We start from the raw sequence: 144,179 nt of genomic DNA, 5'->3' as shown, positions 1-144,179 counted from the left end.
TGAGGGCGATTTGCCAGTACCCCGGGGTCAGGTCGAAGGTGCTGAGGTAGTGTGCAGATCCCAGGCGGTCAATGAGTTCATCTGCACGGGGGATGGGGTGTGCGTCCGTCCGGGTGACGGCATTGAGTCCACGGTAATTCACGCAGAACCTTAGTTTGGGGGTGGTACCAGGTGCGCCGCCTTTGGGACCAGGACCACTGGTCTGGCCCCAGGACTGTCAGAGGACTCAACTACCCCTAGAGCCAACATTTTAGAGACTTCCTCCTTAATGCAGGTCCGGACTCTGTCTGGGACTCGGTAGGCTTTGTGTCGCACAGGGGGGCTGTCTCCTGTGGCTACATCGTGGACACACCAATCGGTGACACTGGGGACCAGAGAGAATAAATCAGAGAACTGTCTCAATAACTGGCAACAGTCCTCGTGCTGTTCAGGGGTCAGGGAGAGGGAGAGAATCACCCCTTCTACTGAGCCATCTTTTTCCTTAGCACACAGGAGATCAGGTAGAGGTTTAGTTTCCTCTTCTACTCCATCATCGGTGGCTAGGAGCATGCCTACTTCAGACCTCTCAAAGTGGGGCATGAAGCGGTTCACATGGGGGACCCTTAAAGGGTTCCTTGGAGACTGCACGTCCACCAGGTAGGTGACCTGGCTCTTGCGCTCCACCACTTTGAAGGCACCAGTCCACTTGTCCTGGAGGGCGCAGGGTTCCACCGGGGCCATCACCCAAACTTGCTGTCCAGGTTGAAACTCTACCAGAGTGGCATTCTGGTTGTACCAGCATTTCATTTCTTCCTGGCTGGCTTCTAGGTTCGCCTCAGCGAGTTCCCTGAATTGCAGAGTCCCCTTCCTTAAGGCCAGTATGTATCGGAATACATCCTGGGGAGGATTCCGGGGGGCTGTCTCTCAGCCTCTTTGACCAGACTTAGAAGTCCTCGGACGGGGTGGCCATAGAGCAGCCCGAAAGGGCTGGATCCTAAGGACTTGTGGGGTACTTCCCTGTAGGCAAACAGGAGGCATGGTAAGAGGACATCCCACTTACGCCTCAAGGGCTCTTCGAGGCCCATGATCATGCCCTTGAGGGTCCGGTTAAACCTCTTAACCAGGCCATTGCCTTGGGGGATGGTACGGGGTGATGAACTTGTACGTAACACCACACTCCTGCCACAGGGACTTCATGTATTTAGAAATTAAGTTGGTCCCCCTGTCGCTCACTACCTCACTGGGGCATCCCACACGGGAGAATATCCCCATCAGGGCCCGCCCCACCACGGGGGCCGTCACCATTCAGAGGGGGATGGCTTCAGGGTACCGGGTGGCATGGTCCACCAAGACCAGGATGAACCTGTTGCCCATGGCTGTCCTGGGATCCAGAGGCCCCACAATGTCGATCCCCATTCGCTCAAAGGGGGTACTGACCACCGGGAAGGGCTGGAGGGGAGCCTTGCGCTTTCCCCCACTCTTTCCACTTGCTTGGCAAGTCTGACAGGATTTGCAGTGGGTTCCTACATTTTGGCGCATCCGGGGCCAATAGAAATGGGTGACAAGCCGGTGGTAGTCCTTATCTTGCCCATGGTGCCCAGCTAAAGGCACGTCATGAGCCAGACCCATTAGGAAGTCTCTAAAGGGTAGGGGTACCACCAACATACGGGCTGAACCTAGCACAGCAGACTTAGGCTCACTATATAAGAGGCCATTCTCCCAGTAGATCCAGTGGGACTCGGACTGGTCGCCGGCCGCCTGGGGAGCGGCATGCTGCCGCTAGCCTATGAGGGAGGGGCAGATGTGCTGTTCCTGAAGAACTCTTCCCTGGAAGGCCCACCCTCTTGTCGCCACTGGGCCAGGTAGGTCACTCCGTTCCGCGATCTGTTTCCGGTAGGTCCCAGGGCTCCCTGTCAGGGTTTGCCTCCTGGGCCACGGGCTGGAGGGGTCCGGCTGCCCGTACTCCCCCCCTCTCCTCTCTAAGGCAGGGATCTGGGCCGCTCTCTCAGGCTCCAGGTCCTCTTGAGCACCCATCTTGGCTGCCATAGACCGAGTGGTGACGCACACCCACTGGGGCAGTCCTTACATTTCCAGGGAAGCCTTCCGCTCCACCTGCGCCACACTAACCAGCTGGTTACTAAACTGCTGTATGGATCAGAAACGGCACTCCCTTCAAATATACCATACAACATACTCTGCCTTCGCAAGGGGAGCTGCTGTATGGATCAGAAACGGCACTCAGTTTGTTGCATTAGACCAAAGAGTGGATGTGAACAGTAGATATGTATTGATCCACGGTACACCAGACAATATGTATATAGTGATTGGCAGCATATGCGCCCCAAATACAGAGCAGGATACATTCTTAGGTACCCGTAACAATATCCTAGCTGATTGGGTAGAATACCCCTGGCTTCTGGTAGGGGATTACAATGCAGTCCTTGATCTAGGCTTCGATCGCTCTCACCTTCCATTGCAAGGAACAGGTGCCAAGAAACAAGCAGCCTCTCTGCATTGAAGGGTGAAGGGATGGACACTAACTGATGCTTGGCGCACTAAAAACCAGTGCGGCTGGGAGTATTCATTTTACTCTCCCCCACATATGTTACATACACGAATAGATAAGATATTTTGCTCTTTGCCCCTTGTTGCACAAACCCCTAGAGGTAACACTTTCCAGGGGGAAAATTCCTACTCCAATCCCAACATGGAGACTGCAGCCCCAAACACTAGAAGACTTTGTATTTCGCAACACCCTCGCCACAGCTCTTTCTAATTATTTCTCAGAAAATGCAGATACTACAGAATCCCGACAAGTAGAATGGGAAGGCATTTGAGACAGTTATTAGAGGTGTAGCTATCAGCAGAACATTGGGAGCCCGACAAACGATTAATAGAGAGCTGAAAGAAAAAGAAAGTAGAATGGAGCAGACAGCAATCACGGAGACCTCAAGGGAACCGGCCCTACAAGTAAATTGAAAAAATTGATACTTGTAAATTGATACTTGTATAGCGCACTACTCACCCGCAAGGGTCTCAAGACGCTTGTACGAATACCGCTGTGGAACCCATCCTGGCTTTCCCTGTGAGGCGTCCACTCCTGGGCACCCCCAAGGTGGAGGCCAGGCATCCTTAGCGTTGTGGGGGCCGTTGTGGAGATTAAGCAAGCTATTGCCCAGAGTTGCAGAGTGGGATTCCATGACTGGAACAGGCACCGAGGCGAGAATTATCAGGTCCGTAGAATTTTGAGCCCAAGACCCACCGAGGCGGGGAATTGAACCCCGGTCCCGGACTAGACCTCTGCATCAGGGTCTGCTGCTCTAACCATTGAGCCACACTTCTCTACAAGAGGTTCACATCACACATGCTGGGCTATTAAAGTGACTACGAGTCATAGATTATCGAACATATACACAAAAACAACATGCAGAGGCCGATAAGGCTGGCTCTCTCCTGGCCAGGACTTTGAAAGATGCTCCATCCTCCACCCTCATACAAGAGAGCAATACGATTGAGGGAACCACAGTAAACACGCAATCAAACATAAATACAGCATTTATGAAGTATTATGAAACCATGAAATGATATGCATCACCTAGCGATCCCAAGGAAGATGCATTGGAGGCGTTCCTATATGGTCTCGTATTACCCCAATTACTAGAAGTGCACCAAAAAGAGTTAGCAGAACCCATGTAAAAAAAAATTATTACAGAAACGATAAAAGAACATCCCAAGAAACAAAACCCCAGGCCTGGACGGCCACCCGGTAGAGTTTTAGGAGATATTCTCGGCGGCATTGGTCCCCCAATGAGGGCGCCTGTATCAGGAATCACTAGACACAGGGTCCCTCCCTCTTACTACACGGCAGGCACTGGTCACTTCCCTCCCAAAACCAGGCAGGAACCCTAGGGACATGTCCAGATACCGACCTCTCTCTTTATTAAACACCAAATATAAAATATTAAGAAAAATATTATCCTTCCTGTAGACTTCTTCAATATTTGCCAGAACTAATAAACATAGATCAATGCTGTTTCATGCCTGTGCTCCACAGAAGCGGCCACTCCTCACGCAGCTCCCTGCCCTGCCCGAGACTGGTATTGTTGCGCTTTACTGATAAACTGCTCCTCACCTTTTAAGAATAACTGCGCTTCCGATTTCACTGCTCCTGCAACCATCTACACCAAAGACCCTAACACCGCCTAAACCAATCTTCATGAAGGCATGAAAGAAGTAGCCGAATGGATGAAAAACAGCCGCCTGAAACTTAACTCGGACAAAACGGAAGTCCTCATCCTAGGGCCATCCCCCTCTGCCTGGGACGACTCATGGTGGCCACCGGCCCTGGGCACAGCACCCATACCCACAGACCACGCACGTAACCTAGGCTCCATCCTAGACTCCTCCCTCTCGATGACCAGACAAGTCAACGCCGTCTCATCCTCTTGCTTCAACGTACTTCGTATGCTCAAAAAAAATTTCCGTTGGATCCCCGCCGAAACAAGAAAGACCATCACCCACGCACTAGTCACCAGCCGACTGGACTATGGTAACACCCTTTATGCCAGGACCACAGCCAAATTACAGAAAAAACTCCAACGCATCCAAAATGCATCAGCCAGACTCATATTGGACATCCCTCGCCAAGCCCACATTACCAGCCACCTGAAAGACCTCCACTGGCTTCCCGTCAACAAGTGAATAACGTTCCGTCTCCTCACCCACGCACACAAGGCCCTCTACAAACTAGGACCCGAATGCCTCAACACACGACTGTCCTTCTACACACCCACCCGCCAACTAAGATCCTCCAATCAAGCCCTCGCCGCAGTCTCGCGCATCCGAAAATCCACCATGGGCGGCAGATCCTTCTCCTACTTGGCTGCCAAGACCTAGAATTCTCTCCCCACTCACCTCCGCCTCACACAGAACCACATCTCCTTCAGAAAGGAACTTAAAACTTAGCTATTCGATAAATAATGCACCCCCTCCCACAAGCGCCTTGAGACCCTCTGGGTGAGTAGTGCGCTATACAAATTCCTGAACTTGAACTTGAACTTGCCCATAACACCTCCCTCAGTATTAGGCGACTATACCGCGTATTGACTTCTAGAACTGCGGATATCACTGGAGTTGGTTAAATCTCCCTAAACCTGAGGCAAGCTTTTGACACACTAAGCTGGAAATACATGCTAACTGCCCGTTCGAAATTTGTTATCCAGCAGGAGTTTGTGAGATGGGTTAACTTATTATACACGGCACCTACTGCACGGGCCCGCACGGGTGCCCACATTTCACAGTCCTATGCGGTAGCCTGTAGGCACGAGTCAGGGATGCCCGCTGTCTCCGCTTTTATTCATATTAGCACTCGAAACATTAGCCATCAAACTACGCTCTGTTGCAACAGAAAAGGTTATGAAGATCGGAAACACCAACCATATTCCCTCATCATACGCAGATGATATTATTCTTTATTTAAACAACTACAGGGTGATCTCGAGCCCATCCCAAGTATATTTGTTCCCTTCCAAAGTCTTTCAGGCCTTTCCATGACTGAGTCCAAATCGTATGCCTACTATTTCAATGACACAGCACGGGTAGAGCCGATCCGCTTTGGCCCCTGGGCATTCCCAGTTGAGCCTACTACTTTCAAATACCTCGGCATACAAATATATGGGGGAATGCAGGAACTACTGGACGGGAACCTATTACGTGCAACCAAGGCACTTAAAATCAGATCGCATTCTGGACCTTATTACCACTTTCGGTGGCGGGAGAGCTGCCATTTCAAAAATGGTTATGCTACCAAGACTGCTATATTATTTCACAAATCTGCCCTTAGTAGTAGTACCAAAAACCATCTTCAAGACCTTGAACACGCTGCTTTTAGAATCAATATGGGGTGGGGCCGCAGGAGAGTGGGGCTCCTGAAAATTCAGCTGAGTACTGACCAGAGAGGCTTGGGGGTCCCGGACTTTAAGGCACACTGCTATGCGAGTCAACTTCAATGGCTATCAGACTGGACTGCAGGTCATAACCTCCATGAGACAGGGATGACGCAACAGACTCCAGAGCAGAGGACCCTCCATGAGACAGGGATGACGCAACAGACACCAGAGCAGAGGACCCTCCATGAGACAGGGATGACGCAACAGACACCAGACCAGAGGACCCCCCATGAGACAGGGACGACGCAACAGACACCAGAGCAGAGGACCCTCCATGAGACAGGGATGACGCAACAGACACCAGACCAGAGGACCCCCCATAAGACAGGGACGACGCAACAGACACCAGAGCAGAGGACCCTCCATGAGACAGAGACGACGCAACAGACACCAGAGCAGAGGACCCTCCATGAGACAGGGATGACGCAACAGACACCAGACCAGAGGACCCTCCATGAGACAGGGATGACGCAACAGACACCAGACCAGAGGACCCTCCATACCCTGTTATTGCCTGGAGGAAGGACCCCAATAACGGCTCTCCCTTTGCTGAAAACAGCCCTCAGGTATTGAAAAAAAACAATCCAATACACTAAGAGGTTACTCCCCTGAGCCCCTAATGTTCCATGGTTAGGGATCCCCACACAAACAAGAGTAATAAAAACTAGAAGCATCTCCAGATAGACAGGAGAAGGTGTGAACACGGTTGGGAGGCTGTTCACTGACAGTGTTTTATTCGACCATGAGAACTTTGTTAGAAAGCAAGGGGTACCAAAGTCCCTTTACATTCTACATGCGGCATCAGTTGGTACATTAGACGGAACTAGGCACCAGATAGCAGAGAGCCCCCCACACACAATTTAGTACATACATTACACCTTATAGGCAATGGAAGGCATTTAACCCTATGGCTGTACAAGGGAATTCACTCCCACGCGCAGTTTCACTGGAGGCGCTCAGAGAAAAGTGGAGCACTGATATAGGTAAAGAAACAATTGACAAAGAATGGGACATCACAGTAGAATCCCCCAAAGAGTTATCCTGCAATGCCAAATTAATACTTTATCAACACATGGTGTTACATAGGGCCTAGCTTACACCGCACCGATTAAAAAAAGATGTACCCGGAGGTGGGGGATCACTGTCCCCAATGCTTTGCACAGGCTGCTGATCTGCTACATATGTTATGGGCTTGTCCTCGATGGTCCCCTTCTGGGCAAATGTGATGAAGGTCTAAGGAACTGTTACGAACAGAATAGGGGGACCCACCGCTGAATACTGTATACTAGAACTGCGCCGTAAACGCAAGAAACAAACAGTGCAACCCGAACTTAGCCCTAATATTGGAAAAACCCTCAATTACTATGAGGTGGAAATCCGCATTGCCCCCTGCAGTGCTCACCTGGCATGGAGAAGGAGTCAGAAGGGGAAGGGCCGAAAGCATGGCAATAAGGAAGGAGGAAACCAGGGGATTAAGAAAGACCCCTATTTCACTAGAATGGGCCGCAGTGCGTGAACTCCTTATATCCTCTGAAGCTTCATTACATTAAGAGGCTGTAGTTTAGATACTCACCCACCAATATAAAACTTAGAAAACCAAAAGCAGATCCCCCCAAACATTAATAAACCAGATACACGCACAGCTGTAAACCAATTCATTGGAAATATACATACAAACAGGGACTAAACCAATTATTTATCTGCTCATGGGAGGACAGGAGGGAGTCTAGGGAAGGGAGGGGTGGGAATGTTTATGTTGTAAGGTATAGGAAGGCGGAGGTGGAGGGAGTCTAGGGAAGGGAGGGGTGGGAATGTTTATGTTGTAAGGTATAGGAAGGCGGAGGTAGGTTAAGTTGATGTCGAACGAATGAATATACCAGTGACACCAGCACTGCTACTACGAGTTACAACACAGTCACTGCATCTTCTACGGAGGTAACACCTCTTTACAGAATAGAAGTAAGTTGTAATGATCGCCCTCTGATTACAGTAGGAAACTCCGATATGTATTTTGTTACATATGATTCGCTGTCTCGCTGGATTGTTCAGCATAAAAATCAATAAAGTATGTTTTTTTTAAACAAAGAAGCATGGGAACTTTTGATAGTACATTTGCGATGACGGTTGTCTGGATGAAGAATGCTATAAACTAATTCCTTTCCTGTAGTACATAGTAAACACATGACATGTGGCCTCGGAGAGTCCTAGAGATGGAGGGGTATCATATATGCATCTTAAACAGGAAGCTGGTCACGCTTACTGGAGTGCATGCCATAATTGAACATTTAAAGGGCTTTCTGTGAGTTGAAACTGTTCATTTGCTGGGAGTGTACAACGTAACAGAAGATTTAGAAGGATAAAAGGTTTAGCGAGTTTTGTGTCAAGAACTATCAATTCTATTAACTATACGAAGGTGAGGATTATGCTTTTCAATCTTTGCTGCAATATTCGCAGCGACCATTAAGACAGTCAAACACAAAAACTACATTTACCATCAATTCAGTGACTTATCAGCGCATACATGTCCCTTCATCAATCAGAGGCACCAAAACTATTCCTCTCTCTTTGCTCAATTGAACAAAGGATCAACAATTTGGAACTTCACTTCAAGAAGAACGAAAAGTCACAGTAATCCAACGTAATTGTAACGATCCGGAATTGCACTATAGAGTAGAACCCTCCAGGAGGTCATGCAAGTGAAACTTGTGTCACTAAAGACAGCAACTCCAGAAGAACCACAGATCCAACCTGGTAATGGAGCAATGCCCATAAGACCTGGCCACTTCCTAAAGAGGCCTTTCCTGCCTTCTGCTCAGTACATCAAACAAGGTAACGCCCAACCCAAAACAGAACATTCAAAGAACAGAGATGGACTTCAAATGAACATATTCAAACCAGACACAATCATGGAATATAATATTATGGGCTTGATTCATTACTTGGAGGATGGCCTGCAGTTTTGCTTAGGGAACGGAATAGATTACTTCATACCCATGGTGGAGAGCCGTCCACCTAATTTATGAATGACTGCCGAGCAGGCAGTAATTTATCAAAATATGACGGCGGTTCCTGGCAATGTGTATTACTCTCTTCTACGGGGCTGTGCCAGCAGGACGCAGCCCTGTAGCATGGAGTAATTGTTTATTGTTTGCAAAAAGAAAACCCAGAAACTAGAGATTCTTTTTGTAAACAAAAAATATAATGCTCCTTTCGCCATGAGAGTCTTCTCCCATGGTGAGTGGAGCATTATAATGCTTTTATTGTTCCTTCTGGCGTTAAGAAACAGCATAAAGTTACTGCATGTCCAGGATCTAAACTGGACGTGCATGTAACCATTTCTCCAATGGCCCTTACTCCTGAGGGCTGTTGGAGAAGTTATGGCACGGCGGAGACAAAGTAGTCACATTATGGACACACTGAAGCCCCACCTGCATTTAAATCAAGCAGATGGACCCTCATGATGGCGGTATGTATATTCTGTCACTGTTGAGATGGAGTATACCCAACACCAACATAATATTCAGGACCTAATTCACATTGAATGCACATGTTGACTAACACTGGGATAATCCTCATCCTGTGCCCTTAATAGAATTGAAAATTCTTGGTGCTGGAGCTGGATCATTTTTTATTCTATGTCAGGACCGGAGGCTGAGATTACGCTTGTTTAAAGCTGGTCAACGAGCACAGATGGCACATTGGATATTGGTTTATAATAAAATGTCTTGAAAGTAAAATCAGATGACCAACCTATACAATCATTAGATAACCTAACCTGGCGCATAATAAAAATGTTTTGGACACAACTGAGCCCCTGACTGAGTGTGCCCAAATTTACTCATGTCAACCCCGTCTTCTGCCATAAAATGCCCAACCCATCTGACCAGATCAGCTGATCTGACAGGACCAAATGGCTCTTGGCAATCAACAAATGGCCTTCAGCATCTTGCTTGAATCCCAATGAGCAAAGCTCATACGCTTTCAAACATTGTACAACACAAAATGTAGGGTAATTAGGAAAACCTAAATATGAATCAGTTACAAGAGATGATATTCTGTCATCCCTTCAGGCGAAGATACCTCTTAGGTCTAAAGCTCTTATAACCAAAGATCTGCTACAGGACATCCGGCATAAAAGCAATGTCAGTCTGAACAACTGTCAGGAGACATGGCTGCTCAAAGCCCCTCTGCCTTTTAGTTAATTAGGTCAATAGAGCTCCCCTCTAGACTCACCTACTCTCTCCACCCTATGGACTCACCTCCCCTCTCCACCCTGGACTCACCTCCCCTCTCCACCCTGGACTCACCTCCCCTCTCCACCCTCTGGACTCACCTCCCCTCTCCCCCCCCTGGACTCACCTCCCCCAGGACCTACCTCCCCTCTCCCCCCTGGACTCACCTCCCCTCTCCCCTCTGGACTCACCTCCCCTCTATCCCTCCCTGGACTCACCTCCCCTCTTCACCCCTGGACTCACCTCCCCTCTCCCCCCCTGGATTCACCTCCCCTCTACACCCCTGGATGCAACTCCCCTCTACACCCCTGGACTCACCTCCCCTCTATACCCCTGGACTCCCCTCCCCTCTACACCCCTGGACTCACCTCCCCTCTACACCGTCTGGACTCACCTCCCCTCTCCCCCTGTACTCACCTCCCCTCTACACCCCTGGACTCACCGCCTCTCTACACCCCTGGACTCACCTCCCCTCTACACCCACCCCCCCTCTTCCCCCTCTTCCCCCTGGACTCACCTCCTCTCTACACCCTGGACTCACCTCCTCTCTGCACCCCTGGACTCACCTCCACTTTACACCCCTGGACTCACCTCCTCTCTACACCCCTTGACTCACCTCCCCTCTACACCCCATGACTAACCTCCCCTCTACACCCATGGAATCACCTCCCCTCTACACCCCTGGACTCACCTCCTCTCTACACCCCTGGACTCACCTCCCCTCTACACCACTGGACTCACCTCCCCTCTACACCACTGGACTCACCTCCCCTCTACTCACCTCCCCTCTACACCCCTGGACTCAGCTCCCCTCTACACCCAAGGACTCACCTCCCCTCTCCCCCCTGGACTCACCTCCCCCCTCCTCCCTGTACTAACCTCCCCTCGACACCCCTGGACTCACCTCCCCATTCCCCCCCTGGACTCACCTCCCCTCCCATCCCATGGACTCACCTCCCCTCTCGACTCACCTCCCCTCTCCCCTCTGGACTCACCTCCTCTCTACACCCCTGGACTCACCTCCCCTCTACACCCCTGGACTGACCTCCTCTCTACACTCCTGGACTCACCTTCACTCTCTCCCCCTGGACTCACCTCCCCTCTACACACTCTGGACTCACCTCCCCCCTCCCCCTGTACTCACCTCCCATCTACACCCCTGGACTCACCTCCTCTCTACACCCCTGGACTCACCTCTCCTCTACACCGTCTGGACTCACCTCCCCTCTCCCCCCAGGACTCACCTCCTCTCAAGTGTGGCTCACGGTGTAGAGCAGGCAGACCCGGAAGCTGAGGTCAGACCCGGGACCAGGGTTCAATTCCCGACGCGGCAGGGTCTTGAGCTCAAATGTCCACGGACTTGATAATTCTCGCTTCGGTGCCTGCTCTAATCATGGGTTCTCACTCTGCAACTCTGGGCATTAAGCTTGCTTGATCTCCACAACGGCTCTGCCTGGCTTTCACCTTGGGGATGCCCTGTAGGGGCTATCTCACAGGGAAAAGCCAGGACGGGTTCCCAAGGCAAGCGCCGGGAAACCTCCAGGTAGCTGTGCGCTCAATAAATGCAATAATAATAATAATAATAATAATATTAATAATAATAATAACACCCCTGGACTCACCTCCCACCTCCCCCCTGGACTCACCTCCTCTCTGCACCCCTGGACTCACCTCCTCTCTACACCCTGGACTCACCTCCTCTCTGCACCCCTGGACTCACCTCCTCTCTACACCCTGGACTCATCTCCCCTCTCCACCCCTGGACTCACCTCCCCTCTACACCCCTGGACTCACCTCCCCTCTACACCCCTGGACTCAGCTCCCCTCTACACCCAAGGACTCACCTTCCCTCTCCCCCCTGGACTCACCTCCCCCCTCCTCCCTGTACTCATCTCCCCTCTCCCCCCCTGGACTCACCTCCCCTCCCCTCCCATGGACTCACCTCCTCTCTCGACTCACCTCCCCTCTCGACTCACTTCCTCTCTACACCCCTGGACTCACCTCCCCGCTACACCCCTGGACTCACCTCCCCTCTACACCCCTGGACTCACCTCCCCTCTACACCCCTGGACTCACCTCCTCCCTACACCCCTGGACTCACCTCATCTCTACACACCTGGAATCACCTTAACTCTCTCCCCCTGGACTCACCTCCCCTCTACACCCTCTGGACTCACCTCCCCCTGTACTCACCTCCCCTCTACACCCCTGGACTCACCTCCTCTCTACACCCCTGGACTCACCTCCTCTCTACACCCCTGGACTCACCTCCCCTGGACTCACCTCCCCTCTCCCCTCTGGACTCACCTCCTCTCTACACCCTCTGGACTCACCTCCCCCTGTAATCACCTCCCCTCTACACCCCTGGACACACCTCCTCTCTACGCCCCTGGACTCACCTCCTCTCTACCCCCCACACCCCTGGACTCACCTCCTCTCTACACCCCTGGACTCACCTCCTCCCTACACCCCTGGACTCACCTTCTCTCTACACCCCTGGACTCACCTCCTCCCTACACCCCTGGACTCACCTCCCCTCTCCACCCCTGGACTCACCTCCCCTCTCCACCCCTGGACTCACCTCCCCTCTCCCCCTGGACTCACCTCCCCTCTACACCCTCTGGACTCACCTCCTCCTGTACTCACCTCCCCTCTACACCCCTGGACTCACCTCCTCTCTACACCCCTGGACTCACCTCCTCTCTACACCCCTGTACTCACCTCCCCTCGACACCCCTGGACTCACCTCCCCTTTCCCCCCTGGACTCACCTCCCCTCCCATCCCATGGACTCACCTCCCCTCTGGACTCACCTCCCCTCTGGACTCACCTCTTCTCTACACCCCTGGACTCACCTCCTCCCTACACCCCTGGACTCACCTCCTCTGTACACCCTGGACTCACCTCCTCTCTGCACCCCTGGACTCACCTCCTCTCTACACCCTGGACTCACCTCCTCTCTGCACCCCTGGACTCACCTCCTCTCTACACCCTGGACTCATCTCCCCTCTCCACCCCTGGACTCACCTCCCCTCTACACCCCTGGACTCACCTCCCCTCTACACCCCTGGACTCAGCTCCCCTCTACACCCAAGGACTCACCTTCCCTCTCCCCCCTGGACTCACCTCCCCCCTCCTCCCTGTACTCATCTCCCCTCTCCCCCCCTGGACTCACCTCCCCTCCCCTCCCATGGACTCACCTCCCCTCTCGACTCACCTCCCCTCTCGACTCACTTCCTCTCTACACCCCTGGACTCACCTCCCCGCTACACCCCTGGACTCACCTCCCCTCTACACCCCTGGACTCACCTCCCCTCTACACCCCTGGACTCACCTCCTCCCTACACCCCTGGACTCACCTCATCTCTACACACCTGGAATCACCTTAACTCTCTCCCCCTGGACTCACCTCCCCTCTACACCCTCTGGACTCACCTCCCCCTGTACTCACCTCCCCTCTACACCCCTGGACTCACCTCCTCTCTACACCCCTGGACTCACCTCCTCTCTACACCCCTGGACTCACCTCCCCTGGACTCACCTCCCCTCTCCCCTCTGGACTCACCTCCTCTCTACACCCTCTGGACTCACCTCCCCCTGTAATCACCTCCCCTCTACACCCCTGGACACACCTCCTCTCTACGCCCCTGGACTCACCTCCTCTCTACCCCCCACACCCCTGGACTCACCTCCTCTCTACACCCCTGGACTCACCTCCTCCCTACACCCCTGGACTCACCTTCTCTCTACACCCCTGGACTCACCTCCTCCCTACACCCCTGGACTCACCTCCCCTCTCCACCCCTGGACTCACCTCCCCTCTCCACCCCTGGACTCACCTCCCCTCTCCACCCCTGGACTCACCTCCCCTCTCCCCCTGGACTCACCTCCCCTCTACACCCTCTGGACTCACCTCCTCCTGTACTCACCTCCCCTCTACACCCCTGGACTCACCTCCTCTCTACACCCCTGGACTCACCTCCTCTCTACACCCCTGTACTCACCTCCCCTCGACACCCCTGGACTCACCTCCCCTTTCCCCCCTGGACTCACCTCCCCTCCCATCCCATGGACTCACCTCCCCTCTGGACTCACCTCCCCTCTGGACTCACCTCTTCTCTACACCCCTGGACTCACCTCCTCCCTACACCCCTGGACTCACCTCCTCTGTACACCCTGGACTCATCTCCCCTCTACACCCCTGGACTCACCTCCCCTCTACACCCCTGGACTCACCTCCCCTCTACACCCCTGGACTCACCTCCCCTCTACACCCCTGGACTCACCTCCCCTCTACACCCCTGGACTCACCTCCTCCCTACACCCCTGGACTCACCTCATCTCTACACACCTGGAATCACCTTAACTCTCTCCCCCTGGACTCACCTCCCCTTTACACCCTCTGGACTCACCTCCCCCTGTACTCACCTCCCCTCTACACCCCTGGACTCACCTCCTCTCTACACCCCTGGACTCACCTCCTCTCTACACCCCTGGACTCACCTCCCCTGGACTCACCTCCCCTCTCCCCTCTGGACTCACCTCCTCTCTACACCCTCTGGACTCACCTCCCCCTGTAATCACCTCCCCTCTACACCCCTGGACACACCTCCTCTCTACGCCCCTGGACTCACCTCCTCTCTACCCCCCACACCCCTGGACTCACCTCCTCTCTACACCCCTGGACTCACCTCCTCCCTACACCCCTGGACTCACCTTCTCTCTACACCCCTGGACTCACCTCCTCCCTACACCCCTGGACTCACCTCCCCTCTCCACCCCTGGACTCACCTCCCCTCTCCACCCCTGGACTCACCTCCCCTCTCCCCCTGGACTCACCTCCCCTCTACACCCTCTGGACTCACCTCCTCCTGTACTCACCTCCCCTCTACACCCCTGGACTCACCTCCTCTCTACACCCCTGGACTCACCTCCTCTCGACACCCCTGGACTCACCTCCCCTTTCCCCCCTGGACTCACCTCCCCTCCCATCCCATGGACTCACCTCCCCTCTGGACTCACCTCCCCTCTGGACTCACCTCTTCTCTACACCCCTGGACTCACCTCCTCCCTACACCCCTGGACTCACCTCCTCTGTACACCCTGGACTCATCTCCCCTCTACACCCCTGGACTCACCTCCCCTCTACACCCCTGGACTCACCTCCCCTCTACACCCCTGGACTCAGCTTCCCTCTATACCCAAGGACTCACCTTCCCTCTGCACCCTTGGACTCACCTCCTCTCTACACCCTGGACTCATCTCCCCTCTACACCCCTGGACTCACCTCCCCTCTACACCCCTGGACTCACCTTCCCTCTCCCCCCTGGACTCACCTCCCCCCTCCTCCCTGTACTCACCTCCCCTCTCCCCCCCTGGACTCACCTCCCCTCCCCCCCCCTGGACTCACCTCCCCTCCCCCCCTGGACTCACCTCCCCTCTACACCCCTGGACTCACCTTCCCTCTCCCCCCTGGACTCACCTCCCCCCTCCTCCCTGTACTCACCTCCCCTCTCCCCCCCTGGACTCACCTCCCCTCTCCCCCCCTGGACTCACCTCCCCTCTCCCCCCCTGGACTCACCTCCCCTCCCCTCCCATGGACTCACCTCCCCCCTTCTCCTCTCCCTCCCTCCCTCCTCTCTCCCCCCTCGCCCCCCCTCCCTCCTCTGCCCCCCTCCCTGCCTCCTCCTCCCCCTCACCTCTCCCCCCTCCTCCCCCCCTGCCCCCCTCCCTCCCTCCTCTGCCCCTCCCCCTCTCTCCCCTTTCTTCCCCCCCCCCTCTCCCCCTCCTCCTCCCCCCTGCCCCCCCCCCCCTCCTCTCAGTCTCACCCTCTCTCCTCTCTCATGGTCTCTTCTCTTCTCCTTCACTGTTGGAAACACATGAGGCGAACTGTGTCCGGGTCACGGGGGCAGAGTCAGCACCAGCAGCGGAGTGCAGAGGGAGCATTCCTCCAAGGATAACATGACCCCGCCCCCTCCTATCACACATGTCTGCTTCCGGGTCAGCGGCGGCAAAGTCTCCTCTAGTATCGGGTGGTGATTGGTTCCTCGGGCCTGCAGGTAGAACAGTGCCCGGGTCAGCGGGGGCAGAGTCAGCACCAGCAGCGAGGTCCAGAGCACCTGAGGGTCTGTCAGTTTGTCCAGAGGAAGGAGGAGCCCTGAGGGTCTGTCTGTCTGTCCAGTGGAGAGGAGGAGCCCTGAGGGTCTGTCTGTCTGTCCAGTGGAGTGGAGGAGCCCCGAGGGTCTGTCTGTCCAGTGGAAGGAGGAGCCCTGAGGGTCTGTCTGTCCAGTGGAAGGAGGAGCCCCGAGGGTCTGTCTGTCTGTCTGTCCAGTGGACGGAAGAGCCCTGAGGGTCTGTCTGTCTGTCTGTCCAGTGGAGAGGAGGAGCCCTGAGGGTCTGTCTGTCTGTCCAGTGGAAGGAAGAGCCCTGAGGGTCTGTCTGTCTGTCCAGTGGAGTGGAGGAGCAGCCCTGAGGGTCTGTCTGTCTGTCCAGTGGTGAGGAGGAGCCCCTGAGGGTCTGTCTGTCTGTCCAGTGGAGTGGAGGAGCCCTGGGGGTCTGTCTGTCTGTCCAGTGGAGAGGAGGAGCCCTGATGGTCTGTCTGTCCAGTGGAAGGAGGAGCCCTGGCTGCAGTTACCTTCATTTTCAATTGTAGACACAGCAGAGGTAAGTGAGCCTCTCACAACCATCGGCAACCTAAGAGGTGTGAACACAGCCTGGGGGTGCACTGACCTCACACCATCATCAGGGGGGAGGGGGGGAAGGTGTACTGACCTAGCACCATCATCAGGGGGGAGGGGGGGCAGGTGTACTGACCTCACACCATCACCAGGGAGGGGGGGGGGCAGGTGTACTGACCTCACACCATCATCAGAGGGGAGGGGGGCAGGTGTACTTACCTCACACCATCATCAGGGGGTGCAGGGGGCAGGTTTACTGGTCTCACACCATCAACAGGGGGTGCAGCCTGGGGGTGTACTGACCTCGCACCATCACCAGGGAGTGCAGCCTGGGGGTGTACTGACCTCACACCATCATCAGGGGGTGCAGGGGGGCAGGTGTACTGACCTCACACCATCATCAGGAGTGCAGGGGGCAGGTGTACTGACCTCACACCATCATCAGGGGATGCAGGGGGCAGGTGTACTGACCTCACACCATCATCAGAAGTGCAGGGGGCAGGTGTACTGAGCTCACACCTTCATTGGGGGGTGCAGCCTGCAGGTGTACTTGCCTCACACCATCATCAGGGGATGCAGGGGGCAGGTATACTGACCTCACACCATCATCAGGGGGAAGGGGGGCAGGTGTACTGGCCTCACACCATCATCGGGGGGGTGCAGGGGCAGGTGTAGTGACCTCACACCACCATCAGGGGGTGCAGCTGAGGGTGTACTGACCTCACACCATCATCAGGGGGTGCAGGGGGCAGGTGTACTGGCCTCACACCATCATCAGGGGATGTAGCCTGCAGGTGTATGTGTAATGTTTAATAATTGTGAGACTCCATGGCCAACTGTTATATATGAATCCCTTCATTTAGCCATGTCTCTTTAAAGAACATTGCATTATGATATTTAAGCACCCATATTAACAGTGTTTAGATCCAAGCTACATGTCCCAGAATGCTATGTATCCTTGCTGAAATTCAGGACTTGAGGTGTACTGTGCAAGGGGGTCCCTTTATGACCTTGGTATAATACATCAAAGATTTAGTATGGCCTCTGTGTGTGCTTAACTACTTTATATCCAGAATGGGAAACAACCTTTACAACGCAACCATTACATCGCACTACACTTACAACGCAGGCATTGCATCGCAACATCCTTTACAACGCATGACACTACAACACAGGCATTACAACGCATGATACTACATCGCAATTCACTACTATGCAGGCATTACAATGCATACCATTACAACGCATACCATTGGAGTTAGAATAGTAATTTTTACCCCTACACTATCCAACACTTACCCTACTGTTGCACCTCCCGGAGTTAGAATAGTAATGTTTACCACTACACTGTCCAACACTTACCCTACTGTTGCACCCCCTGCAGTTAGAATAGTTATTTGTATCCCCATACTATTCAATACTTACCTTTAATGCAATGTAATGGTATGCATTGTAATGGTTTGCTTTGTAAAGGTAGTATGCAATGTAATGAAATGCGTTGTAAAGGTAGTTTTTTAAAACGGGATGTAGTGTCATGCGATGTAATGGAATGTATTATAGTGGATGTTGCGATGTAAACACTGCATTGTAAGTGCATGCGTTGTAAATTTATGCGTTGTACGTAATACATTTGTCCAGAATGGGTCCGTGTGGAATTGTTACTCATTTTCACAAATACCTGCTCAGACCTTGTTTTTTAATGTTTGTATTCAGTGGGAGGTTGTCTGTGCAATGGATTGAGAGGTATGCTAGGAGGAAACAAAAGCATATTTTTACAGAACAATATTAGTTTCTTCTCTCAGAATGCATGTCTTTATTAAGCACCTTTGTCCACAGTTCTGTACATTGAACTGTGGACTTTGTTCCCTAAAGTAAGGTGGTTGTTTTATTCATAACTAGCATATGAAGCGGACTTCTAGTTCGTTGATATACTAATGATTTGTGGGGCCCGGGCAACACATATTTGGGGCTCCCTATTTGGAATACATTTGAATTTATTACCGCTTTTAGGGTCATTGAAGTCCGTGTGATGCCCAAAAAATATTTAATCGTGTTAACCCTTCAGAACCCGGGGCCGGCAAAAGCATCTAAAAGCCCAGGCTGTATTTAGTCCACCAGCCAAGTACTATCAAAAGAAGCTTGAACACACATTGATAAAGGTATTTCGTTTCGCTTTTGAGTCTATATTTTTTCTTGCAAAAAGGTTTTATGTGGCTGTCCAGTCAGCTTGTTATTCCCATTGCAGGAAATCCTGGTATGGGTTATGTGTTCTAGGTTTAGTGGACTAGTGCATAACATTACAATAAAAAGATTTATACATAAAGCACTTGAAAGTGTAGCTTTAGTTGCTGAATATTTGTAATTACAAATCCCCTTTCACCATGGGCATTCCTGCTCCAGCAGTGAAATTCAAAGCACCGATCTCAGGATTTTCACCGTTGCATTTGTAAACATCGAATAACTTTCTCTTTATTTCTCTTCCCCTGCCTTGTCCATCTCAACGTCTATATATGTGTAACCTACAGCTAAATGTTCGCGCAGAAACCCGCCTTGGCGGGGACGCGAACCCCAATTCTCAACAACAATCGCTTCGCCGGTTTCCCACAAACGATGCCAGGGCCACAAGTATTCCTTTTCAGCGTTTTTTTTATTTTAAGCCAAGTCACTCAGCGCGTTTCGAAGCATCTGTTTGGACAATGAATTCTTTGGAGTAATCTGGACTTTTTAGAATGGGTGCAGGGCACATGGACTGCTTCAGGTCATCAAATGCTTTTTGACAGCTTACTGTCCACTGAACTCTCTTTGGCATTTTCTTTGAGGTTAAATCATTAAGTGGTGTCACATTGGACCCATAGTTCTTAATAAACTTCCTGCAGTAACCAGACAGGCCCAAGAAAGCTCTGACCTGTGTCTGGGTGGTTGGAGGAGTCCAGTCCTTTATGGTCTGGATCTTGCTCTCCAGTGGTTGAACCTGACCTCCACCTACAAGGTGGCCCAGGTACACAACCTTACTCTGCCCTATCTGGCACTTAGTCGCCTTGATAGTTAGGTCTGCCTTTTGCAGGGCCTCCAAAACATTTTTCAGGAGGATCAGGTGATTCTCCCAGGTGGAGCTAAAGACAGCAATATCATCAAGATAAGCTGCACAGTAGTCATCCAGGCCTGTGAGGACTTGGTTCACCAACCTTTGAAATGTGGCAGGTGCATTCTTCAGACCAAAGGGCATTACCACAAATCGATAATGTCCTCCTGGGTTTGAGAATGCTATTTTAGCTTTTGCATCATCAGCTAGTCTGATCTGTTAGGTCAAATGTTCTCAAAAACTTGGCAGAAGCCAATCTGTCAATGAATTCATCTGCCCTTGGTACAGGGTGGGCATCTGTCCTAGTGACAGCATTGAGACCTCTGTAGTCCACACAAAACCTCATCTCTCTCTTACCATCTTGGGTGTGAGGTTTAGACACAAGGCCTACTGGACTGGCCCAGGGGCTCTCTGAGGGCTCAATAACTCCCAACTCCAACAACATTTGGACCTCTGTCCTGATACAGTCCCTGACATGGTCAGGTTGCCTGTAGATTTTACTCTTCACAGGCAGACTGTCACCAGTGTCCACCTCATGGGTGCACCAGTTTGTCTGACTTGGAGTCAGTGAAAACATATGTCTATACAGACCCCCCAGATTATTGCGGCATAGATTTGCAAATTTAGCGGCACAAAAATGGAAATTTAGCGGCATTATTGCTGCACTTTATTTTGCTTGCAATCATTCTTTTTCAGCCTTAAATCAATAGAAACTGTTTCAGCAGAGTATTCCACTTTGAAATAGGCATGTTTAAAGTGCCTGCAACTCTACGGAAGCACAACTCTAATCCTAACCTCGTGCAAGGGGACCCTATTTCTCCCTGGAATGATTTAGCGCCCATGTAGGCACCACTACCGGGGCACCGCTGCCCCCTGGACCCATGAGACATGACACCTCTTCATCAGGTGCCATAGGACGCAGGATGGTAGTTATTGGAGGTGCACTGCCATGGATTGGTTGAGATCAACAATGCCAGGAAGATGCAGCTGTCCTTGGGGCTGTTTACTAACAACGTTTCCTAGGTTTTATTCAGGTTTATTCATTTTATCGAGACTGGAAGGCGTTTGTACCTAGTTTCGCGCACATGCCACCATCCCTCTAGGTAGCATTCTAAAGTAAAAATCAGGCACCCGCATCGGTGTTTGCTGCCAAGCACCAGAATGCATCATTCCTTCTCACATCCATTGTAGATGGAAGGGCTAGTATTTACAACTAATCAACATAATATTTTAAGGGGCAGAAACCTGTGGCCTATGTAGGAAGTCAATGGGCCTGTCAAGACATTGTTCAAGTTCAATACGTAGTCCAGCAGATGGAAAGGATGCAGCAAAAATGTTAAGAGCCTCATTTCCGTATATCAAAACACCATACAGTCCTGTTGTATATATAGTCAATCACTCTTTGCTTTCTGGGACCTGTAGTTTCATTCCCATTAGACGGGTGCCCCTCCAATTGATCACGTTCAAATTGCTGTGGGCTAAGAACTATACTAGTCAATTGGGCCACACATGTCGTGGGGTCTCTTAACAGTTTTTGTGCTGTAGTTTAGGCTCCAGTCCTTCCAAACAGCAGGGTTCCCCTGCTCTCTTGCAGCTCCCAGTCCCACACTTCCCCAAATAAAGGACAGAGTCCAGGAGGGGCGACCTGAGACTACAAACGGCCTCACAATTCATTCTTGCACAGTGAATACGTATTACCACTTCTAAAAATGTTGCTAACATTCCTGTCGGGTACATTAGATGGCCTTAATTGGCCCAGGGCCAAACATGTGCAGGTGAAAATAGCGTCTCCTTGACATGGACCAAGATATGTTTTCAAGGTAAAAATGATACCCCTGCAATAATAGTTACCATTGGTGGATTTGCATACCAGGTTATCTAGATATATTCTGGATTCCATTCCATTTTGTCTCTGCAGGATTCCTGTCGAGATGTGGTGAATTCGGATCACCCAGCAGCGTTTTTCTCTACTACAAAGGGTAAGAGAAACTGCCAAACCCATTGTGGGGGATAGGCTTCACTTTTACACCACGGATAGTAATTCCAAATTCCTTTTGTTTTAGGGTTATTCAATATTCCCTGGTTGCCTCGTTTTGCTCTTTGTCCTGATGAAGACTCGCAATCCCCAGGTCCAAATCACTGGTTGGGAATAAGTCGAGTCGAAACATCGACATTTTCAATATATACACCTAGGACCATTGTTTTTCCAACATTGTAGACAGTGCAAGATTGAGGACATTTATACGTGTGTACTACAATGTTGTTGATCACAATTTAAATGAATTAGGTTTGTCGGCCAGGTGTTCAATACGGTGAATTTTGTGTTCTGTATTGATTGTTAAAATTATAAAAATTATCTCTTAATCACTACTGTGTAATTCCTTTTCTCCTCCTCACTTGTTTTCACCCCCCTGAATCACATCTTTTCTTTTGCACGTTCCCGCCTTGGGGCAACCTATGTTTTTATCGACAAAAATAATGCAAAAAATGAATACAGAAAATTACACAAGAATATATTTTTCTAAACCGTGGTGTAAGGTTCTTTTTCAAAGATATAGTCTTTGAGTTACAGATAGCAGACTGATCATTGTTGCTTTTGTTTTGAACATTTATTCATTTTCTGATTTGATCAACTATTACAATCTATAGGTCTGGGTTCAAGAGAGGGGCAGTCCAATTGCACCTGCCTCAGGCCTGCCCTGGAAAGTCCCCCTGTCCCAAGAAACTCAACCTGATCAGGCTCAAGTTCTTCTAGGACAGTTCCTTCTTGGGTCTCGCAGCCAGCTTCCTGGGAAGACTGATGCTCATCCTTAGGCACTGCCTTAACCCTACAGCTCTTTCCCTTGGTAGGCAACTGGTCCATAGTTTCAGGATCCAGGGCCTGTTCAGTTTTGCACTTTTTGGCCTGTGACCTGGTCACAGCAAGGACATGTGCTGATATACCCAGCATCTCTGCATGAGTCCTATACTCCACTTCAGACCAGACTGAAGATTCTAGATCATTGCCAAGCAGACATTCTACAGGGAGGTCTGAACTAACAACAACTCTTTTGAGGCCAGTGACCCCTCCCCTAGGAGAAATTAACAATTGCCATACTATGGGTGGTAGTGACATTGCTTGCATTGGTCACTAGGTAATTGTCACCTAGTATTATCCGTCCAGGGTCCACAAAGTTAGGCGTCACCATGGTGACACTGGCACATGTGTCCCTGTAGGCCTGAGCCACTTTATTATTAATCAAAGGAGTCTGTCTGTACTCGCCCAGGTTACTGGGGCTCACAGTAGAGGACATAGCCATGTCCACATCCCAGACAAGAACAGCCTGAGTGGGTATTCTGACTAGGCGAGAATCCACTTCAGTTCTCAGGGTTAACCCTACTACACCCTTCTGTTGAGAACCACCACTATTTGCTGAACTAGGGGGAACAGTTGCCTTGGGGGCAATGGTGGCTGGAGCTGTCTCCTTCTTGGTGCAATCACTGAACCAGTGAGTATTACTTTTACAAAAATTGCACCAGGGTTTCTTTGGACCTTCTTTCTTCTTGGATTTCTTGGAACCCCCTCATTAGAAGCTTTTTGGGGACCTGGCAAAGACTTCTGGTCTTTTGCTTTCTCCCTACCCTTTTGGTCTTGCTCCTTCTGATCACCACCTTGGTTCTGTACCTTCTGCCTCACTCTGGTTCTGACCCATTTGTCTGCCTTCTTTCCCAATTCTAGGGGAGAGGTCAGATCCGAGTCAATCGGGTATTGATGCAACAACTGGTTCTGATAATTATTAAGTATGTGTTCTCTTATAATCAAATTATACAATCCTGTATAGTCTTTGACCTTACTGTCCAGTAACCAGCCTTCCAGAGCCTCAGTGGCACAATCTACAAAGTCAGTCCAGTCCTGAGTCTGTGTCTTCTGGGTGTCTCTGAACAGCAACCTATACTGTTCAGCGGTTAAGCCAAACCCATCAATCAGAGCACTCTTCAGGGCAGTGTAGTTGTCAGCATCCTCATCACTAACTGTGAGGAGCTTATCTCTGCCTTTTTCTGAAAAGGAGAGCCATGGTATAGCTGTCCACTGACTCTGGGGTACCTGCTGTACTTTGCCGGCCCTCTCTAAAGCAGTTATCCATTTGTGGATGTCATCCCCACTCTTGTAGGGAGGGACAATCTTATTTAGGTTTTTATGGTCATTTGACATTTTCCTATCTCTAGGAATTATGCTGCCACCAGTGGACTCTAGTCCACACAATTTTCTCTCTCTCTCTCTCAAGAGCCAGGGTCTCTTTCTCAAGGGCAATTTCTTGCCTCTTGATCCTAAGTTTGGTTTCTCTCATCCTTGCTTTATGTTCTCTTCTCTCAGGGGACGTCATTCTCCTGAGAGCTGAGGCCTCTGACCCTAGTGAGTCACCAGAGTGGTTGGATTCACTGGAAAGTGATGTCCTCCTTCTGGGCTCAGTGTTGAGTCTCCTTGAGGGTCTGGATTGGATTCTCTCTTCTCCAGCCCCATGAAGTCTTAGGTTGATCTGGTTCAGTTCTCCAACATGAACCTGATCAGCATCCTCTTCATCATCAGCACTCACTGGATGGTCATCCCTGGAGTCTTCTGTTGAGGGATGCCCCCCCCCCTCCACTACCTGTCTGTTCTGGGGTTGCTGCCTTCTCAGCATCATACTCCACTAAGAGATCTATTAGGTGTCTTAGGGTTGGACTCTGTCCTTGTCTCAGTCTCCTGAGTGAACACAAACTTCTAAGTTCATTAAAAGTGAATGTGTCATATCTAGAAGGTGCCCTGGGAGGGTCAACTTCTGTGGGGAGAGACCCACTAGAGCTCTCCTCTAAAGGACATTTACTAGTGACGTGTGGTGTGTGTACCCACCTACACTAAGTGTTATCTACTAAACCTCTCTAGGAGTTGTAGTCTGGGTGTGTTAAGCCCTTTGCTCTATAACAGCTAAGTTCAGTAGAACTTAAGTATTATAAGACTTGATTTATATGTGCCTCTAGGTACCTTCATGTGATCTTTCAAGTGATATCTTAAGATTGTATGGTAAAACAACAGCAAGCTCTTATCCCATCCGCTGCACACCAACGTGAGAAGTTAGCCTGGCATATGATGTCCACTATTCTAATGGGCACCTTGAACCAGTCTAAACAACCCTTATCGATGGCGGTTGTAAAGTCAACCTTATAGACAAGCTATCCTAGTGGTAGCATGGGCCCGCAGTCTTAGGCTAAAACCTCAGAGAGCATGTGAAGTAAGCTGTTTTACCAATTATAATCCCTTGAATACCAAATGAAATCTTTCCCTGGATACCCCTGGATTGTCGACGCACAGTCACCCAAGCCCTCTTAGTCAGCCGCCTTGATTACGGCAACGCACTTTTCGAAGGAATGAACGAGCAACTTTTCTCCCGCCTACAGATTTTACAAAACCAGGCGGCCAAGCTGGTCTGCAATAAAGGCAAGCGAGACTCAGCATCCGCTTGTCTCCGGAAACTTCACTGGCTACCGATGCGCCAGAGGGCCACTTTCAAAATACTCTGTCATGCACACAGAGCTCTTTATAAGACTGGCCCCACCATCCTCCAAGGGAAAATTGATTTCTACGTCCCCAACAGGAACCTAAGATCGAATCACTTAGCCCTGGCTAAACCTAAACTCATCCATAAGACAAGAACGGGTGGACGCGCCTTCTCATACCTGGCAGCCAAAAGGTGGAATGAGTTACCTGTAGATCTCAGACATACCATTAACTACCTTCAATTCCGGCAAAAATTAACAACTCACCTCTTCCCAAAAAACGAAATCCCCCCGCATAGCCATCAGCAGTCTCCCTCGTTTCATAGCGCCGTGATATCCCACGGGATGAGTGTCGCGCTTTATAAATACTGGAAATAAAATAAATAAAAGGACACCACACAAGGTATATGTCAACATGGCGATACATTAATACAGAGCCAGTGTTATCAACACTTTCAAACCCCTCCACCCTCTTCCCATCAATTGAAGACATTCCCTCTAAAAACAAGACATGCTAGTGACCCACACCCCTCAAATCCATCAGCCCTGGTACAAGCCAGAGTTAAAGGAGGTGAAGCCTGCATTGCGTCGACACTGGCATGAAAGGGATGATGAAGAGAGCAAAATCACATTTTAAATGAGCTTGAGGAATATAAAGGCAAACCCGTTCCATGCAAAGTCCTCTTAATAGGCAAAAAAAATCTTAGAAGCGAATGAAAATTGTTTTTTGATATCCTGAATGATTAGTCGCCCCCAGATGAAATGAGAACTTCCCGGACTCCTATCGAGGCATTCTGTGACAATCTAAAGACTTAACAAAAAAATTCTTTAAAGATAGTATAAACAATTAATGCAGCAGTAATTCTGAAGTTGAGTCTGATAAGAACTGAACTCTCCTTATCCTTGTTTGAAGAAATAAACAGGCTTCATGAATTTATGATCAAGGTAAAATTCGGGTCACCAACTGACCCTTGACCTCCAGCAGTCATGGAATCTCTGACCTCATCAATCAATCAATCAGCATTTATAAAGTGTACCCCAAGGGTATCTGGGCGCTGAGGGTGTTGCGTCTCCGTCGAAAAACCAGGTCTTGAGCAGTCCCCTGCAGAGCGTTTTCATCAATTCAGCAGCTCAAGCTGTCGCTCCAAGCGCGTTTTTAAAATGCTGTAGAGCTCACGTTACTGAAAAACCAGAGAGAAGTCCCGGATATAACCAGGAATTCTAGGCCAATATCTCTGCTCCCATAACCTGAAAAAACCATTGGCCAGAGACCTGTCTTCAACAGGTTCCAGGCTTTATAACTACACCAGCTCTCAGATAATTCTTATCAGTGGAATATCAGACTCACAACTTGAGTCTCAAAATATGATGCAATTTGATGATTACTTGATGAGGTTCAATCAGCTAAAACTGAATATTGACCAAACTGAGATTGTAATTTGAAAGAATAAGACCAACGTTTGGAGCCAACTTTACTCTCCAACAAAAATGAGATTGTTACCGGAGCCTAAACCCACAGCTAAACGCCTCTGAGTGATAATCAATAGTAATCTTAGCAAGACCTAGCAGGCTTGAGCAGTAGGATCTAAATACAGATTTATACTGAAACTACTTAAGAAAATAACCCCCCTCCTCCCACTTAAGGCAAGAAAAGCAATAGCGGTGGCCGCAGTCCTATCTAGATCGCATTATGCCAACCGAGTATATGTAAGAATACCCAATATCACCATTCATGGACTACAAGTAATTCACAGCGACGCAGCTTGTTTACTACATCATCTTCAGAGGTGGGCACGCGCCACACCTATATTGAAATAACAAATCCACTCCGAGACCCTCTGCCTCAGCCCTAAAGGGGTGAGAGGTCTAGCCCCTCACTTCATGGCAAACCAGGTGGAAATGCATACACCCGTACAAAACCAGAGATCGCCGCACTTGAATTTACTTTCTATTCCAAAATTACAGAAGATCAGATCAGGTGGACGCAGCTTTGGTACAAGTTCCTTTCATCCAGAAATCTGACAGCCCACAAGCCTATTCAGACTAGATTCTTCCCTGGTCTGATTTGTTATCTCCTCTTTTATATATTTCTGATTCAGTTCCAAGAAACCCCAGGTTGAACATGCTCTCTATATATGTAATGACATAACAAGCGTTTTGTAGATCCTGTAGAGAGGTTTGGTATGTTGGCGCGTGCTTCAGTCACTGACCTGAATATTGCAAAAGAGAGGTGTACAGTGCAAGTGAGGATGGTAGCGCAGTCTTGTCTGCCAGGGTATTATACACCTTTCATTGCTGCAAGGCAGTTACAATATTCTCTTTTTCTGGTTTCACAGTGTACAATTTGAGCAGACCAAGGAACAGACATAATGTTGGAAACACATTTCAAATCCGTGCCTTTCATAATATGTGAACCATGTTGCGGGTATTGTGACATTTTAATGAGTCATTTTTTTCTGGTTTTAGAAATGAGCGGTGTTCTCTGATCACACAGGGGTTGGTGAGACAGGAAGGAGTATTTTGACCTAACTGTCCTGTGATAACGTGTTGTCTTTTCTCTTTTCCTCTCCTCTGCAGACATTGAGACTTGAACATCAATTTACCAGAATGGGCAGAAGACGGGCTCCAGAAAAGAAAGTGACAGCGCAGTGTTCACAAGATTCCGTAAGAGCCACAGTCCCGTCTTTACCTGTCCTTGACGTCTCAGCTTCAAGATCTCGAAAAGATACTCAGAGGGACAATGAGCTGGAACCGCTTTCGGAGAACCTGCCCCACATTATCCTTCTATCCATGCTGGAGGAGTTGGAAGCCAAACTGGATAACTTGATGAATACTGTGGAGGACGTACCTTCTAGAGTCGCTGGGCTGATTAAGAAAATCTGGATAGAAAAGGATCAAGGTTCTCTAGATAATGCTGCAGTGTCTTTGGAGATGGTCTGTCCGGCGAGCATTAGAGATTGTGCTGTTAGCCGGTCTCCTGCAACACCTCAACTGGACAGGCCAGTGGAACCGAGCTTGTGTCGTCAGCCGGTGTTCTCTGATGGGCATGCACCAAAGCAGGACTGTACCCTCTCTTCGCCAACTGATGTTCAAGGGCGTCCAGAGGAGCCAAACCTTTGTCTACAGCCAGTGTTGCCAGATCGACATCACCCACAGCAGGACCAGTGCTTGCAACCTGGGTTTCCAGATGGAAATGGAGTACAGCAGGATTGTCCTCTATCCCGGTGCCCTCAGACGGAACCTCCAGGCAGATCACTGGAGGCAAACCTGTGTCTTCACTCAGAATTTGTTGATGGGCAGACACCACAGCAAGACCACAGCATACAATCAGGGTTCCCAGAAGAGTGGAAGCCAGATGAGCCCCTGAAGCAAGAACCATCCCCATTGTCTACTAATAGCTGGGACCAACAACAGAACCTCTGCCCACTATTTCCTGAAGGACACGAACCACAGCAAAACCACTGTATACAACCCGCACTGCCAGATGGGAACGGACCTGATGATCCCTCGGAGGAAGAATTGATGTCTTTTGATTTCCAAGACCCCCGGGAGAACCGCAGCCTACAACCCGTGTCACCTGATGGGATGTCATCAGATGAACACTTAGAGTCAGGGCTATTGTCCTTTGATGATGTGGGGTCACAACAAACCCAGTGCCTACAGCAACACCTATGCTTGAAGCAGGAAATTCCTTATGCACAGGATCTAAACGTGAACTACGAGCTTGAATCCATGCGCCCTGAAGCACAGAAACCGGATCAGAACGATGAGCTCGAACAGACCTGTGCAGATGCACATGGTTCGGATCAAAAGTACAAGCTAGAACCGCTGCACACTGCGGCACAGGACCGAGAGCTAGAGTCAGTGCTTCCTGAAGCACAGAAACCAGATCAGAACGACGAGCTAGAACAGACCTGTGCAGATGCACAAGGTTCAGATCAAAAGTACAAGCTAGAACCTCCCTGTACTGATGCAAAGAGTTCAGATCAGAACTATACACTCGAACCACTGCACCCTGAATCACAGCATCAACATCAGAACTGCAAGGCAGAACTGCTCTGTCCTGATGAGCGGGGTCAGTGTGTGCCTCCATCATTCCTAGGACTGGATACACATACGGCAGATGAAGACTCAATGGAGAGAGGAAATACAAAATCACATTTATTGCTGTTCGAAGATACCTCAGGTATGTGTTTCACTATAAATGGACTCTCGGAGTGCAACTAACACATGTAACCTCTTCAAAATGCGTATGGGCAGATTTTAGAAAGTCTCAGAGGAGAAGATTTTGGTTTGGGTGGAACCCACTGAGCGATACTGACCCCCAGAGTACACTGGGTGCAGATGTGTCCCTGCACTCTTCTCTGTTTCCACACAGGACTGCATCCTTCCTGTACAGAAACAGGCCTGGTTATGGGACTCTACATGAGACAAGAAGGCTAGTAGCTCTTGTCCGTCCCTATTCCAGGCTGAGGAACAGTAAATAGCGCTATTCATGGGAGTAATTACTGGCCAGAATCACATGTAATAGTCGGATGCAAGTGATGTGGTGTTCATTGAGAATAGCAGACATACGCAGTCTAGAGAGGGAACTGTGTTTCCAGTTGCACAGTTACATTGGGTAAGACGCAGTCGTCTCCAGTTCCTGATATAAAAATCCTTAGTCTGTATTCGGCCTCAACAGCAGGGCCGACCAGGGATGTTGTTGTCACTGCAGGGTTTTCCAGGAGTGCACATCACCTCATGATAGGCAGATACACAAACGTTTTGAAACACTTAGGTGACTTGCAATAATCTTATTATATGCACCAGGTGGTACTTTATCCTGTATAATACATGGTCACACCATCACCTTTCCCACAAACCTTGGTGCATAGCTCCTACATATGCAGCAGCTAACATGTTTGCAAACATGAAGAATGAACTTAAAACCTCTTGTGCAAAAGTAAAAATAAAAACTGTTAGATATTTGTTGCAAAATGATGTTAGAAACAGTTCAATAAAAGTCCATTAAAAAAAAAGCTGTAGTAGCTCAAAACGTGTAGAAACATGCAGAAAGATTCCACCCTTCCTTTATCTAAGGAAACTAATAAACATATTCCCTCTGCTTCTCATAGTAAACTAGTAACATACAGCAGAAGTAATAAAAGCAAAGTTCTGTTTGTTGCTTTAAACAGCTGCTTAAATTATGCTTCGTGACTTGACCCTTGTCACATCAGCTGCTGGCGCTGGCAGCAGGCATTGTGCCCTCAGGACTCGACTGTAATAACTTATAAAAGCCGAGTTCTGACGTCTCTTCTTCATAATCACTGTTTTTGTGCATCACAACTTCCTGATTATAAAGAAATTAGAGACTGCTATTTATACAGAGATTACAGAATCCATTTAATATAATTATATATATACGCATATAATAACTTTGGTACAGTTCAATGAATCTGCACAAAACTATTTGTGATTGGCATGGCTAGTTTCATGCAGTGTGTTTTGTGGTCCTCAAATTAAGCCACTAGTCATTTAAGATAGAGCTAGCTGGACCTTTAGCCCATGAATGGTCCGTGCATCTGGACTCGCGGACTCAAATGTAAAAATATATTGGATCCGATTGGATGAGGGAGCTTTTTCGCCCATCCATTTCGGGTACGTGAACCCAAAGTTGGGTCTGCGGACCTGAAGCTCCCTGATTGGCTGGCTACATATCGAACCATTACAGGACGAAGAGACTTGTTCCCCGCATCCTGTAAAATACTAAAGAAGCCATAAAGAGCCGTGGTGCCATCCTGTCTCTCCCGGGCACAGGGGCTGCCTAATGTTAAAATGTAGAAAGAAATTGCTGATTTTGAGACAGAGGTTGGATTCCACATCATGACCCTTGAGGTCCGCAAACCTTAGGCAGGTGTCTGCGCAGGCAGAGTAATTGACCTTGTACCGTGGTGGGCATTTGTGATGTTCGGAGACCTGCTGCTCGGTCTGAAACCCTATTGATGTACAATAAGGATACACAAGTTTGCAAGGGTCCGAGAACCCCAAGAAAGTGTCCGGGAACCCTTAAAAAGAAAAAAGAAAAAAACATAAGCCAGGCCCTTTAGGGAATCCCCTTCTGTGGTCAGGCGCCGTTGAACACCTGTGCCTGCTTGGAGTTCCCTGCAGGGAACTGTTGCGTGTGTATATGATGATTAAAAAAACCCACTGAAAACAAGCATTGGCAAAACAAATAGGTGTCTCCTATCCTAAAGCTATTGGCTTTGGCAACGAGTTTCAGCCATTATGTACACCAGTGTGACTGCTGTTCGGCATGGCTGAAAGTTAGTGGCACGAGGTCGGATGGGGTAGATAGAAGGGGGATAGATTGAGGTAGAGTGGAATGGGGTAGATTGGAGTCAAGTGGTGTAGATTGAATTGAGGTAGATTTGGGTGAAGTGGGGTAGATTGAAGTGGAGTAGGATGGATTGAGGAGTAGAGTTAGCTGGACCTTAGAGTAGGATGGATCGGGGTGGATTGGAGTGGGATAGATTGGGAAAGAGTGGGGTGGAAGGAGGTAGATTTGAGTAGAGTGGGGAAGACTGGAGTGGAGTAGATTAGAGTGCAGTATATTGGGGTAGTTTGGATTGCGGTACAGTGGACTGGAGTAAAATAGAGCGGAGTTACATAGAGTGGTGTAGGGTAGATTGGGTTGGGGTGGGGTGGATTAGAACCGACTGAAATGAGGTAGGTTTGGGTAGAGTGGGGTGGAGTAAATTGGGGTAGATTGGGTGGATTGAGTGGAGTGGGGTAGATTACAGTGGAGTGCAGTAGATTATGGTAGATTGGAGTGGGGTAGATTGTGGTAGGAGTGTAGATGAGTTGGATAGATTGCAGTTGGATAAATTGAAATGGAGTTGGGTAAAATGGACTGAAGTAGAGTGAGGTAGATTGGGGTGAAGCCAGTTAGATTGGAGTAGATTAGAGTTGGGGTCGATTCAAGTGGAGTCGGGTAGACTGGGGTGCATTGGAGCAGAGTGGGGTAAATCTGAGTGGAGTGCGGTAGATTGGGGTGGAGTCGGGTAGATTGGGTTAGATTGAGTGTATTAGGGTAGATTGGAGTGGAATGGGGTAGATTGAGTTAGAGTGGGGTAGATTGCGGTGGGTAAATTGGGAATGGATAGATTGGAATGGGATAGATAGGAGTGGGATGGATTGGGGTACTTTTGAGTGGAGTGGGATAGTGGGATAGTCGGTGGGTAGGATAGAACGGAGGAGTAAGGTATTCTGCTTAGAGATGTTTGCATCAATGGTAGAGCCCTTGGTATGAGTTTGTTTCTTGCAGTGATGGGGGAGATCGTTCGCTTCCAGGAGGGTGGATAGGGCTTGTACTGTTGGATCATCGGCATTGTTCAAGTGCAGATTCAGGTCTCCTAGTAGGACGTCTGTGCTGCCTTTAAGGGAGTTTTGCGTTAATAGGTTTGTTTAGTCCTCAAAGATTTGTCATTTTTCACCAGGAGGGAGATAGATGACATGAATTTTGATAGAGTTGGGGTCTTTGGACGAGAGTTGAACTCCTACATATTCAAAAGTAGGGTATTTCATGTTGAGGAATGGAGTTAAGCACAGATAGTTTTTGTGTATAATGGTTAATCCGCTGCCAATACGATCCTAGCGGTCGTATGCATGATTGAGAAGCCCTGTGGGTTGAGGAAATTGATAAAAGAGGATGAGTGGTCATTCAGCCGGGTTTCAGTTGGAAAGCAGAAGTCGATTTTGTGTCCTGGGATGGTTTTGGCTATTTGAGTGGCATGCTTAACTGCTGACTGACAGTTTAGTAGCATGCAGCAATGCGTAGGTAGTGATCTTGGACCAGGCTAGCAGGGTTGGATGGTTGTTATTTGGTAGGCCGCCTGGGAGGGCGAGTGGTGTTCAGGGTTCTACTCGTGCCAAGGATGACCGGGATCTTGCGGCGGCAAGGCTTGCTCGGGGCATTGCCATACGTGTTGCTCAGCATTTCAGCTTCCCATTGCGTGATTTCAGTTGTGGTGCATCTATGTTTGGGTTGGTGATGGATATAGGGGATAGTTTGTCTAGGGGTAAAGGACAGAGGATCAGAGTGTATGTTTGTGGCAGGATCAGTGTTCGCTATAGATGCGTGAAGCTGGGGCAGGAAGGAGGTAATCTTTGCGTTCTTACGTAGTGACGAGATTTCATCCAGAATAGTGTTGATTGTGAGTTCAAGCTGGGCTGTTGTAGGGATCAGTTGAGTGGCGTTTGGGTCAGTGGTAGGAAGTGGAGTGCGATGGAGCTCGGCAGAGTTTGGGGCGGAGGTAATGCAGGAGCGGCGCATCCAGGTAAGAGCTGTGAGAAGTTGGCCTGGTATATGGTGTTCACTATTCTAGTGAGCACCTTGCACCAGTCCAAACAACCCTTATGGTGATGGTTGTAAGTCAACCTTAAAGACCAGCTACCCTAGTGGTAGCGTGGACAGAACAGTCTTAGGCTAAAAGACTCTTGAGGGCATGTAAAGCCAGCTGTTTTACCATATGTAACCCCTTGAATATCAAATGAAAGGACACCACACAGGATATATATAAATATATATGTATTTATTTACTAACACACTCCTCTGAACTCTTTATGAGATCAGAGGCAAAAGCACATCACAAGACACTTAGTTAGAATACGTTAAGTTGAACAATGTACGGTTAGGCCCTAGGGGCGAAGCAAACCATATATGAAGAAAGTGGTATAAGTGCCACGTCGGAAGAAAAGGAAAGGCCTAGGGTCTAGGAAATCTCTGGGGCTACACTATCTTAACAGTAGTTTAGAAGTAGGAGGCCCACAGGCGGCGCGTGCAGTGTCTTTACACACACGCGGCAGTCAATACAAAGTCAATGGGAATCTCGAAGTTAGATTTAGAAGGATTTAGGACACTTCCGGTTTAGCTAGGAGCAAACAACTAAAGACTTAGACATTTGGATAATCAATACCCTTGGGAGCACCGAAGTACTCGCGTTACCTCACCCGCGGACGGCGGGTGCATAGGTGTGAAGATGTGTCGGGTTTCATCGTTGAATCCTATGGAGCCTTGAAGAAAGATGCTGCAGGTGCCCAACAGAGTCCATCTGGGGGAGGTTCCTAACTAGGTGTAAGGGAGATCCCTCAGGAGTGTTTGGAATTTTCACCTGGCTAGGGTTTCTAGCTTTGGTGCCCCTAATCTGCTGATGAGGGGGGGGGGGGTTCCTGTGGACAGGGGGCCCTTTGGGGTCCACTGGCCTTCCTGACCTCTACAGCCCTGGGCTGACTGAGGCAGGGTAAAGAGGGGCAGATTACCTGCTCCAGACTGGGCCCCACCTTGGAAAGGTCCACTGACATCAGAGGCTCTGCCAGGCTATGCCTGACTACCTATGGGGCAGTTCCTTCACAAGGGGTAGGGTCAGTTCCCTGAGGAGGCTGACTCTCACCTAATGTCTGGTGGGAGGGAGACTTTTCTTCCTCCCCAATACTCTCTGTCTGAGTGGAGTGATCCATAGTTTCAGGCTTCACAACACTAAAATCTGTTTGAGTTTGGGCTGTGACCATCACATCCCTGCCAACCTGTTCAGGGAGGAAATCTGCTTGGGCAGGGACTGCAACTATCACAGCCCCACTAACCTTTTGGGGAAGGCCTACCATTTTGGAATGGGTCTCCTGTTCTACCTCAGCCCAGGCTGAGATCTCTAGATCATTCCCCAGTAGACAATCTACAGGCACGTTTGTAGACACTGCCACTCTCTTGGGGCCAGTGACACCTCCCCAGCTGAGATTCACTACTGACATGGCATGATCTTTCTGGACTCCATCAATGTTGGTCACCTGATAGGTGAACCCAGGTATAAGTTGTCCTGAGGTGACTAGACTGTTAGTCACCATATTGATGCTAGCCCCTGTGTCTCTATAGGCTTTAACTTTCTGGCCATTGACGAGGGGCTCTTGTCTGTACTTTCTCAAAGTGTTGGGACAAGCAGTGAAGTTGGCAAACCCCATGCCATTTTCACAGACACGAGTAGCTGTGGTAGGGGACCTGGTTAGGCCACCTGAGTTCCCCAAGTAAACCCAGCCAAATTCTTGGGGGCACTCCCACCACCTGGGGGATTACTACTAGTAGGAACAGGAGGTGTTGGAGCATTACCTGGAGGAATATTTTCCTTATTGTTGGCCTTGGGGCAACTGCTGTCAGTTTTCCAATGGCCTGGCTGTTTACAGGCATGGCAATAAGGTTTCTTAACTGTAGAGGAAGGATTTTGGGACCCACCCCCCTCAGAGGATTTTTGGGGCCCTGTACTGGATTTGTCCTTAGATTTATCCCCACCTTTCTCTTGAGGCTTGGTAGAATCTTTCTTCTGGTCACCACCCTGATTTTTAGGCCTAATCCTGGTTCTGACCCGTTTGTCTGCCCTCTAACCCAATTCTTGTGGAGAGGTCCGATCTGAGTCCACCAGGTGCTGGTGTAGAAGCTGGTTTTGACAATTACTAAGGATCTGCTCCCTCATAAGCGCGGGGACACGCCGAGATGGCGTAACCAGGCACTTTATAAATGTCCTTATTATTATTATTATAATCAAATTATACAATCCTGTGAAGTCATGTACTTTGCTGCCCAATAACCAGCCCTCCAGAGCCTTAGTGGCACAATCTACAAAGTCAGTCCAGTCCTGAGTCTGTGTCTTCTGGGTGTCCCTGAACAACAACCTATATTGTTCAGTGGTTAAGCCAAACCCATCAATCAGAGCACTCTTCAGGACAGAGTAGTTGTTAGCATCCTCATCACTAACTGTGAGGAGCTTATCTCTGCCTTTTTCTGAAAAGGAGAGCCATGGTATAGCTGTCCACTGACTCTGGGGTACCTGCTGCACTTTTGCAGGCCCTCTCCCAAGCAGTTATCCATTTGTGGATGTCATCCCCTTCTTTGTAGGGGGGCACAATCTTGCTTAGGTTTCTATTATCGGAGGACGTATCTTGATCCTTGGGATATTGCTGCCACCAGTGGGTTCTGACCCACTATCTCTGTGCTCTCTTGCACGAGCAAGCTTCTCTTTGGCCAAGGCAACTTCAAGTTCTTGCCTTTCAATCCTCAGATTAGCCTCTCTCATTCTGGCCTCATGTTCATCTCTCTCTGAGCAGGGGCATGAGAGCAATTTGAAGCATGAGATTGGAGAGAATGCCTGGAGTGGGATCTTCCTCTCCTCTGCCTCTGGATAAGCCCACTTGGGGGTCTGTATGGGGGCTGCCCATACTGACTCCCATGTATGCTTAGGTTAGCCTGGCTAAGTCTTCTGACTGGGACCTGGCTGTCTACCTCAATGTCAGAATCTACCTCCTCTGCCTCATCTTCATCATCTGGTACCACAATATCAGTAGTATCATCTGTGGAGGGAAGAACTTCATCTACACTACCTGAAGCACCTGTCTTAGGTGCCTGTCGAGCATCATACTCTTCTAAGAGCTCAACCAGGAACTTGAGGGTAGGGTTTGACCCCTGTTTTAGCCTTCTAGAAGTGCACAATTGTCTCAATTCTTGGAAGGCTAAGGCTTCATATCTCGAAGCAGTCCTCAAGGGATCTACCTCTGCAGGCAGAGAACCACTGGGGTTCACTGTCTGAGACATGGTTTCCAGGGAGGTGTGGTGTTGCACCTACCTACACTATGTGTTTTCCTACAGAACCTCCCTAGGAGTTGTAGTCAGGGTGTGCTAGGCCCTTTGCTCTACAACAGCTAAGTTCAGTAGAACTTAAGTATACTAAGACTTGTTTTTATATGTACCTACAGGCACCTATGTGATCTTTCAAGTGATATCGCAAGATTACAAGTGGTAAAACAACAGCAAGCTCTAATCCCAACCGCTGCACACCAATGTGAGAAGTTGGCCTGGTATATGATGTTCACCATTCTAGTGAACACCTTGCACCAGTCCAAACAACCCTTATGGTGATGGTTGTAAGTCAACCTTAAAGACCAGCTACCCTAGTGGTAGCGTGGACAGAACAGTCTTAGACTAAAACACTCTTGAGGGTGTGTAAAGCCAGCTGTTTTACTATATGTAACCCCTTGAATACCAAATGAAAGGATACCACACAGGATATATATAAAATATATATGTATTTATTTACTAACACACTCCTCTGAACTCTTTATGAGATCAGAGGCAAAAGCACGTAACAAGAAACTTAGTTAGAATACGTTAAGTTGCACAATTTACGGTTAGGCCCTAGGGGCGAAGCAAACCATATATGAAGAAAGTGGTATAAGTGCCACGTCGCGAGAAAAGGAAAGGCCTAGGGCCTAGGGAATCGCTGGGGCTACACTATCTTAACAGTAGTTTAGAAGTAGGAGGCCCACAGGCGGCGCGTGCAGTGTCTGTACACACACGCAGGAGTCAATACAAAGTCAATGGGAATCTCGAAGTTAGATTTAGAAGGATTTAGGACCCTTCCGGTTTAGCTAGGAGGAAACAACTAAAGACTTAGACACTTGGATAGTCAATACCCTTGGGAGCACCGAAGTGCTCGCGTTACCTCACCCACGGACGGCAAGGTGCATAGTTGTGAAGATGTGTTGGGTTTCGTCGTTGAATCCTATGGAGCCTTGAAGAAAGATGCTGCAGGCGACCAGGAGGAAGATGTCCGGGTGGATCCAGGGGTGGTGTAGTGTAGTTCCTATTTTCCCAATAGGCCCTGCGCATTGGAATACCATAAACAGTAGTATCGACGTAGAAGTGCGGATCTTCCAGGTCTCCACTGTTTATGCTAAACTTAATTGGGTTTGTTACCAACTAGCTCAGAGGTCACTGGAAACTTTCCTGACTGAATAGGAAGTGATCAGCTTCCTTGGCACAGCCAAGAAGGGATTCAGTTTTCCAACAACCGCATAAACATGACAACTTTGCTCCTCAGATAAGAGTCAATCTCTAGAGTCGTGTGAAACAATAGACAGTTATTTTACTCAGTCAGGTTTGTGCAGATTACTTTCACCAATATGCAGAGAATAGAGAGACGGGCGTTTTCAATAAAAGGTATTATTTATTGAACAGTCTTTCTTCTCATACAAGAGAAATGGATTGCCACAATTGCAATACTAGTTATTAGATAAAGTGCGTACAGTGAAAAGAGTATTGCGAAATAATACTGTAAAAGCATTGATATGGTTTCTTAGCCATGCAATGGTTAAAATGAATAAAACATATATACATTCATATATATATTAGGCTAACGTACTCAACTGGTGCTTCTAACTACGCCTACCCCAGTGTACCTGACCTAAGCCTAATACTTGGGAGGGAGTAAGGAAGTAGTTTAAGTTAAGTTGGTTTTGCCAAGGTTTGCTTCAAGAATTCTCTCTAAGGGTTTAGTCAACACCATACCTCTGGAATAGAATGTTGGAGGGCTTGTATCTCCTCTCAGAACTCGATATCCCAGTCACTCGCAAGAGTAGGCTGGAAACGCCGGAGCTGGATTTTCTCAGCAGGAGAAAAGACAGCGTCTTTCTCAGCGCGTCAAAGAGGAGGAGGGGCAGCGTCCGTGGGCTGCTTGCAACGGCTGGGCTCTGCAAGGGACCGCTGTTCAGCTCCTGGGTTCACCACACCATCGTTCGCTCGTTAGCAGCGATAGCATCAGCTTTGTGGAATCAGCTTTTGCTTAAGGCAATGATGGTAGTATTTATACCTGAAAGGTGCCTTGTTTGACGTAAGTTTTTGGACATAAGACGTCAATAAATATGTCAGTGCTCATTAGAGTTCTATTACTAATCAAAACATAGCAAGCGGGGCTTTCCCAGGTTGCTGAGTTTTATCTTGTTGAAGAACTCGGAGTGTAATCTAGGAATCTTAGATAGTGGCTTCTGCTGTGTCATTTGCTCTAATGAGCTGCAGAGGAATCGATTCTGAAATGTGGCTCTGATCGTGTGAGGCCAGAGACGAGTGTCTGAAATATCACACTTGAATGTGTATGCCATTATAGGGGAATAAATGGATTATAGCTGTATAGGGGCATAAGGTCACAGTATTGATCGGGGTCCTAGATTAGAATGCGACACCCACTCCACGATTTTATGTCCATCAAATTCCTAAAATTAAAGCAATAAGATGCATGTGTAACATTACCCACCCCAAAATACATATTCGCATTTGAAATGGCGTATTTGAAATACGGGAAAATATAGGTACTGTACGCCTTTAAGCATAGGAATCATTCAAAAATTATAGCATATGTAATCAGTTGAACGATTTTGCGAAAATTTACACATGAAATATCTCTTAATACAGAAAAGAATGGCGAGATAATTTCATCACATATAAATGCATTTGCTGTAAAATGTGCTAGAGGCTGATGTAAAGTTATTTTGTCTCTAGTTTTACTAAAAATAGAAGGTCTGTTCTTTATGAATAGGTCTACTTTAAGCAAAGAATTTCGTGCCAAAAAAAAGGGGAAAATATTATGAAAAATAGTTCAATTCAAAAAATATTTTCTTGTGAACGGGGGAATAGAGTTCCAACGCTTTTAGCAGTTTTTGTTGATCAAAACTGAAGGCCGAATTCAGAGTTCATGGGAAAGCTGTGTGTCGGAATGCTTTTCAAAAGTTATTGTTTCTGTTCAGGGGAGAACATCATATCAGACAGGCTCTCAAAGAATTGGTCTACAAAATCAGGTGACAGTTCGACCCAGTTTGATAATGCTGATACTTGGCAGGTGTGAGAATGATTGCCGTCATCAAAGTCTAGTGAGCAAAAGCTGTAGGTATAGGTAGAAAGTTATTTATTTTTCTTTTTTGAATATACATAAATACTTGTACTTATACTGTATTTTCAGGTGCTCAGGTGAATAGTATGGTGCAGGACGTGACAAAAGTGAACAAAGTGAACGGACTGTCACACAACAACAAACAAGGTTAAAAAACAATTATATACAATAGAGAGAGTAAAAATCCTTGGGTATGTCGACGGCGTTTCGATCTATGTAACTTTAGATCATCATCAGGACTGATGAGCTTCCTGAAACTATAAAAGTTGGTATTTTAGTTACAAAGTTTTATACCTACATATTTATTTATTTGGGCTTGCAGACATTGTGCTCCCCGAGATTAGTGATATACCATGCACATGTTTGTGTTCCATCACATGTGCATTCAATTCTTTTATCAAGGTGAAGGTACATAAATTCCTCACCTTAGAGTGCAACATAAATGTGTAGCCAAAGGGCTATGTTTTGGGGCTTATTTGTCTATTAAGATGCATGCAAAAAGTCATTATAGTCATTTAATGAAAGCATTTTTATTATTACCTTGCCTATGCATTTTCAGACAAGGATGATATTTGTATACTTTGGTTGATGGTTGCTTACTGGAGAGAATCTAGAATTGGAATCAACTGTAATTAGTTTCACAAAGAATTGGCTGTTCATTACTGAAACTTGCAAATTTTAGAAAAAAGGGGGTTATACTTCTAGATAATTGGGCAGTGTCAGTTACTAATGCTTCTGCCCCCAACTTCGCGATTCTTTTTGTGGACAACATGGAGACGAACGTCCTCCTCAACACTACAAATCCCTTCCGCAACCAAATAAAAACATGGCACAGGTACATCGACGATGTCCTGATGATCTGGAGTGGGGATGAGGAATCACTTAACAATTTCTGTACTTGGTTGAACTCCAATCAAACAGACTTGAGATTCACCTACTCATACAATAGACACCAAATTGACTACCTAGACGTGACCATCAAGTGCGAAGAGAATAAACTATACACCACACTGTTCCGAAAACCAACGGAACGTAATACTCTGTTACAATACCAAAGTGCACACCCCAGGGCTCTGAGGGATGGATTACCCTACGGTCAATTTCTGAGAATTAGAAGAAATTGTAAGTACAAAAATGATTTCTTCACCGAAGCAGAAGTTCTGTGCAAAAAACTAACTGCTAGAGGGTATCCAAGAAAACTGGTGAGAAGGGCCATGAAAAGGGCCTGGTACACACATAGAGAATACTTGTTGGAACCCCGCCCCAAAAAAACTCTATCCAAGATCACTTGTGTTACTACTTTCAATACAGCCAGTAATAAACTAACCAAAATGATAAAAAAACATTGGAATGCCCTAGACCCTCTTGAACTAAACACTGGGCTTCCCTTATTTTCTTTCAAGAGAGGCCGTAACTTAAAGGACCACCTTGTGAGAGCTAGCCTCCCAACCAGCCAGAATACAATTGAAACACGACTGAATATGCCACGTGTGTTAGGGCATTTTAAATGTAATAAGTGCATGGCATGCGATTTCACCACCAACACGAAAATATTCGAGTATGGGAGTTGTAAACACACTTTAAATTTTTTCACAAACTGTAATTCAAAAAATGTTATCTATTGTATTGAGTGCCCATGCAAATTGCTCTACATTGGACAGACGACTCAACAGATAAAAACAAGGATATCCCAACACAGAAGCAGGATCCGATGTAAAGTGACAACGGCGCCTTTGGTCGAACACTTCATCGAACTCGGTCACACTGAAAATGACCTGAAATGGCAAGTCATAGACAAAGTAGTGCCAAGCACCAGAGGTGGCAATCACCAGACAATTCTAAATCGACTGGAGTGTAAATGGATTTTCTACTGTAAAACCATCGAAAATGGACTCAACTCTTTTGACGAATGGAATATGTGCATCTGAACCAGATCTAAAAATGTTTTCCCATCTTGTGACTGAATCCATACTAAATAATGTGTCCCTCTGACATAAGCAGCACGTTATTTTTCTTCTAATGTTATTTTTCTTCTAGTTTAATTGCTATAATAAGATTATAGGAAGATAACAGTTTGTCTTGCTGGAAAATGCTACACGAATTACACTATGATGTGTTTATAATAATCCAAAAATGTCACACAAGTCTCCTCCTAATTCTTGAATTAACTTGGCAGAAATGTCATAGGATTTCCCCTTTATTTATTATTTAATTTTTCAACTAAATTGTCAACAAATTAGATGCCAACTAACCCCTCCAATTCACAGCCTAATCTAACTCAAGATATCGACTAGTTTTACCAAAATCGCCAAAAATACCCCAATTGCGCAATAACTCGCTGGCTAAACTGCCAGAAACTGTAAGCGCATGTGCCAGTTACAAAACGCTAATCCTCGGAAGCGAGAGACTAGCCTGAACCCTCTGCGCATGCGCCGCTCCAACCACGTCCCCGTGGAGGCGCGCGCAAACAAACTACTAATGGCGGCTCCAGCTCTCACTACACTGTGAGCAACGGCTGGTGAGCGACTCGGACCCCCAACCTGCCCCGCGACCGCGTCAAAACTAATGTAAGTACGCCTAACGGATGTTTCCCTAGTCGCAGATTATAATATAATGCTTAAAGAAGGAGTAAATAAGTGATGTTATAATTTCAGGCGCCAAATACTTATTGAATGCAGAGCGACGAATGCGCTTAAGCTGACCCCCTACCTACTTCAAACACCTCCGATTTCAAACGTAAGTGTACGCTCTTCAGAGCTCCCCATTAACTAACACTGGGTAATAATACAATTCCTTCGGTTTTACCGATTATTTGCCCTTATAGTTTTTAGGCGCCGGTACTTGTAATTGTCAGAACGAGGATAAGGAACAAACATTTTTCCTCGCGCTGCTACAACAATTAAGTAAGTTTACCCGTGCCTTATCACGCTACCCAAAGTTTAAGGTTAATTGTGCACCAGCCTAGAAAAGCAGCCCTTAACCATTAACTATCTTGTTTTTTGAAAGCAGTCCATGTAGGACCCTCGTCTAAACTAAAGTGACAGAGCGCTACTTGGATTACCTAATTGAGAGAAGATTTACTTTAACTACAGTGTAAGTTCCTCCATTCTGTAATACTGAAACCCTCCTTTTTTTTAAAATAATGACCAACTCGCTTCTAACAAGAAGCATTAGTAACTGACACTGCCCAATTATCTAGAAGTATAACCCCCTTTTTTCTAAAATTTGCAAGTTTCAGTAATGAACAGCCAATTCTTTGTGAAACTAATTACAGTTGATTCCAATTCTAGATTCTCCCAGTAAGCAACCATCAACCAAAGTATACAAATATCATCCTTGTCTGAAAATGCATAGGCAAGGTAATAATAAAAATGCTTTCATTAAATGACTATAATGACTTTTTGCATGCATCTTAATAGACAAATAAGCCCCAAAACATAGCCCTTTGGCTACACATTTATGTTGCACTCTAAGGTGAGGAATTTATGTACCTTCACCTTGATAAAAGAATTGAATGCACATGTGATGGAACACAAACATGTGCATGGTATATCACTAATCTCGGGGAGCACAATGTCTGCAAGCCCAAATAAATAAATATGTAGGTATAAAACTTTGTAACTAAAATACCAACTTTTATAGTTTCAGGAAGCTCATCAGTCCTGATGATGATCTAAAGTTACATAGATCGAAACGCCGTCGACATACCCAAGGATTTTTACTCTCTCTATTGTATATAATTGTTTTTTAACCTTGTTTGTTGTTGTGTGACAGTCCGTTCACTTTGTTCACTTTTGTCACGTCCTGCACCATACTATTCACCTGAGCACCTGAAAATACAGTATAAGTACAAGTATTTATGTATATTCAAAAAAGAAAAATAAATAACTGTTTCTACCTATACCTACAGCTTTTGCTCCTTAGCGTTTATTGAATACTCGCTACCCACTCTTGTCCTTCCGGACCTAATTAGGCCACAAACAGAACCACTGTTTTTGGAAATACATCATTCCACCCCAGGTTCTAATAAGTGGGGTTCCCTTGTTTATAAAAAAACGTCATCAAAGTCTGGATCAGCAATGCTCACAGAAGGTCGTACCTGGGTGATGTTGCTTTTGTTTCTCGCTCCACTGTCACCACCTAGTCATAGCACAGGAGTCTCAACGAATACCGTCATCAGGATTGGTAGCCGCTGGGGACAACACAAAGCGTGAGCCGTTACAGGACTTAGCAAAGTATCGATATCCATTGGTACTGCTGATGGAAGTGCAAGACAGGGGTCTAACACGCATTCCTCTCCGCATAGCATACATCGAAGTACAGGTAAGATGCAGGTCTGCCATATAGGTCTGAATGAAAGAAACCAGGTCATGTTCAGATCTCTCAGCCTGGCCAATCCAAGGACTCTAGTTATTCGGTCCCGGTAGCGGAGTGCTAGGATCGTTTCTTCCATTCCTGCCGGAGTCATGTCTGAGCTTTGGCTTGCCATATCGGAGCAGGAGGGTCAAAAATAAAATTCCAGCTACAAGTCCCAAAATTAGGGGGATGCCGCCAAAGACTGAATGGACAAAATTTGGAATTAAGCCCAAGATTGCTTTGAATGGTGTTAACAGTCCCGTGAAAACGGTCCTAAATATGCCTGGGATACCTACGGCATCTGACATGTTTAGAATTTCGCTAAGCATTTCTGTGAAATGCACGGGGCAATTTGTTGATAAAAGGTCATGTATCTCCGAAGCTGTCCTTGCAAATTGGAGATCATACGTCTCTTTTGATGACATGATGGGCACTGTTGTTTGCAAAAGCACAGACTTCATTCTGCTTAAAGTATCAATTCGTATAGAAGAGAAATTCAAACGAGGCCAAATGGGAGTCTCAGTGTCTCCAGGGCCGTTCGGAAACAATGCTTGCATACAGCATTTGACCATGGATGTTACGCTTACAAGATAGGCTTTCCCTGGCAAAAGGCTACAACAGCTGTGATCCGTTATTAGAATGTAACTCCCATTTGCGAGTTGTCTAAAGAAAGGCTCTATCTGCGTTGCAGGTGTGACATGTTGGTGGCATGAAAGGTTGTTTGTAGTCCCTTCACATGCTCCGTGTAAATTAATACCCTGGCACAAAAGTATTCCGCTTAGTGAATGTTTACAAATTTCACCACTAAGAAATACATTTTTGTTGCTGTCACTATAGCATGTGTGTGTGTATGGTAATTTCCATGCTGACTTAATGTAACCTTTACCCAATTGTTCATACTGGCCAGTAGGTATGTATTCAAGGCAATTTTTAAATCGGAAAGTTGTTATCGGAATTGTGATAATCCCGTGTATTATCCATTCAATGACAGGACTTTCTGACATTGTCAATGGTAATCTCTCAAGTTTTTCGATGCTCAGGATTGTATAGTCTGCTCCTTTCTGTGCCAAGCTGATTTGTTTATCAGTAAGGTTAAAGATGGAAAACAATGACGTTGTGTTGATTAAACGCCAAGGCACATAGCCTGAACGAAGATTTTGCAGCGTCCAGCCTAACTGTACAATAGAACGTAATTGCGACTGGCCATGCTGTAACATTAGCAAGTCTTTGTCTATTATATCAATGGCAGATGATACAATGCTGTCCAGTGAATATATTCTGGAGGACAGAGTCATTAACCCATTGTCCACAACAGAAAGTAATTTTTCCAAATTAATACGATCAATTTCTCGTATTTTCTCTGCTGTTTCAATTTGCATAATTTTCCATGCCTCGTTGTAAGCCGCATATATACTGGTCGCTATGAAACGTTTTTGACGCTGTTTGCGTGGTCCTAGTATGAAATCGCGCAAATCAGCACCTTCTTTAAGTAAAGATAAGTGTTGCTTAATTTCAGCCAGTGTGGATGATTCTAGCCATTCAAGGCAGAGATTCCCTACACTGTATGTTGTTACTATCCCTGGATGTTGTCTCTGGGAGTATCTAGGGTCTAGTCTGGTCATTTTTAACCCCTGTGTTTTGTTCAGGAATCTATCTTGACAGTTATTCATGTCAGTAGGCCAGATTAACCACTTTTTCCAATCAGGATGTGTTCTGTTTAGATGTAAAATTTTGGTTACGTCTATTTCAATATCTGTAGTTGCATTTATCAGGTATTGGCTTTGGAATAGACGGTTTGTTAAGGTCTTTAATCTTAGCTAGGCCAAGACAGGATGTTTGGTGAATTGTATCATTTAAAAACATCATTTGTTCCGGGATCATGCAGGCTCTGAATAATGCTTCTAGGCCTTGTACCTGCCACTCTTTTGTACCCCAGATGGTTTTTGTTTCAATGTTATTTTTCCAAAAATCAAAACCAAATGTCATCATTTTTTCATAAAATGCTTCTGAATATATCAATTTAGTATTTGCCAGCATATTTTTCAACCCTGTTTTATCTAACAGTTTATAATAAAACGTTTCTGCATCACTGGTGTTAAAGCCTGAGAAGTACTTGAATTTCTCATAGAATGTTTTAGAACTACTTTTTGGTGGAGTAGCACAATGTTCCCATTGGTTATACTTTAAAACATTTCTAGGTTGTGCAGATTTATGCAAGTAATGATCACCATAATGTGTGTAGCAGAACATCTGTTCATAACTAGACGAACCTTGTAAATAATCATGATCTGTAAATCTTGCTGACATTACTAAATCAGACATCATATTATTAATACTTTCAAAGTCCCAATCATCAGAGAATGTACTAGGTTTTACAAAGTCACTTAAGGAAACCTTGAATTTATGAGGATACTTCAGGATTTCGACCGGGCCATATACTTCATAGTCAGTTTTGTCCCATGCTACCCCGCCGGGTATTGGAATGGCTGTGACATTTACTGTTGACAGTTCTCTTTTCTTCATGTGGGATGATTTGTGTGGTTTCAGGACTAAGTTGATGTTCTGACTTGCTGTGTCCATTGAACTGTATTTTCCCTCAATGAATTTTTCCAAACAAAGTACCATGATGAGCCAAAGCAAGAGGAAGAATATACCTAGTCCAAACCAGAACTCTAACCATGGTGAAACAAGATAAATTTTCTTTAGTTGATGAAAGAGTTCCGCTGCTTTTTCTTTTAAAGTCTTTGTTTCTGGCGTTACTTCAGGGTTGCTTCGATCTTCAGAAAAGTTGTCGAAATTAATGAAGTAGCCAGAGACAGTTCTGTCAATTGTTGGAATTGTTTTCTCCATTTGTCTTTCGGTAGCACATTCTGATGCCACATCATTGTAGACTGGTGTTTCTTGACGAACTGTTTCAATCTGTGTTTCAAGAGGCACGAGTTCCATGGCATTATTGCATAGTCCTTCTCCTTGCACTGCAGGCTTATCGAATGTGATTAGTCTTTCAGTTTGAACCTCTTGAATTGCTGCAAATTTGGGTATTCTGTTGTTTCTTGGGAATCCACTTGGCCTACTGTTGATTATAGGCCACATGATTGTGGTTTTACCAGGTCGATTGATACAACTCTGTTCTCCTTTTTACCAGCAAGGGGCGGTAGTACTACTGATCTTGTTCCGTTGATTGCTAAGACAGGTGCTGCTTTTCTGTAAGAAGGCCCAAATTCCTTCTTCACTGCTATTTCTTCTCTGACTAGATCACCAATTTTTGGAATCCAGACAGGCCTTGCTGGTGGTGCCTCTTCAGTGGTAGTTGGCTGTTGCTTTAACTTTATGTTGCTTAAGTATTTTCTTGTTTCATTCAAGTCCTGTAAAACAGCCAAACGGTCTTTGATGTCAAAGTCTGTTTTCTTATCGTCTACCACTGATACCTGACTATCTAAGTCCTGAACGTGCATTCTAGTTCCGAACAATAGTTCGTATGGGCTGAAACCTTTTAGAGAATTTCTTGGCAAATTGTTAAGACTTAACTGGACACTTATTAAATGTTTAACCCACCCATCACCCGAACCTAATACCTTTGCTGTTATAGATTGCTTTATGTCCCGTTTTTTTCTTTCTACCACACTGTTCCCTTCGGGGTGTGACGGACAAGAATACCGCAACCCAACTCCCATGCTGGCCATGGCCTCCTTATAAGCTCGAGAGCTGAAAGCAGGACCCTGGCCAGAATGGAACGTGGCAATTGCGTATGTGCCGATAAAGACTCGCAGATCTTTTATAACCGTTCTGCCGTCAGCCGAGCGCTGGGGCCACATTTTTTAAGTGGATTTTGTCTTAATGATTTACAATGGGACGCGTTTCTCTTCTTTGATTGCGCAGATAGATCGCCTTATGCTTTCTATCAGGGTTCCTGAAACTATACTGGCCGGTTCTCCACTGCGGTCTCTGTTGCAGTCTGTTAGACCTGACATCATTGGCTTGAGTCTCTCCTCCATTTTTTCTGTCTGCCTCCACTGTTTTACGATGTTTTTGCTGGTATATGCTTTGGGCGCTGTGCCACTGCTGATCAGTGCCACAGCGCAAGTGCTCCCTATGTTAAATTGATGTATCGATTGTATCCATGTTTGGCTTATTTGGTTTACTGTCAGTCCCTAGTCTAGTGCACCAGGAGTGCCGGGGCTTGTAAATACAAATGCCGCTCGTGGGCTTGCAGCACGTGTTGTGCCACCCACAGGAGCGGCCTCTTAAAAGAATGTCTACGGGTCGGTCATTGCGAGACCCACGTGCAGCCTAGTGCTGTCACGCAGGCTGCGCAAGTATACCTACTTGCCAGCCCCTCAAACCTTCCCTTGGCTTAATGTTAGTCACCCCTATGGTAGGCCCACGGGCAGGGTGCATTGTAAGTATAAGGTAGGACACGCCTGACCAAGTTGGCATGTCCTGATAGTGAATTACAGCCATCTTCGTTCTTCACTATTGCAAGGTAGCCTGCTCTCCATTAGTTAGAATGGGCGCCGGGATTATTAATGCTATGATCCTAGCTGGCTCGGGGAGCATGGTGCAATGTCGAGTTTGGTATCCCTGAACTCGGGGTTTAATTACGCATCCGTTGGTGTGGGTGGTTTTTGGACTCTGAGTTTGAAAATAGCACTTTTAGAAAGTGTCTATTTTCTTGTCTAACCATATCTGGTTTCTGCTGGTCTTGCGTGTGTGTGACAGGAGCTGGGTGGCTCCACGGGTCTGGATGAGTCAGTGTGGGATGAGTGGGACATTTGCGTTGAGAGTAGGGGGAGAGTAGTTGCTGATAGCCTGCCCTGCCTGATACAATGCTGGCTCCACCTCCTGCCAAGCGGCTGATGGCTCTGTGCCTGCCATGGACGATCCTAGCCCCACCTCCTGCCAGGAGGCCGATAGCTCTGCTCCTGCCAGTGTCAATGCTGGCTCCACCTCCTGCTGGGCGTCTGAGGACCCAGCCCTGCTCAGGGAATAGGCCAGGTGCTACTGCCTGGCTCCACCCACAACAGACCCAGGATGTTGGGAAATTCCCCTGCATGGACAAAGGGATCAAAGCCGAAAAGGGGTATAAGAGAAGGACCCCTGAACTAAGAAATCAGATCACTTTTGACAAGGAACCCTGAAACCAAGGACAAGAGGCCTGCTGATCTAAGGACTTGCCTACCCCTTCTGCCAGTGTGCTGTTTGCTGGGGGGAATCCTGCAGTGCTTCTTTATTTTTGCCAAGGAACCAGGAGAGAGGAACTGTGTGTGTACTCTCAAGCTTTGCTAAGAAAATCTCGAAGGACTGGAAGAGTGCCAGTCTCCTGCTGAAGTCACAGGGCTAAAGGACTTCATCTGCTTAAAGTGCTATTTGCTGGAACCTGTGAATCCAGCACCTCTGAAAGAGCCCGCAATCTCGACGCCGACGGACGTCGCCGAATCCAGCTCGACACCGTGAGTGACGGCTCAAGTGTCCCGCTTCTTCGACGCCGGGCCCGATCGACGCCAGCAGCAACGCCAGTGAGTAGTGAGTTCGGCTCCAGCTCCAAGGGACCTCGTGTCTGCACCGCTGCTGATCGCATCGCCCTCGTGCCCTCTCGACGCCGTGAGCGCTGCTCACTCTTTGCAACGGCATCATCGACGACGACGCCTGCTGAGGCCTGATCGACACCGAAGACGCGACGCCGGATTGCTCGACGCCGCTGATCATCGTGTGCTTCATTTTCCAAGGTACTGTGTTGTTGGGGGTCCGTGTGACTCCGGGCTCGACGTAGCGCTCCTCGCGGTCGACGCCGAACCTTTGGATTAACTTTGCCTCGACGTCGTGTAGCCCCCATGTGGGTTACCCTGTTGCTAAGAATTGTGTTTCCAAGAAGAAGATTTGCTTTGATACTAAAGACTTTGTGCTAAAGAAGAAACTACCTTTGAACTATTTTTCCCTTCCCAGAGTATTTATTAAGATTGTGTACATTTTTGTCGTTATTTGGTCTTGTGCTAAGCCTTATATAAAAATACTTATTTTTATAATACTACTGTGTCGTGTCCATTTGTAGTGTATTCACTTTATTACTGTATGTGGTCATAAATGCTTAACACACAGCCTCTGAGATAAGCCTGTCTGCTCTGCCAAGCTACCAAGGGGGTGAGCAGGGGTTATCGAAGGGTGTGATCCCCTTGCCCTGACTAGAAAAGGTGTGTCCCTATTTGTCAGAAGTGCATACCTCTGCCAACTAGAGACAGCCGGTTCTAACACAGTCTTTACAATTTTTAGCAAAATATTGAATATCTACGCTCATTCCCGGCCACCAGTACTCTGATTGATTGTAATTCTTTCAGAGAGTCCTTGATTGTTTGGTGTCTCAGACCCAACCCCATGTGTGCTTCCAGTAAGAGGAAGCCCCTCCTGCTCCTGTTTGGAATCACTCTATCCCCCACTCCAGGGATTCGAGCAAAAGGAACGGAGTTTGCATCAATTACGTATGCATAATTGAGTGGATAGTTCACGGGTAGTGCTGCACAGTTACCTATTACGGACGTTTTTACTGCCAGCATGGTTTCCCCGTCAATGTATTTTACTGAACGCTTTTTTGTGGCTACGGAAGCCGGTTTAGTTGCTTCCGCTGTGGCTGTAATAGCCAATGTATTCCCTGCAACGTGAACGCCATCACGTTGATGACTCAGAGTGTGTACCACGTGAGTCTTTTGTAGTTCTTTCTGTAAAAGAGCTACCTGTTTCCAAAGCATTTTATGCTTGATTGTGGCACCTGTGTCATCTTTGTAATCATTTTGAACCCAGCTCTGTAATTTATTATTGTAAGAATTTACGCAAAAATGAGAATCGCACACTATTAGTGTCGGGAATTCACGTTCTGCATTTTCAAGCGCCATCTTTAAAGATCTGATTTCAGTTCTCTGAACCGAACAGTTTCTTACTGATTCACTTTTTGTTATTTTCGGTCTGAATTTACCGCACAGCCAATGACCTTTAACAATCGCACAGGCTGCATCGTAGGATTTGTTCTCTACGTTGTAATGCTGTACAAATCTATCTGTATAGATTATACAGGCGTACTGTGGTAGAGGCAGAAGTTCGATTGGCAGAGGATATTCTTCTTCATATGTTAAATCATTCAGTTTTTCGAGTTGGGAGGCGAAATAGTATTTCACATCTTCCGCTCCAAGAGAATCTATACACTGTATCCATTTCAGATCCAGTGACACTGTAGGCAGGTTTACTGGGCTGAATAGCGCCTCGAAGGCGGATTCCGCTGTGAGGATATTGATCCTTTTGCCATGTGCTAGTTCTCGTTCATTAGCTAATGCAGTCTGCATTGCTTTCACAGTATTTTCTGTGGGACTGAATGTTTTTTCTGCTTGTGTGCACAAATGTGATTTGTAAGCTATTGGTACCGTTTCTCCCTCATTAGAGGTCAGGTACCTGAATCCGCATCGTCCTGGGATGACTCGGATTACAAGGTTGTGTGTGTTATCACGTGTATCTAATTTTGTTTTTGCTAACATGTCTGTTTGCAGTGATCTCAAAATTTCTGTGTGTTTTTGAGTCCAGTTGATTGGTTTAAAATCAGGTTTAATTAGTTCGTAGAGAGGTTTAACCCTCTCTGCGTAATTTAGAATGTAAGTTCTTCCGAAATTCAGGAAACCTAGAATCGATTGTAAATTCTTCAGCGTTTTCGGTGCTTGGAGTACAGCGCACTTCTCTAAGAAGTTGTCCGCTAGGCTTTTCCCTTCACTTGATAATTCGTATCCTAAAAATAATACTGTCAGATGGGCAATTCGAGACTTTTTAAAGTTGAATTTGTAACCCTCTGCTGCGAACCCAAGTATTATGGTGTTCACTCTTTTCAAGTGAGTGTCCAAGTCGTCGTCTGTGAGATAGATGTCATCGACATAAGATAATGCCTCATCATCATATATTTGTAGTAACTCTGTTACTCTGGCTGAGAATAGTCCTGGGCTGTTCTTGAATCCCTGTGGGAGCCTACAGAAATTTTTCTGTGACCCCATTACTGAGAAAGCGGTCAAGTATCTGCTTTCTGGTGCAATATTTTGACAAAAGAAACCATTAGAAATGTCTAATGTCTATATTATTCATTAGTGCAGCACTATGTGAATTTTGTACTGCAAATGTTTTGCAACATGAGTTTAGGTGTCTGTAGTCCAAAACTAGACGATATGAATTGTCTGGTTTGGAGACAGGAAACAAAGCATTGTTCATTTGAGAGGTGCATGTTTCAATCACCCCCTGGTATTCAAGTTGATCTAAAATCTCCCTGACTTGTTTTTTAGCTTCTTGCTTAATTGGATACTGCCTTTGTGCAGTCGGTTGATTTTTTTAACTGGATTTTGTGAGGAGGAGAGTCCTCATCCCATCCTACATGGTTTTTATATAATACTGGTGCCTGGGCTACTGCCCATTTCCTTGCATAAGTATATTTTTTGTGAATCGGAATGTGATTCGAGAAGGCAGGCATAATCATTTCTTCGCCACGAGGGCACTCCCTGACAAACTCTGGGGGCCAATCTTTCTAGCTAGCAGGATGTCATAGCCTTTTGAGAGGTTATCCCAAAAGAGACCCCTTATTTTCCTAGTCTTATCTCCCTCTATACGTAGTGTTATTTCATATATCTTATGAGGTTTGCTAACTCTGGTTTCGGCAGTTTCCGCCTGAATGTATTCATTCGTGTCCACTGTCTCCAGATGACTCATCAGGATCTTGCGAGCTATGCTGATTTCTGCTGCACTGTCTAGCATTGTCTGTGCCCACTCCCCGTTTTTCAACGGTGTCCTCAGTATTCTCGGCATGTTCGATTACTCTAATACTGGCTACCTTCTTTCTTGGAAATTGTAATTTTTTACTTTGAGCAGGTTCCTTGTCTTTGGACTTGGTGTGCTCTCCTGGGTCTGACCGTCCTCTTCTTTCCGATTTCTGCGAAAAAGATCGAGAGGGACGTGTATCAATACTTTGATATCTATCAGGCTTCTTCAAGTTTGCAAATGCTACTTACCAGTATGCATCTGTTCTTGGCATGTAGGGCTGCTGACATTCATATCTGTGCATAGATCGCCGCCTAGTGTTGGGTCCGGATGATTGCACATTGTTGTCCTGGAAGAGTCTTCGAAGTATCACGAGATAGGTGGCTCCTCCCCTGGACTACAGTGCGCATGGGCATCGCCTCCATCCCCAGATTGTTTTTAGCCATTGGCAGAGATGGAGTGAAGTATGTGAGTGATGACCATGCTATGAGCATATATATATACATATGTTATGTTATGTTATGTTATGTTATTAATTCATTTTTATAGCGCACGGCTACTCAAAAAGAGTGTCCCGGCGCTTTTAAAGGAGAAGGCAAAAAAACTGCAACAAAATAACATAACACCAAATGAAAGACTAAAAGAGCAGAGAGCCAAGAATTAAAGAGAGAACGGCTACTGAGTAAAAAGCCACGTTTTAAGGCCTTTCCTAAAGGCCAGCAGGCTAGTGGCTACCCGCAGGGCCATCGGCAAAGAGTTCCATAGCTGGGATGCCAGCAGTCCAAAAGAGCGCCCGCCCAGGCGCGCTTTCTTTACCCGAGGGACAACAGCAAGGTGCAGGGATTCCGACCTCAGAGACCTGGTCGGATGATAAAAGACCAGCCTCTTTTGGAGGTACTTAGCTCCCTCCTTGTGAAGAGCTTTATAGACCAAGGTCAGAGCCTTAAAGGCGATCCTCTTGCGGATGGGCAACCAATGTAACGTTACCAGCAAGCCCGAGGCACTGGCGCGCCTACTAAGGCCGAAGATAGCCCTGGCCGCGGCGTTCTGTACCACTTGAAGGCGCTGCAGCAGGTACTCTGGAAGGCCCAGGTAGAGAATGTTGGAATAATCCAACCTGGACCCAATCAGAGCCTGAACTGTCAGCGTCCTATGTTCCACGGATAACAGAGGAAGGAACCTCCGCAGCATCCTAAGGATGCCAAAGCACATGCCCGACACCCCCAGGATCTGAGATTTGAGGGTTAACCTGTTATCCAACTTCACCCCTAGATTCTTTGCAACCTGAGAGGAGCAGGATGGAGGGAACATATCCCGTGGCCACCACGTCTGCCAGTCAGGCTCGGTGTCACACCCAAAGAAAAGTACTTCGGACTTGTCGGAATTGCACTTAAGGCTGTTTAGATGGAACCAGTGAAAAACAGCCCCAAGGCAATCCCGAATACTCTCCCCATCTGAATGAATGAATACTGCAGCTGCTACAGGCGCCGGGGAGGAGGGTGGGCGATATGAATGTCAGCAGCCCTACATGCCAAGAACAGATGCATACTGGTAAGTAGCATTTGCAGTTCGAGGCATGTGGGCTGCTGAATTCATATCTGTGCATAGAATACATAGCAGTCCCTCCATTAGCGGCGGCCGCCCGTGCCAGCTGCAGCAGTCTGAAAAAGTGTTTTGAGAACAGCCTGACCAACAGCTGCCTGCTGTTTGGAATGCACGTCTACACAGTAGTGTTTAGTGAAAGTATGTGTGGTAGACCATGTGGCTGCTCTACAGATATCTTCTAAGGGAATGTTACCTAGGAAAGCCATAGAGGCCCCCAACTTCCTGGTGGAGTGGGCCCTTGGTGGGATAGTGAGAGTGCGCTTAGCTTTAGCGTAACAGATCTGAATGCATTTCACTATCCACCTAGCGATCCCAGCTTTGGAGATAGCGTTTCCCTTGTGGTGTGTGGCAAAAGCAACAAAAAGCTGCTTGGTTTTGCGAAAATCTTTCGTCCTGTCTACATAGTACATCAAGGCTCTCTTAACATCAAGGGTGTGGAGCATCCGCTCCGCCAGCGTCTCTGGGTTTTGGAAAAACACCGGAAACTCAATTGTCTGGTTTATATGGAATTGAGATACAACCTTGGGTAAGAATTTAGGGTTAGTACGGAGCACAACCCTGTTAGCATGTACCTGGAAGAAAGGTTCTTGGATGGTGAGCGCCTGCAGCTCGCTAACCCTCCGTAGCGATGTAATTGCTACTAAGAACGCAACCTTCCAAGTCAGAAACTGAAGCTCGCAAGAGTGCAGTGGCTCGAAGGGAGGACCCATCAGCCTTGTAAGAACCACATTGAGGTTCCATTCTGGAGCTGGTGGGGTCCTTGGTGGAATGACTCTTTTGAGTCCTTCCAGAAAGGCCTTGATAGCAGGGACCTTAAAGAGTGACAGGTGTTGCCTATTCTGGAGGTATGCTGCCATAGCAGACAGGTGAATGCTGATGGAAGAGTACGCCAGATTGCATTGATACAGGTGGAACAGGTAACAAATGATGTTTTGAATAGAAGCATCTAGCGGGTCAATATCGTGGTTAACACAGTAGATGACAAACCTCTTCCATTTAGCCGCATAACAAGCTCTAGTAGTGGGCTTCCTTGCCTCCCGAATGATGTCCATGCAATCGGGAGGAAGATTGAGGTAGCCAAACTCTAGGACTTCAGGAGCCAGATCGCCAGGTTGAGCTGTTGCGGATCTGGGTGCTGAATGTCGCCATGGCTCTGCGTCAGAAGGCTGGGAGTGAGATGAAGCCTTTGATGCGGTACCACGGAGAGTTCCAGAAACATGGTGTACCATGGTTGGCGAGCCCACGTTGGAGCAACCAGGATGAGCGTCATCGAGTGCTGCCTGAGCTTGCGTGCCACCAGCGGTATCAGAGGTGCTGGAGGAAAAGCGTACGCAAATCTGCCTGACCAGTTCATCCACATCGCATTGCCCTGTGATTGCGGGTGTGGTAACCTGGCGGCGAAGCTTTGGCATTTTGCGTTCTCCTTTGTGGCGAACAGGACTATCTCTGGATGACCCCACTTTTGGAAGTACGGTTGGAGTACTGATGGATGTATCTCCCACTCGTGCATTTGATGGCTGTGCCTGCTGAGCAGATCCGCCATCTGATTGTCCTTGCCTGGGAGATGCTCTGCCATGAGGAAGATGTTCCTCTGAATGGCCCACTTCCACATGCTCTGAGCCAGATGAGACAGCTGCGGAGAGTGTGTGCCTCCCTGCTTCTGAATGTAGTACATGGCCGTCATGTTGTCCGTCCGGATCAACACGACTTTGTTGCACAGATGTACTTTGAACGCCTTTAAGGCCATGAAGATTGCCATCAGTTCCAACACATTGATGTGCATCTTCCTTTGCTGTAGTGTCCAGAGTCCCTGCACTGTGTACTGGAGTACATGCGCTCCCCATCCCTGGAGAGAGGCGTCCGTTGTCAGGATAATCTGTGGCACAGGCTCTTGGAATGGTCTGCCCTTGCAAAGGTTTTGTGGATTCCACCAATGCAGAGAGTTGTATGCCCGACCGCTCACCAACACTAGGTCTGTCAGTTGCCCATGAGCCTGAGTCCACTGACGTGCAAGGCACTCCTGAAGCGGACGCATATGTAGTCTCGCGTGCGGGACAATGGAGATGCAGGAGGCCATCATGCCTATCAACTGCATGAACACCTTCGCTGGAAGCGAGTGCTGAGGTCTGAACCGCTGGATCAGCGCCTGGATACTGGCGATTCTCACTGAATTTGGCTGCGCAGTGGCTGCCAGAGTGTTGATTGTCGCGCCCAGATACTGTCGCAAGTGGGCGGGCTGGAGATGGGACTTTGGGTAGTTCAGAGAGAATCCCAGATCGTGCAGGAGATGAATGGTGCGTGACACATGGTCGACGCACTGTCGTTCTGTCTTTGCCTGAATGAGCCAGTCGTCCAGGTAGGGGTAGACGTGGACGTTCTGGCGACGGAGATGCGCCGCCACAGTCGCTAGGCACTTTGTAAATACCCTTGGCGCCGTGGTGACCCCGAACGGCAGAACCCTGGTCTGGTAATGCTGGTCTCGAATCGTGAATCTGAGATACTTCCTGTGGGAAGGATGCAGGGGGATATGAAAATATGCATCTTTCAGATCCAGCGTAGCCAGGAAGTCCCCCTGCTGAAGCAGGGGGAGCACTTGCTGTAACGTGAGCATATGGAAGTGCTCCGAGAGAATGTACCAGTTTAGGGGCCTGAGGTCCAGGATGGGCCTGAGGGATCCGTCCTTTTTGGGGATCAGAAAATACAGGGAGTAAACCCCTGTTCCCCGCTCTTGCAATGGAACGAGCTCTATCGCCCCTTTTTGCAGCATGACTAGAACTTCTTGCTGCAACAAGGTCAAGTGCTCGCCGGACATAGGACGGCTCCTTGGGGGTATGTTTGGTGGAATGGAAGTAAGTTCCAGACAGTAACCGTACTGGATAAGAGACTTGACCCACCTGTCCGTGGTGATGGATTTCCACGCTGGCAGGAACTGCTGGAGTCTCCCCGACCGGTGTTGTATGGTCGGGGGGCAGTGACAAGACGTCACTGCTTGTTGGCGGTGGTGGACCTGGAGCTGTTGTTTCCACGTCCCCTGCCCTTGACGTTATTGCCTCTGTAGCCACCTCTACCCTTGTTGTTGTACGAGGTTTGGGTGTTACTTTTGTAATACTGTGTGGACTGCGATGCCTGACCCCTTGAGGTGCCTCTGGAATTGGAGCGGCGAAAGGAACCACCCCGAAACTGCTGATTTTGGAGGGGCCCCATAGACTTGGCAGTTTCCGTATCTTTTTTCATTTTTTCCAGTGTCGCATCCACCTCAGGGCCAAACAGGTGGTCAGGATTAACTGTTTGATTCAGTATTGTAGTTTGAATGTTGGGGTTTGAACCCTGAAATTCTAAGCCAGGCATGCCGTCTAAGCAACACACTGGTATTGATCGCCCTGGAGGCTGTATCTGCCACATCCAGTGCACATTTTATGGATGCATTCGTAATGAGCTTTCCTTCCTGAATCAGCATTTCTCCTGCCTCCTTGTACTGGTCAGGCAAGTGTTGCAGTAGTGATTCTAAGGTGTCATAATGAGCCCTATCATAGCGTGCAAGTAGGGCCTGTGTGTTAGATATTCTCCAAATATTAGCTGCCTGTGCAGCAATTCGTTTGCCTGAGGCCTCAAAGATCTTGGACTCTTTGTCTGGGGGAGGAGCGTCACCAGTGGTCTGCGAGTTCCCCCTCTTCCGAGCGTTGGAAACAACCAACGAGTCCAATGGCAAGTGTCCCTTGATGTATGTTGGATCCGAGGGCGCTGCCTTATATTTCCTGTCAATGCGAGGGTTGACGACACGCGCCCGGGTGGGCTCCTTGAAGACCTCCGTTGCGTGTTTAAGCACCCCTTTAAGCATTGGCAGCGTTTTGACCGACTTTTCAGCCACTGAGAAAGTGTCAAATAAGAAGTCCACATCCACGGGGTCCGAGTGCAGCTCGACGTCGTGGTTAGCCGCAGCTCTCTCGATCAGAGCGTTGAAGGCCGCCGAGTCCTCCGTCGGTGACGTTTTGGCCGCAAAAAGTTGCGCGTCCTGGCCCGACTGCGGGTCCTCTGGGTCGCCTCCGGCCGACCAAGGTTCCTGCTCCTCCTCCGGATCCGAGTACGCCGGATAGTTGTACTCGGCGTCTTCCTCGTCCGCATCGCCTGCGGCGGAATGCGTTGGCGAGTGTCCCAGGGCTTGTGGAGACATAGGTTCTACCAGAGCCGAAGATTCCGCAGAGTCCCTTTTATTTTTGAGAGGGATCCGAAAATGTTCCAACACCGGCTCCGTAGTGATTTTCCTCTTGAGGAGAGACAGTTTCCCGGTGTTGGCGTCGATGATTACCTCACGACGTTCCTCTTCAGCAAGCGGCTGGAGCCGAAGCTTCAACACCACCAAGGCAGCTTTCGGTGTCAATACCTCCTTTGAGGGCCCGCCCTGTTTCGGCGCGAAGGCCTTCGGCGCCGACTTGGGTGGCAGGGTAAAACGGATAGGCGTTTGCGCCTTCGCAGGCTTCGGCGTGAGCTTAGGCGCCACAGTGTCCTGAGCGGGAACCATACTGTCCTTCCGTATCCGCTGCAGGGATTCCGCTACCTTATTCGTTAAGGCCGGAGAGGGCTTGACCGGCTCGAGCGATCTTCCCGCGTCGAGAGTCGGATCGATGGCAGGCACCTTCTTCGGGGCCGACGCCCCACGCGCCTTGTCCCCAATGGCCCTATGCGCGTCGTCGCCCTGACGCTTCTTTGGAGCCGTCTTCGGGTCCACGACCCCTTTCGGCGCCGACGCAGCCGCGTCGGTCGACTTCGCCTTCGGCGCCGACCCCGAGGGTTTCGGGTCGGCCATCTTGGCGTGGCTCTTCAAGTCGGCCATCTTGAATTTTTTGGAAGTTGACGCCTCCAGAACCTTCTGCCCCAGCGCAACTTTCACTTTCGGTTTCGCATCCGAGGGTGCGTGACCAGACGGCTTCACTTTCGTTTTCTTCAACGGGAGTGGCGTCTCATAAATGTCCGTGACCGGGCCCGGAGGTGGGGACGTAGGACTTATAAGTAGATCTTGGGTAAGGCCCGAAGGCGATCCCTCGACCTGGGCCGTATGAAGGGGATTGACCCCTGAGTCTGGTTGGGGATGCTCCTCCTCCGAGCTATCCCCTACAGTGGCAAAAGCCCGATCGTCGTCCCCTACCTCGTCGGCGACTTCGTCAAAGTCCTCATCACCCGCGTCGTAGGTCTCCCCTTCGGACGCGGGACTAGATTCCGAACCTTGTACGTCGTCTTCGCCTTCAACAGATTCTTGGAATATGTCGTCTGGTGGGGGCGCCGCGGTAGCCGAGAACTTAGCCTGGAGCCTATTGGCCCGACGAATCTTCAGAGTCTTCTTGCACCGGAATTTCGAACACGCCATGCAGCTGTCTTCGTTATGGTCCGGTGACAAGCATGTATTGCAAACGGGGTGCACGTCGAGGTGTGAATATTTGGAGTTACACACCGGGCACTTCTTAAACCGTGTCCGCTCCATAGCAGAAGTGTAGTGTAGGCCCGTCCGCGCCGAAAGCACGCGGAAGGGTAGCAAGAGTTCGGAGCTGAGAGTCAGACAAGAAACCCGAACGCAACTATACCGACGCTCAGCCTAAAGACCTTTTGGTCTCGAGTAGAAAGTTGAACAACTATCGGTTCCGACAGAGGGAACCGAAACACATCCGAACCCAATGGCGGAAAAAAACAATCTGGGGATGGAGGCGATGCCCATGCGCACTGTAGTCCAGGGGAGGAGCCACCTATCTCGTGATACTTCGAAGACTCTTCCAGGACAACAATGTGCAATCATCCGGACCCAACACTAGGCGGCGATCTATGCACAGATATGAATTCAGCAGCCCACATGCCTCGAACATCCCTATTTCTAAGGTTACATCTTTTCTCAGAGGGCTCCCACTGGAGAGACTGGTGTTCTCGAGTCGGAGTTCTTTCCCTCCGTCGAGGAGACCTTCCTCTGGACTGGAAAACTTTTTCCTTGGGAGTAGATTGTTTATTTCCATCCCAGCTCTTTTTAGGAGTGTTTGAATTATTTTTAATAAATAATTTTTCAGGATTTTCGAGTAGTTGGGGTTTTACTGGTTTCCCACCCAAGCTGTCTCTACCTAATTCTTCATAGCATTTCTCTATGATTCTGGCAAGCTCAATTGGTTGATCTGTTATATCTGTTTCTTTCACCTTCTGGCAGATCGCCACAGATGCTGCTTCTCCTTTTATATTGGCTAGTAATATAGCCGAGATCTGCTTGAAGTCTTTCAGTAATTTCATACCAAGAGTTAAAGCAGGTTCTGGACCGTATTCATTCCGAATCTGTTTTAGCACATCTGGTATTACCGCCATTGACGGAACACCATGTGTTTTCGTGTAAATGGAAGCAAAGACTGTACCCCAAGTGTCACAGTCCTCCACGTGTGGTGCGACCCCCATTGGAAGGCAGATGATCAAGATTCTGTGTATCTCTATAGGGGTAGTATTCGGAAATACTGCCTCTATTTGAGTAATTTTCTGCGCTAACCAGAAAGGAATTTGTTCCCGTTTTATGGGTGTTTTACCAAGACATGATTGTATGTTCTGTCGTGTAATTTTATTTGTGTTCCCCTGATGAGGGGTCAGCTGTGGAACATTAACAGTTGTTTGGACTGTTGCAGTCCGCATTACATATTGGACTAATTGTCTATGTATTTTAATAAGTGTTTTTAGCTGTACTAACAGCTCCTCTTTTGACATTTTTACAATGTCCGGATGTGGTGTGTAGCTGGCTAGAACCGGCCACGTTGCTCCTGGTCTACCTAGTGGAACGAGCCTGGTAATATGATCATTGTGTTTTAGGGCGCCTTTAAACCAGAGCAGATGCTCTTAGTATTTTAATGGGATTTCAATCTCCTCGAAAGGAGCGTACTCATCCGGTGGATCCCCTACTATGTAGTAGTGGAACTCGTGTGTTGCGGTGTTTGCCGCTGGAAATTTTATCCATGAATAGAATACCTCTGACTGCCGATATTCGTGTGCCTCTATCACGAAGACGACTGTGCCACCTTGTGTGGTCAGTCCATTTTCTATAAGTTTTGACGTTATAGTTTTTCTTATATTGACCGGGATGATTATCGCACCCGGTTCAGTAATTGCTTCGGGACCCTGCTGAGTCGCATTTACTGCGGCATCAACGGTTCCGTTTTCAGTGTTAGACATTTTATTGTCAGAAAGGTTTTTGCAGAGCAGGTCTCCAAGGAGACAAAGATTAGGTGCACAATATTTTGGAACACTGTATCCTTCAACGTTGAATAAACCAGAAACTCTACATAGGACTCTCTTCCTACTAAGTTCGGGCGGATTTTAGCCTTTCACCCACTCCAGACGTCTATTGGAGTATTTACGGGAGAAAGGGTCTTTGTGAAAAATGCACGACTGAGTTACTCTAACGTCTTGCGTTAGTTTATCGCCTTACCAAACGTTTGGGCGCCATGTAGTGTAGTTCTTATTTTCCCAATAGGCCCTGTGCATTGGAATAACATAAACAGTAGTATCGACGTAGAAGTGCGGATCTTCCAGGTCTCCACTGACTATGCTAAACTTAATTGGGTTTGTTACCAACTAGCTCAGAGGTCACTGGAAACTTTCTTGACTGAATAGGAAGTGATCAGCTTCCTTGGCACAGCCAAGAAGGGATTCAGTTTTCCAACAACCGCGTAAACATGACAACTTTGCTCCTCAGATAAGAGTCAATCTCTAGGGTCGTGTGAAACAATAGACAGTTATTTTACTCAGTCAGGTTTGTGCAGATTACTTTCACCAATATGCAGAGAATAGAGAGACGGGCGTTTTCAATAAAAGGTATTATTTATTGAACAGTCTTTCTTCTCATACAGGAGAAATGGATTGCCACAATTGCAATACTAGTTATTAGATAAAGTGCGTACAGTGAAAAGAGTATTGCGAAATAATACTGTAAAAGCATTGATATGGTTTCTTAGCCATACAATGGTTAAAATGAATAAAACATATATACATTAGGCTAACGTACTCAACTGGTGCTTCTAACTACGCCTACCCCAGTGTACATGACCTAAGCCTAATACTTGGGAGGGAGTAAGGAAGTAGTTTAAGTTAAGTTGGTTTTGCCAAGGTTTGCTTCAAGAATTCTCTCCAAGGGTTTAGTCAACACCATACCTCTGGAATAGAATGTTGGAGGTCTTGTATCTCCTCTCAGAACTCGATATCCCAGTCACTCGCAAGAGTAGGCTGGAAACGCCGGAGCTGGATTTTCTCGGCAGGCGAAAAGACAGCGTCTTTCTCAGCGCATCAAAGAGGAGGAGGAGGGGCAGCGTCCGTGGGCTGCTTGCATCTGCTGGGCTCTGCAAGGGACCGCTGTTCAGCTCCTGGGTTCACCACACCATCGTTCACTCGTTAGCAGCGATAGCATCAGCTTTGTGGTATCAGCGTTTGCTTAAGGCAATGATGGCAGTATTTATACCTGAAAGGTGCCTTGTTTGACGCAAGTTTTTGGACATAAGACGTCAATAAAGATGTCACTAGGAAGTGCTCGTCCTTTCAGTGCTCATTAGAGTTCTATTACTAATCAAAACATAGCAAGCGGGGCTTTCCCAGGTTGCTGAGTTTTATCTTGTTGAAGAACTCGGAGTGTGTAATCTAGGAATCTTAGATAGTGGCTTCTGCTGTGTCATTTGCTCTAATGAGCTGCAATGGGAGCGATTCTGAAATGTGGCTCTGATCGTGTGAGGCCAGAGACGAGTTTCTGAATTATCACACTTGAACGTTTATGCCATTATAGGGGAATAAATGGATTATAGCCGTATAGGGGCATAAGGTCACAGTATTGATCGGGGTCCTAGATTAGAACGCGACAGTGGATCGTAGATGGAGACCTGAAAGCAGAGGGGACAGAGTCTGAGTCACTAGCCAGTGACCGGGTGGAACCAGACGACGTCGAGGATTAATCAGGTGCTGTCTTGAAGCTTGTCTTTGCAGCCACGCGGATCAGGAGGCGTTGAGGACGACCAGGTGCTGGAGAGGAGCTGTCCCACGAAGGTTCTCGCAGATGGAGGGGTAGTCTTCCAGATTGGAGTCAACAAGCCTTGGAAATGGCAACCCACGCAGGATACAACAAAGGCTTCTGGTGCAGACCAGCAAGGTCTGTGGTGCTTCAACTTTGCAGGGAAGCAAGGGCCAGTCTGGAGCAACCAGACCAGCAATGTGATTCAAAAGGATTGTCGTTACAGAGGCTGCTAGCCAATGGGCCAGCAACCGGACAACGCGTCGAGCAGAACACAAGCAGAAGGGCCCCACGCAGAACTCGTGGAGTGTGGAGGGCTGGTCTTCGGTGCAGGTGAAGCTCGAGTTCGCGGTTTCTCAATCCCTGGTCCACAGCTTCGAGGGTGCCTCAGGAGCATCACATTTAGCAAGTTGCAGGCTTTTCAAGATGTCTGGTCCCACGTGTCTCGTCGCCTCCACGGATCTCAGCTATGCTGCAGTTGTGAAGAGAGGTCTTAGAGAGGTCTGGAAGTCTGGGTCTCGTTAGGCTCTGTGCCAAAGTTAGCATTAACCGCGAGGATTATAATGCACTTAAAAGTGTATAGTATGGCAATATCATAGAACCGCCATAAGGACATGGTTCCGAAAGCTGCAGACAGGCTCAGCTCATGCACCATCTCACACATAGCCAAGCACTCTGCCTCCAGGATTGTTAAGGCCTGCTATAGGTTACTATGTGTCTATATGTAAGGTAGGTATAGGGATACTATATCTAAGCAAGGGGTGTTTACACAACCTTGCCCCAGCTGAGTGATCAGCCAGTAGTGTCAATTTAAGTGACCAGCCAGGGGTGGCATAATATATGCTGCAGCCCCTGGTAGGCTTTGGGTGCACCTGTGCCCTGGGTACCAATGTTACACTATACAGGGACTCACAAGGGTGACCCAATATCCAATTTGGTATGTACCTACAGTACATTGAGTCCATTTTACAGAGAGAGCAGATAGCCTGGGGCCCTGAATCGCAGGATCCCAGGCCAACTAAGTCGAAAACCAGCTAAACACTAGGCAAAAAGTTGGGGGTAAACCTAGTCCGGTATCCACCTTCCTACAAGAGTGGTGGGGCCAGGTGGGGGGGATTCAATAGACGAACAACGAGGGGGAAATTATTTATTTAATGTTCCCTTGTCGTCGTCTGTCGCATTCCCCCGGCCCCCCACCGCTCTTACCTGCACTGGACGCTCCTGGGCTAATGTAGTATCCAGCCTGCTGTGGTTGGAGGACTGAGAGGATTCCGGTGGGATAGATAAGTCAAGCTGGGCAGTGGAGGTGTGCCATGGAGAGGGGGCAAGTAGTTTTGGTATCGGAACAGAAGCTTCAGTGCGTCTGGGGATCAGAGAGGCTGTAGGGGAGGTAGAGGTGGGGGCAGTAAGAGGGGGATTGGGAGTAGAAGGTTCAGCTAGTAGATGAGGGCGTGCATGGGAGAGGGTGGAGGGGTGGTGGTGGGAGCGAATGGCATGGCAGCGCAGAGAGCCGGAAAGTGGAAAATAGATTATTTTGTTCAGTGGCTTTGGATTAGGATGTTCCCATTTCTGTATATAGTTATGGACCGATCTCCGCTAAAGTTATGGGATAGGGATATAGTTTGTTTAGATCCACAAGGGATCTAAACAAACACTGTAGTTACATGAAGGTGTTGAATGACGTTTTCTCTCCTTTTGGCGGGTTTCGTGGTGTAGAAGATGAAGTCCATTTTAAGACTTCAGTGTGTTGGAATTTAGAAGATGTCTGTTATTAGTGTTTATGGGTGTTCTTTAAGGATTTTTGTTTGTACTTTTCAGCTGCATGTTTGGAGAGGTTTTTCAGAAACGAGTTGGGGGCGTATCTTTCCACACTCCCGAAATTGAAGTGATACTCAGAAGTTGTTTCTGGGGATAACCAAAGACTTCAGGAGAAGCATTCAGAGGTGTGCATAGCGGTCAAGAGGCAGCCTCCAACAGCTGAGATGGCCGCCTGATTGTAACATTGGCCCTTCAGTGGACGGTTGGTGGGCACTTCTTTGGAAGAGAGGGATGTGAGTGTCAGAGGTGTGTGAAAAAGGTCACCAAGGCGATCTGGTAGGATCCCTTTGAGGAAAAGGGGGCCTTGAATGCCGAAAAGCGACGGTGGGCCTGTTGATGCCACTGGGTTCTTAGTGGTCACGGTATCTAGGAGCTGGATGTTGTGATGGAGTTTATTGGTCAGTCTGCAGAAACGTCCTTTATATTCGAGGGCAAATATACAAGTTATACACCCACATCAAAGGTAGTATATCAATATCAGCATAGCCTCGTAGACATCACAAAGGATGGGTCACTGCTATAGGCACATGGTAGGATAGGAAGCAGCATCAACTTGAGAGGACAGTATATGAACGAGATAATATTGGAATAAGATGGGCTAAACAATCCCCATGTACGATTAGAATAACAGTGTCGATATAAAGACACAGTATACTCGCAAGAGAACATCTTGCACTTTAGCATTTTGGAACTTCGTTGAGAGTTCATTTTAGGGGTGAGATATGTTAGGAGGGGTCACTAGGTGTCATTGATGTAAATTGTCTGACACTATAGTTTTGTGGGACTTTGTTGAGAGTTGTTTTTACTGGCATGAAGTATCAGAAGGGACAGGAGATGGCACTGGGACCTCTTTTATTCTTTTGCGGTCTAGAGTCCAATATTTATACCTGGCGCCCACTAGTAGGAGTTTCTAGAGGCTTCCACCGCCATGACGTGTCAGGCATCCACTTCATCCTTGCCCTGGGTCCAGCTTGTCTGGAGTCACAAAAGACCAGTGATAACTCCTTTGAGAGAGTGCTGATGCAGAGCCTTTGTGATGTGCAACTGTGATAAGGGACAGCTGCTCCCCCTCGTTAAGGCAAAGAGGCCTATCCTGCCAACACCTCGCTTCCAAATGAGCAGAGGAATACGGAAGCACTCAGCAAAGTCCAATGGCCATGCCTTGTGGCCCGTAAAGAAGTACTGCAAGATCAGAGATGTTTGTTGTGATTTATTGTTTCCACAATTATTCACCTTTCTTGCGTCTGAGACGTAAAATCCATTACAGACAGGCAGCCGTCACGTGTTTTGTCATAGAGACTTTTTCAAGGCTGCAAGAGGATATAGAAAATATCTTACACAATTGTAACAATAACATAGGGATAAGAAATGCAGCTGTTAAGTCACCACCACCAGATAGAACAAGAAGAACACCGTTGTGATCCTGAAGGATACCCTGTGAAGAGCCAAGTGCATATGGTGAAATCCTAAAACCGATTATGCCTGATAATCTGGCCATGCTAAGTTATTGCAACTTGCTGTAAAAGCATACTACTCCCCGGATAAAGTCATTGTTAGCCAAAACAACAGTTATCAAATCTATTAGCATTTCAGAATGCTCAAGTAGAGTGGCGTCTCCAATTTCCCAAAAATGCTGTATGGCGGCAATCCCCCCAGATTTGGGGATTATAGTATATAATGTGCAGAAGTCCAAGGTAACCAGTATGTTGCTGTTAGTCTACTCACATTTTTTTCTTATTGCTTCATCAACCCTACCCCTCTTCTGCCGCATACACCAGAAGCAACACTGCAAACAACTCCCTCCCCTTTCGCCGCTTCAGCCGTGCTATTTAAGATTTATTTTGTAACTGTTGGGCTTGGCCCTTCTGGCAGGTTCACCCCTAAACTTTTTGCTTTGAACTTGTGACCCAGTGGTAGTGATTTTTGGTTTCTGCGCACTTTCACTGTGTCCCAGTGGAAAGTGCGTGCGCACTCTGAGTGCGTGGAGTAAGGTTGTCCTGCCCTCCCATAGGAATGCATGGGGAATGTGTGTGTCCCTGGTAGTTCCTGATGCGTGAGGTGTGCAGGCTCGAGTTTGATATGTGCGGACTCGTGTGATTAAATGCTGTGCAATGATGTATGCGGCATGATTGTGTCTTGTGTGGAAGTGCCACTTCTAGGAGTTGGCATATTAGTGTAAATTGTGTCTGGCGTGTGATTGGCTGGAGCTGGCTGGTGAGCCTGGCTCCAGGAGTCTGGATGGGTCTGCCCCGGTGGTGAGTGTGAGATTAGCATGTGTGATGTGAGGGAGTGGTGCACCTGGGTCCTGAATAGGGCTGGGCTTTCCCCACACAATGCTGGCTCCGCCCCCTGTGGTGCGACTGATGACCCTAGCCCTGCCAATGAATAGAGTGAGGGGCTGAGCACATCAAGGGTGCGCCCAGACCAGCTGAGACTGGTTCTTCCCCCACCCTGCACACAGACAAAGGATTTTACAGTATAAGCAGGGGCTGTGTCCCCTTACAAGTTGTTCTCGGCCAGGATCCTATCTGAGGGGGGCTGCTGCTGCTGGGCGCCAGGAGGAACCGCCCCTTGGACTGCCTCCCTGCCTGGAGGGCCAGTGAGCTGGCCCCTGGGCCCAACCTTGCCCCCCTGCCTGCCTAAGGAGCTTTGCTGGATCTGGACCTTGCCATAGCGCTTGGGAGCGCTGTATTTTCCTCAGAGCGCCTGGGAGTTGAAGAACCGGGTTTTAAACCCAGCGGTGCCAGGGGCATGCCCAAAGTCTTCGGATTCACCTGTCTTGGTATACAGAGACACGCAATACTTCTGGGTGGCGTCAAAGACCAAATTTATTAGCTGCAGCCAGTAACAGAAGTCCTAGAAATACAACACGGTGTACAACTCCGGAAACTGTTCAATTTTGTAAGGCGAAACATCCCTTTTTATACCCAATGTTCACTTTACAAATGGACAACCACTGCGCAAAATTCTAACCAATAAGGTACATTTTCAAACAAAGTATCACATAGCAAAAACCCTCATTTTACATTGTCCCAACCCACAAGTTACTTATTAGGAATGTCCCAAATCCAATCTCCACAAGCCGAACAAACCCATAATTGAAAGCACAATGCATGTAATGAAAAAGCATAGAAAAGAAACAATGACAGATAACGAGCAAGATAAGGCATGTATAAAGAACCTAAAAGTTAACGATGTCCTGAACATTGATTGGCAATCTCAGACAACGATCAACCAAGGAAATTGGCTTATCGAGGTCGGTTTCAAGTGAAGGGGTCAGTTTCTTACAGTTCACTTTAGAGTCAAGAAGAGGCCTAGTTAATAAGTGCATGAACAGCGAAGCCCATGCAACTTTGTTCGTTCGGTTACCTCCACGGGCCCACGGGCCTTCGTGATGGCAACACAAAATGGAGGCACGGACAAAATGGAACCCATATTCGAGACAAAGTCTCTGAATACGTAATGAACTCGCTAGTTAACGTGACAAATTCACTCCATATTAGCCGCACTTACTGAATACGGTACAACATCACCAAAATCGTGACTGAACCACATAACCTCACGAGACAAGACAGAATTTTACAGAACCTCAGACCCTCCTTTTGCAATTACGTAGGCAATAACCCAAACTCACGTTAATCTGAATCTAGGTCTATATCAATATTCATCAGATCATCAAGGTGTTGCTGGAGCATCATCCTACTACTCTCTATTTCTCTCGAGACAGGTCTCCGCAAAAACAAGGTAGCACAAAGACTACAAATGGCGGGACCACACTGGATGCAAAGACAGCAAGAGAAGAGGATAGCTAAAACCATACCAAAGAACATCAGAATCTTCCATCCCCATTTGGACAGTAGTCCCCAAAACCATCCAGTCAACGACCAGTCTCCTTCGTCTACATGAATAGACTCAGAAACCTTATGCAGTCTAGAGATGGCTTGGTATACTGTAGGGGCATTGTCTGGTATGAAAACACAGCAACTAGATTGGATCAATTTGCATACCCCTCCTCGATCTGCAAATATAATGTCTAAAACTGTACGGTTTTGTAACGTCATAAGACGATCCGCTGGAAGCTCAGCGGTAACATTACTAAGGGCACCTGCAGTTTCATTTATAGTGGCCTCAACCACTCTCGTAAGTTGTTGTATGTTCCTGCTATTGGCCATAGGACCCCAAAACGGTAGGAAACCCTTGAAAAAGTCTCCTACTTCCTGTGCTTCAGTATCTTCCTGATCGAAGACACCTCTACCATATCTTGTCCTATGATAGTCCGGAGTAGTAGTGTATGTAGAGGGAAGCAAAAATGCCACATAACAAGTTCCCGAAAAACCAGGCGGCAACCATGTATAGGCTCTGTCGTGACAAACAAAATACGTGCCTTTAGCTGGCACGGAGGGAGGAGAAGTCTGAGATGAATAAACATAGGTTTGAGCACACACACTCTTACCTAGCTGAGCTCTCGGATTTCGACCACTACCTTGCAAACAAAAGTGGCCTCGATGTGGTACAATCCAAATCGGGTGTCAGGATTCCCCGGCCGCTGGTAGATCACTGCCTGCAATGCGAGTCTGTAAGGGGCTCGAAAACTACATTTCCCATGTCCCTTAGCGCGGCGCGCTGGAATGACTCTGTGCGACCGGAAGGAATATCATGGCGTTTTCTGAGAGAAACGCTGCCGATTATTCTTCCTGGCGAGCCAGTTTGATTGCTTGTGTTTCCTGTGTTCTAGTTGGCGTTTGTCGTTGTGGGCTGAGGTAAGCTCACGTTATTGTTGCGCTGGATTCCGTGGATTACTGTGGAGGGGCTTAGGAAGCGCCCACAGCGAGAGCGGAGTACCGGTGTTCTCAGCACCAGTTTGTGGAGTACTGTGGAGGGGCTTAGGAAGCGCCCGTATCAAGAGTGGAGAACGCTGTGACAGGTTTTCCACTGGTCGAGGGGGGTGCTTGGTTTGAGTGCATTCCTGGGGAGCACGGTGTTCGTTGACCTGCTCCAAAACTAACTACGGGGAGTGTGAATCTCCTATCCCTGCCGGACACCTAGGCTTAGGTGCCGCATGTTCATCTATGAGGGTTTCATTCCTGTTGGCGCCTGCAGAGAAGAATCTGCATAGACGCTATGTTTTTGCTTTGCGCTGGGCGTATTTTCTGTTGCTAATTTGGTACCAGGAACTTACTTGGTGAACTCTAGTTAGGGGTTGTATGAATCGTTTAGGGGTTGACTCTTTCGCTTCCTGCGCTGACCCTTGAACTTGCTGCTCATACATATCCTCGGAGGGGGAAACCTTACGATCACTGTAAGAAGCTACGGGAAAGGAGTGATATTTACTTACTTTGTGTCCTGGGGCATTCTGGTTTACTTCATCCCCATTCTAGTAGGAAAACCAGGGGATTTAGAAGAAGCTCTTTATATCACACCTTTTTGTTTCTGCATACCTGTAGGATATTGCAGGTGAGGAAAAGCGTAGCGTATTGTATAGTTTAGGTAGCAGCTGAGGGTTACCATTCCACTCATCCCATGCTTTCTGTATCTACAGGTTTCTGGTTCCAGTTGCCCAGCTGTTCCCCTCCGGACCTATCTTTTCCCCAGCTTGATCTCCTTAATAGTCTGTGACCTTGATAGCCAGACTTGGGATGATCTAGAGGTGGGCCCCCTTTATAGCATCAATCCAATCCTGAGGAGCAACCTCGAAACACCTGACAGAATAATCGTCCCAAGAGTTCTGATCCTCCTGGTTGGATTGATCCAAGGGATGGCCACCTTAGATGACGTACTGGCCGCACTAGGCTTAGTGCAGGTGGAATTAGCCACCTCCCGCCAGGAAACTGCCGCGTTGCAGGCACGGATGGATGCCTTACAGGGGAACCCTTTTGATGCAGGGAACCCCGCCCCTCCACCTGCCTCAGTAGTGGTAGAAATGCCTTCCCCTGTTCCATTAGCTCCCCCTGAAAGATTTCTGGGAGATAGAAAAAAGGTGCAGGTATTCATGACTCAGGTGATGTTACATTTCACCTGTAAACCCAAATGTTTTCTTACTAACCAATCCAGGGTTTCTTTTCTGATTTCCTACTTGGGTGGAGAGGCAGCTCAGTGGGCGGTCCCTATCGTCAAGAATAACGATGCAATCCTTTATGATTGGGATTTGTTTCGTACCGAATTCGAAAAGACTTTTGACAGGAGAGCAGAAACCTTTTCCGCTGATAAGGAATTGCTTGTCCTCAAACAAGGCAATTCTGATTTAGTCACATATCTGAACCACTTTAGGAGGTTGATTGCGGAAACTGATTGGCCTGAGGCTAAGCAGATGGTTTTGTTCTACCAAGGACTCACAGAAAATTTAAAAGATGTCATAGCCCAGGTTGAACCCCAGCCTACAACGTGTGCTGCTTTTATTGATTTGGCCTTGCGTTTGGACCACAGGTTACGAGAAAGAAAAGGAGAGCAAGGAAGGAAAGACAGACCACTACTCTTGGGTGACAAACCAACAAGTGGGGAAAAGCCTGAGGGAAAAACGGAACCTATGGAAATTGGAGTGGTACGAGCGTCCTTAACCTCGAGCGAAAGAGAACATCACCGCAAATTTGGGCTCTGTCTTTACTGTGGGAAAAAAGGACACTTCCTGCGCGAATGCCCAGTGAAGCCTAAGGGAGGTCGCTATCGTACAGGACAAGGAGCGGTATCCACAGTTGACAAGGGGTCGGAAAACTCCAATGCTTGAGTTTGAAGGAAGGGAGGAACTCGAGCACGCACTTCATCCCTTCAGTAACAGAAGAGGACTTAGTGGGAAACCAACTATTCTTTTTGGACATGGAATTGTGGATAGACCACACCCCCAAGAACATCCGAGCCCTGGTAGACTCAGGAGCGACAGGTTGTTTTATGGATTTGGCGGAAGCTCGTAGACTGGGGGTGACTCCCGTCACTAAATCTGTCCCTGAAGCTGTGTTTGCAGTAGACGGCCATGAATTAGAATCCGGTCCTATCAACCAACATACACCTGAATACGAGTTGTGGTATGAGGGTTACCACATGGAACGTCTTTCGTTCAATCTCATTCATGCCCCTACTTATGGGGTGATATTGGGACTCCCTTGGCTGAAGAAAAATGAACCCACCATTAAGTGGACGAATCAGTCTTTGGAATTCTCCTCCCCTTATTGCCAAGAACATTGCATCAGAGAGAATCCTCGACCTTCCAGAGTGCTGGCTGTTACCCACCTTGTTCCTACCGCCGCTGAAAATGAGGTGGAATTACCTAGTTGTTACCAGGACTATGGGGAGGTTTTCAGTAAGGTTTTCAGTAAAGTGAAAGCAGAAGTGCTTCCTCCTCACAGAGAATACGACTGCCGTATCGATCTAACACCTGGGTCTGTCATTCCATGTGGCAGGATATATGCTTTATCACAACCCGAAACAGAACATCTCCGGGAATACTTGGATAACCTCCTTGCTTTGGGATTCATCAGACCTTCTAGGTCTCCAGCAGCTTCCCCGCTTTTCTTCATCCCGAAGGCTAACGGGGAATTACGCTGTTGTATTGACTATAGGGCATTGAATGCCATAACTATCAAGAACCAATATCTGCTCCCATTGATACCGGTATTATTGGAGCAGGTGAGATCAGCCAAAATCTATACGAAATTGGACCTGAGAGGGGCCTACCATTTAGTGCGCATGCGAAGCGGCGACGAATGGAAGACCGCATTTAAGACGAGGTATGGACTCTTTGAGTACCTGGTGATGCCCTTTGGGCTCTGTAACGCCCCTGCCTCTTTCCAATTCTTCCTCAATGAGGTTTTAAGAGACTTCCTAGACATCTTTGTAGTAGTCTACATAGATGACATCTTGATATATTCCAATGATGAACCAGAACATCAAAGACATGTGTGTCAGGTGCTGCAGGCCTTAAAACAAAACCAACTGTACTGCAAATTAACAAAGTGTGAATTCCACATTACCACCGTTGAATTCCTAGGAGTCATGCTCACACCATCAGGGCAAGTAATGGCAGAAAGAAAGGTACGTGCCATTGTGGAGTGGCCTAGACCCAACAGCGTCAAAGACATTCAAAAACTCCTTGGATTCGCAAACTTCTATAGGAGGTTCATCTCGCACTTTTCGGACATGGTAACCCCACTCACAAAATTGACCCGGAAGAATACCCCCTTTGTGTGGGGCTTCGACGAACAAACCGCCTTTGACCGGTTGAAAACCGCTTTCACGTCTGCACCGGTGTTAATCCATGCTGATCCGAAACTCTTCTTTGTGGTGGAAGCTGATGCTTCGGAACTAGCAGTCGGGGCCGTTCTCTCGCAAAGGGATGAGAGTACAGGTCATCTCCATCCCATTGCGTTCATGTCTCGCAAATTGAATACCGCCGAACGCAACTACCCCATTGCTGAGAAAGAACTGTTAGCAATTAAGGACGCCTTCACTGAATGGAGGCATTGGTAGATGGGCGCCTCTCAGCAAATCACGGTGTACACTGACCACCGTAACCTGCAGTTCACGCGAGCAGCTCGCCATCTCACCCCCAGACAACTTCGATGGATGCTTTTTTTTCTGAATTTCATTTTGTGGTTACTTTTCGTCCGGGATGTGACAACCGGAAGGCGGATGCTCTCACGCGTCAGGAAAACAACCCAGCGGTAACATCATCGCCAGAGACTAGCATCATTGAACCCCAAAAGGTGGTAGGAGTGATACACACCGAGGAGTTTCTCCACAAAGTCAAGAGAGGTATACAAACCTTTGCCTGGAAAACATGGATCCGTCTACATCCAGAATGGAGAGTCCGTCAGGGGTTGCCAAGAAAAGGGTCTCAGTTGCTTCTTCCCACGCTAGCCTTGAGACAACAAGCATTCAAATGGTGTCACGATCTGCCGTGTGCGGGACACACTGGAGGGAAGAAAACCTTGGAGAAAATGCTACGCACCTATTGGTGGCCCACCATCCGTCCTGATGTGTTTGCTTGGGTTCAACAGTGTGACATTTGTTCGCAGGCCAAGAGCGATCATCGACCTGCACAAGGGCTTTTGCAAACCATGCCCACTCCTGTGAGTCCTTGGGAGAGCTTTTCTGTGGATTTTGTGGTGGGTCTCCCTAATGATCACGGGATGACAGCTATTGTAGTTGTAGTGGATTATTTAACTAAAATGGGTCACTTCATTGCCTGTAAAGGGGTTCCCACAGCTAGCCAGCTTGCCCATTTATTGCTCCTTCATGTAATCAAATTGCATGGACTTCCCAAGGTCATAGTTTCGGACAGAGGAGCCCAATTCACCGCTAAATTTTGGAAGGTCTGGTGTGACAGGTTAGGCATTGCCTCTTCCCTGTCCACCAGCTTTCATCCTCAGACGGACGGGCAAACCGAAAGGTTAAATCAGACCCTCAAACAATACCTGAGGTGTTTTGTAGATACCACTAATGAGGCATGGGTTGACTGGTTGTGGAGGCCTGAGGTAGCATATAACGATGCTGCCCATTCCTCTACTTCGTACACCCCGTTTTTCTGTACCTACGGGTTTCACCCTAGATTTGCCCCCTTGAGTGTGCCAGTAGCTGAAGCTCAGATCCCGCAGTTGCAGACCCGATTGGTGCAGTTGCGGAAAACCGTACTGCAAGCAAGAAGGAATCTTGAGAAAGCGAAACAGAAATACAAGACACAGGCTGATAAACACCGCAGGTGTTGCCCTGTGTATAGAAAAGGGGATTGGGTGTGGCTGTCCACTCGAAATATCCATTTCCGCAAGTATAGTGTCTTCAACCCTAGGTTCATTGGCCCTTACCAAGTGGTTCGCCACGTCAACCCTGTGGCGGTGAAATTGAGACTTCCATCGCATTTCAGAATACATCCGGTGTTCCATGTCTCGCTGCTCAAACCGGCACAGTGTCCCCGTTCTAAAACCCCTTCGCCTGTGAGAGTACAACAGGATGTGGAGTACGAAGTGCGGTGCATCTTGGATGCCCGTAGAGTGCGAGGTAAACTCCAATACTTGGTATCATGGAAAGGGTATGGACCGGAGGAGGACTCCTCGGAGCCTGTGGGTGCTATACATGCTCCTAGACTGGTGCGGAAGTTCCATTTGTCTCATCCTGGTATAGCTGGTGGCAGTCAGTGAATTTTGCTGAGGGGGGGTGTCCTGTCAGGATTCCCCGGCCGCTGGTAGATCACTGCCTGCAATGCGAGTCTGTAAGGGGCTCGAAAACTACATTTCCCATGTTACTTAGTGCGGCGCGCTGGAATGACGCTGTGCGACCGGAAGGAATATCATGGCGTTTTCTGAGAGAATCGCTGCCGATTATTCTTCCTGGCGAGCCAGTTTGATTGCTTGTGTTTCCTGTGTTCTAGTTGTCGTTTGTCGTTGTGGGCTGAGGTAAGCTCACGTTATTGTTGCGCTGGATTCCGTGGATTACTGTGGAGGGGCTTAGGAAGCACCCACAGCGAGAGCGGAGTACCGGTGTTCTCAGCACCAGTTTGTGGAGTACTGTGGAGGGGCTTAGGAAGCGCCCGTATCAAGAGTGGAGAACGCTGGGACAGGTTTTCCACTGGTCGAGGGGGGTGCTTGGTTTGAGTGCATTCCTGGGGAGCACGGTGTTCGTTGACCTGCTCCAAAACTAACTACGGGAGTGTGAATCTCCTATCCCTGCCGGACACCTAGGCTTAGGTGCTGCATGTTCATCTATGAGCGTTTCATTCCTGTTGGCGCCTGCAGAGAAGAATCTGCATAGACGCTATGTTTTTGCTTTGCGCTGGGCGTATTTTCTGTTGCTAATTTGGTACCAGGAACTTACTTGGTGAACTCTAGTTAGGGGTTGTATGAATCGTTTAGGGGTTGACTCTTTCGCTTCCTGCGCTGACCCTTGAACTTGCTGCTCATACATATCCTCAGAGGGGGAAACCTTACGATCACTGTAAGAAGCTACGGGAAAGGAGTGATATTTACTTACTTTGTGTCCTGGGGCATTCTGGTTTACTTCATCCCCATTCTGGTAGGAAAACCAGGGGATTTAGAAGAAGCCCTTTATATCACACCTTTTTGTTTCTGCATACCTGTAGGATATTGCAGGTGAGGAAAAGCGTAGCGTATTGTATAGTTTAGGTAGCAGTTGAGGGTTACCATTCCACTCATCCCATGCTTTCTGTATCTACAGGTTTCCGGTTCCAGTTGCCCAGCTGTTCCCCTCCGGACCTATCTTTTCCCCCGCTTGATCTCCTTAATAGTCTGTGACCTTGATAGCCAGACTTGGGATGATCTAGAGGTGGGCCCCCTTTATAGCATCAATCCAATCCCGAGGAGCAACCTCGAAAGACCTGACATCGGGGGAGACCTTTTTCGTCTCTCCTTCTCTGTCAAGCTGGTACTATATCCAGTCACGTTCCAACCAACGTAAGCCTGCACCTCATCCTTAGGGATAGCATTATATGCATCAATATCTCGGAGCATATCTACTATTCCCTTTATCAAGGCACTATTTCTCGGATTGTCTTTCACGGAACGTAAGGGATATACCTCATTTGCATAGATGAACATAGTCTGAAAAGCCCATACTGACCCATTGAAAGAAACAGGCAAAACCAAATAAGGCATACCTCTATCTGTCGTTTGAGGCATAAGACCACAAACCTAGCAATTAGTAGTATTTACTACCAACTGATGCTGATGCAACAGCTGTATAAACGAATTGTTAACAAATTCTGACCTCCTTGTCTGTTCATGTTCAGGCAACGTGTAAAATTGGTGCAAAGAAACAGTAGAAAAAGCAAGCATAGGTTGGGAGGTGGGTGCAGATTTCAGTGGTGTAGCATAAACAATCCAACCCACACAAGCTAATGTAATACTTAAAGACATAAAAGAACACAATATGATAAAACATTTGCTACGTATTAATGTATAGAATCTTGTCTTAAAATCCATTTTATCAACAACTCTCTCAGTTACAAAAAACTCCATCCTCTAACGTGCTGCTCACAGCAATTTTCCCTCTTCACTTAAGTGTGCGTCCAGGCTTCCTAGACGTCCCTAGAACCGCAGACCTTTCGTCAATACACGGGTCACCCCTTAAGAACTTATACCGTGACCCTGCAGCTAAGCTCGGATGGTAGCTCAAAAAAGAAAAATAGAACAAAAAAGTTTCTTGTCTGAAAAAGTATAGTTCTCAAAAATTTCAGATTTTATTTGTCCATGTTAGACCTCAGATTATAGCGTTCTTTACCAGACACCGTCTAATCCTCGAAAAGCGTCTCTGGTTGCGTAGTATCAAGTCTCAAATGCAATGGCACAGCTTCTTGCAGAACTTCGTCATCCGCACGTTCCGACTGAGTCCATTTCAAACAAGCATCACTAAAAGGCACAAATCTCAGAACCCTTTCAGTCTCGGAATCAGCAATACCATTTCTGACCCATTGGTCATATAGTAAGGGTAAGGGTAACCTTTTACAATGAGTGGCGTGCACCCAATTTTTCTTGCCGCAAACCTTGACAGCAGTCCGAGTCGCCAATAACACCTGGTATGGACCCGTCCACCTCGGTTCCAGATTCTTTGTCCACTGTAAATTCCTCACGAGAGTCCAGTCTCCAGGTTGAGTCGAGTGACCTGCATCCACAGAAGCTGAAGGTAAAGTATTGTGCACTTGTTGGTGAAGAACACGCAATTTAGCAGTCAAGTCATGTAAGTAATCAACCAACATAGGATACTCGATGTCACAATATTCATTTGGCCTTGGCACACCCCAAACATTCGCCAGGCGACCAAAAACAATTTCGTATGGGCTAAGTCCCACACGAGAATGTACTGTCGTCCTCATTGACAAAAGTGCCAACGGCAAGCATCGGGCAGTGTAAGGCCAGTGCTCGCTTGTATCTTGGCCAATTTAAGCTTAAGAGTGCCATTGTAGCACTCGACTGGGGATGATTCGCAGCGTGGAATTTCTGTCTGATTCTTCATAATCTGACCCACAAATTCACTTCCTTTGTCACTCTAGACCATTCTCGGCAAACCATACCTAGGGAAATATTCTTTGAGCAAAACCTTGGCTGTAGATAAAGCAGTATTATCCTTGAGGGGGTAGGCCTCTATCCATCGGAAAAAGGCACAAACAACCACAAGGACATACTTTAGGTTGTTGCATCTTTCCATGTGAATAAAATCCACAGCAAAAATGGAAGGGAGACCCACGCCAATGCTGCCAGGTCTAACCCGTGTCCCCTCCAGCTGAAAAGTGGGGAGAACTACCCTAACTCCTGGGAGTTCTCTTCACTAAGGTGGAAAAATCTGGACAGACCAACATCGTTGGCGTGTTCTGTACCAGGGCGGTGTTCCACCGTGAAGTCCATACCCTGTAGGGATATGGACCACCTAAACAGCTTTGGATTCTCACCCCTCATCTGCATCAACCATCTGAGGGGCCTGTGTTCTGTCTGAACCCGGAAATGAGTCCCAAACAGGTATGGTCTCAGCTTCTTCAGTGCCCAGACCACAGCAAATGCTTAACGCTCAATAGCACTCCACCTCTGTTCCAGTGGAAGTAACCTTCTACTGATAAAGGCTACAGGTTGATCTAGACCCTCCTCATTCATCTGTGACAAAACAGCCCCCACACCATGCTCCGAAGCGTCTGTCTGGACAATGAACTCTCTTGAGAAGTTGGGTGCCAGGAGCAAGGGCGCCGTGCACATGGCAGCTTTCAGGGCCTCAAAGGCTTTCTGACAGGTGTCAGTCCAAATCACTTTCTTTGGCTGCTTCCTGGAAGTCAGCTCTGTCAAGGGTGCAACAATGTTGCCATACCCCTTGACAAACCTCCTGTAATACCCTGTGAGACCTAAGAAGGCTCTCACCTCTGTCTGGGTTTTGGGCGGTTCCCAAGCCAGGATGGTTTCAATCTTGGGTTGTAGGGGTGCCGCCTGGCCGCTCCCAACTTGGTGTCCAAAGTACACCACAGAACCCTGCCCGATCTGGCACTTACTCGCCTTTATCGTGAGGCCTGCCCTCCGCAGAGCCAACAACACTTCCCGGAGGTGGTGCAGATGTTCCTCCCAACTGGCACTGAACACTGCGATGTCATCCAAGAAGGCGGCACTGAACTCATCCAGTCCAGTCAACACCTGGTTGACCAACCTCTGCAAGGTGGCAGGGGCATTCTTCATCCCAAAAGGCATAACACGGAAATGAAAATGCCCATCTGGGGTTGAGAATGCTGACCTCTCCTTTGCCCCATCAGTCAAGGCGATCTGCCAGTACCCAGATGTCAAATCAAACGTGCTGAGGTACCGTGCAGCCCCTAGCCGATCAATGAGCTCATCAGCTCTGGGGATGGGGTGCGCGTCAGCCTTCGTGACTAAATTGAGTCCTCTGTATTCCACACCGAACCGAAGTTCAGATGTGGCACCCGGCGCTGCAGCCTTTGGGACTAAGACCACTGGGCTGGCCCAAGGACTGCTAGATGACTCTATCACCCCAAGTGCAAGCATCATTGAGACCTCCTCTTTGATGCAAGCTCTTACCCTGTCAGTTACCCTGTAAGACTTGTGCTTCACAGGTAAGCTGTGTCCTGTATCCACATCATGGATGCACCACTCTGTGATACTAGGAACCAGGGAGAACAGATCAGAAAACTGTCTCAGCAACTGGCGGCAGTCATTCTGCTGCTCATGGGTCAGGGTGGAAGAGAGGATAACACCGTTCACTGACCCATCTTGCTCTGAGGCTGACAGGAGGTCAGGAAGAAGCTCAGTCTCCTCCCCCATCCCAGCATCTGTTGCCAAGAGCATGCCCACTTCAGACCTCTCTAAGTGGAGCTTAAGGCGGTTGACATGTAGGACCCTCAAGGGGTTCCTAGGAGACTGCAAGTCCACCAAGTAGGTAACCGGACTCTTGCGCTCCACAGCCTCAAAGGGACCGGTCCACTTATCCTGGAGCGCGCAGGGCTCCACCGGGGCCATGACCCACACCTTCTGTCCAGGTTGAAGCTCTACCAGAGTGGCATTCTGGTCATACCAGCGCTTCATCTCCTCCTGGCTGGCCTCCAGATTCCCCTGAGAGAGTTCATTGAAGCGCCTGGTCTGGTTTCTGAAGGCCAGCATGTAGCTATATACAACCTGGGGAGGTTTCCTGGAAGATTGCTCCCAGCCTTCTTTAACCAGACTCAGAGGTCTTCTGACCAGGTGTCCATAGAGCAACTCAAAGGGGCTGAACCCTAGAGATTTCTGTGGCACCTCCCGGTATGCAAAGATTAGGCATGGTAAGAAGACTTCCCACTTAACGCCTCATGGGTTCCTCAAGACCCATAATCATGCCCCTCAGGGTCCGGTTGAACCTTTCAACCAACCCATTTCCTTGGGGGTGGTAAGGAGTGGTGAACTTGTAGGTTACCCCACACTCCTGCCACAGGGACTTCATATACTTGGAAATGAAGTTGGTGCCCCGGTCAGACACTACCTCGCGAGGGAATCCCACTCGGGAGAAAATTCCCATCAGTGCTCGTCCTACCACGGGGGCCGTCACTGTCCTCAGAGGTATGGCTTCCGGGTACCAGGTGGCATGGTCCACCAAGACCAGGATGAACCTGTTGCCCATGGCTGTATTGGGGTCCAGTGGCCCCACTATGTCAATCCCCACCCACTCAAAGGGGGTACTGAACACAGGGAATGGTTGGAGAGGAGCCTTGTGCTTCCTCCTACTCTTTCCACTTGCCTGGCATGTCTGACATGTCCTGCAATGGGTATCTGAATGATTGCGCATTTGAGGCCAATGAAAGTAGGTAACAAGCCTTTCAAAGGTCTTGTCCTGCCCCAAATGTCCTGCTAAAGGCACATCATGAGCCAGCCCCAGTAGGAAGGCTCTGAACTTCTGGGGTACCACCAGCCCACGGGCTGACCCAGGCTCAGCAACCTTAGGCTCACTATACAGGAGACCATTCTCCCAGTAGATCCAATGTGATCCAGACTGATCGCCTGTTGCCTGGCTTGCAGCCTGTTTCCGCAAGCCTTCTAGAGAAGGGCATTCTTTCTACTCCCTGTAGAATTCTTCCCTGGAGGGGCCTCCTTCTTACTGCCAATGGGTCAGCTCAGGCAGGTCCCCCAGTTCAGCTATCTGTTCCCCGGTAGGCTCCAGGGCATGCCCCTCAGGGTCTGCCTCCTCCTGGGCCGTGGGCACTTCGGGGGCCGGTTTCCCGCACCCCCTGCCACTTCTTTCCAAGGCAGGGTCCTGGGCCTCCCTCTCAGGCTCCAGGTCCTCTTGAGAACCCCTACTGGCTGACATGGACCGGGTGGTCACACATGATCAGTCAGGCAGTCCAACCATCTTCAAGTGAGTACTCTTCTCCACCTTTTCCCAAAGGGAGCTCTCCAAATCATTTCCCAACCAGGGGTGTGAAATTTAATAAAATATCTACTTGTCCCTGGTGCAGGTTGCTTCATAAATCTACTTGTCCTGTAACAAAATCCACTTGTCCCTTTGATGCCATGTAGTATTAACAAATTATGGTAGCAATCTCATTGTATAAGAGTTCTGATATAGCCTCTCCGATTATTTCAGGGCTCATACCATAGTAGTGTTTAAATATTTGCAATCCCCTTATGTTGTCACGTTTCTGCAGATCTAAATACTGGGGCTGAAAGTAGTGGTAAGCAATAGTTCCATGGTTAGAATGCCCTTTTGAGTCTGTGCAAACCTACTAAATTGCATGTTTTAAGGGTTTTCAACAACTCTTCTCTAATCTTTTCCCATACTGAGAAATGTTGGAAATTTACTTCCGAAAATGGCAGATGTAGACCTTCTTCCAGAGTTGGGGAAAAAGTGGTCGGAAGGAAAGCGAACTTGCAAACAATCAGATTTTTGCTTGAGCAAATCTACACATGCAAATTTGCTCATGCTAAAATGCAGTTCAAATATTTTCTAAGAGTACTATATCTTGTCCTACTTTTGTAAATTCTTTGGAATTCACAAAAGCCGTATAGCTGCACTTAATTCAAGGACATATACCATTGGTGCACTTTTGAGACTTTGTTTAAAAATTGGGCCCATAGATTTTATCTGGTGTTGACCATGACCCTTTGCATTTATTAAAATCCTGTATCTCTGCATCGGCTGGTTTCACAGTGACCACATTCTGCTCTTTCCCAAGGAGCATATTGGCACACAAAGTAGTTTTATTCAGTGCTAGTAACTACTGTGGCAGTGTGTGCTTTGAAAGACCAAAAACCATTTTTGCTTTTGCAAATGTTTGTTATGATGGTGAGGGCCCGGCAGCTCCCACACAAAAACGGTTTTACAAAAACCATGCCAAAACAATGCACACATTGACAAAACTAAAAAGCTGACTACCAATTTCATACCTACTGGCTTTGCCAATGCTTGTTTATTTTTGTTTCCCATAATCTTATTGAAAGTGGTTACACTGATTTTCCATTATACTAGCATGCATCAACACATGTTACTAAATGATGCTGCAAACAGTTGTACCTGCAATTTTACAGTAGTTTAGCTAAATGGTTTTTTCCTGCTTTCATTTTTTAGGAACATTTTATTTTGAAAGCCAAGTATCATTAATCTTGCTTTCAAGCTTCTGCAAATGTTTGCTTCAAATCAGAGAACATAGCCTCATATTGCTAAACTATGAAAACATGTGTACACTTTGTATACTGGAACCACTGTCAGTAGTGCAGTCAGAGCTTACAACATTTACTTGGAGTGCTCACCTTAATCATATTAATTAATGAACCATAAATACAAGTTTGAACAGCATTAACATGTGGACAGAAATATTACCTTAACTGCAGACCACGCCTGATCCATAATGTGGTACTGCAAACTGGCAGCAAAAGTGTTTGTGCTGCAGGGGGTTGGGCCTACTTGTCCCAAGGACAAAATACGCATGAAAACTTGTTGCCCTTGACCCCAAACAATATGTCCTGGGAGTCGGGCTATAGGAATTCCACATCCCTGCCCAACAAACGGTCAACAGGCATGGCGGGCCTCACAGCTACCTGAAGAGTACCAGAGACCCCCCCCCACTCAAAGGGAACCTGAGCCATTGGACAATGAATCTCTGTGTTGTCGGCGTTAACAACTCGGCAGAATGCATGAGGGACAATCTGCTCTTGAGTCACTAGATGACACCTGACGGCTGTCACACTGGCTCCTGTGTCTCAAAGAGCCTCCACCTTGTGTCTATTGACGGTCACCCACTGCCCATATTTTTTAGTGTTCTTGGGCAGCTGAGCTTCTGAGACCATCTCACAGTCTCCTAAAGAGACAAGGGTCATCTGTACGGGAACCCACCCACCTTGGACTTAAATCTCCTCCCCCAAGGCTACACTAGCCATCTGCCGGGGCGGAGCACCAGTGGTTGCTTGTTTACCAAACAGGTGGCACCTGGTATAATTCGCCTTATGACCCAGGTCACCACACTTGTAACATTTCAGGGGCCCCTGGGGAACAGGACTACCTGTCGGGCCGCTTGCTTTCTCTCAGGGGGAGGCTGGGAACCTCTCACAGGGTTCCCTTGGGGACTACTTTGGGGCCCTTTGCGGAGCTCCTTCTGTTTACCCTTATCCCCCCCACTCTTCTGCTGGGGACCCTGCCCACCTTTGGCTGAGTCTCCCATGTGACCCTTGTGGACCCTGGTACGGACCCAGCGGTTCGCCTCCTCAGCAAGCTTCCTAGGGTTAGTCAGCTTGCTATCTATCAGATGCTGGCGCAGCTCTGTAAAACAATTATCAGACAAGTGGTCCCAAGCAATCAAATCAAAGAGACCTTGAAAATCATTAACCTTGCTGCCCTTTACCCAACCATCCAATGCTCTGCAAAAGAAAGTGACATATTCAACCCAAGTACTGTTTTCTAACTTTTTGCATTTCCTAAACCTCTGTCTATAGAGTTCAGGTGTCAAACCATATATAGACATCAATGCATCTTTCATGTGGATGTATGAATTGTGGACTCCAGAAGGCAAGTCTAACAATGTATCCAGCCCCTCACTAAGGAACCGTCCCCACAACCCTGCTCCCCAATCTCTCTCAGGGATCCGGTGGGAAGACATGGCAACCTCATAGGCTCTGAACCACTGATCAATTTCATCATTTTTATAAAACTCTTTCACCACATCCTTGGGAATATACACTCTACTTTCTGTATGTACTGACGGTATGCTGCCACCAGAAGGAGTAATATCTACATTTTTAGCTTTTAACTCCAACTCCCTCAAAACCTTCTCATGTTCAAACTGTATTTTCTTTTCTTCCAGGGCTAACTTCCTGGTTTACATTTCAAATTCTAACTGCCCACTTAACTTCAGTTTGGTCAGCTCTATCTCATGCCTCCTATTTCTCTCTCTGTCCTCCAGCTCCTCTGGAGACAGACTTTTGTTAGAAGTATTGCTACCGGCAGGGGAAGGTGGCTTCCCTCCTCCTAGGCCCACCGGCCCTTCCTGTTGTACTTCCGCATCATCATCCCCTTCCTCAATGACCGGGGTTTTTCTTGCTTCTACCCAGGCCCTCAGCGCCTTGTAGAACTCTTCCTTCACTCTAAATCCAGAAGTGGAAACATTGAACTTTTTGCAAAAGTACTTCAGCTGCCTTACTTTGTCGCTTTCCAGTTTCTCTTCTTCCCATTCACAGTCAATAGAGGCTATGGATTCTGTATCTCCCATGATAACTGAATCCGGCATTTTTCAAAAATAGGACAAAAATTCAAAAAGGAATCTACCAAAAAGTATGCAGTATCGTTATGGTCTGCACTCACTAAGTAGTGTTCACCAGTCACTGCACATGAGTCACAACTGCAAATTCAGTATCCTCACCGCTGACTACCAATGTTAGATTTGGGGGTCTCTCGTTGGCACAGGTAGGTACTTGTGACAAGCAGGGACCCTCTCCTCTAGTCAGGATAAGGGGGTTGCACACCTAAAATAACCCCTGCTCACCCTCTAGGTTGCGTGGCGCGAGCAGTCAAGGCTTATCTCAGAGGCGTTGTAAGTTAAGCAGTTGTGACCACATACAGTAACCCAGTGACAACACTACAAATGGACACCACACAGGTTTTATATAAAAAATAAGTAGACTTTACCACAAAACCATAAACGACAAAAATACACACTATGATTACTTTAGGATGTAAGATTTTAAGCTTAGTTCAGTTTAGTTCTTGGATGCGATACTCTGCGTCAATGTACCTTAAGTTGCATTGCGCGTCCACGACTAGCAATGTTACAGGGATGGGAATGCGGCAAAGTTCAGATACAAAGAAATAAAGACGTGAGGATCTTCCAGATGTGGCACGTTTCTCGGGGATGCAAGAAGTTCTCCGTTCGATGCGTGGACTGCAGCGGTGACACACTTGTTCAGGAGTGCGACGGCAACAGCTCCAACTGCGACACTCTTCTCCACGATGCGTGAAGCTTCCGCACGATGCGACAACTACAGCGGCAAAATACTTGTTCAGAAATGCAACGGCAGCAGCTCCGACGGTGGCGTGCTTCTCGGGGATGCGAGGCGCTTTCTCCGATGCGGTGCAATGCGACAGTTCCAGCGACGACACCCTTTTTCAGAAGTTCAACGGCAGGCCCAGCGACGGTGACACGCTTCTTCCTCGATGCGAGACTCTTCTCTCGGTTCGGTGCAGTGCGACAAGTCCTGCGGCGACACCCTTGTTCAAAAGTGCGACAGCAGCAGCAACGACGGTGACACGTTTCTTCTTCTTGCGGCACGCTTCTCTCCGATGCGGTGCAGTGCGACAGTTCCAGCGGCGACACCCTCCTTCATCGGAGTTGCGACAGCAGGCACAGCTACCGCGACACGCTTCTTCTCGTTGAGTCGCGCTTCCAGCTCCTTGCGACACGCAGTTCCTCAGAAGGCCCAAAACAGCAGCAGGCACTTCCACAAGAACTCTGGGGAGCTGGGGGTGGAAGTCTGTTGTCCCTGAGACTTCAGCAGGAGGCAAGGTCTTTTCCAAGCCCTAGGAGATCCTCCACAAGTTGAAAGCAAAGTTACAAAGTTCCTTTCTCCTTCCTTTGGCAGTAAGGCAACCACTGCAGGCCAATCCCCCAAGCAGCACTTCAGCTTGGGAATAGTCTCTCCTCAGTTTCTTCAGGTTCCACTCCTCAGTAAAGGTTTCTTCTTGTTGTTCAGAGTGATCTAATCTCTTGGGAGCAGGGTCCCAATATTTATACCCCAAATCCTTTGTTCTCTGAGACCAGGGGGCCTTTGCCTTGTCCAGCCCAGTTCCTGAGCACTCTGTTTACCAGACTTCTCCTTTCCTTTCACAGTGCAGGACAGAAACATCAGACGCCCCACAGGAGGTGGAGCCAGCATTGTGGAAGGCAAGTACCGTCCTGGAGCACTCTGTTGACAGGACTCCTTCTCTTCTTTCAGTGTGCAGGGCAGAGACATCAGCCACTCCTCAGGGGGTGGAGCCAGCATTGTGGAAGGCAGGCACAGCCCTATTCAGAGTTCAGGTGCACTCCTCCCTCCCATCAAGGTGCAGATCTCTCTATTCACCACTGAGTGACTCAGCCTGTCTCCAGGAATTCCCCAGTCCTGTCACTCACAAAACCAGACAAAGGAATACACAACCTAGCAGAGGCAGGTTTGAATGGTTAGACAAGTAAATACCTACTTTCTAAAGTGGTATTTGCAAACACAGAATATTAAAATAAACTTTACTAAAATATGTATTTTATTATTCTGAGTCCATGCATACTAAACTCTAATTTCTACCATGTTCTCTGAGCCTGTTAGGATTATAAAATGTAACAATTCTAACAGCCCATTCTGGCCTATGGAGAACAGGTAGCCTTGCAATAGTGAAAAAACGAAAATGGCTGTAATTCACTATTAGGACATGCCACACACATTAGGGCTTGTCCTACCTTATACTTACAATGCACCCTGCCCTTGGGCCTACCATAGCGGTGACTAATATGAAGAAAAGGGAAGGTTTAGGGCCTGGCAATTGGGTGCACTTGCCCAGTCAGCATGACAGTACCAGACTGCACGCAGGCTCAGCAATGGCAGACCTTAGACACACTTTACAAGACTGCTTCTGTGGGTGGCACAACCAGTGCTGCAAGTCCACCAGCAGCATTTGGATTACACGCCCTGGCACACACAGTGCACTAGACTAGGGTCTGACAAGTAAACCATAGCCAAACATGGAACTACTGATCAATACATCAATTTACAATAGGGAGCACTCGCACTGTGGCACTGAATAGCAGTGGCACAGTGCCCAAAGCATATATACACAAGCAAAACACATGAGGCAACAGCAAAAATGGAAGGGAGACCCACGCCAATGGTCCCAGGTCTAACAGACCACTACTGTCCTCCAATGTATACACGGCTGCTGCATTCTTAAAACCGCCAACTGCGTTTGATACTGCAAAAAAACTGAATATTGGCGATAGATGGACTGCATGGATAGAGACTTTGGAAGAGTTTATAGATGCAATAGATGCAAAAGAGTATAAAGTATCTTGAGAAACATGGCCAGTGAAGGAGTGAAAGAAGCCATGAAAAAGAATTTACAAGAAGGTGAAAAGACATATGATCAAATCAAAAAGGCCTTTAATGTCAAGTTTAAGCCAGTGACAAATGTGAATTATAAAGGATACATATTCAGCCAAGAATGCCAGAGACCAGGTAATGAGTTTGTTGAAAAGACTGGATGTTTGGAAAATTACTGTAAATTCAATTAATGTATGATGAGGAGGCTACGCTCCTCGGAGTAATCAATGGATGTCTGTCGTATGCATTTCAATGACAAATGCTGATGGAAACTGAGCTTGTATCAAGTCCTCAAGGCTGCTTGCGCTGATGAGCGTACTTATCGCCAAGTGACTGACATGGAGTCCGTAGTGCGTCGGTCATGAGCACGAAAAGTAAGCCAAGGTACAAGGTCGAGTGACACACGGATCTGTTTCCACAGAAAAAGAAAACGTGTTAAAGATATGCTCTGTCATTTCCACACGAAGGTAAATGTCCCGCCATTGGACAGATATGCATAGACTGTGGTAAAGCAAATCATTTTGTGACGACTTGCAATGCGAAGATAAAAGTAAGTTTGTTGCAGATTGAAGACAAAATGGCCGACCAAACGCTACATCAGTGACATTCAACGTACTCCCACAAGGCTAAGAGGTCACACCAATTGAGTCAATTCAACGCAAAATGAAGTTGATAATCGTCTAAATCGTCGAGAAAGAATTCCTCCGTGTCTGTTTACAATGAAAGGGAAAATGACAATTGTGCAATATTGATGTTTACTTCAAAAAGCCATGCACATATGGGGCTAGTCGAATGTGATAAAAAATCCAAAGTGAAGACAATTCAACATGAAGACAGCTGTGCGTCGATAAATATTATGCCGCTGGAGATGTATCACGAATTATCTCCGGTACCACAATTTACGAATTCAAAGACTAAAGTATACTCATGGGCTGCCTCTACGCCCTTCAATAGTCAAATAATTTTGTTTTAGCCATGATGAAACATAAGAAAACTGTGGTGAATGCGCCTATTCATGTACTTCAAGGAAAAGCTTCAAGTGTTTGCTGAGTTTCCATAGTGCTGCTGATATGGGACTGATATCGGTAAACTACACTATGAATGCTCATCATGAAATTGTAAGTCAATTTCCTTCATTATTTCATTGGTCGGGAAAAGTCAAACAATGAAATTAAGGTTACACATAAATGAGAATTTTCATCAAAGACAGGCGAGTTGCGTTTCACTTGCATGAAGCTGTTGAAAAGGAACTTCATTTTTTACTTATACGTGGCATCATTGAACACTCCATTGGTCCGACACCATGGCTTTCTCCCATTGTAACAGTGCCTAAAAGACACAGTGAAGGACCTGCACGCATAAGTGTTGACATGCGTCAATCCAACAAGGCAACTAAGCAAGAAAAACCTCACAGTCCGCACATTGCTGATATAATAACTCAATTGAATGGCGCAGAGTTCTTCTCTCGACTCAACCTAAATAAAGGAACTTACCAATTAGAACTTGAAGAAAAATCCAGATACGTTGCAACATTTTCTACGCATATTGGTTTGTTTTGCTAAAAGCGATTGAGTTTTGGTGTATCCTCTGCTGCAGAACTTTTCCAAGTCGTCATTTGACTTATCATATAGCCCGTAGTAAACGCATTTAACTATAGTGATATATTGGTATTGTGGGGCTGCACAGAAAGAGCATTACAAAACTCTCATGCAAGTATGTCGTTTGCTGAAGGATGCAGCCTTAACTCTGAATGCTGACAAATGTGAATTCCACAAGAAAAGCTTGAAATTCTTCAGCCATGTCTTTTGTGATGCGGGTAGGAAACCTGATCCATCTAGAGTACAAGCATTGTCCAGTGCAAATCCCCCACAAGGTATTTCTATCCTACGATTTTTTCTTGGAACGGTCAATTACTGTTCTAGATACATACAAGACTTTGCTATGGTCATTGCACCAGAACTAACCAAAAAGTATGTGGCATTTCATTGGTCACATGAATGTGAGAAGAATGAATGAATGAATTTAAGTTCATAGCGTAGCTCCCCTGAGGCCTCCTAGCGCTTATGGACAGAGCAGCAGAGGAACAGCAATGTTAGATCGATGCCTTGAAGAGATGGGTTTACAGGAGCTTGCGTAAGGCCAACAGAGCATCCAAAAAATCAAGCAAACCATTGAGAGCGCCATTGAAATGCCCGACTTTGATCCCAAACTCCATACAGAGGGAGTAGTTTGTGCTAGCCCTGTAGGGTTAGGTGCAATCCTTGCGCAAGGGACCGCTAAATTCCCCAAGACATATCGTGGTACATGCCAATAAGAGCCTGTGACAAACTGACTGTGCTTACTCGCACCCTGAGAAAGAAAGTTTGGCACTGGTTTGGGCTTGTGAATAATTTCCATGTGTTTGTGTATGGAAAGCCCTTCACATTAGTGGCTGATCACCAAGCATTGTTGATGGTATTCGGCAATCCCACAGCAAAAATGCCTCCTAGAATTGAGCGCTGGGGTTTGAGTTCCCAAGAATTACAACTACACGATTTTTCATCGTCCAGGGAAAGATCAGAAACTGGCTGATTATGCCCTGGTACCCTATCTAAGACAGTGGAAGATTACATCCAATTTATTGTGAAATCGAGCACACCAACTGCTATGTCTTTAGAGCAAATTGTCACTGCCACGAGCCAAGGTAGTGGCATGTCAAGATTAAAAGTTGTGGAACCAGTATTCTACACCTCTCACTAATCACTAATGACAGCGAGTATATGAAGTTCAGAAATGTAAGAGATGAACTTTCAGTAACGCAGAAAGGCCTCATTCTGCAAGGTACACGGATTGTTATTGACCAAAGTCTCTGACAACAAGTAGCCGAATTCGCCCAATAAAGAGATCGAGGAATAGTTGCCTTTTAGAGAGCTGTCCGTGATCGAGTCTGGTTTCCGTATCTTGTCGAAAGGGTCAAAAAAGAATTGAAGACTTGTCACATATGCAACTGGCTTTCATCTCGAGTAAGTCAGCAACCTTTGAATTGCCCCATCATGCTTGGGAGAGAATTTCTATTGATTTTTTGATGGCCCTCTGGATAACGGACATTATCTTAAAGTTATTGTTGACCAATACTCCCATTTTCCATTGGTAGAAGACCTTTCATCCACTACACATGAGCCGGGTTATTCAAAACCTAGATTGCATCTTTGCGACATGACTTGTACCTGCAATCTTATAATCTGACAACGGCTCACCTTTTAATAGTCAAGAAATAAAAAACTTTCTAGATCACCTCAATATAAAGCATAAAAAAAGCACTCCCCTTTGACCCCAGGGCAATGGTCTGGTGGAACGCCTCATGAGTACTCTAAACAAAGCTGTTCATCATTCTGCATTGGGGAAGCTCGACCTCGAAGGTGTTTTGAACACTATTCTTTGAGGTTACGGTTTGACCCCCTCACTCAACCTCAGAGGAAACCCCTGCAACTATCATATTTGGAAGAGTCATGACAACCAAGCTTTCCCAATGGGAGGGGAAGGGTGTGACGGGATACATCTGCATTCATCTGCACGCTGATAGTCTTCTTCGGTTGGGAGAGAGTTGAGTCACACTTTCATCTGAATAGGTTGTGTCCTGCCCTCACTCAAAGGGCTGATTTACCCCCTACTGGTCGTCTGGAGCCAGGACTGGGCTGCAAGGGACTGTTGCACACTTCTGAGGGTTCATTTGAAGTCACCCGTTCATCAAAGACATTTTTGAGTATATGTACTGGAGCTCTGATTCCATGTTTTTAGACGCTGCTTGGGACTTGTAGCCAGACACTGTTGGCTCTACAAACTGCTCATTGCCATGAGGACTGCTGTGCTGCCAGAAGCAACAACCATTTCAACTAACTGCCTTGTTGTGTTGACCTGCTGCTGCTGGGCTGAAAGAGGGTCTGCCAATTTGCAACCTAACTGTATGTGCTGTCTGCTGCCTGCCACCTCCTTTTGTGCCCGAAGTGCTCTCCAAGGGTTTGTTTGTTTGCCCCCTATTCTGTTGAGATCTCAGGGCCATCAAAGAGCTTGTTGCCTCTTTTCTCCAAGACTTCTGCTGGGTGAGCCCATTTTACAAGGGCTAGCATGTCACCAGTGCTCCCTTCTGCACCAAGGTAAAACTTTGTGCATTATAGGACAATGCACCATGGGACTACAGTGCAGCGCTCTGACCAGGGGAGTGCCTTTGTGCATTCATGGGAAGTGCTCCATGTTTTACAAACCAGCAAGTGGTGAGCGTTTTTCTCTAGCGAGAACAGCGTTGTTTCGCCTGGAGGCGTTACCAGAGAAAAACAAACGTCCTTGAGCCAGCGTGCTCACTGCAGCTGCATTGTATTGTGAACCTCGCCCCCGGAGTCTGGCAAGATATCGCCACCGTCAGATGCCACCAAGAATAAAGTAGTGTGGCCCCTCTGGTCGCGAGACTCGAGGAACAGCCCCCTGAAGACTTGTACTTCTCTAAGATGGTACAGTGCAGCGTCTAAGGCTGCAGAGCTACAGGAGCTGCACAAAGCTTTCAAGGCAGGCCTTTCAACGACACGTTGTTCTGTAACATGCGGCGGGCGAGCATTCTGAGGCTCATTCCAGCCAGCCTCGCCCTCTGGTTTTAACGCGTGTACTGCACGAAGCTCTCCACGTTGGGTCCCACTCCTGAGACATGACAACATTGTTAGCAAGTTACAGATGCCCCGAGGACAGTGACCCTGCACCCACAAAGGTACTGTGAGGCGGGTTGGGTCCAGAAGAGTGGTAAAGCCGCCCTGCTCCCCTTCACGGGTGGCTTGGTTTCCCCTGGGCAAAGAGACGCGATTCAAGCGGCTCTGGCAGGCTCCACACTCGCAAGAGCGTGAGGGGCATTTCTTTCACAGCATTGTCTCTGCTCTGGAGATGACCGCAAGAATGGTGCAGGGCCGTCCATAGAGGAGAACTGCTGGAAGACTCAAGCTCAATTACTGTTTAGCGTTTAGTAGGTGCTCCTGCGCCGTACGTTTGGTTTCTAAATGCAATCACTACAGTTACCGTATGAAGTGTAATAGGAGCGCAGGTGCGCTGTGACCTATGTTTTCATAGTAATTTGTGTTTTTCTCTGTCAAACCTGCATTATTTGCACGAACGGTGTGATTTAAGTCATTTTGGTCTTGTTTGATGTACAATAAAGAATTTATTTTTACATAATTCTGCGTGGATTCCCTTTTGTGGTTTACTCACTGTGTTGCTGCTCTAGTGTGTTGCACAAATGCTCTGCACATTGCCTCTTTAAACTAGCCTGACTGCTGTGCGCCAAGCTACCAGAGGGTGAGCGCAGGTTATCTCGGGTGTGTATCTGGCTTACCCTGACTAGAGTGGTGGATTCTGCCTGGCTTAGGTGCCTACCCTGGCCAACCAGAAACCCCATGTCCAACAGTGGTTCTTGTGAATCACTTGATTTCCCAGCAAGCTCCATACTTTGTGTAGGAAGACTAGCCACCATTTGTGTCTCTTTTTATTAGAACATACATGTTTTTCCCTGAATTGTAACTTCACTTCTCCATATTATAACAATGCAGCTTTTTCAAGAAATATTTTCTTCATGTAATTTTCAATGTTTTTCTATTTTGCAGAACAACAATCACATCTAGAAAATATGAATGGGAAAGAAAGCCATAAAGGTTCCAGAGGCAAGATGAATTTTACCTACTTAAGGAAACGGCGCAGAATGCACATGAAGGAGAGACGCTTTGCTTGTAATGTGTGTGAGAAAGGATTTATCAATGAGACACTTCTTGTGAGGCACAAAAAAGGACACACCAGCCTCAGGCCATATCCCTGCGAAAAGTGTAAAAAGTGTTTCACTCAAAAGGTAACTTTTTTACAGAATCAAAGAACACACACTGGAGAGAGGCCGTATCACTGCACAGAGTGTTCCAAGCGCTTTCATAAGAAAGGCCTTGTACGGCATCAAAGTGTACACACAGGAGAGAGGCCTCATCAAAGTGTACAAACAGGAGAGAGGCCTCATCAAAGTGTACACATAGGAGAGAGGCCTCATCAAAGCATACACACAGGAGCGAGGCCTCATCAAAGCGTACACACAGGAGAGAGGCCTCATCAAAGCGTACACACAGGAGAGAGGCCTCAACAAAGCGTACACACTGGAGAGAGGCCTCATCAAAGCGTACACACAGGAGCGAGGCCTCATCAAAGCGTACACACAGGAGAGAGGCCTCATCACTGCTCTGTATGTGCAAAGAGCTTCACTCAAAAGAAAATTCTTCTTCAGCATCAACTCATACACACAGGAGAAAAGCCTTTTCGCTGCACCTTGTGTGAGAAGAGCTTCTCTCAAAAGGCAAATCTACAAAGGCACCAACTAATACACACCGGAGAGAGACCTTATCGCTGCACCATGTGTGAGAAGAGCTTCAATCATAAGGGAAATCTACGAACGCACCAACTAATACACACCGGAGAGCGACCTTATCACTGCACTGTGTGTTCAAAGCGCTTTTCTCATAAGTCGACCCTTGTACTGCATCAAAGTGTACACACAGGAGAGAGATCTCATCGATGCACTGTGTGTTCCAAGCACTTTGCTAATAAGAGAGACCTTGTACATCATCAAAAAACACACACAGGAGAAAAGCCTTTTCGCTGCACTGTGTGTGAGAAGAGCTTCATTCAAAAGGCAAATCTACGAACGCACCAACTAATACACACTGGAGAGAGACCTTATCATTGCGCTGTGTGTGAGAAGCGCTTTTCTCGTAAGTTTGCCCTTGTACTGCATCAAAGAACACACACAGGAGAGAAGCCTTTTTGCTGCACTGTGTGCGAGAAGAGCTTCAATCAAAAGGCAAATCTACGAACGCACCAACTAATACACACCGGAGAGAGACCTTATCATTGCACTGTGTGTTCAAAGCGCTTTTCCCAGAACGTAGGACTTGTACGGCATCAAAGCGTACACACATGAGAGCTTAAATCAAAAGTCAAGTCTCGTAACAACAAACACACAGGAGAGAAACCTTATCACTGCAAAGTGTCTTCCAAGCGCTTTTCTCAGAAAGAAAGGCCTTGATGGCATCAAAGTGCACACACAGGAAGAGGCCTTATCACTGCGCAGTGTGTGAGAAGAGCTTTACGCGAAAGTCACATGTGCAACGGCACCAAATAATACACACTAATCTGAACCCTATCACTGCACAGTTTATGCCAGGAACTTCAATCCAAACGAACGTTTCTACAACACCAATTAATACAAACAAGATGGATCCATTTTCCCTGTAACAATCTTATGTCCTGCTTACCTCAAAGTACGTTTTACTGGATTGTTGTAACTTAGCGAGGGCTTATAGTCATTTCTCATTTACTCATTTCAAAAGCTTGATTCGGAGCATAAAAGACATGTCCATAAAAGCACACACAGTTAAAAATACAGAACATTTGATCGATTGTAATAAACAAAAACACATAATACATTATTATCCAGAGCGGGATGGAATAAATAGTTAAAATGTTTAAAAACACATACTTTTCCTAGCACCAATTGCTTTCAACAGGAAAGTAGCCGTAAAAAAACAAATATCCGGGTGGTGCAAATTAAAAAGCAGTTTCATAGACTCGTAAATTGTTCTTACTCCAAATCTTTTCAACATAGGTTTTAAGAAGATTTTCCGCAGTTCATCATACAATTGGCACGATAAGAGAAAGTGCATAGTGCTTTACTCAGTATTGTTATCACAGGCACAGGGTCCGGACGGGCGCATTTTTACATTAGGACACGCTACCAGATGATGTACTGTTCCCATCCTCATCCTGGTCAACACAAACTGGTGCGAAACTCTTGTCACCGGTATCAAGTACGGATGAAGTCCAATAAAATCATTCAGGCTATTATACATCATACAGGTAGACAGACTTAATTCCTCCAAAGCACGCCTCTCTGCACAATAATTCAAGAAGTGGCCTTCAAATTAAGCTTGGGGATTTCACAGACACAGTATCGATCATTGGACACATTAAGCCCAAAAACCTTCTGGAAACTATCAATCGTGTATTTGATCCAGGGGATCTTTAAATGCTCATCCAAGGTAAGGCAATCATCGATGATGGCTCTATTCAGGGAGGTACCCTCGTTCAGCCAAACCGAGCGCCACAGTAAAAGGGGACTTAACATGATCATGTCATTCACAAATTGGATCCCCAATTCCTTATGTACCAAGTTATTAGAGGTAGATTTAGGTAAGCACAGGAGCCTTTTCAGAAAGTTATTCTCCTCCACCTGCAGACTCCCGGCTGATGAGACACCCCATACTCAGGCCCCGTAAAGGGCGGCGGAAAGATATCTTGATTGAAAAATATTTAACATGTCTTTAATACGCCTATTCCCCAACTTCTTGGCAAATACAAATACCCCATTAGCACTCCTCTTCATCTTTGTTTTGACAGCTTTATGTTCTGCATCCCAATTACCATTTTTAGAGAATGTAATCCCCAGGTAACAGAAGTTATCAACTTTTTGGACCGGTTCACCTTCTATGAAATAATGGGAATTAAGTCTCGTTCTAGATCGTCCTGTCCCACACTCCATAACATAGGTTTTTGTCCTATTAATCACCAGCTTCCTACTTTTGATGAACTGTACAAACCTGTCCATCAAACGTTGGAGGCCCAACGGGGTCCTGGACAACAGCACGGCGTCATCCGCGTAGAGTAACACAGGGATGTTAAGGTTGTTAGCTCTCGGGGCATCTGCCGCAACTGTCTGTAGAACAGAATCCACCTCATTAATGAAGAGTGTGAAGAGCAGGGGTGCTAAAACACACCCCTGCCTTATACCCCTTCCGATCCTGAACTTGCTCGTACACTCCCCATTAGGACCATACCGAACACTGGTGCACAGTTTTTCGTACAGGCGGGCCAAGAAATAGACTATGCCTTCAGGAGCTCCCATTTCGATCAGTTTGGCCCAGAGTATAGCGTGGTCTACCATATCAAACATAAATAAATAGACCCTTTTTTAGCCTGGGTATATTTCCCAACTAAAAGTTCTAAATTCAAGCACTGCTCGATGGTGCCACGACCCTTCCTAAACCCAAACTGACTGTCGGTTAAGATCCCGTTGGTCTCTGCCCATTCCTCTAATCTGACTAGAAGGACCCGGCTCATAACTTTTACCGATGAATCCAATAAGGATATTGGTCGGTAATTTTTTGCGTCACCCCGGTCGCCTTTTTTAAAGATGGGAACAATTATTGATTCTGCCCATGTTGACGGTATCTCACAACTAATTGCTTCATTAAAGATTTTTACCAACAATGGGCCCCATATCTCCGGGGCTGTCTTATACACATCTATGGGCACCCCATCTGGTCCCTGGGCCTTTTCTCCCTTACTGGCTCTGATACTGTCCATGACCTCTGGTATGGTAATATTTAAGACAACAATAGGCCAACCATCTCCAATCGGGGCCGGTCCATTGCCAGAGTAAACAATAATAGAAAAATGTTGGATCCATGATTCCTTACTCACATTAGATGTTAACTCCGGTATCTTCTCGTCCTTAAGAAATGGGCAGTTCACAGTAGCCCAAAACAATGTACAGTTCTTCAACTCAGCCGCTTGGCTAAGGTTATCCCACGCTTCCTGCTGTAGTCACTCTTGTGCTACTATACCACCCCCCCCACTCCATGCAGTCTTTCCCTTCATCCTTTATCGATCAGCTAACCAATATTGCTACCTGCTCCCCCCGTATTATCATCATTGGCGACTTTAATTACTGGTTTCAACACGAGGACGCTGGCCCACATGCTTCCGAACTGTTAGAGGGTCTTTCTAGCCTGAATTTCATCCAACTAGTCAGGTCTGCCACCCATAAGGGTGGCCACATCCTCGACCACATTTGGACCCATGGAGTTACGTCCTCCTGCCCACTAATAACACCTTGTGTGTGGTCGGACCACTGCTTGATTGATACCACCTTTTCAGCGGTCGGCCACATCAAGGTCCCCTCACGGGAGGGTGGCATGGCTCGCAAGTGGAAGGCTGTCGATCCTTCCAAACTTTTGGCTCATTTGTCCCAAACTTATCCCCTGCCATCCAACGACACCGGTACCGATGAGCTCCACGGGCTTGTGGCAGACTGGCTCACTACAGCCCGTGACATCTTTGCCCCCTCACTAAGTTCCCTCAATCCCGGCACAGCAATTCCCACAAATGGTTTACCCCCCACTTAAAAGCTCTCCATTTGGAACTCCGTCAGCTCGAGCGCAAGTGGAGGAGAGACTACAGCTCTGCAGGCAGAGACGCCTATGTGGCCGCCCGCAACGGGTACAAACTCGCCATTCTGGCTGCCAAAAAAACCTATGCCTCTGGTAAAATCCTATCTGCCCCTTGCCAGTCTAAGGAAATTTTTAAAGTCCTTAACGAATTCACCTCCGACCCCAGGACGCTCCCTACTCAGGCCCCTACACAAGAAGCATGCAATGCCCTCAGCACTTTTTTCATTGAAAAAATCGTTTTGATTAAGGACACCATCCCCGTCACGTCCCCTGGCGCTGAATCTGTCTCCTCCCCTCACAACACTCCCTCTTTCACACAATTTCCTCTTCTAGACTCCACTTCTCTGGCCACTCTTGCCACCCGCATCAAGTCGGGATCCCCAGATGACTGCTGCCCCCCCTCCATACTCAGGGACATCTGCCACTCTTTACCCGACTGCATTCTTCCCCTGCTAAACTCTTCTCTTTCCTCTGGTACGGTGCAGGGCTCCTTCAAGGAGGCCGTGCTGGTGCCCCTTCTGAAGAAGCCGGGGGCCGACCCCGCCGTCCCGGCAAACTACCGCCCCATCTCTCTCTTACCTTTCTTTTCAAAAATCCTGGAAGCCCACGTCACCACCTGTCTCTCACAGTTTATCGAGAGCTCCAACTTTCTCGAGGCCAACCAAGCAGGCTTCAGACCCGGCCACTCTACGGAGACGGTGATCTTGGCCGTGCTGGACGCCCTGAGAGACGGTGTTGACAAGGGTACCCCTCAGGCCCTGGTATTACTAGATCTGTCAGCCGCCTTTGACACGGTGGATCATAACATCCTTCTCCGCCGTGTCGAGCAGGCTGGCATCCAGGGCCTGGTGCTGGCCTGGGTCAGATCCTTCCTGACTGGCAGGTCTCAGACCCTTAGCCTGGGCGTTTTCAGGGCTCATAGAGAGCACTCGCTCTGTGGGGTCCCCCAGGGTTCTTCCTTGTCCCCTCTTCTCTTCAATCTTTATCTTCGCCCCCTTCTATTTTCCTTGAGGCAGTGGGACGTCACCGTGTTCAATTACGCGGACGACCTGCAGCTCAATTCTCCCTCTGCTATCCCTAATTTTCAGGCAGTCATGTCCCACATTCTCCAGTGGATGGGCCACAACCAGCTAAAGCTGAACCCCGGTAAGACTGAGCTCCTCCTTCCCGGTAGGAGCGCCACTTTCTGGGGGCCTCAATTCTGGCCGGTGGAACTGGGCCCCTCTCCCACTCCTGTGGCTTCGGTGAAGAGCCTGGGGGTCACTATTGACTCCGCTCTATCCCTAGGGCCGCAGGTGGGGACCGTGGTCTCATCCTGTATCTACCAACTGCGCAGGATCAGGAAAGTGGCATACCTCCTTACACCTGACGCCCTCCTGCAGGTTATCATGGCCCTCGTCCTCTCCCGCCTAGATTTTTCCAACTCGATCTACCATGGTCTGCCTAAAACATCGATGGCTAGACTGCAGGTGGTCCAAAATCAGGTGGCGAGACTGGCCCTAGGGATCCTGAAGTGGCAATCTGCTAGGCCCCTCCTCGTTAAACTCCACTGGCTCCCTGTCATCTCTAGGGCAGCCTTCAAGATCGGCTGCCTTATCTTCAAGTCATTGGCTGGCCCCTGTCCCATCTTCGTGAAATCCCTCATCAGACCCTACTGCCCGCCCCGCAACTTGAGATCCTCTCACCTTCATTTCCTGACTGTTCCTTCCTACAAGCTTTGCAGATCTGGAGGCCGGAGATTCGCACATCTGGCCCCCAAGCTCTGGAACTCTTTCCCCCTTTCTCTTAAAACTTCTAACTCTCTGACCCTTTTTCGTAAGTCTCTAAAAACTTGGCTTTTTCCCCAATCTGGTTAGTCTTTCTGTCCCCTCTACTTCCAACCAGCGCCAGGAAACCCATGGTGTCAGTGCGCTATACAAGCACCCCTTACGATACGATACGATACGATAGTTCAGCCTTTCTGCGCTTAAGGGTCAAATTGTAAACCAGCCTAAGTTGGGTCGCCAGACTCTTGTCTCTAGGTTTAACTGCTAAGGCCTCTTTGAGGTCTTTCCGAGCAGTAGAACAGGCATGGTCAAACCACCTCTTTTTTTGTCTACTCTTGTGCCCAGCCACTCTAGTGAACTTCTTATTAATGATTGCGTTAATTCTGCCAAAGTGATTAATACTATCAGCCGTGATTTCTTCCTGTTCGAGGATCGCCGTGATTTCTGTCATGCAGCTGTTAATAATAAAGTCGGATGTTATTTTGGCTTTATCCCCTTTCCACCTCAGCCTAAAACCATTGGGTCTGTGAGGTTCAATATTAGCAACAACAGTTCCCGAATCGGAAGCAGGGGCAGGTTTCCAGATCATGGCTTCAATAGTTAAGCAGTTATGGTCACTTAGCATAACATCTACCACCATTGGTTCTGAGCACAAGGGGATTAGGTTAGAAGACATGCACATAAAATCAATGACAGTATTAGCCCCCCTCCCTCTGAAAGTCGGTAGACTTTCTCCTAAGTCATTCTTTCCATTTTCCAAAATTTCCATGTCATAATCTATCAGAAAACTGTTCAGGGTTTCTCCATACAGATTATGAGGAAAATGAACATTAGCATCCCCCGAACGATCATATACACCACATAACTTCTGAGATGATAAGGGGCAAACTGAAATATTAAAATCCCCCACAAAAATAAATTCATAAACACCATTAAAATTTTTCGTAATACTACTTAGCGCGTTTTCTAAGTCATTAATTACTGTGTGCCTTGTACCATCAAATGTATTATTATACAAATTAATCAAAAGAATATTTCTACCTGCTTCTTGTGCTAGCCATAGAATTTGGGAATGTGCCCCCACTAATACATGCTTTTTTACCAAAATTGATAATTTAACCCAGAGCAAAACCAGCAACCCCCCTTTTGCTCTGCCAGAGGATGATTCCAGGGCAGGGAGTTCATTCGATACAAAGCCATCAATACCCTTAAAGTTTTTGCACCATGTTTCCTGCAGGCTAATAATATCAAATAAACCAATACATTCTTTCCATCCTAAAATATCTTCCTTGGCCGTCAGGCCAGCAATGTTCCAACTGGCGATATAGCAAGTTTCATCGTTCCTACAGTGGCTAACATTTGGCGAGCCATGACTAAATATGGACAAGTTCTCATCTAAATTAAAAAGTTCAGTGTTATGAATAAAATTCTCCTCTTTTCCTTCAGTAGACATACCGTTTATAATCACATTACAACCAGTTCATTGTCAGACGTATTTGACTCCCCATTACAATTTATGTGTACATCCCTCCCGATTCCAGATCCCATCTGATGTCAATCATTTTGGTCCATGAAAGTCAAGGGCTGGTATCTGTTCTGGATTGGGACTTTGTAGACCATCCCATTAGCAGATGAAAAAATACTATCTCAGGTGGGTACAAAGTTGGGGGTGTGTGTTACATATCTGTTCCCGCCAGGGACAGGGTTCAACATGTGCATAGGCAGAACAGGTCTGCCATCAAGAAAACCAGGGCTAAAGGTGGGCATCACAGGTCTATTTCCCATGTGTGAAAAATTGAAGTTAGTAGCCCCCTCTCTACAATTAGCAGAAGGCAACCTGTTAAGATGGTTATAGAAATAGCCCAATGGTCTTGCGACAACATCTGTCTCAGACTGCGTTATTGCTGCTGCCCTAAGCAGGACCGTCGCAACATGTTGCATGTGTTTAAAATTTATAATCACGCAGTCACCCCCACAGGACTTCCGAGTATTACCAATCCAGTTAAACCTTCTGATAGATATAATTTGATCAGAGTAGCCAACTGGATAACCGCAATGGCGCTTCAACCATGAAATTGTTTTGTTTTTTAAAGAATCCCCAGACTCCTGGATATCTGGGGTCTGGGTTAAAGCCGGGACATTAGTTAAGACCACGACATAGGGTACACATTCAGGGGGAAGGTCTACTGGTCGTCTACATATCCTTACAGATACCCCATCAGTGCCCCCTATAGCGGTTGGTATGGCTGACACAACTGGCACCGGCACGGTCTTATCTCTATTTGGTGCTGGTAATGTTCTTGCATCAGGGTTTAAACCTACAGGCACTGCGGCTGCTGGCGCAACCGCTGGTACCTGCAGGGGTCGACCCGTATCAGTGACTAATGGACGAGCCAATACAGGTGTCACCTGTGGTGCTTGTTTTGCTACAATAGTAGCAGGGGGGCGCTATTTACGTGGTGGGGCCTTCCCTTATCTTGTTTAGGTGCAGATTGAATGCATGTAGCATCCTTTATATTAGGTGTAAGTTTATCCAAATAAGCAACTTGCTGATCCACCACAGCCCTCAGTCTTAGTACTTCAGCCCCCAATTCATCAATTTTAGCTAATAAAGGCTCCACAACCAGCTTCATTTTATCCCCAATAGTAGTCACTAGCAGATTAATTTGGTCAGTATTGATGGAGACACAATTGTCTTTAGATGATGCCGAATGGCTTCCCCGTTTGGGAACAGTTTTCCTACACGCTCTCATATATTTTGTTGCCCTGGTGGATTGTTGAGGGGTGCCTTCAAGGGTCTCAGATGGGTTCGATAAATCTTCCCCCACAATAAGGTCATCAGGGCCTCAGCATTAGTGGATTCAACATCAATACAGGTGTTATCAGTCTCGAGTGCTATAATAGTATTGTTGGTTTTATTGATATCCGCATTAATAGGATCCAGGGATGAAACCAAAGGGAGTTCAGGTAAGTTACCTTTGCCAAACGATTTCCTTCTGTCACTATTAATTCTGGTGACTACTTTCAGGAGGTAATTATCCGGTAAAGTAGATTGAATGGACATGTTGGGATTGTGTTTCGAGAGTCACAAACAGTTATGGGGTCACAGACAAAGTTTTATGCAATGCAAATCGCTACCAGCCCGACCTCATAGGACTAGTACTCACGGTTAAAGTCAAGGGGGGGTGGCCCGTCCCGTCCCTGGTCGTCCCCGGACGGCCACAGACGGCCCGCCCTCTGCCCGGGCTCCGCCCGGCACTGCCCGCGTGCGTCCGCGATGCGGAGGAAGCTCTCGTTATTTCAGCGCCTCCGGGCGCGCTCCGCCGGAAGTGGGCGTAGTAAATCAGCAGGGCAGGCTGGGAGCTGTAGTTCTCCCCACTCCGCGGCCGAGTTATGGTAACTGCTCGGCGGCGGGGGAAACCACAGCGGCAGGGACCCAGCGCTGCCAGGGACCGCAGGTAAGGCGTGTAACCCCCTCCGAAGTCCTCTCGGTTCTGAAGAAGTCCCCCGCTCCTCAGTGGGAGCTCTCGTTATTTCATCGCCTCCGGGCGCGCTCCGCCGGAAGTGGGCGTAGTAAATCAGCAGGGCAGGCTGGGAGCTGTAGTTCTCCCCACTCCGCGGCCGAGTGATGGTAACTGCTCAGCGGCGGGGGAAACCACAGCGTCAGGGACCCAGCGCTGCCAGGGACCGCAGGTAAGGCGTGTAACCCCCTCCGAAGTCCTCTCGGTTCTGAAGAAGTCCCCCGCTCCTCAGTGGGAGCTCTCGTTATTTCAGCGCCTCCGGGCGCGCTCCGCCGGAAGTGGGCGTAGTAAATCAGCAGGGCAGGCTGGGAGCTGTAGTTCTCCCCACTCCGCGGCCGAGTGATGGTAACTGCTCGGCGGTGGGGGAAACCACAGCGTCAGGGACCCAGCGCTGCCAGGTACCGCAGGTAAGGCGTGTAACCCCCTCCGAAGTCCTCTCGGTTCTGAAGAAGTCCCCCCTTATAGTCAAAAATGCCTAATGACCAGTGTTCCCTGTAGGCTACGTACATATAGTGTAATTCCCACGAGTGCGCAAACTCCATTGCGAAGCGCATACACTTCACACATCACTGAGGCACCATTTGCAGCTTTTGCTTTTCAAAAGCGAGCAGCGTGGAAAAAAGATCTCTTGCGTGAAGGAGCACAGAGAGCAGATCTTGGGCCTAGCAACATACCTCGGTGGAAGAGGGGAGAACGTTGCAGCGTGCCTCTTAAACTGCAGGTATCGGGTGCCCAGGTTCACAAGTTGTGCAGCATCTTTCTTCTTCACATGCCGGGCGTGGTCCGTCCCTTTCAGATTAATTTATTTTAAAAGGCCATGCACTAATTAGCATTGTTCGGTACTGATGTGCGGCATACTGATGTTTAAGTCCCAGCTAAAAGTGTTCAAAAAGCAAGCACTCGGTGCATAATGGTATGCCTGTGCTAAAAGTATTTAGAGAAGTAATTTCTGACCCTGCCGCAAGCATGCTAAGGCATATATTCCCCCAGTGAAGCAGCATCATTCAGATGAGTCATTTTCCCGGCCTAGTCCTGGGCTCTGTAATTGCAGCTTTGGTCACCTGTGAAGCGTGATTGCGAGCAGCCATACAGGAATTTTATGGAGATATGATCGGTAACCAATCACATCCTTGTGTTATTTGTTTATAAATGTCCTCAACGTTCCCCACTGCTAGTTGATTCTATTGTACCAACCGAATATAGGATTTATTTACCACCTATCTCACGCCGTTACATGAGGGCACAGCCTGAACGCTCTCACACCGCCTTACAAAACACACACTAAACTACTACTTACACGTCACAACAACTATGAGCTCACAGCTAGGGCTCTCAGCACAGCCCCCTATTCACAGATGCCAAAGTCCCAACAAATCGAAGCCCGTAGCCACTCCGCAGCGCACAGAGGTACTCGCCTCTCGGAAACGGACTGGCTTCCATCTTCAGCCCAGGTGCTGCTCGCTCTTTGTGGTGCGTGATTAAAGTTGGAGCTGCAGAACAAAACGTGGGCTCTTTTCCCTTCCCATCATACCTTTTCCCACATATGTTTACGAGTTAATAGTTGAACTGTGTTAATTGCAGATGTATGTAGACATCTTTTCCTAAATAAATCCTTCTGTATTTTGCATTGCAATGGGTTCGAGTCAGCATTCTGTGCATTTAAGATCCCCTCCTATAGGGCGCACATTTATTTTTTCGTCGCTCTGTAAGCTCTGCAGCGCTCAGGCTTCGGTAGTGAAGAGTGCTGCAGCAACCAACTGGAAAGCAGCGAACCCACCGAGCAGCCCCGTATCTGTGAGTGCCGCCAGATATAACTTGATTTACCTCTTATAAGGAGTAAGTACTGTGTCCAGACTGATTTTTTAATTTCTTTTTTTCATCCCAGCCCTTTTTTGCTTTCCTCATTCGAAGAATGCAAAATACAACAAGACTTAGGGCAGGATGTACTAGCATCAGGAATACCGATTTCCTATTTTCGATTCTCTATGAGTCGCAATTTGGAAATCGGAATTCCTAATGTATGAAACTCTTTTGAGCTTCAGTAGCGATTGCTATTGAGTGACAAATAGACCTACCTCATGCATATTAGTGAGGTAAGTCGCAATTTGAGACCCATTAGGAATCACAGCCATCACAGAGATGGCAGCCTGCTGAGGTCAGCAGACCACCATGTCTATGATTGGTTTTTAATAAAGAAGTCTGTTTTTTTTTTTAATGCAGCCCGTTTTCCTTAAAGGATAATGGGATGCATTTAAAAAGAAAAAAAATAAGCTTTTTCGTTTAATTTTTTAAGAGTAGACAGTGGGGTCCGTGGGACAGCCGCCTGCTCTTAAAAATATTTGTTTTCCATTCTTCAAAGGACCCGTACCTATTTGCAAATGGGTTACCACCTACTTCAAGGAGTCAGTAAAATTTGACCTTAATTCAGTTGCAAAACTTTCATACAGCCCATTCAGATTCAGTAATTGGAAGAAATGCCGTAAACACGACCCTTTTAAATACCAAACCGCAAACACTAATTGCGAGTAGGTAGCGTGTTACCGAATCACAATTTGTATTTGGTACAATTGTAAAAGAATTTTTGTGGTTGGGCGTTTCCGACTGCAAAAATGCTTTGCACAAGGGGCCCCTAATGATTTACTCCCCTAGCTGGAGAACTAGCCAATAGGGCACTAAACTAATGGTGCAGCGTCCGCTTTGCACGTGTGCAGCAACAGCGGTGGCATGAGCACCGGCACAGGGTTTTTTTTTAAAGGAAATTAATCACTGCAAGCATTCATTTATTTGTGCTCCTCATGATTGAAGATATCTCTTTCAGTCTTAGATTTGGAGATAATATTTTGTTTGAAGTCTATGTTTGTGTTTTCCCAGCGGACGGCAGATGCTCCTGCTGTTCTTGGTCCATTCATCACACACTCCTGCTGGTGCTTGCTGACTCCTCATGCTTCTGTGCACTTTACCATTGGTGCAGCAGGTGCAGTGGCACTGGGCCCAGGACTATGAGGTCCCGTTGACCCTGCACTGTAAGAGTGGCACGGTGCACACCTTTTATTTTAATTTTTTGTTTTTTTGTTGTTATCGTTTCCTTCGATATATGCGTGCTACCCGAAGAGCGTGGACAGCCCAAGCCACGCGGGTTACTGATACTGCACTGAAACGGAGCAACCTGATGCCCCGTGTCGGATGCACAGCTTAAATGTTCCTTGCATTCACAAATGCTACTACGCTTGTCTTTTATGTTCCAATCTTTTTATTAAATGTTTGTCATCCACATTGCTCCGTTTCAGTGCAGTCCCGTTAACCCTGTCATACTGTATATTAGCAGCCCAACAACAGTCAATTTGGCGATTTCCTTTCCTTGCATCTGAGCTCATGGCATCCTGGTCTTTCCATAAATATGCATAAACCCGAGCTGGTCGTCACTGCTAGCACTGATGAGGGCTGTGCGTTTTGGAAGGAGAGTCGATCTCTCAGGACCAATGCTCAGATAAAATGATCATTATTATGAGTCACTGCACTGCCGACGCCAGAGCAGCAGTGAACCCTTCGTCTACCTCTTCTTGGTTCATGCGGGACTTCATTCCACCTAAAATAAGGTTCCTGTATGTTTCATTTAACAACACAGTTTGCTTCCTAAATGCAACGGCAAAGTTAGATTTTAGTGGGATGAACAGCACATAGGATTATACCTGCAAGCGTTTTGGAAACACAAACAGACACACACACGCATCAACCCTTTTAAGAATATCCACACCTTATGTCCATTATACTCCACTCCACGTGTTGTATAGCATTCCCCATCATAGGGAGGGGACGCCTTCTCTAAAGAAGGGTCGAGGACGTGTTGCATCTTAAAAGGCTTCAAGCCTGTGCTCTGCGTGCTGCAGATGTCTGCAGTGGATGCGTTAACCATCTGTGCTACCTTACATGCTTACTACGACACAGGAACAATGGTGTATGTGTGTAAATTGTAACTGAGGATCAACAAACGTTTTAGTTTAGAGGATCGCCTAAACCTTTTTGTTTAGTAGCTACGAGCACTTTCTTTCTGTGGCACTTTGCATTTCATGTTCGCCTGTCCTGCCGCTCACCATTACCAGTCCACCGAAAACAAAATGCAATTGAGAATTGGTTGCAGGTTGCAGGCTCCACTCGTCCTCCACCGTTCCACAAGCAGGTAGTTTGGATCTTCCATTTATTTAAGGCAATTCCTGAAATATCAGAAATAGCTGTATAGTCCAGAAAAATGTTTCACACTCTCAGGGGCTTCCTTTCTTTACTTGCCCAACTCCCCAGCTGCTGTTTTTTTAAAAATTCTTTTTAATAACATTTTAAAGATCACACATGCACATTTGAACACCTCGTAGTCCCTCTGCACAACATAGTTCTTGTATGATACAGAAAGTAGTACAAAGCATTCAGTGGTAAGTGTCGCTCTTCAGTATACCTTTCTGCTGCTGACAGTCATTCGATAGACCTATCCCCACACATCTGCCCCACAGGACCTGTCATCCGTACATTCTTCAACTGCATACATTCGTTCGTCCTTCGCAGGGGTCTGGTGTTACCGCAGCCCCATTCCATAGCCCACCACGCCGCAGCCTGCAATCCTCTTTTAGTATCCTGTGCCCAGCATCGCCCCTCTGCGTGCCCTTCCTCCTCGGCATTTTTGCCTTTGTCCACTAAGTGTGCCTTATAAAGGGCCCAGTAGTCCCCAGGGCGGTTGTGCGCAGACTGAAGCTCATCAGAAGTGTCCAACCACTCATTACAGTATGCCATGTCCGAGTGCCGATCCCCCAATTTTGGGGCAGGGCCCCTATCCCAGCGCATCGCTACTCTGCGCTTAGCTAATAGTAGTCCAATAGCTACTAGCTTTCTTTTTTTTGTGTTGAAATGGTTTATTTGCATTTATTAAATATAAGACAATAAAAGCAATAAAATACAGAAATGTGCAATATGATAACATAATCACATTTGAAGTAACGCATAAAGGTAAATATATATGAATTTGTAAGGATGAAGACTATCTTATTTTAATACAAGTGATACAATAATAAGATGAACGGAGGAAAAAATAATTCAGTTGTGAATAAAACAATAAGGTATTTGATTGAAAACTCTAATGACTTATGGTGAGATAAAAAGTAATTTTAAGCAAATGTGAGTAGAAAGAAAATGAAGAATAATAAAGGGAAGGTATCAATGCAGAAAATTATAAAAGAATAGAACGTATAGTATAGAAAATTATATAGAGAAATTAACCAAAAATAAAAAGGAAGACATTGGAGGAAATAAGCTGAGAGCATTGGTTCCATCTGTATAGTGAGGCTGTTATAGCCGTCAATGCCTGGAAAATTCCCTCCCAGAATTGAAGTATCGCTGGACAGTACCAAGCAGCATGTACAACCCCTGCTTCCTGCTCATTGCGACGCTGGCAGTTTGCAGATTCCCGTAGGCCAGTGTTTTCCAAACTGGGGTCCGCGACACATTCCCAGGGGGTCCACCGGCAGCAGTTTTAAAAGCTCTGCAAAGTTCCTTGTATAATTAACAGTTTTAGGGCAACAATAAAAGTGTCAAGAGAACGCCGGTGATTAATGTACCTGCTGGAGAGAGATTAGAGTGTTGTCCAGTAGCAGCTTTGAGTTATCTAAGGTAGCACAGGGGGTTAATGTGCCTACTGCAAAGAACGTCTACTATGCAGTTTAAAAGAAACTATTTTATGTTCATAGCTCAGTGAGTTACTGCTTTTCTCACTGAGATTCTTTTGTTACTGCACAGTTCATAAGTTACTCTCGTAATCTAACACAGTGACCTGTACACTGTTAGAGCTGCTTGCTGTGCGCCATATGTGGACTGCTCTGAAAACATTTGCTAGGACTGCTTTCGGTTTCCAGTCCGCCCCTGGCAGGAACCTCTTACCGTGAAATAAAACCAACCATTTAAAAGTCAGTCAGGGAGACGCAGCACCAACCTTCCTATTAAAACATTTACGTTTTTGCAATTCTTTCAATGGAAAATACTAAAATCCTTAGTAATTCGAGTATTTGTTTAGTGTGCACTTGTGTTTATTTTTTTCAAGTTACTGTTTTAATTAAATTTAAATCCTATAAATTGCTTGGGGGTCCCCGGCTTCCAGTGGTGACTCAATGGGGGGTCCTCAGGAGGCAAATGTTTGGGAACCACTGCCGTATGCCATATCGGTACAATCTTTCCAGTGTATAATACACACGGTTTATGTACTTAAAGTGTATCAACTGGTGTCCCCATTTACAGATCCCTCCTTCGTTCTAGCGCAGCAGGACTGCCATACCTTATCTTCTACGGGCCTACCCAAGTCTCTCGGCTAGTCCGATCTTGCTTTAGTCACACTGGGTCTGCGCTTGCCTGTGCGTAAGCATAGAGCACTCTTACTAACTTGTCTGGGGCTTCTTTCTGTATCACGGCAGACCGTGCCGGCATGTCTGGTGGCTCTTGCGAGTCTTGTCCTAATAGTTCTCTCAATTCATGGCAGTGATATCGAGTCAGGGCTGATGGGGGGTCCTTGCTCTGGGATATTCCTCCAATTCCCAACCATTACTTTGTGAAAAAGATCTCCCATCTTTGTTACCCCTTGCGTTTGCAGAGCAGTTCTCATATTTTTTACCAGTCCTAACGAGAGCTAGGTGCACCGTTCCAGTTTCACATGTGGGAATACAAGAGTGTGCCCCTTGTTTATCTCACAAGCTCCACCGTGCATTGGCAGCACTGTGAGAAACCTGTCGAGCCTTCAGTCTCCGGGCTCTCCATCGTGCCCCTCATAAACACCCAACCACAGTCTGAGCTCACCCAGACCTGAGGGGTCGGCTTTACCATTTGTAATACATTAGAGTCATATGTTGTATGGCAATAAAGACACAGAAACCCAACATCTGAAAACAAGATTTTCTCTTAGGAAATGTAAGATGGATGAAGGCATGTGAAATGTGAATGGGGCCTGCTCTGCTGACCTGGGTTACTGGGTAACGTAGGGTTTTTACGTCATCTCTGAGAAATGAAGTTAAGAGCATAAACATGAATTTTAAAGCCTTAGGTGGGTCAAAGTTGTAAAGAGACTGCAGAGGCTCATGGGGTTGTCCAGGCCAGCGGTGGTATGAGAGCGGCAAGCGCTAATGATGAAGGGGAATAGAGTGGTATTGTATAAGAGGTGTGGCAATATCAGGAGAGTTGAGGGAGTGTTAGTGAAATTAAATTACATTTTATTTTATTGGTATAGACCTCTTCCGAGATCCAGAATATGTTAAAATAATTTATACATATTTCTAATTCCATATTAGCACGATATATCACGAAAATCATTATATACAAAATAGATTATTATTCTTAATTTAAACATCTCTAAAATAGCGGGAGAAACACTTTCAAAAAATTAAAAACTTTGTGACATACAAATTCATCTGGTGGGGGTCTTATAAGCTCAGGCAGATCCATTGTTCTAAAAATATTATAATTTGTGCAAATCGGTTTTAAGAATCAATTGCGGGCATCGGCCAAGGTGCTATTTGGACAGAAAAATAGGACATGTACCAAATCTTGGATTCCTCCTCTACACAAATCACACTGGCCGGTTTTATCAAAATTGCTGCCCCATTTTTTTGTTATATCTTTTAGCGGTAATGTCCTCAGTCTTAGCATCAGGATGCAACGCCTACCCTTATGGTCCAGTGTAAAACTCAAATATTTTGGGATCTCTTTATTCTCCACCCCGGCTAGTGATCGCTTATAATGCGATAACTGTTGACAATAAAGTTTATCCATTTCATATCTCAAGCTCGGAGTAGATTTTTTCAGAAAAAACTTTAGGAGCACTGGAGAACAACTTTGTAAAAGATTCTTGGAGCACTAGAAGTGCTCCAAAGCAATCTCTAAATTTCCTTTAAACGTATTTATTCCTGGCCCAGCCTTAAAGTTTCTTAACATATAATTGCTTTCAATGTTCCTTCAGGTGCATGCAATATGTTATAAGCCCACCTGACAAGGTTTGCCAAGGCTCTTGTATATGCACTCACTACCCCTAATTCCAGTTGAGGTGCGTGAACAGGAGTGGCTTGACTTGTAGTAGTAAGCATACGTAAGAGTTTTCCCACCTTGAGATTTAAAAAAAAAAAACATCGATTTATAGGATTATATTATAAACCTTACATTAAAATAGGGGTAATCTTTGTTCGATAAATTTCCAAGAGGGCTGAAAAACGTTGCCTCTCGGTAGATCAATACAACTTTTTTACAGCACAAGCATGGGATACTATTTTTAATTCAGTCCGTTGAAAATGCGAGGCAGTTCCAATAGACTGGGAGAAAACTCTCCCTAAATAAATGTAAGTAGATGCTGTATCTACTCGAGTGCTTCCTAATTTCCAGGCAAAAGGTATTATTTTTGTTTTTGAGATATTTATTCTTAAACAAAATTTCTCGGAGTGTGTGGCTTGGAGCGTGAAGATGGCGGTCGCATTCTGAGAGTTCTGCAGACCCCTATGTCATCCACTCGGAGTATCTGCCACCATCAGCAGCTGTCCTCCCTTCCAGCGGAGATACCCATCTAACCGCAGCCAGGGGCGTATAATGGCATGGAGCCGACCCAAGAAACGCAGGGTGCAGCAGTCGGATCCGCCCTGGTCCTCCCGACTGCACCCCTGACAAAATGGCGGCCCACACTCCCCACACCAAATCATAAAGGCCAGAGATCACCCTTCCGCCTCACAGCGACATAGATGTGGCCCAATACATTCCTGAGGCCCCCACATCAAACATAAGCAGCAATCGGAGGCCCTGGGAGTACCGGGGACAAAACTACATGGCGATTGAGTCCTCTGACCCCCAAGGTGAGCCCAGAATCAGGCTCTGCCCCGCGGGCACGCCCAGTGTCCTGGTCCCGGCCTGGTGTGACACAGGAGCCACCCCCCGGCGCCACCTCTCTTACGGCCATGTGAGTGACGGAGCCCTACACACATTCCAGATGGGGGGCCCTCCTGGCCGGAGCCAGTCACGACTGGAGTGATCACATCCGAGGATGCCTATAGACCAGCCTACATCCGAGCCCTTGTGCCCGATTGTGCACCGGAGCTGACCTTGTGGGAGATTGTGACTTAAGACTTACCCACCCTCACCTATTAAAGGCCCAGGATCGGCTGTGGTGGTCGCGCAGTGGGGCCTCGGGTGGAGACACTCCCTTCTATCTCTCCTGACAGTTGAGTCTCCTTGGGACTCCTCGGCTGCTGCCGCCTCCTGCTCTGGGGAGCTCGGATACTCATTGGAGCCCCTCTTCCTTGACTGGGGGGCCTCCGGGGTGGGGGCACTCACCCTGGGCTTGAGGGGCTGGTGAGCCCTAGGAGGGAGAGCCAGTGTTTCGACACCGCCAGAGGAGAAGAGCCGGCTTTGTCATCCTACTGTTCAGCGACACAGGACGACCCCTCCCTCCCTCATTGAGCCCGCGGCGGCAACAGGACCGAAGCCCCCCCATACCTCCCCGATTATCCACATTCTGGCATCCTTACCTGCTAACACTCACTATCCCCTCCATTTATCCAACCGGAAAACCCAAACCGGACTCTGGATGCCCAAGGGGTACCAAGTACATTCTTTCTGCGCCCTTCAGGCTGTGGACCTTAACCCTTACACCCTCATCCTACAGGAAGCAGTCCCCAAGCAGAGAAGACTGGGAATGAACACCTGACTTGGCCCTGGGAGCAACTGGTTTCCTGCAGCCGCATCCCGTGCCGGGTGTGCAGCTGTCACCAGAGTAATCAGGACTGCCCTGACTGCTGGCAGGGGGACGGCCTGGGTGGCTGAGTGGGGAAGGCCCGACAGTGCACAACAACCACGGCAGCAACCCCTGGCTTAAACCCTTCCAGGACCTTGTCTTTCCCCTGCCAACCCAATCGGCCCTGCGCTTCACATATCGGAGAATCTAGTGAAACTTCGGGCTGAAGTGGCCGTATCCCAAGGACTTGCCTACCCCCATCATTATTGTGGCTCTTAGGCATCGACTGTGGGGCCCCGCTCTGCCTGACGTCGGGACCTACCTCAGCACCGCCACGTGGCCCCACCTGGGTGATAACAGGGTTTCCTCCGACCGCCCAAAAGACCAGCAAGGACTCACGTGAACCCACACGATGCCTGGACAAAACCAAGCACAGGAATCACTGTAAAGACCACCTGACTCTAAGTAGCCCCAACAATATCCATTGCCTATCTTTCTTTTCTGCAAACCATGGGGAAAGACTGCGTCAAAAACCTCCTGCAACACAGACCAAAATCGACCAATACACTGGCAACGATGCTCGGCCCCTGTCCGGGACTGCCGAAAGGCCCGCTCCGACAGGATACGACCATAATACGATCCTGCAAGTCATTAGCGCCTCCGAGGCCTCAGTTGGAAATAAGATCGGGGAGGTCCGGGTGGATATGGCCCTGCTCCGACAGGATCACCGCAATGCGACAGCCCGCATTACTGACACTGAATCCTGCTTCTCCTCGGTTGAAGACGACGCCCAGAGACTGAAAGAACAGATGACCCAACTACAAACCCAAGCCAAGGAACTACATTAACAGGACGAGTACAGATCTAGATGCAAAATCTGCACCTGGTGGGATTTCTGGAGGGCTAAGAACAAGGCCCGGTGTAGTCCTTTGTTGAGCAATGAATCACCTCATGAATGCCCAAAGACGCTTTATTATCTTAGTTCGCAGTAGAACGGGCCCACCGCTCCCTGGCATGAAACCCCTTCTTTCCCCCCCGGCCCATCATTGCCAGGATACTCAATTTAAGAGACAGAGACTCGATCTTACGACAGGCCCGCATTCAGAAAACCCCACACAAGGGAGGTCAAAACCCAAAGACGTTCGTACAAGGAAGTCAAGCAAAAGTTGTGCACTCTTAATCTTCAATATAGACTGCTCTTCCCAGCTCGGCTACGCATTGTCTTTCAGGATAAAACATATTTCTTTGACACCCTGGAATTGGCTTGGACCTTGCTGACCGAAGAACGCCCTCTCAGACTCAGAGCCATGACCCTTCCCTCAAATGCCCGAGCCACCACCACTACCACCCCTACTTCAAAAGGAGGCGTACGCATTCCCGCAATGGTCGAAGAACAAGCAGAGCCTGATCAGACTTGCTGGCAACTGTGGCCCTGGACCCCCAATGCCGGGAGCTGTCCACCAGAGCCTGTCCTCCACCGCAGACCAGCTCTCGAGATCACTCACCCATGAGAGACAACTCTCCTAAGACTTTGGGTGCCGAATCCACGACTCAAACCTCTCCTGGAGCCCGGCATTTCTAGGCTGACATGCCCCGCGAGGAACCATGCCCGGTAAACCTCAAGGCCAGGACAACCTCTTTATACATGGACACAACACAACACGCCTATCAGATAAATCTGCCGATATACGATCTTATACTGTAATGAGGGGGGTCCTCCATGCTACCCTGAAATTAAACATTATAGTTTAGCCTGTGTCTTCTACAGTTATAGGACGACAGCTGCTTCTGTTCTCGAAGTATAGGGTGGGGGCTTGGGGTTTGGACCATTGGCTTGGGTTCGCACCTAGTTAAGCAGGTCAAGGTTCACAGCACTTCAGCCTTACACCAACACAACCTTACACTCCAACTACACACCAACAGGCGAGGCCTCCAGCCACCACCAGTAATCGCCTAAGCATTCTCTTCACAACGGCAGGACCCCGGGTTTCCTTGGCCCCCCACACCGACCATGACACAGACGGTACATAGAGAGGACTCTCTCCCGGGAATGTCATGGAATGTCAATGGCCTGCTGGACAGAATCAAGCGGACCGCTGTTCTGCGATGTTAGACGGACCGGGAGGGTCGGCCGAGTATAGGGGGAGAGGTCTCCAGGGAGAGCCGTCTCCAGCGATCGTACAGACAAGTAACTTCCCCCCCACAGACGGACACCACACAAGGATAAGGTTAAACGATACTTTATCAGCAATTCTTCAAGTACGGTCAAATGATACAAGGAGGTCTGGACTCAGGGGTCCCCTTGGTTCTGGTCTCTGGTTGGGAAAAGGGGTAGCGGGACAGTCTTGTTACCAATTGGGTGGATGAATAGCTCTCAATCCTCGAGCTCGGCGTTCTAGATGATCGGGCCGCGGCGGAGCCAGCAGGTCCCGAGATGGTTGAAGGTGGCGATGGTCCGCGGCGGAGCCAGCAGGTCTCGATGAAGATGGTGGTACAAACGGTCCGCGGCCACGCCAGCAGGTCCCGACGACGATGAAGGTTGATGGAAGTTGCGGCAGCGCCAGCAGGCAAGACGATAGTTCACAAGGCAGGGCTACGGCAGCGCCAGTAGTCCGTCAAGGATGAGTTCTTCTCTGCGTCTCTCGACTCCAGGATACAACTGCCTTCCTGCTCTGGAGCTGCCCCAGTTATAGGGCTGGCGCCCTTTGATGTCCGGACCCTCGCACTTGGAGGTCGGGAGGTCCGGGATGAGGGAGTCCAGACACCCAGCAGGGGGGTGGAGCCAGTGCCCGGGGAGGCTGGGGGCGATCGGCACCTGGCGGGGGAGAGCCATCGACACCTCTTTCTCCCATTGACCTGCCAAGTAGTCCGTTCACCTCCTGGGTGGATGGTGGTGCCGGGATGTCGGGGCCTGGCCAGGCCCAGGGTTAGGGTCGATCGGAGGCCACGCGGCCTCGTGGGGCAGTGTCCAAGATGGCGCCCAAGTCGGGCGCGAGGGCCGGTAGGGGATCGGGCCCAAGAGGTCGAGGTGTTCCGAGGCAGGGGTCCCGGAGGGGACAGAAACGTGGAGTGGTGGCGTGTAACACTTGAGGAGCCGGGCTCGGGCCCGGTCGTGCAGAGGGGGAGCGGGCCCTTCATGTGGCCTGTCCAACATGCGTCCCCCCCAGCTGAAGGCGGGGAGAGTCACCCATCCTCTTGGGGACTCTCCTCGTCGAGGCGGAAAAAGCGTGACAGGCCATCTGCGTTGGCGTGGTCTTGCCCAGGTCGATGTTCCACAGTGAAGTCCATCCCCTGTAGGGAGATGGACCAACGTAGTAGTTTTGGGTTTTCCCCCCGCATCTGCATCAGCCACTGCAGGGGCCGATGGTCGGTCTGTACCCGGAAGTGTGTGCCGAAGAGATAGGGCCGGAGCTTTTTGAGGGCCCATACCACAGCGAAGGCCTCCCTCTCGATGGTGCTCCAGCGTTGTTCTCGGGGCAGGAGTCGCCTGCTGATGAAAGCCACTGGCTGATCACGGCCTTCGGGGTTCAATTGAGACAGGACCGCCCCAATACCATGGTCGGAGGCATCCGTCTGGACGATGAATTCCCGGCTGTAGTCGGGGGCCTGGAGCACAGAGGCGGAACATATGGCGGCCTTCAGTTGCTCGAAGGCTGCTTGACAATCTGGGGTCCAGTTGACCTTCTTTGGGTGATTTTTGGACGTGAGTTCCGTGAGGGGCCCCACTATGCTACCATAGTCCTTTACGAACTGTCGGTAATAGCCCGTGAGTCCCAGAAAGGCGCGTACCTCGGTCTGGGTGATGGGGGGCTGCCAGGACTGGATGGCGGCGATCTTGAGCTGCAGAGGGGCCACCAGGCCGCTTCCCACCTGGTGTCCGAGGTAGGTCACGGACCCCTGACCAATTTGGCATTTGCTGGCCTTGATCGTGAGGCCAGCTCGCTGAAGGGCCTGTAGCACCTCTCGGAGGTGGTGGAGGTGGTCGGACCAGTGGTGGCTGTATACAGCGATGTCGTCTAGGTAGGCGACACTGAATCCTTCGAGTCCGGCCAAGACTTGATTAACTAGTCGCTGAAACGTTGCTGGGGCATTCTTCATGCCGAAGGGCATGACCTTGAAATGATAATGGCCGTCAGGAGTGGAAAATGCAGATCGTTCTTGGGCCCGGGATGTGAGGCCGATCTGCCAGTAGCCCGCCGTCAGGTCGAAAATGCTGAGGTAGCGGGCAGCTCCCATGCGGTCGATCAGTTCATCTGCCCGGGGGATGGGATGTGCGTCCGTTCTGGTGACCGCATTCAAGCCCCGGTAGTCGACGCAGAACCGGAGTTCCGGTGTGGTGCCGGGGGTGGCCGCTTTGGGGACCAGTACTACTGGGCTGGCCCAGGGGCTGTCTGAGGGCTCAATGACCCCGAGCGTGAGCATCTTGGTCACCTCTTCTTGGATGCAGGCCCGTACCCGATCTGGTACGCGGTAGGCCCGGTGGCGGATAGGGGGACTGTCCCCCGTGTCCACGTCGTGTACACACCAGGAGGTGACCCCTGGGGTGAGGGAGAACAGGCTGGCGAACTGCAGCAGAAGGTCTCGACATTCTTGGCGTTGTTCCAGGGTGAGGGCCTCCGAGAGTCGGACCCCGTCCACGGAGCCGTCTTTCTCCCGAGTCCGTAGGAGGTCAGGGAGGGGTTCGGAGTCTTCCTCGGCTCCATTGTCTGTGGCCATCAGGAGGCTGAGTTCTGAACGCACGAAATGGGGTTTCAGTCTATTAGCGTGGAGAACCCGGAGGGGGTTCCGTGAAGATTCCATATCGATGAGATAGGTGACAGGGCCCTTGCGCTCGATTACTTTGAAGGGCCCCGTCCATTTATCTTGCAGAGCGCATGGTTCGGTGGGGGACATTACCCATACTTGTTGGCCGGGTTCAAATTCGATGGAGGAGGCATTTTGGTCATACCACTTTTTCATGTCCTCTTGACTGGCCTCCAAGTTTGCTTTCGCCATCTCCCTGAATCGTCGGGTCTGGTTGCGGAGGGTTAGGAGGTATTTGAAGACATCTGGAGGGTTCTTTAGAGGGGGCATTTCCCAGCCTTCCTTGACTAGGCTGAGCGGCCCCCGTACTGGGTGTCCATACAACAGTTCAAACGGGCTGAAGCCGAGGGACTTCTGGGGGACTTCTCGATATGCGAAGAGGAGGCACGGCAGTAGCACATCCCACTGGCGACGGAGGGGCTCTTCCAACCCCCCAATCATCCCTTTGAGCGTGCGGTTGAACCGCTCAACAAGTCCGTTTCCTTGAGGGTGATAGGGGGTCGTGAATCGGTAGGTGACCCCACACTGTTGCCAGAGGGACTTCATGTATTTTGAAATAAAGTTCGTGCCTCTGTCGCTGACGACTTCTCGGGGGAAGCCCACACGGGAGAAGATCCCCATCAGGGCCCGGCCGACTACCGGGGCTGTCACAGTTCGCAGGGGGACAGCCTCAGGGTAGCGGGTGGCGTGGTCCACCAGTACCAGGATGAACCGATGTCCTTGTGCTGTACGGGGGTCGAGGGGCCCCACAATGTCGATCCCTACCCTCTCGAACGGGGTGGTGACCACTGGAAATGGTTGCAGGGGGGCTTTCAGTTTGCGGCCGCTCTTCCCGCTGGCTTGTGAGGTTCCGTGACGGTTCCGTGACGATTTGAACCCGTGTTTTCAAGTTTGTCAGAAATACATAATATTGGTATCAGTGAACCGCAAATGATCCATTTAGCATACCCTGGTGTTTTCGCTACGCTACAAGCAAGAGCACTCCTTTTATTGACATATTTCTGATCTACCCACGGCATCCATCTTAGATCATGGCAGCCATTTTGTGTTTCTTGCCCTCACATACGCAATAACCTCTGATCACTTCATTTCGATTAAGGACACGTAGCCTTAGCCGGAGATTCACCTCTTTCATGACACGTGCACCTCAAACCAGATCACGCTGTAACTGCATGACTCGACAAAGACTGCCTCCTCTGCCCGAGGCCAGTCCTGCCAAACTGGTCTTCGTGTCCATTGTCCTGATCATGATTAGGCGGCCGAAGCTGGTAGCCTTGCCCATTTACAACCCACAAGCATCTCTTATCCCGCTTTCCTATCTTCCACACCTGGCTCCGTTCCTTTCTTTCTGAATCTTTATTAGGGGGAGGTAACGAACTTTACGATGAGGCGGTCCGGCTCTTGAATACAATATTGACAAGGGATTGTGATGAACTAGTGGGAACCCCTCTTCGTAGATGTTTCTTATCAGATTTTATCAACGGTTCCTGTGTACGCCAAATATTTATTGTTTATGACACAAAGGTTTTGGGAATGTACCAACATGTGAAGAATTCGCCTGAAGGCCAAAAACTAGTATATAAGGAGCAACCCGCTTTGTACAATTTGAACAGGCTCCTAGATTCTGCCCGTGTGTAGTATCTGTGACTTCTGTGTCCCTGCAGTAATAAACCTTTGGTCTTTGACGCCACCATCGAGAAGCCCGTGTTTCTGTTCATTTGTGCACCAAGGCAGGTGGAACTCCGGGGTCTTTGGGTGTTGTTCCCTGACACCTCTGGACGGAACCAAAAAGTCCAGAACTCCAATTGGCGCCCAACGTGGGGCGACGTCATTCGGTACCGGTCCAAAAGCCTGAAGAGTTCGAGAAGCTTCGTGTGAAGATTCCTGAGGGAGGCGCCCCACTTCATCGATCCCGGCATATCGCAAAAGTGGCCCGAAGTTCTCTTCCACGAGGGTTTCCCGTTCAGGACGGCTGCAGTGGGCCGTTGCCTTGACCGTCGCCCTGTCTTGGACCCGAGGTGCAGTCCTTAGTACGGCGAAACGTGACGGGTTTCTCCTTGGTGACGTCTTCAGTGACTCAGTTAAGTATTTAGTGATAGCTAGCTGGTTATTTTGTGAGGATTGTTAAAATCCTTGATTGGTTCTTGGTTTGGTTTTGGTTCTTGGTAGGATTATCACAGGTTGTTCTGGTTAAGATAATCTATTTGGTTTAGTTTGGGTATCGATACATCAGTTCGTTTTGGTAGGCCTAAATTCTTGGTTCAAGTGCACATATCTGTTTTGTGTTTTGTTTGTTTTGTGTTCCGGACTGAAAATGGTAAGTCGGAAAATGTTGTCTTGTTTTAGTTGCAACAGTGACTCACGATTGGAGGACTCTTGTCTGGTTCCTCCGATTGGGACTCCCCTATATGATTTATATTGTAAACATGGTGTGGGTCCTATATCTTATAATGAGGTATGGGTCCGTTACACTGCGAAGGATGGTGTCCTTAGTTGGCCACTGCATGGTAGTTTTGAACCTGAGATTCTCGACAACTTAGAAGCGAAATTGTTTAGGAAGAAAGCCCGGCCGGCAATGTTTGATTCTTTCCGTTATTGGCGAAAAGAATCCAAACAGAGAGAAATTAAAAGGTTGAAGAAAGAACAGAAAGAACAAGAAGAGTTGACTCTAGAACAAGCGGCTAAGCAGTTGCAGGCTAACGAGTGTGAGAAGGCCATAGATGTAGCCATTAGAGAGCATAACTTAGCGATTGACAAGTGCTATCCTGCCTTGCCATCGAAAATGGCTAAGATACTGGAGGATTCCGAAAACGATCCTCTGTTATCTTATCTGTTACGGTCACCTCCACCGTATGCACAAGGTGCTGCGGCTCCACTTGTCCCGAATGTTCAATTGCCGGTTGCTGGACAACCTGGTGTTCTTGCTCCTGTCCCTCAGAACCAAGTTCCCGTACCTCCTGTGATGAATGTGAATGTTCCTACAGCTCCTTCTCTTCCTGAACTGTCAGCTTCTGTAACTACTATTCCACAAACTATTTTTCTCAATACTCCTACTGTTCCGTTATCTATTCCTACCTCTACTGCGTTCTCTACGTCTGCGAGTGTGCTAACTCCACTTTCTGTTCGTCGAAGAATCACTGATTCTGTTACTAATATGCTGTCTCCTTTATATAAAACTTTAATTAAGACTCCTACTCCTGATTCAGTTCAGAGACGTAGTCAGCTTCCAAGTACTGAGGAACGGGGAATTTTAGATTCCACGGCTCTCAGATGGATTTCGAAGAGTAGAAGATATAGTACGAGAGATGTGTTAGACACATTTATGCAGTGGAAGGAACCAACACAACGGTATGTCTTTGATGAGATGTGCTCGTTGTTACGTGAAGAAATAGAAGAAGATGATGTTGAATCAGATTTGGAAGATTTAATTAAAGTTCAAAAAGAGTTTGCTGCTGGAATGATAGTGGGTGATAATATAAAAGAAGCGATGGAACTTATTTTAAGTTTTAGGAATGATCCATCTCTTCGTTCGCCGAGAGATTTAGAAAGAGGAAAAATGAAGCTAAGTCGCCAATATCCTATGAGGGAAGTTCCTCCAATCTGGCGTGAAGCAGTGGCACGTGATGATAATGCTGGTATTGCAGGTGCTCCAGCGCAGTTCCAAAGAGTGTGGATACACATTCCATGGAAGCGAGCTGAAGTGCTAGCGGTAAAGCAGGCCTTGCCAGATCCACGCAAGAATCCTGCTGGATATTACAAGGAATTAACACAGACAGTTGAGGCTTGTATAATGAACTTAGCCGACATCGATATGTTATTTGGCAATGTAGTTCCGCAACCAGTGTGGGCTAAAATTCGTAGAGAGGATCATCAAGCTGCCTTAGGTGGTGATTGGGCAGCTATCACTGCAGCAGATGGTCAGCAAATAGGTGGTGCGAAACCCGAACCCCTAATTGCTAATCTACCAGGTAGAATAATTGATCTAATGAAGACTCTGATGCCAGCATTGCGTGTAAATTGGGACAAGCTATCAGCATGCAGGCAGAAGAAAGACGAAAGTGTCTCCGACTTCTTCACAAGGTTTGAAGAGACTTTTGTAGATCATAGTGGTCAGGACATGAGTACAGAAGGAGGACAAAGACTGTTTGTCGATAAATTTGTGCATAATTTGTTACCTGAATTATGCAATAAATTAAAAGACTCAGAAAGTGCGTGGGCTGTATCCACAACAGCGCAAATACTTGCGACTGCACAGTACTACGAAAATAGGGATAAAGAGGAAAAGGAGAAATCAGAAAAGAAAACGAAAGATTTAAAAACTAAAGTTCTTTTGCAGCAGGCGTATCCGCCTCGCATGAATCAATCTAATACACAGCAAGGTTCGTACCAAAGGACAGATTATAGCTCATCAAGACCTCAATATCAGTGGAATCAGTGTGCGTACTGTAAGAAAGAGGGTCACTATAAAAATGAATGTCCGATCTTAGCGCAAAATAATGCAGCAGCAGCTCAGAGAGGTCGTGGTGGTTTTGTGCAGAATTCTAGAGGTCGAGGACGAGGTACTATGCCTCCACAAACGAATGATCGATCTTCCAATCACTTTGATCAACGAAGTGGACAATCTACTCAGCAAAATAGATCTCAACAATATCTTGTTGAGGACTATTGTGAAGTAGATGAGGGTTTTCAGCAAAATGGGTACTAGGACAGCCATGGACAGAGAGAGGGAGTAGTATCAGTTCCAGTGGATCAGAGTGGGCCTTATGTCGCAGTAGCAACATCAGGTGTAGTCGAACCGTTTCTGTTGGATACTGGTGCCGCAAAAAGTTCTATCATTCATGCGAAACTCCCTGGCGCACCTTTGTCCGGCTCAACAAATGTTTCCGTAGGTTTTTCAGGCGCCCCTGTTTACAACCCGATATCTGGTCCTTTGTCTATTTCTGTTGGACCGTGCCAATTGAAAGCACCCCTGATTTTGACGACAGGTTGTAATGAAAATCTGCTTGGTTTAGATTTGTTAAAACGACTATATGCGACATTGTACTGTTCTCCGGAAGGAGTACAACTCACATTGGGTAAAAATATCACATCTCCGATGTACTTGTCAATGGACGCACTCCCGCCAGAGCTACGCTCACTCCCTGATTCTCTTTGGGCGACTGGTCCTAATGATGTAGGTCTCTTAGAAATTCCACCGTATGTGGTAACCTTGAAAACAAATGTAAAATTTCCAAGAATTCCCCAATATAAAATATCTAGTGAAGGAGAGCGTGCACTTTTATTGATTGTGCAGGATTTAATTAAGAAAGATGTGATTGAAGAAACTAGGGGAAATGTCTGTAATAGCCCTGTACTACCGATTTTGAAACGAACTGATCCTACAAAACCTCCAGTGTACAGGTTTGTCATAGACCTTAGAGAAGTTAATAAGATTGTGGTTCCGCAGTTTCCTGTAGTTCCGGATATTACTGCCTTGCTAGCATTGATTCCTGCTACAGCCACATGGTTCTCAGTTATTGACTTAAAGAATGCCTTTTTCAGCATTCCGATAGCCGAAGAAAGTAGAGATATTTTCGGCTTCTGTTTAGGAGGACGAAGCTTCAGATTTAAACGAGCTCCACAAGGCTATTGTGAAAGTCCATCCATTTATAGTCAAGCATTAAAAAGCCAGTTAGATTCTTTTGTCCTTCCTCCAGGTTCTGCTCTAGTACAGTACGTAGACGATCTTCTAGTGGCTGCCGATGACAAGGAAACTTGCAAAGCAGCTACAATTTCCTTATTGCATCATTTGTCTAATTTGAATCACAAGGTGTCTCCTTCCAAAATGCAATACTGCTGCCAAGAAGTGACCTACCTAGGTCATCTCTTGTCAAAGGAGGGAAGGAAGTTGACCCCAGAAAGAATAAAAGCAATTACACAGATGAGTGTTCCACGCACACAGAGAGAAGTACGTGCCTTTCTAGGTATTACCTCTTACTGTAGGCAGTGGATCCCAAATTTTTCTCTTTTCGCGAAACCATTGGTAGCCTTGACTGGGAAAAATGTTCCGAGTCCGGTGCCATGGTCTGATGAATGTCAAGAGAGTTTTACTGAATTACGAAAAGCATTGTGTTCAGCTCCTGTATTGGGTACACCTGATTACAGTAAGCCGTTCACGCTCTACGTTCACGAGAGAGAAGGTTGCGCGTTGAGTGTTCTGACACAGAAGTTTGGTGATAAACAACGCCCTTGTGCGTATTTTTCATCAACATTAGATCCGGTAGCCAGAGCGTTGCCTAGTTGTTTGAGAGCTACAGCGGCAGCTGCGGCTTCCATTCGACAATCTGCTGGTTTGGTGATGAACAACATGCTAGTGGTCATGGTTCCTCATGCAGTGGATACACTCATGAACCGAACGAAGACACAACACCTTACTAGTGCGAGATTATCTGGTTACGAGCTGACATTACTAGCGAGTCATATTCAGATCAAAAGATGTAATGTATTGAATCCAGCAACACTGTTGCCGACTGATCAAGAGTCGAGTGATTCCGAGCCACATGATTGCTGTTTTAAAACGGAGGAAGAGACAAAAGGACGCATTGATTTGAAGGATACTCCGTTATCCGATCCGGATGGTACGCTGTATGTGGACGGGTCATGTTTTAAATTGGAGAATGGTGATGTGACTGCTGCTTACGCAGTAACGACTTTGAAGACGATTGTGGAGACTGCAAGAGTGAGTCAGAATTCTGCCCAAGCTGCAGAATTAATAGCTCTAACGAGAGCGTGTGTTTTAGCTGAGGGAAAGAGAGTGAATGTGTTTACAGATAGTCAGTACGCATTTGGCGTGGCCCATAGTTTTGGCCGGTTGTGGAGAGAAAGAGGTTTCATTACGTCCCATGGGACTAAGATCCAACATGGTCAGCTAGTTAATGACTTGTTGGAATCTCTAACCTTGCCGACTGAAGTTGCGATTGTGAAGTGCAGTGCTCATAAAGCAATCACGGATGATGTTGGTCGTGGGAATGCTTTTGCTGATGAAATTGCTAAACAGACAGCTAGAGACACGATGAGCAGAATGTATGTTGCTACGTCTGCAAGATGGATTGCTGAGTCTGGAATGTGCGAGGATACTATGGAAAGTGTGAAAGAGATTCAGAAAGAAGCAACTGAGGAAGAAAAATGTGTATGGAGAGAAAGTACGGGCAAGTTGGACTCGAATGGATGTTGGATTGATTTGACAGAACAGCAGCGTTGGATGTTGCCTGATGCGTATGTGCTTGCAGTAGTGACGATGGCTCATGGAGTAGCGCATATAAGTTCTAAAGGGATCTGTAAGATGTTGGCTCCGGTCTGGAAGAATGAGGGAATCAGTAAGTGTGCAGAGAGAGTGGTGAAAAATTGTATGGTGTGCTTGATGCATAATCCTGGCAAGGGAACTCCAACTCCAGCTGGTCATTTCGCTCCTCCTTCCTGCCCTTTTGAAGTGATTCAGTTAGATTTTATTCACATGGACCGCTGTAATAATTTAAAATATGTCCTAGTGGTGGTCTGTGCTTTTTCCAGGTGGATAGAAGCATACCCACTAAAGGACAACACTGCCCTATCGACTGCCAAAATTCTTCTCAAGGAATATTTCCCTAGATTTGGAATGCCACGGATTGTATGGTCAGATAACGGAAGTGAGTTTATAGGGAAAGTTATGCAGAGTGTGTGTGCCGGCCTAGGGCTGAAACAGAAATTCCACAGTGCAAACCATCCCCAGTCTGCTGGTTTAGTGGAGGGTTACAATGGCACCCTCAAGCTGAAAATAGCTAAAATACAAGCATCCACAGGTTTAGCCTGGCCAGACGCACTTCCTTTGGCCTTGTTATCAACGAGAGCAACGGTACATTCTAGAATAGGGCTTAGTCCTTATGAAATAGTCTTTGGTCGCCCGGCAAATATCTGGGGTGTGCCAAGGCCTAAAGAATTTTGTTCCATAGAATATCCTATGTTGATAGACTACCTTTACGACTTGACTGCTAAATTGAGTCTTATTCATCAACAGGTTTTCGATGCTTTGCCAAAACCTCCGGAGAGTCCAGGGCATCAGCTGAAACCGGGAGACTTCGTCGTCATCAAAAACTTCGCGAGGACGAAGAACCTTCAGCCGAGATTTGTGGGGCCCTTCCAAATCCTACTTGCAACGAGGACAGCAGTTCGTGTAGCTGGCCGCAAGCACTGGGTACACGCGTCACATGTTAAGCGTGTCCCTTTGCCGCTCCCTTACGACGACTGGGTAAAGAAGGGAATTGGTGCCTCCGAATCTGAAAGCACACCGAAGTTCATCTCTTTCAGCGATGCCGAATTGATTACTGACACTCCAAAACCTGACTCTCCTCCTGAAAAGACTCCTTTGAACACTGAACATTTGTCTTCAGCATCAGAAGAAACTTTGCCATCTGCGAACTTAAACACTGCAACAGCTGCTAGTGATACACTATTTGCCGATCAGACAGTACCAGCGAAACAGAGATATAACTTAAGAAGCCGTAAAATGGACAAATAAAGCAGGCAACTGCATATTGTGATTTTGATATATTGAACTTTTGCCTTCAGCCAGGAAGTTTGCTATTGTTTATTGTTTTTAAAAATTGCCTTGCCGTCTGGGTAGCCGTAGGGTCGTGGCTGTGTGCCTAGTTGAATCTGCAGGGGTCTGACACAAGGTCGATCTTTCTGTTGGTTCTGGGAACTCCCAGGGCTGATAGAGGCATTTTCATCTACGTACACATCATCAGTGGTCGCGAGCGGATTGTAGAAGATGGAGCTTCCTGCGCTGCAACGAGAAAATGTGATTTATGTTCGCAGAAACAGACTTCATAGAATTTTTCATAGCAAATGCTTTTTGATGCAATGTGCCATTACATTCTTGATTATTTTAGCAACATTGGTGGGTGGAATCGTCTTTAGTATAAATTTGATTTTTGTGCCAGTTACTACAGTACCTCCCCTTGATCCTGCCATTTCTACTGTTTCTTCTATACACTCTTTTCACTCGTTTCCGGAACATGAGCAAGCCCGACGCTCAGAATTCACCAACAACACTTTTGTACAGCTCTTGCACCAACACCAACTGGTAGTTAACACTACAAACTGCTGGGTGTGTGGCTTGATACCCCACACTATGGATAAAGGTATTCCCTATCTGGTTTTGCCTTACAGCTACAATGGATCATTTCAGGCCCTCCAAATCATCTTTGCTTATGCCCTTGAAACCTATCCTCCACGTCCACCGCGTTCCACTAAATATAACTCTGCCAACAAAGCCTTAGTCCAGGGAATTATTGACATGGTCAAGGACGTCAATAATACTCCATCTTACCCTAGAGACGAATTGCGAGTATATTTAAGTTGGAATACTTCAGAGTATTGCCTTAGTTTAGGAGAAAGCAAGCGTAAAAGCTCAACTCCAATCTGGGTCGTACCTCACCGAGGTCAGGTCTGTTTGCAAGGTAATGGGAGAAATCCGAGAGCTCAGCTAGGAAGGAGTGAGTGCGTAGAGACTTATGTGTTTCCGGCTAACTCTTCCCCTGCCTTTCTCACTGCTAGGGGTACCTACTTCATTTGTCGAGACAGAGCTTATACATGGTTGCCTGCCGACTTTTCAGGATCATGTTATATTGCTCGATTGTTGCCTCCGACATACACTGCTTCATCTGATTACCACAGAACCAGAGTAGCGAGAGGTGTCTTCAGCAAGGAAGATACCGCTGGTCAGGAAGCTGGAGACTTCTTCAAAGGCTTCCTTCCATTCTGGGGGCCTATGGCCAATAGTAGAAACATACGTCAGCTAACACGGGTAGTTGAATCTACTATTACCGAAACTGCTGGTGCCCTTAGCAACTTGACAGCTGAGCTTCAGGCGGATAGACTCATGACGTTGCAGAACCGTATGGTTCTAGACGTTATACTTGCAGATCGAGGTGGGGTATGCAGAATGATCCAATCGAGCTGCTGTGTCTTTATTCCTAATAATGCTCCAACAGTCTATGAGGCGATCTCTAAGCTACACAAGATTTCCGACTCTATACATGTAGACAAGGGAAACTGGTCCTTCATGGAGTGGTTTTGGACTCTGATATCAGCGTGGGGATGGAATGTTCTAATGGTCATTGGCGTCATCTTAGTATTCCTATTCTCATGCTGCCTGATTATCCAGTGTGGTCCTGCTCTGTGTAGTCTTTGTGCTGCAACTTGTCTCAGAAAACCACCTGCGTTTGGAGAAAAGGCACGAGAAAGGATGATGATACAACAGCATGTCACTGACCTGATGAACATAGAACTAGATTCTGACATAGACTGAGTAATTGCCTATGTAAGGGCAAAAGGAGGGTCTGAGGTTCCGTGACGGTTCCGTGACGATTTGAACCCGTGTTTTCAAGTTTGTCAGAAATACATAATATTGGTATCAGTGAACCGCAAATGATCCATTTAGCATACCCTGGTGTTTTCGCTACGCTACAAGCAAGAGCACTCCTTTTATTGACATATTTCTGATCTACCCACGGCATCCATCTTAGATCATGGCAGCCATTTTGTGTTTCTTGCCCTCACATACGCAATAACCTCTGATCACTTCATTTCGATTAAGGACACGTAGCCTTAGCCGGAGATTCACCTCTTTCATGACACGTGCACCTCAAACCAGATCACGCTGTAACTGCATGACTCGACAAAGACTGCCTCCTCTGCCCGAGGCCAGTCCTGCCAAACTGGTCTTCGTGTCCATTGTCCTGATCATGATTAGGCGGCCGAAGCCGGTAGCCTTGCCCATTTACAACCCACAAGCATCTCTTATCCCGCTTTCCTATCTTCCACACCTGGCTCCGTTCCTTTCTTTCTGAATCTTTATTAGGGGGAGGTAACGAACTTTACGATGAGGCGGTCCGGCTCTTGAATACAATATTGACAAGGGATTGTGATGAACTAGTGGGAACCCCTCTTCGTAGATGTTTCTTATCAGATTTTATCAACGGTTCCTGTGTACGCCAAATATTTATTGTTTATGACACAAAGGTTTTGGGAATGTACCAACATGTGAAGAATTCGCCTGAAGGCCAAAAACTAGTATATAAGGAGCAACCCGCTTTGTACAATTTGAACAGGCTCCTAGATTCTGCCCGTGTGTAGTATCTGTGACTTCTGTGTCCCTGCAGTAATAAACCTTTGGTCTTTGACGCCACCATCGAGAAGCCCGTGTTTCTGTTCATTTGTGCACCAAGGCAGGTGGAACTCCGGGGTCTTTGGGTGTTGTTCCCTGACACCTCTGGACAGAACCAAAAAGTCCAGAACTCCACTTGGCACGTGGGGCAAGATCGGCAATGCTGGAGTACATCATTCCTCATCTTAGGCCAGAAGAAGTGGGTCACCAGGCGGCTGTAGGTTTTATCCTGACCCAGGTGGCCAGCCAGGGGGACATCATGGGCCAGGTTTAGCAAGAAGTCTCTAAAACGGAGGGGCACTACTAGCACTCGACTGGCCCCCAACTCCGCGATTCTTTGTTCACTGTATAGCAGATCATTGTCCCAATAGACCCAATGTGTTCCGGATGTATCCCCTGCGCTCTGAGCGAGGGCTTGTTGGCGGAGTCCCTCGAGGGAGGGACAGGTCTTCTGCTCTGGGCGAAACTGCTCCTGGGTGGGCCCCCCCTCTTGATGCCACTGGTCCAGGCCGGAGACGTCCGGAGGTTGAGCGAGTCCCTCGGGAGCTTGTTCTGGGGGGACGGCACGGTCGGTGTCTTCTACTGGAGCGACCGGGGGAGGAGGTGCCGGCCATTCAGGTTCCTCGGGTCGGAGATTGGCACGGGCGGCAATGGACCGGGTGGTGAGGCACGCCCAGTCCGGGATGCCTAACATCCCCAGGTGTTCTCTTCGTTCTACGGCTGCCCACGGGGAGCTTTCAAGGTCATTCCCCAGGAGGCAGTCTACGGGAGCATCATCTCGGACCGTCACCTTCAACATGCCGGAGACTCCTCCCCATTCGAAAGGGACGCAGGCCATCCGACACAGACTCTCCGAATTATCGGCTGAACGGACAGGGCAGAGAATATTTGGTAGGATCTGTTCTGGGGTCACCAGGTGACAGCGGACGGCTGTTACGCTGGCCCCGGTGTCACGGAGGGCTTCGGCCCGGCGTCCATTGATGCTCACCCATTGACTGTACTTCCGGGTGTTAGCGGGTAGGGGGACCCGCGGGACCATGTCTTTCCCCCCTAAGCATGCTAGAGCCATGGCGGCTGGCTCCCATTCTTGATGTTCTTGCTCATATTCTTCCTGTTCCTCGGAGATCTGTTCTTCCCCCAGGGCAGCCGCGGCCACCTGGCGGGGTCTCGGGCTCTGATTCTGTGGGCAATTTGGGTCGTTTGCGTAGTGGCCGACTCGCTGGCATCGGTGACACGTGACATTGGCTCTATATCCCGGTCGTGCCGGGGTGCTGCCCCGGTTGGCCGGGGGGGTGGTGCTGGCAGCGGGGGCGGCCGGAGCGTTGTCTTTTCCTCGTCCTTGGCCCCCTCCTCCTCCTCCTCGGGGACGGTGCTGACCGTGGTGGTTCCGGTTCTGTTCATAGGACCCATGTCGGCCCACTCTGGTGATCTCCCACCGGTCAGCCTCGGCTGCGAGCTGCCGTGGATCAGTCAATTTGCTGTCGAGGAGGTGCTGCCGGAGCTCGATGAAGCAATTGTTTGACAGATGCTCCCACACCATGAGATTGAAGAGCTGTTCGTAAGTTGTGACATTGCTTCCTTTGATCCAACCCTCGAAGGCTCGGCTGAAATAGTTCACGTACTCCACCCAAGTTGTACCCGGGATGCGGGTGCAGTCTCTGAACCTCTGGCGGTACATCTCGGGTGTGAGCCCATAGCGGGTGAGGAGGGCCGCTTTCATGTGGTCGTAGGAGGTCATCAGATGGTCCGGGAGCTGTAGCAGGGCATCGCGGCCCTCATTGAGGAATCTCCCCCATAGACCGGCTCCCCAGTCGCTTCGATCGATCCGGTGGGAGGTCATAGCTATTTCATAGGCCTTGAACCATTGTTGGATGTCGTCCTCTCGGAAGTATTCTCGAACGACATCCTTGGGGATGTGTACTTTCTTATCTGTTGCTCCTGGGGTGCGGGGTTGCTCGGTCACCCCTGATTCCTTGTTCTGCTTGCGTAAGTCTATTTCAGCTAATTTGCGCTCATGTTCATATGCCAGTCTTTTTTCCTCGAGCTCTCTTTGTCTCTGTTTCTCCTCTCTTTCTTCTCGGAGCCTCAGATGTTCTAAATTCAGTTTCTGTTCGGCCAACTTGAGTTCACCATCCATTTTGAGCCGGGCCATTTCTAGTTCATGTAGTCTTGTTCTTTCTCGTTCCTGGATCTCGTCTTGCGAGAGACCCGTTCTTCGCTCCTCGGGAGCCGTGGTGTCTTTCTCTGCTGCTGCGACATTTTGGTCCGGGGGTCTGACGGCCCCGGTTTCTGCCCAGGACTCTAGGGTATGCTTGAAATCGTCCTTGGTACTCAGACCGGTGGTAGCGATACCTAGTTCGATGCAGAATTGTTTTAATTCACGATGGCTGTATTCTTCCAATTTCTCCATCTGAAATTTCTCGGAGGATCCGCTTTCTTTGGTTGTCATCGTGATTTCGTCGTGGGGTGAGCTACTCTCTGTACGATTATGCGGTGATTCGGATCGCGCCGCTGGCCACCAATGTTAGACGGACCGGGAGGGTCGGCCGAGTATAGGGGGAGAGGTCTCCACGGAGAGCCGTCTCCAGCGATCGTACAGACAAGTAACTTCCCCCCCACAGACGGACACCACACAAGGATAAAGTTAAACGATACTTTATCAGCAATTCTTCAAGTACGGTCAAATGATACAAGGAGGTCTGGACTCAGGGGTCTCCTCGGTTCTGGTCTCTGGTTGGGAAAAGGGGTAGCGGGACAGTCTTGTTACCAATTGGGTGGATGAATAAATCTCAATCCTCGAGCTCGGCGTTCTAGATGATCGGGCCGCGGCGGAGCCAGCAGGTCCCGAGATGGTTGAAGGTGGCGACGGTCCGCGGCGGAGCCAGCAGGTCCCGATGAAGATGGTGGTACAAACGGTCCGCGGCCACGCCAGCAGGTCCCGACGACGATGAAGGTTGATGGAAGTTGCGGCAGCGCCAGCAGGCAAGACGATAGTTCACAAGGCAGGGCTACGGCAGCGCCAGTAGTCCGTCAAGGATGAGTTCTTCTCTGCGTCTCTCGACTCCAGGATACAACTGCCTTCCTGCTCTGGAGCTGCCCCAGTTATAGGGCTGGCGCCCTTTGATGTCCGGACCCTCGCACTTGGAGGTCGGGAGGTCCGGGATGAGGGAGTCCAGACACCCAGCAGGGGGGTGGAGCCAGCGCCCGGGGAGGCTGGGGGCGATCAGCACCTGGCGGGGGAGAGCCATCGACACCTCTTTCTCCCATTGACCTGCCAAGTAGTCCGCTCACCTCCTGGGTGGATGGTGGTGCCGGGATGTCGGGGCCTGGCCAGGCCCAGGGTTAGGGTCGATCGGAGGCCACGCGGCCTCGTGGGGCAGTGTCCAAGATGGCGCCCAAGTCGGGCGCGAGGGCCGGTAGGGGATCGGGCCCAAGAGGTCGAGGTGTTCCGAGGCAGGGGTCCCGGAGGGGACAGAAACGTGGAGTGGTGGCGTGTAACACTTGAGGAGCCGGGCTCGGGCCCGGTCGTGCAGAGGGGGAGCGGGCCCTTCATGTGGCCTGTCCAACATGCGACATGCCCAAAGATACACTCCCAACATACTCCTGCTCCAGGAAACCCATCTCATGGGTAATCTCTGTCCCTTCCTCATGAGATATGTGTTCGACAGATCCTGGCACTCAGGCTTCACACAGGGCTCACCCGGAGGTGCGATCCTCCTGAGGCGTAACTTGCCCTTCGTGCCTACTCAAATCACCACGGATCCCCACGGACGCTTTGTTGCCCTCTCTGGAACAATGGGCGAAAACGCCCTCAATGTCCTCTCCATCTGTGCCACGCACACACAGACTCCAGGCTACACTGGTGAAGTGATTAGCTCCTTGCCGCCAGGAACAAAGGTGGTAGGAGGAGACTTCAATGCAGTGATGCAGCACAGTCTCGACACCACAGGGACCCCCACTGCCTCATGCGTTCTATATGCCAAGCAATTGGCAAGCTGGACGGAAGCCATGAGTATTTGTGACGTATGGAGGACATAGAACCCGCAGGACACCCAATACACTCAACCTCTGCAGCACACCACACTCAGGCCGCATGGACATGATATTTATGCCGGATCCCGAATGTGTCTTCAATAAATTACACAAACAATTATATGTTCAAATATACTCTATTCAAAAAACATAATCAGTGATGATTTCATCAGTAAAGTTAACGAATTTGAACAGTTGATTTAATCAAAAACAGAATACTGTATTATAGAGAATGTAGATTTTCATCATGTTAACAAAAAAACTAATTAGTTTTAACTCCACAATTATATACAGTCAATGACATATGACAATCCCTGTCTGCAATATATTAACAAAAACAATCCCAGTGCATTTCGGGTTCATTCGGAACCCTTCTTCAGGGGATAAGTATCATCACACAATAACTGTGTAGAGTCTAGTATGTCCTCCTCGGGAATCTACAACACAACAATTATGAACTAATCACATATTATGTCTTAACCATTCAGATATGAGTTATAAAGCAATACATTAAATGCATGGGATTTGCACTCAAAAGTGAAGCAAGAAAGAGAGAAGGAAAGATGGGTGAGTAGTGAGCAGGCTGTCCTGTGAGTAGCGAAAATGCACATAACGCTAAGATCAAGTAACATAAACCAAAAAGTGCAACAGTTTCCAAACACTGTTGTGCACTACAGAGACTCCGTGCTATTCCTGAGAAAACCATGTGGCTACCCAGTATTCGATAAAGTGTCAATAGTAGACTCTCACCCTTCAAGCTGAAAAGGAGCTTGGTGTGTCACTATAAGATAAATGCCATTGTATTACTCTAAGGAGCCCCAGGGGAGATATAATCTATGCGATAGATTACAGAGTTAAATACATCCACAATGAATCTTACCCGACACTACGACCAGCGTGGTCAAAACCAAAGCTCCCGTTACATAGATCCGTTCAGGCACATATTCAGCGTGTCACTAAAATACATGTCACAATTTAATTAACTCCGGGAAATCCCATGGTGGAATATAGCAGCAGAAAACAGCTGTGAAATATCTTTCCTGGCTCCGCGGCCTGATGTTACTAAATGGATGAGGGAGCTTAAAGGTCCGTCCGAGCCCCCGGGATTACCACCCTCCGGGGCTTTTTATATTTTGGGAGGGGGGCCACGTGGTCCCCATTTTGGAGCAGTCAAAAGCCTTGGGGAACACCACCCCCCAGGAGCGGCTCCTGCTGTGTCTCGGGGTGTCTACCACCGGGACACTGCTGTTTGTTAAGGCAGGGCGAGAGTCGAGGTTCCCGCTGTGTCATAGCAAACTTGAGGGCATATTAACAAGTGCCATTTCGCCGCAATTTTTATTAAAAAGCCAAAAATGCAGTGAAAATTATATCGCCCTATTTACTAGGCGACGCTAAGATGCATTAATGCATGTTATCAGCCGGTTTGCTAAGGGCTCGCCTCGTATCTCCAATGAGTTGAAATGTAGGCATTCTCAGTGGCAAGGTAGGTGTTCCTATGACAATATAAAAAGAAAGAGGGAGGTATGACAACAGCGTTGTATTTACAAGTCGGCCCTGGACTCAAGGAGCGATAGCAAAACTCTTGCTAATTGCGGTTTATGTCGGATCCTAACATCTGTTCTGAAGTAGACTTAAGCATGTTTAATATGCGAGGTGGATTGATATGTTAAGTCCACAGCCTTATATGAACAAGCTTTTCACTTGCGAACATGAATTATCGCTGTATTTCTCGCGATATTGGGGGCATATTTACAAGGACAGCGTTAAAAGTATCGTCGCTTTAGAGTTAGGATAGTGCTGTTAAAGCGGCCATAATGGGCTTAACAATAGGCTTTTGAGAATTCGTGAGAATTCCAATTGAAGCCCAGGTTTACACCAGAACAATTTAACGCTGTCCTTGTAAATATGCCCATTACAGACTCCTAATTTTACGTTAAAAAAAAATCACCTACTATTAATTTTTATTCTTCTTCGGGATCCCATCCCATGGAATACAACGTTGGGGACCGTGGGTGGAGGCCCAATGTCCCTACAGTCCCAGTTAGCTCCCTGCATTCTTCGGAAGACGCCATTACTTTTGCACAAGGGGACCTGCTAATATGCAGCTCCCCGTGGGGAAAAGCATTCTGCTTTGCATTTTAAAAGAGATAGTAGGTTTTTGTGTTCTCTCTTTCAAAATGCAAACCAAGTTTGCTATGGCAGGGCGAGAGCCTCGGCTCTCACCCTGCCATAGCAAACAGCAGTGTTGAAAAAATCGTCCGGTAAGATAACAAAGGATTTTGAAGTCTATTATCGCTGTTTTAGTTGTAGTTTTCTGCCGTCTTTGTAAATATGCCCCTATGCTTTGTTATGTCGACAATCCCGTCTCCCATTTTGTGGTATCGGGTTCCCAAGGCCTACATGCTCCGTAGATAACCCACTTACACCGAAAGAACTGTTGGCACGGAAACTGAAAAGTACAAAGAACAAGTTTATTAAGACCCCATGGGGTGGTGGTACATTCCTACAGAACCCTTCGGCAATGCAAGAAGTATCACACCGAACGTTGGTGTGAGTCCCTCTTTTATACAATTTACAAGCAATAAAAAGATAGGCGGCACAAGGTTACAGAGTTTATGTACATATATGGTCATTTTTGGAACACAGCCAACTCATGGGAGGGGTTACAACCCCACTGGTCAGTTTGGCGGCACATTCCTGAGGGGTGACTGGTCAGTTGGAACTGCGCATGTACAGGCTTGACCGTTGCTAAAAATAGCCTGTTGCTGGGCAAAGTCGAGTGGTCAGTGGCACGGACAACGGACTAAAGGGCATGCTGACCACGAGGCCGCTCATTCCCTAAAATGGCCGCCGCAACGGACAAAATGGCGTTTTCTAATATGGCCAAGTTAAGGGAAATAACGTGTAGCAAAGCTAAGCCCTAACCCGGCCATCGTCAAATTACGACAGACGACCCTTTTAGCGTTTAGCTGAAGCTACCTCATAGTGGACATAGTCGGGGTACTCATCTTCAATATCGATTAGCATTATTTGAGCAACTTCTTTATGAAGCATCATTTCATTTCGAGCAAGAGTACGTCTAGATGGAATGCAAGCCGACAGGCACATAGAACATAAGGCAGGACCACATTGTATACATAAACATACGAGAAACAGTATCCCAACAATGACACACAAAATCGTCAGCAGTTTCCAACCCCAAGTGGTAAGCATCGACCAGAACCACCCTGAAAGAGTCCAAGTTCCATTGTCCGGGTGTGTTTCAGCAGCTATTTTGTGCAATTTTGAAATGGCATCATAAACAGAAGGCGAATTATCTGGCACGTACACACAGCAGCTACTTCCGATGATTCTACATGCCACCCCACGGTCAGCTAGAACCACATCTAGAACCATGCGATTTTGAAGCGTAACAATCCTAGAAATTTGGAGTTCTTCTGTTATGTTCCCCAATGCAATAGCAGTATCATTGGCTACAGCCTCAACAACACGGGTCAGCCGTCGTATTTTCCGACTGTTCAATGCAGCCCCCACAAAGGAAAACAATCCCAAATTAAAGTCCACATAAATTAAAGTCCACATATTGCTGTAAGGCAGTATCAGTCTGATCGATGTCATCCAAGACCGCAGCACGTTTAACACGATTTAGTACAAAGTCATGATAGAGAATATAGTCATTATGGTACATTGGTGGGGCGATGAATACAGGGGGCAACACAAACGATACATAACATGTGCCTAACCATCCTAAAGGGAGCTGATGGTAACCTTTATTGCCACAAATAAAGTACGTATTTCGGGATGCCACAAATGATATACCGTTTGGACTGTCAAATGTAAGTGTAGTGTTACATTCACTTTTTCCCACCGGGATTGTGCCTTTATTACAAATGCAAAGGTCTGCTTTAGTAGTGATGACATTAATAACGTGTGTACTGGTCATATTAATGTTCCTTTGATTACTGTAAACACGGGGTGCAGACACATTATCGGGGCGGTACTCTTCCCATTCAAATCGAGTACCCTCAGCTCGTGGATACCCATCCCGGTCATGGTAGCAAACTTTGTTCAACCGGAAGAGCACCCCCCCTTTTGTTGGCCATCGTAGAGTGAAAAGAAGAGTGTACCAGGCGTTACAAGAACCATTATGCGAAAATGGGAGTGGAATGAGTGGAGTGCCCCCCTTCTTCTGATGCCCAGGCAACATCCCACACACCCAGCAATTTGAAGTGTTCGTCATATTGTATGATGCAAAATCTGATTGAAACTATTGTTCAAATAAGTCTGTCGGTGCCGTTCTTCATGGTAAGGCAACGTGAAGTGAAAATGTTCAGATGGAGCCGGGGTAGTCGGCAGCAAATGTTCACGTACAGGCACCACAAGTTCCACTTCCCAGGCTATTACTGCTATCACCACGATTGTCAAGACAAACAGGCTGGCACCAAGTATTCTTTTGTCTTGTGATGCAGAAGACGCCATAGTTCAAAGAGTTCTCAATGTCTCAAATATATACCTAAAAATACGGTGCTGAGCTCCGAGGTAGCCGTTGTTTTCTTCTCCGGGGTCAAGACGGGTGTCGCTACTCTTGGCAGAACTGATCCCCCCCCCCCTTGAGATTCCCGGCTTCCGTTTCACAAACCCCAGAGCGGTAACCAACCAGTCTCGAAAACCAAAAAAAATCTTCTCCTTATCGTGGCCGCAGATCGTAACGCTGTCGTCCAGAAACAGTGTGGTCCGGGAAGGCTCCCTCGACTTCGGCTGATGTCACAGCTGGGCTCTTTTCTTGTAGTCAGTCAGCACGGCAGGATTCACCAGATCCGGAGAAACACGACGGCAGTGAGTTGAGTGCACCCACCGCTTTCTGTTGGTCACTCGTACAGCTGTCCGAGTAGCCAGGAGGACCTGCTCGGGGCCACGCCACCTCGGTTCCAAGCTATTCGCCCTCTCAAATGATCTGACCATCACAAAATCCCCAGGACGGAGATTGTGAGCCTCTCCAGTAGAATTGTCACTGTTGATGGATAGAAAGCAAATCATTTGTTAATCGTGCTAAATAATCATTCATCATTAAACAAGGCACATCATGAATCAATCGCGGCTTAGGCACTCCCCATATGTTCATAGGCCTCCCAAACACCACTTCATACGGTGTGAGGCCTGTTCGAGAGTGGGGCACTGATCTAAGAGAGAGCAATGCTAGCGGCAAGGCATCCGGCCACTTCAATGACGTGGACGCCACGATTGTATGCCTGTTTTGTAGATATTAAATCTGCCTTCGACAGAGTAAACCGAGAGCGTCTATGGGGTAAATTGCAGCATTGGGGGACGCCAACAAAACTAATAGAGACAATAAAAGCTTTACACGAAGACACATGGGCAAAGGTCAAATTGGGAAACGGAGCTTACACAACGAGGAACATACCAACACACCAGGGCCTAAAACAAGGCTGCGTTTTAGCGTCCACCCTTTTTAACCTTTTCCTTTCCGACTTCGCAACAGTGCTGGACACAGATGAAGTGCACCCACCTTCATTGGCAAACTCTCGAATTCCCTGCCTGCAATATGCAGACGACATAGTCCTGCTGAGCAAAACCCCAGTTGGTCTACAAAGAGCCTTAAACATACTATCAGCGTACTTAAAACAAGAAGGTTTGGATCTAAACAAAGAAAAAACCAAAGTGGTCTGTCTAGTAGACCCAAAAAAACTTAGATACACATGGACGTACAACGGGACAAAGGTGAACGAACAAGGTTCGTATAAATACCTTGGAGTTACAATTTCCCAGGGAGCAAAACAAACTGAGCATATAACTGCAGTACGCGCAAAAGCCCAAAGCCTAATATTTGCTTATCGGTTGCTAAAAACAAAAATGGACTGTCCAAACCACAATCACCTCCTAAAGGTTATGTCGGCACAAATTTTACCATCTTTGTCTTACGGTCTCGTCACCTGGTGCGGCAAGGAAATAGACCTACTAAATGAGCTTCAAACCAAAATCTATAAAACAGTTTTTAACCTTCCAAAGTGTGCTTCAGCCTCGCAAGTTAGGCTGGAATTTGGTCTGCAAAATCAGAAATATAGGAGCATGAGCGGCTTCGTAAAACTGTGTCATAAGTTAAGATCAGCAGATCCGGATTCAATGGACTGGTTAAACTGGGAAGCTATAAAAAATCAAGGAGTGAAGGGAACCCTGTGCCTTTGGGGAAAACATCTGAAATTCTGTGTAAAAGAGCTGGGGTTGGAAGGCACATGGGAGTCCGTGACGGACAAAGCAACCATAAGTAGATTAGCCAACAAGGCAGCGAGGATGAAATCTTTTCAAGATGACAAAGTGTCACTTCTCAAACGGCGACATGGGTGGACTATAATTAACTCCTTTAAAGCTGGCCTACCGCATGCATACTTATCCTCTCACTTCAATGTGCATTTAAAAAGAGCCTTCACAGATTATAGGATGGGGATGCACATTTCGAAGGATCTAGCACCATCCTGGAAAGGTAACTACCAGACGGAGAGTTGTAGAATATGTGGATACAAAACAGAATCATTGGCTCACTTTTTGTGTGTTTGTCCGGCTCTCCTGGCACAACGTCGTCGATTCTTAAAACAGACCTGCAACGAGTTAAAAATCCGCACCTGCAGGCAAATGGTAACTCGTTGGCTGGGAGGGAGTTCAATCATATTTGCTTGCCAGGGAATAAAATTCTTGGCAGAAGTGAAAAAATGCCTGAGTCTTGTGGAACAAGGACAGGGTTAATGAAGCGGGCCACCAAAGCTGCATCGATCCCATTAACTGGTAAATTTCGCACTACTCACGTAATAACATTTTGATCCCAAAACTTGCGGGAGTATCCCCGGACGAAATTTTTATTTTTTATTTTTAAATTGTGTGACATTATTTTAACAAACGAGTAGTCCAATTTTTAAGCAACCATTTTGCAATTTTTTTAGCAAGCATTTTGTCTTTTGTATTATAAAATTATCATATGGAAATTGTAATGATTTTAATTAATTATGCAATAAATCTTTTTGACTTTGACTTTTGACGTGGACGCCACAATCTTAGCCAGTTTCAGCTTCAACGTAGCATTGTACCGCTCAACAAGACCTGCTGACTGAGGGTGGAACACAGCATGAAACTTCTGCTGGATCCCTAAACCCTTCAGCACATACTCCACAATTTTCACAAACAAAATGAGGCCCATTATCGCTCCACAAAAATTTGCAAACTCCGAAGCGAGGAAAGTACTCCTTGAGCAACACCTTAGCTGTTGTTAAAGCTGTATTATCTTTCGTGGGGAAAGCCTCAACCCATTTGCTAAAAGCGCACACCACCACTAGGACATACTTAAGGTTATTGCAGCGCTCAAGCTGGATGTAATCCATTTGGAGTACCTCAAATGGTGCAGAAGTATGGGTCCCTTTCGCAGGATTGTGTTGTAAACATATCAGACAGGTCTGCACTACTCTCTTGGCAGCATTGGCAATCTCGGGATGCTCCCAAACTCGTGATAACAATCGAGTGATCGCAAGAGCTCCCACGTGCGCTAATCCGTGTGTCATCTGAACCATCGCCTGCAAGTAAGCTGCAGGCAATTTCCATTTCTCCATGTCTTTGCTTCTCCAACAACCCTCATCATCTATCAGCCCATATGCTGCCCATGCCGCAAGTTCTGCTTCAGTCGCTGATTTTTAGATGTCTAGTATCTCCGCTCTAGCATCATACCATCGCTCAGCTTGCGATTTTGTTACGTACATGGGGAAGTCAGTTCGGGACATGGCTGTTTGTCTCGCTATGCTGTTTGCAAAAGCATTTCCTTGGCCCACTTTATCAGTGATCTTTTTATGGGCACTGCATTTAATTATCTCTACTTTCTTTGGACAAAGCAACGCGTTTAGGAGATCACGCACCAGTTCTCCGTGCATAATGTGTACTCCATGAGAAGTTAAAAACCCACGTTCTCTCCAGAGTAGCCCAAAGTCATGTGCTACTCCGAAGGCGTACCGGCTGTCCGTGTATATGTTCACACATAGGCCAGCACTCAATTCGCAGGCTCTTGTCAAGGCTATCAGCTCTGCTGCCTGAGCCGATTTTTGTGGTATTCGTGCTGTTTCTACCACTGTCTTAAGTGTCGTGATCGCATATGCTGCGGAAGTCGTACCATCTGGCAGCCTTAAACACGATCCATCAACCCACAGTTCCCCATCCACATCTGGAAGTGGCATATCCTGTAGGTCGACACGACCCTTTGTCTGTTCCTCGGTCAGGAAAACACAATCATGGTGCTTTTCTTCCTGACCCTCCTCAACCGGATAGGGCAATAAAGTAGCAGGGTTCAGGGTAGCACATCTTTTCAGTGTGATATGTGGCGCCAAAAGTGTGAGCTCATATCCTGTTAACCGTGCACTCGTGAGATACTGAGTCTTTGTTTGATTTAACAAGGCATCTACTGCATGGGGAACTAGCACCAACAACTTGTGCGATAATACTATTCCCTCACTCTGCCGTATAGCTACTGCTGTTGCTGCAACTGCTCGAAAACACCCAGGTAATCCTCGTGCTACAGGGTCAAGAATGGCTGAGAAATACGCACATGGCCTCTGCTTATCCCCGTGTGCTTGCACTAACACTGATAACGCGCACCCATCTTTCTCGTGCACGTACAATGTGAAAATCTTTGAATAGCCTGGTGTACCTAACACGGGTGCAGAGCAAAGGGCCTGTCTCAATTGGTCGAAAGCATTTTGACATTCATCTGTCCATTCAAGGGGCATTGGTGTAGTTTTGGACAGCAATGCTAACAAAGGTTTAAAAATGTGTGAAAACCCCATGATCCATTGTCTACAAAAGGATGTTAATCCTATGAAGGCGCCTACATCTCTCTGAGTGCGGGGGACTGGTGTGTCTAGTATCGCCTGAATTCGATCTGATGTTAATGCACGCCCCTCCTTAGACAAAAGATGACCGAGGTAGGTCACCTTGGGTCTACAGTATTGGAGCTTTTTCTTCGAAACTTTGTGATTATTCTGAGCCAGAAAAGAAAGCAAGGCAATCGTACTCTCCTCACATTGTGCATAAGTGTCTGCAGCCAACAAAAGGTCATCAACATACTGGATAAGGGCTACTCCAGGTTGTAGTTCAAAAGAATCAAGCTGTCATTTTAGAGCCTGGCTATAAATGCTAGGACTTTCTGTGTAACCTTGTGGAACACAACAAAATCTATACGATTTATTATTTAATGTGAAGCCAAATAAATATCTGCTATCAGGATGGATGGGAATGGAAAAGAACGCATTTTTCAGGTCGATGACACTAAATGTCGTCGCTGTCGAGGGAACCAATGTGAGCAATGTCGTGATGTCGGACACCACCGGATATTGGGGAATGACAATTTTGTTAATTTCTCTCAAATCAATAATAAATCGATAGACCTTGTCGTCAGTATCTTTATTAAGAATTGGAAGAATAGGGCTATTGCAAACATTATAGGGAACTTCTTCCACTACACCTGCAATGATCAAATCTTGGACAATGTGTGTCAGAGCAATTTCACCTTCCCTGGAGATCTTATACTGTGGTACACGTGGCAAGAGTACTCCCTCCTTTACAGTAATCCGAATAGGTGGAATAAGCATCTGTCCCACATCCGTATCTGAGGTTGCCCATAACGTGTGAGGGAGAGAAGCAAATGCTTCACATTCTTGTATAGTACAAAACCTGTCTGAGTCTGGATAGTTGTCGTTCAAAATAACTCGCACTCCCTCCGGAGCGCACCGTATCGTTGCTCGAAAATATTTGAGCAAATCAATGCCCAGAATATTATCTGGGGTATAAGGTGACAACAAAAATTGACCAAAACTGAAAAATTTATCAAGACAAAGTGCAAGAGGCTTTGATAATGGGCTAGGAGTGGGTGTGCCATCAAACCCTATACATGTTATCATGTCGCCAGACAGGGGAGCCCTCGGAACCAAGTTTTTAGACAAAGCGCTACGAGTAGCTCCTGTGTCGACTAGAAACTGATCAGTAGAACCCAAAATGCCCGCTGATACATATGGACCACTCTGATCTACTGGCACTTCAACTGATTCCGTACCCCATCCTACGCAATCCTTAGCATGTACATAATCCTGATGCTCCACATTCTCACCCTCCGATATCTGATACTGGTTCCGTCTATCAAATGTGTTGCGTTCATCCTGGCCACGGCCCCTCTCTTCAAACCTGCTACGATCACCTCCGCTACCTCTCGCCCCCGAGTAACTACCTCTCGACCGTCCACCTCCTCGACCACACTGGCTATGTTGCTCACGAAGTACCGGACAATCATCGGCCCAATGCCCAAACTCCTTACAATAGGCACATTGATCCTCCGCTATATCCGTACGCCCGTACGACGCATTACCCCCTCCTCGTCTGCCTCTATCATTCCCTCTAGATTGCGTTCCACGAACCTGTGCCAACATCACCTTCGTTTTCAACTCCTTCGCATTCTTATCAACACTTTCTTTAGCCTACAATTCCTGCCGCTCATAATACTGAGCCATAGTTAACAAAGACGCAGGGGTCGCCGTGGCCCAGGAACTTTCACTCGACTTTAATCTTTTTGCAATCTCCGGTA

General features: G+C 47.7%; 1 protein-coding gene across 1 annotated transcript; it reads left to right on the top strand.

The window, feature by feature from the left end:
• Positions 1 to 28,018: 28,018 nt before the first annotated feature.
• On the top strand, positions 28,019 to 95,628 carry LOC147736719 (uncharacterized). Its single transcript, XM_086953816.1, has 2 exons — positions 28,019 to 29,617; positions 93,854 to 95,628. The coding sequence occupies exons 1-2, from the start codon at positions 28,039 to 28,041 to the stop codon at positions 95,203 to 95,205; spliced, it is 2,931 nt and encodes a 976-aa protein (XP_086809942.1). The 5' UTR covers positions 28,019 to 28,038; the 3' UTR covers positions 95,206 to 95,628.
• Positions 95,629 to 144,179: the final 48,551 nt, after the last annotated feature.

Source organism: Lissotriton vulgaris, chromosome 1_2, assembly GCF_964263255.1.
Source record: "Lissotriton vulgaris chromosome 1_2, aLisVul1.2, whole genome shotgun sequence".
NCBI classification, from domain to species: domain Eukaryota; kingdom Metazoa; phylum Chordata; class Amphibia; order Caudata; family Salamandridae; genus Lissotriton; species Lissotriton vulgaris.
The sequence above is the reverse complement of the archived record's forward strand: the minus strand, read 5'-3'. Positions and strand labels throughout refer to the sequence as shown.

Excerpts from the sequence above, each read along its gene's own strand:
- LOC147736719 (XM_086953816.1), top strand. The coding sequence starts at position 28,039 with ATGGGCAGAAGACGGGCTCCAGAAAAGAAAGTGACAGCGCAGTGTTCA. Across the intron at positions 29,618-93,853 it reads GCTGTTCGAAGATACCTCAG|AACAACAATCACATCTAGAA; the intron begins GTATGTGTTTCA and ends TCTATTTTGCAG.